Raw genomic sequence first — 133,732 nt, 5'->3', positions numbered from 1 at the left:
TCAGGGTGGGCTATTGGGTGTGACTGATCTGACAAGTCATAAAATGTTCTCAGTGGCTGCGTCAGAGCAGGCAATGACTCGAAAAATGAACCACGAGAGAACATGAAGTTTTAAAACAAATTTAAAACAATCTGCCAGAGAAACCTGCCTGTAAATGTCCTTTCTAGATTTAATTACCATGAATCAAGCAAAGATGTACAAATATTTACTATATGCTGCCGTCTCTGGGACAAGAGATAATTGAGTTGTGTCTCCTGGGCAGAGATGTGAAGCAATGAAGTACAAATACTTGTATACTGTACTTAAGTAGAATTTCAGTTTTCTGTACTTTATTTACTTTTTACGTTTACTCCCTACATTTTTACACAAATATGTTCTTTCTTCTCCTATCTGCGAGAGAAAATAATGAGAGCTCACTTCACCCACAGATGGAGAAAGATATACGAAGGCCATAAAAGACAGGACAGAGAGGAAGAAGAGGTCAGATTTAAAGTTAAGGACTGTTCAGTGGTACTTTACAGACTGAAAATTTAAAGCTGACATGTAATGTCATCATTTTAATCAAATACTGGATTTGTATGTAATATGTTTTGATGAATCAGTATTCTAACTTTATGTTATTCAATTTTGCACGGAAATACTGGGTAGTTTTGTCCAGTATAAACATGTCAGCTTGCTGTTCTGTGGTGAGTTTGAACATCTGTGCTTAAGTATAGAATGTAATATCTCTGCTCCTGGGTAGCTTTCTTGATTGAATGACTGTCTAGCACTTCAAATGATGGTTAAAAAACATTTAAAGAGCTCCATTAATGAGCAATTAAATGATGCTGTGGCCTCAAAAACACACTATGATCACAACATAAAAGATTGATTCACTTAATTTAAACGTTCTTCACCTTAAATGCTTCATTTTCTGTAAAATGCATGTCTTAGCTCGCGGGCTTAAATTTGCCACCTGCCTGTTAAACTACATAAACGGCTTGATTTTCTTGTAAAACAGCAGTTTTGTCATTTGTCACTTGAAAACAATAAGTTGTGATTTGATAAAGAATATGATACAAATGTTTACTCACTGTTTTCTCACAGAGCATATTTTGTACTGCCTAACTACCGGACTATTCACGGTCACTGAACAGCAGTGCTGTCACATGACAAGAATAACATTAAACTGTGCATGATGTTCTTTTTAATGTCTTTTGGATTTTACAAACTTTATTGAATAGGGAGAAATTTAATTAACACTAATTTCATTCATGTGCTGGCAAAGACTTTATCTCTGATATGATGCGTTAGGGTGTTCTAGGATCTATGGCTTAACCTCCTAAGACCCGAACTCTTCCACGGCATGCATTTTTAATTTCTCTTTGATATTTGGGCATATTGGGGCTCAATGAATGTAAAAACCAAGAATTACCAGATTTTTTTTTTTTACCTTATTTTTGTTTTTATGAAAAATCAGAGCCACATATGAAGATATTCGTTTAAATTTTGATAGAACAGTAGCAGTATAATGTCCTCGTAAGTGGATATCAGGCCCTTGTAGAGCAAAATTGAGTATTTTGGTCTAAATAACGCAAAATGTGATGTCCACATATGTGGACGCCAGGTCCTAGGAGGATAAAAACACCAGAAAACATAAAAAATAAAAGGTCCTGGTAAGGATAAATAATAGTAATGTTTCATTATTTGATTGCCATTTTCTTCACATGACAGGCTTTCAGCTAGTCTTCTTAAAAGAGAAATGTATTTTTCTTATCCAGATCATTTACTGGAGAAATGAGAGGCACACAGTTATTCTTGGTAAGCAAGGATGTTTGGATTTAAGGCGAGTTTTGCACTTAATTCGCCTCAGCTTCCTGACATGTTTTTAACTAAGAGAGATGAGGTGTGAAGCCCCTCTAGGGGTAAAATTGCAAATTTCCAGCTGATTTTCTGGCAAGCTCAGACCCTCCAGTGTGTTAGGGAGAGAAAGGAGAGAAGAAAATGAAAATCCCTGAGTGTTTCGTTTCTGGTCATTTTTCTGTTCCGATTTAAAATGTCTTTCAATCTCTTTGAATCAATGTTCTCGTTGAATAGGGAGCCCCCCAGTCACTCACTCACTCACGCACACACACACACACACACACACACACACACACACACCTTTCCTTGCAATCCACAGCAGGATGATCATTAAGCATCGTGTATCTTGTGAACAGATTTAGGGAAGCCTGTTACTGTGGCGCTGTGGTCAGTGTGGCTTTGAACTCTTTGTTTTCAGAGGGGAAGATATCATTTTGGAAGATTCTAGGCTTTTTCTTTTCTTTTCTTTTCTTTTGGAGCAAAGCAATAGAGATCACCCTCTCACTCCAATGCTTTTAGCTTGAAAATGTAGCTATATTGTTGTGTGATGTCTGAATTAGGGTTTGGGACTATGGGCTTAGTTCTATGGCAGGGATGTCAAATTCATTTTATATAAAGGGCTGCATACAGTTCACTTTGATCTTAAGTGAGCCGGACCAGTTCAAAGAAATTTGACTGCATATTTAATCCCTGAAATATCATAATATAATATAAAAAAAAATGCAATTTCAACAGCACATCTCATGTTTTGTACATAAATGTGTAAAATTGTAAAATTACATAAAAAGTTCTGGTAGCTCACTGCCCAGACTGTCCCGTCTATAATAGGAACTTCTGTCATTGAATTGTTTATCTATTACTTTACTACTCTGATGTAGTGTGAATGGCTTTGGGGTGATCTTTATCATCAGCCAAAGTTGTAAACCTACATCTACAAATGCCTTGCTATTTTTATCCAGAGGGCCGGAGTCTTTGCCAGGCTGATTCTGGTCCCCAGACCTTCTGTTTACCACCCCTGTTCTATGGGCTTATGGAGCTGTTTAACTGCCTGGTGTCACTGTAAATGATCAGTGAACTACAGCTATTTAAGAAGTGGCCTGGTAAACCATAGCTACTCTAATCTTATCTAACAGCGAATAACATTAAGTAGTTTGATAAACAGCTAATGACTATACATAATCAGCTGTTAGGAATTAAATGCATGCATCCAAGAATGCCTGAGTCTTTTATTTTGTTCAGGATTGGTGGTTGTTTAATTAATATAACAAAGAAACTCAGTTTTGTTGACTGCCTATAGTTAATTAAATTGAATGGTGTTAAGCTGCCAGATTAAAGTACTCTTGAGCAAGATTCCAGTATAATAAAGAAGTATATTGTTTTACTGTTATTGAACTGGTTAAAGGTTTCTGGGTCAGTGATTAATAATGGATTGCATTTAGATAGCACTTTTCAGGGCCCTCAAAGCACTGTACAATTCCACTATTCATTCACTCTCACATTCACACACTGGTGGAGGCAGCTACAGTTGTAGCCACAGCTGCCCTGAGGCAGACTGACAGAAGCGAGGCTGCCACATCATGCCATTGGCCCCTCTGGCCATCACCAGTGGGTGAAGTGCCTTGCCCAAGGACACAATGACTGAGACTGTCTGAGCCGGGGCTTGAACCAGCAACCTTCCGGTTACAAGACAAACTGCAAACTCAAGCCCCGGCTTGGACAGTCTCAGTCGTTGTGTCCCTGGGCAAGACACTTCAGCCGTTGCCTACTGGTGGTGGTCAGAGGGCCCGGTGGCGCCAGTGTCAGTGCGCCCCAGGGTGGCTGTGGCTACAATGTAGCTTGCCATCACCAGTGTGTGTGAATGGATGGATGACTGGATGTGTAAAGCGCTTTGGGGTCCTTAGGGACTAGTAAAAGATTATACAAATACAGGCCATTTACCATTTACAAAACACCACAGCCTATTGTGTCAGTATTGTTCCCGACCATGTCCATCCCTTAATGACCGAAGCGTACCCACAATGTGATTGGCTGCTTACAGCAGGTCCAAAATTTCAAATGACCTGTTCATTCTTGAACATGACAATGAGTTCACCGTGGTCAAATGGCTTCTCTGTGGTGCTTTTTTTTTATGTACCAAATCAAGTTACTGTGCTGTTGCAAATTAACCAAATTAGTTTTGAGATGTCCAACAGCTTTTCTCGTCTTCTGTTTACCCTCTTTCCACTTTTTTATGAACAGGCTGTTGGCTTACAAATTTAAAATATGATATAAAAATGTATATAAAATAAATCATTTCTAATTTTCACCTTGAAATGATTTCCTAATCATTCCAATTTTACCATGTCGTAACTTCTTATGAAACAGACAGAGCTGAATTAAGATTGTTTTGACTGTTTGTTTACTACATACCAATCATTTATTTCCACTCAACTGACAGTTCAGCACTTGGTGTGATTTCAGACTTCTAATAGGATTAATCGAAGCTTCCAAAAACGTAATATTTAGACCAAAGCAGAGGAAGAGAGTCAAATGCGAATCTTTGTAAGTTCTTATTTTGCTGAATTAGATTTTCAGTCTTTTTTTCCCTCCTAGAGTTCTTTGAAAGGTTAGTGATGTTATTAAGATAACTGCGTTTCTAATGTGCATAGATTATTCTTCAAGGGGAATTCCGACATGTGCAAACGGCTGTCCTGCTCATAGTGAAACCATGCTATCAGAAATGGCCCCAGCTCTGTAAGTATGTGCATAATGCAGGTAGAAAATAAGAAATTCTGATTTATGTAAATGCTGTGCATTACTGCACATTTTGGTATTAAAGTGATGTCAGCTAAATATAGGGCCAACACTAATACAGATACTTTTAACTTATATAGTGAGCTTAATCATCAATTTGCGAATTCTGAACAAACTTTAATGACCATTGTGATTTTTACTTTTTGTGATTTTCTGTTTGTTTGATTTTGGAGCCCCTGAATCTAAATGTGACTGTCTCTAAAGTGTAGTGGGCTGCATACTGAGCTTAGGGAACAGAAACAAAGTATTGGTTTTATTGCACTACTATCCATCTGATACCAATACCAGCATTGGTATCAGTACCAATGATATTTTAATTGAGCTGCCAACCTCTAGTATCGGTTAATTTGTGGGTTGAGCAGGTGACTCTGACCTGAAGCCCCATGCTGTGTATCTTCCCCCTGCTCTCTCCGCTTTTCTGTCTCCAATAAAGACAAAACGCCCAAAGAAAATAAGAAATTTGGCAGAAGACTCTGAATAAATAATACCAACTGTAGAGAGAAAGATCACTGAGACTGTTTCTAGGATTTCTTTTCTTCTGCCATCATCTTAATGTTACCCATAAATAGTAACAGCCTTTTTTAGTTTTGTCATTTCTGTTTTCTCTGCAAAATCCACAGTTGATAAAGTATGTTCAGGTGATGGCTGAGCTTTAGATGTGCAAAAACAGCAACAGCAATATGTGTGCGAGGCTGCTTGTGTCACAGCAGCTTGCACATGCAGTGGCATTGCTAAAACCGCATATGCACAATGAGGATGTTTGGTTGTTGGTTCTTCATGATGCATGCGTGCATGATTATTATTTGATTTATTTTTTTATTATTGCTTATAGATGTTAATGGGCAGTTAGCTGACAGCCCTGCATATTTCTTCTCACAGGAGCCCTACAGTTGCTCTAAAGGAAAATCTATCTCAGGTCTACACAGCATGTGCAAACAACCATGTGCCGTGGTCGAACTTCAGAGGTTAAAAAGCTGGTTTAACATTAGAATGAATGTGTACCCTTCTTCCCGAGGGTCGACCTCCAGCAGGCTATCCATCCCCGGCCACATGCAGCAAAAATCAATGAAGTCAGAGCTTTTTGTGTTTCTATAAGAAACTCTGGAGACCAAGCCGCCCAAAATCAGCTTGACCCCAATGCCAACATGCAGACACTCCCACGTCTTTTTTTTGTTAACCATCAGAAGAAGCTTGTATTCATTTACCTTCTGTTACCCTGCACTGCAAGTTGGAAGAGCCTGTGTGACTTTCAAGCAAAGAATCATGTATAAGTTGCAGAATATGCTTTTCCACAATTAAGTCATAGTTCATGCACTTACATCTGCAGACATGCTATACCTGTGTTATAGTTTGTGAAAGATGTGCCTAAAATTGAATTTCTTGCAAAAAAAACCCTGAAAAAAAGAATGCACAGCACGTGAATGCAGCCATGCACATGCTGAGAAAAAATCATTCTCCAGCAGTGCTGTTTAGATAACGCTTCTCATCTGAACATCCTCCTCTGCAGAAGTTTGCCCCTGCATCATTTCAGCTATTGCTCAGCCAAGTGGAAAAAGAGCAAAGAGTGTGAAAAAGCTTTGTGTGTGTGCCTGGCTCGGGTTTTTTTTCTTCCTTCCTCCAATTTCCTTCGTCCTTTTTGACATATTTCCAAATACAAGTATACAACTCAGTGCTCTGCACAGTCTTTTCTGCCCTTCAACTCCCTCAAGTGTGCTCTGACGTTGTGTGCTGAGAGCAGTGAGGCTCCAGACAGTCAGGTGAGGCTGCCGTCTCCAAACACCGTTCTGGTTCATCTCCCCAGCACATCGTCACACAGTTACCAGTGGGTTCGTCGTACACCACCGAGCCCTTTATGCGTCTGCGTGGATTCAGCAGACAATCAGGTCGTCCCCAGATGCCCCTGAATCCCTGCAAGATAATAAAGGTTCTGTGTGTCTCAGACAGACATGGAAGGCTGTCCTGGTACGACTCTGTTGTGCCCAGAGTGGCAGGCTGCAGGATTACTGCTGGAGAGGTTAACGCAGTTTTGTCTCCAAAACGCACATACACGTGCATCCACGTGCACGTGGAGCAGGCAGGAAACTAGTTGTGGAGAGAGAACAGGCTAATAATGTCAAGACTCCGCAGTCTTCTGATCAGGCAGATGTGGGGTCGGATTTCGACTCTGGTTTTATTGATCTGAATTCAGACTTTCATACCTTTGCTTTTTTTTTCCACATCAGTTTTTTTCCAGGCTCATTATTTAAACCTCACACTGTTTTTAAAGACACACACGTGAATGCTGTCCTCAGGCCACAGCTCTTAGTCTGGTATTATTTATTTTATTTTTTTAAATGTCCCTTCAAAAATACTTTGAAGATTAATTCAATTTTTGGACTCATTTTCTCAAACCTAATTTAAAAGCAGCACTGAGAGTACACAGTCAGTAATCAAGATAATAGAAACATGACATTTTTCCTCTTTTCAGAACTAATAACATCAATATATGTTTAAATTTGACCACAGCTGAACCGAGCCTCTGTGTTTTATTCATTAATCAACTAAACATTGTTTGCTTTTGTGCTTAAAAAAATAAAGAAAATAATAACAGTAAAATGAAGTTTTCATCTTTTTTTATTACTGACAGCCAAGAAAGCCAGCAGCCTGCGTTTTCAAATGGAACGCTTTGATTCCAAGTGTACAACATTTATGCATGATTTTTTTGAGACTTCTACATCATCAGTGTGATTTTCTTCCGCCTTAACGAAACCTGATGTAGGCAATCAGATACATGCGGTGCTACTGTGAGCCCTAAACTGCAGAAAAATGCGGGATTTTTTGGAGAAATTATAGAAATGAAAACATATATATGCAAATCGATATTTAATGTGTTCATTTTTAATTGTTGAAACAATTAAAATTTTCTGGGTTTACATGGTGAAGTATGGTTTAAAGTAAAAAGAGCAAATAATTTGTTTCAGGCCAAATTACAAATCCCGTTTTTGGCCCTTACAGGTCTGGACAAACTCATCATTTCAGTGAGTAAAAGCAGCAGAAGTTCCTGAAAATGGTCAAAGAATCATAGGTAAGAGTTTAGAGTTGTGTTTCCAAGGTTTCTTGTTCAAGTTTGAAATCATTTCTGTCAAATAATGAATGGATTTCTCCCAAAGAATGAGCTGTGAGTCATACTGATGAGGTCTAACTTCATAAATAAAAGTCTTTACAGAACATGAGGGTTGTTTCTAGTTTCACTGGCAGGGTTATATCTTCAAACACTTAAGCAAAGTGCTGTTTTACCAAACTTTGTGGTGTCCCTGTAAGGAAGTTTGCTTTGTTCAAGCCGGACGAACCTGAAGTGAAGTTGTCTCTGCCTGTGTGTGTGCGCGAACGTAAGGATACTGGGCTGCTCCTGGGCCTGATCCCAAGTCCTTGGCTTTGATGCTGATGACTTTGAAGCCGGAGTGTCGAGCATCAAAGAAAGCGGGCCTGGGCTGCACCCCAGCTCTCCATCCTCAGGGGGAGAGCGGCTGGAGTGCGAGGTGTGACTCGTCGCTTTCCAGAAAAAGACTTCAGGTGTTACACAGCACCAGCACGAGAGGAAAAGATGAAGTGGATATAAGGACACAGAGCTAAATCCCAGACCCCCTGTGTGATATGATGAGTCACTTCTTGGCTTGCAAACATCACACGCACACACACACACACATATGCACACACATATGCACACACACACAAGACACACGCAAGCATCACTCAGACGTAATATCTGGTCCACACAGATGTGCCCACAACAGACTTCCGATTAAAGTAATGCACAGCCGAAAGCTTTTCCTAAAATCTGATTGGATATAGTCAAAATGGGGGTCGACGCTCCAAACTTTGGAGCACTGTTTCCATGGCAATAGGTTCTGACATCTCCTGTCGTGACGAGATGCTTTTTGGTTGCAAGGACTGGGGGGGGGGGTTCGCACAACAAGATTTGAGCACTGACAGTCAAGGAACGCTGTCAGAACATCCTAATAAAAAAAGAGTGAAATAAAAAAGGGGGGGGGGGGCAACACACCATATTTGAAGTCGAGACGTGTGGTACAAGAGTGTGACTGCAGGCAAAAACAATGAACCCATGTGACCTCATCTGAGATGAGGGAGAGAGAGATACACAGAGCCTTTTAGCCACCCACAAAACCCACTGATGTATTTTGATTTTCAATGACGCACGCAGCCCTGAGGAATATTTCCTTAGATAATTGGAGGACAACGTGTTGACAATGAGCCCAACTGGGATTTTTTTCTAGTTTTTGTTTTTTCATCCTCATTAGGGCAAGCTTTTAGGAACAAGGGTTATTATGCCCATTCAGAGTAAATATAGAAATCTGTGAATAATAAGTTTGCTGACTGCAACAAGGGCGCAAGATCAAACGCCAACAAAGCGAGAAATAAATAAATAAAATAATTGACACACTTTCCCTTCTGCTTTCATGCCAGCAGCCCAACAGTTGTGTGTTTTTGGAGCGAAAAATATGCAAGTCTATTTGTTTTCCAAATCCCAGCTGGTTCATTTGGGTTCAGCAGATGAATCCCAGCAGGGGTGCTAGACACAAGAGGGTGGGTGCCAAACCTCACTGTTGTCTTCAAATGAATAGAGATTGGAAATGTGACGTCATTCAGGGGCAAAACCGCAAAGGATTCTGGGAACGAGTGGCAAGCGGTACTAGCGCACGCAGGCTTTCACATGAAAACAGTCACATAGCGATAAAAAGAAACAAAAAAATGGCAAGAAGCTGTTGTATTATTAACTGCAATAGCCGGTCGCATGACAGCCACGGGAAGCCGACGGGTAAAGAGATCGGTTGTTATCGGATTACGTCGTCGAAGAGAAATTGTTTAAGCCACGTTTCCGAAGTAACAAAGAGCCGACGGATGGCCTGGATTGCTGCAATTTGAAGACCAAATATATCGTTTCAGAACACTGCAGCTCACATGTTAGTCTGCTCCAAGCATTTCCACAAAGGCAAGTCTTCTGTTGTAGTTGTTACGTAATTTATCGTAACATAATTGTTGATGTAGGTTACAAATAAGTCTATATTGATTTGAATTTAATTCGTTGCGCTATGCTGCTTTGTTCACTGTGGCTTTGCGGGCCAATGTTTGCCAATTTTTTGATGTGTTTTATAGAAAAAACCAGCCTATAAAATGCTGGAATGTGATCCAGACTGGGGCCCCTCTATCAACCTGGGTCAGACCGAGTTTAAAGCTGCTACCACAGCGAGATTTGATCGGTTGAAAGAGAGCGAGATCAAAACAGCCACGAAAAGTCTGCATATATGTGTCCAAGTGTTGTATTGAAGGAATCAAGTGATGAATAACTGTTTTCCAGTATGTTGTTGTTTTTTTTCATTGTTGATTTGTTTTTCACCGAAGCAGCTAATAAAGCGTGATGGAATACAATTTGCCTCTTTCGTGTAAGATTCTATAATAGAATGAAACAATAATGCCAGTTATAAATAAAGAAAAACTGAATTAATTACAAAACACTCTTTTTTCTATTAGATCTGAAAATGTTGTGTAATACTACAACCTGAAACAACAAATAGATTGCGTTGGCCTGTACAGGAGATAAAGAACAAAAATGTAACAACAGCGGTGAAATGACCAAAGTAAACTAGACCTGGGCTTGTTGCAGGGATCTGAAGTTACTAAACATTTTGTGAGTGTTGCACTCACACTTCACTCAGGATCATATAATAATAAATATGTGCGTGATGAAAGTTGGGCAGCACGCTAACGTCTTTAGTCCACTCTGTATGCTCGTATGGGTCTCACCCTTTCACTCCTTTGATTTTTTTTTTCCTCGTACTTTTTTTTGGCTTTTCGTTAAGTCTGTCTTTGTACGGACCTGCTGTGTTCTCCGTCGTTTTTTACATAACTGTTTTTGGGGCAAATAAAATGAAAGTAGGGATTAAAACTGCAGATTACTGGTGCTGGAAATGCTAGTGTTTGATGCAGTGTCTTGATGTTGTTGCCACGTGTACCCACAATGCAATGCGCGAAAGTCACGTGGTCTGTCAATCTCATAGGTGAAACTTGAGTGACCTCAGACAAGCCAATTTAGAGAGCGTTCGGGCAATTGTGAATGGCCGATGGAAGCACCTAGCAACACTCGAAGACAAGAGGAGAAAAAGAAAGCAGTGTCCTTCAGATGATACCCGAATGAATATCACTGCTTCTGATCTGAAAAGAGGATATGATCACATTTTAGGCTGGAACTGGTTGGTAAAAGTACCATAAAAAAAAGGATGAAAACAGTCAAACATTCAGAAAATGCAACATAGATTACTCTTATTGTAATCCAGCGTAAAATTATGAAACCTAACTGACTGGATTATATACTTTTTCAGAATGATAAATAATTAACGGGAACGACAACAACAAATGAGATTCTATTTTGAAAATGAGCTTTTAATGTTAAAAATAAAGGGCTGAAAACATCAAAGGTGGCATGCTGATGTGCATTTCATTAGTGTAATACTTTGCGCACCCCTCTTATTTCTTATTTCTGAAATGCCAAATCATCTTTTAATTTGGAGGTAGAAAAAGTCTGCAGAGATGCATGAAGTCTGCATCTTAAAAGTGTGAGAAATGAGTGCAGTGAAAGCAAGTGAAGCACCACATCAATTCACGATTAAGCTTCTTGACAAGACAATTAATCTGCGTGTTGAGGTTCAAATATTCTCCAGCAGGTGGCAGCAAAACACTTTATTTCTTTAGTAACTTGTGGATGCATCAGGGTATTTTTTTCAGGATTGGGGATCTGGGGTTCCTCTTTTAGTGTTTTTCATTATTTTTTAATCAATCATTAATAAAGAAGATGAGTTACATTAAGACATGTTAAAAATGTGTGTGTTACAACCTGTCATTGCTAATGTGTAAATGGATATACTGGATAGGCAGTCTTTGGAGACTTTTTAGGCCATGTAATCTAAGCTCATACAGTTTGGCTTATTTGGTTTTCTGACTTCAAATTCAAAGCTAATTTGTTCTTGTCCAACTTTAAAAAATTACTAAACTTTACTAAACTGAAATACATCAATTTCAACACACTAGAGCTGGTTGTCTTAGTTTTACTATAAACACTAAACACACTGCATCAAATTAAGTTCCACAATTAACCCCGACGCAAACCAAAGATTGGCTGTACATTTAAAAGAAATTACTGGCAGCTAGAGTTTGGAAGATTGATCTAAATATCAATAGTATTGATACCACTGCTGATAGCATTGATTCTTTGGATCTATCTTTTAAGTTCAGTATGTAGCCCACTGAATTGTGTTAAATAAACTTCAGGCTAAATTATGATCTTCTAAATCACTGAGATGCTCTCCAGCTTACGAGTTTTCTGCTATAGGGTGATGCTTCTGGGTTCCCCCGTAAGGTTTCCTAATGATCTATAAAGCCCACGTCGTTTTTTGGGCACCACTCAGACAGAATCTTTGTTATTTTAGCTTGTGGAGTGTTAGATATTTACAGAGCAATCAAAAGATGAAGCAGATGAACAGAGCAGATGATCATCTGGATCAAAAAGTTACAAAATGTCAACACTATTTAGTCCAAGCATGAACTTGTGACCATCAGGAGCACTGCAAGGAAAAAAGATGACACACTGGTTTTTTTTTTTCTTAGGATGAAAATATAAAACACATGTTCTCTTTATTTGCTGTATATAGATAGATGTACACCACTGGAGATTTGGATAAAAGCACACACGAAAAGCTCATGTATGTAGGGTCAACACATCTGGAGGTGAAAAAAAAAAAAAAAAAATGGAAACGATGTCAAAATTACAAAGATAAAAAACTACCCAAATTCTATATGGTTTCTAACTGTAAATAGTTACATGTGTTGAACTCTGTCCCACATACCAACTGTCAGCAGTTGCTAATAACCTCTGTAATCTGTACACGGGATATTTTGTACAAAATATGAAATCTACCATTTAATAATAGTTATAACACAAAAGTACATTGTATGTACAATATTAGACAAAGCCATTTAGTATCAGACGCATACTAAAGGACACTTGCAAATATAACTCTTTTCAAAGAAACAAAAAGCTTATGTCAAATGAAGAGAGCTCCAAAGAAGCCAATATTAAAGCCATCTGAAGAAGAACAGCAGTCACCAATGGGAGCCAGCACTGCGCTTCAGCCGGGATGGAATCGCTTTCCTTTTTGTCGGGTTTCGGTGAAAGCCTTGAATGACTGTTGTTCTTCAAGACAAACATGGAGAGAACTGAACAGTGTGGTTGCAGTACTATTTACAAATTTGCACATTCAGTTGAAAACACTGACAGAGAGGTTCTGCGAGCAAAGGAAGAATAAAACCATAATAAAACAAAACAAAATTTAAAAAAAAAGAACTTGCAAGCATCCAGAAGCAAACACGTGCTCAAATAACGAGCCCTACAGGTTTTGTTTCGTGTTTTTAAACTGAAGAGGGCGTGCACCGTGTGGGCACGCAGGTGGAGGGCGGGACGAGAGAGGATCAGACTATGGGACAAATCAGAAAAAGTGGAACGGGAATAGAGGGGCCACAGGATGGAAGAAGAAAAGTTGGGATGGGAGGTGATTTTCCTCTCCTGTATAGGCTAGCTCTTAACAACAGGCACTATGGGGAGGGGACTCAAACACTCAAACAAGCGCACACACACACATAGACACACACACACACACACACACACCAAGACAGACAGCATCACGGATTTCAAATGTTTACTAGTTTGTTTTAGTTTCAGTTGTGTTGCGAGTGTCTTTCAAGTGTTATCAGGAAGTGCTTCTTTGCTGAAGTGGTTTGGGGCAACCACGCCATCTCTGCTCTTTAGCCTTGAACTCAAAAAAACAAAACGGATCCAACTACGTAGCTTCAACAAGGCAGAAGTCCAACAATGGACCTGAATACGTTTTTTATGGAAACTACTGTTATAACCTTTGAAATCATCTGACATTTTATGTCATGCTGCTACTCTGTTCTCAGTTGAGTAAATACCCTCTCCGACTACAAAAGGCACTGTGAAAAGAAAGGCTTATGTTTGACCTCTTCAAACCAAACATGCCTCCTCTACGGAGCAATCTATTCTCTACCAATTGTTGTACAAATAAAAGGATCTTGCTTGAAAAGATTTGAAAAACAAAAAAGACAAAGTTCATTATCGGCACGGTTTCTGCCCCTGTTTAACTTCTCTCAACACACAGTAACATCGTGTTAATCCCAAACAACCTAGTACATCTCTTTAACCTCTCATAAGCCTTAAATGAATGATAGTGACTTGTACTGAATGCTAATAACCATGTTAAACACACAATGGCTGGACGTAAATAGGAAACTAAAAATAAATCGACACAATCCGCTCTCATGTAACCGGGCAGCCAAACATGCTTGGGCCGCGGACTCATCGCTGTGACCGATAAAAAAATGCTCTGAACATGTGGTAAACTTTAAGCCATAGATGCTTTGGGAGCCGTGCTAACTGACTGCCTTCAAAATTAAAAGATCTTTTTTTCTTAAAAACAGGAACTAAATGAGAAAGTTGGCACCGAACTAGGTTTCTACACGGGAATAATGATGTGCAGAAGAAAAACCTGGAACCTCAGTCGGGTTGGCCGTGTTTGATGAACAGCACTGAGTTAAAAGGGTTTTTTTTTTTTCCCCAATCCTTAATACACACCCCTGCTGAATTCAGGAGTGGCCCAGTCCTGATGAATGGAGTGAATGAATGAATCCTAAAATAATAGCAAGAAACAGAACAGTTCTTCAGATAGGACGTGATTTTTTAAAAATCTTAGAAGAGCTCCTAATATAGCATGAAGGGAAAAATATAAACAGCTATCTAGTTTAAATTTTATGAGAAAAAACAGCCAATATTAAATATACAGAAAGAACTGACACAGTCTCACCCCACTGTAGATGGCCTCCATTGAAGTTATAGTTGGGGGCTCTTATTATTTGTACAAGCACCTGACGTTGATAAAGAAGAGACGAGAAGAAGACGGCTCATACACACACACACACACACACACACACACACACACACACACACACACACACACACACCAGAACAGAACACCTGAGAAAAATGACCAGAAGGGGGCAGCACAGCACCCCAGAACACAAGTTGAGCGGACAGGGGGAGGAGAAAAAAAAAAAAAAAAAAAAAAAACAGAAGAAAAGGAGATTATGACAATTTCTTATTTGAAGTTCAGTATACGGCGGGTTGCTGTGGTCATGCAGGACATCCCAGCACCGCAAGCAAGAACCAGGTGAAGGGGTGGGGATCAGTAAGGACCGAGCACCGCTTGTCTCGCAAAGCCGGACCTGGCTTAGATGTGTGGCTTTAGACATTTTCTGTGTCAGGTGGAGCTGGGATCGTTCATTTCTGTGTTGCACTGGGCTGGACTGAGATACCACAGTTCTGTTTTGTTTTGGGGGGTTTTGTGCTGGCCCTCCGTGGGTTTGTGATTCCACTGTGGATGCTGCTGGTTTATGGTAGGTCTGGGATGGTCTCTTAATGGCCATCGTGTGGCGTCAACATTTCCTCTGCTCTTCGGTGCAACTCCAAAGCTGTGACTGTGGAGATGTCTTTGGGGAGCTCAGATTTCCTCCGCATCAACGGGCGTTCTCTGCGCTGGTCTTTTTGGATCTAGACACAGACACAAAGAGGGATCAGTAAAATCAGAACTAATGCATTTACAGCCCCACTTCATGAACCTAAGCTTCTGCACGGAGGCCCGTTTTACAGGCCGAACAAGATTTTAATTCCTGCAATTTGCTTTCCTTTCAAACCTTTTTCTCACTTACATGACAAAACTGATAAGCTATACAATTCAAAATTGTATAATAAAGAAAAATGTGATAGTGCAGCATGGACAAGTCTCTGGCAATATTGTCCTTTAACACTCTTTGTTCATCCCGTCTCTGTTGTTTGGGTTTGGAAGGCAGACAGGATGCTCAAGTGATTTATGTAATCTGTCTCCGTTTCAGCAGCTGGAATAACCATCTTTGCTCAGGAATTACTTGTGGGGCCAAACAGCTGAGTCATAAACCAAGTTCATTTGTGATTCTGAAGAAATATTTTTTTTAACCAACAACCTGCAAATTCACTGCATGTGTGCATTTTATGACCACTGTTTCAAAACAATACAAATGTGAAGATGCTGTCTGCAACAGTCCTACACCCACATACTTTACACAAACAGGAGTGTGCAGACAGCTTAGAGGTTCTGTGCTGCTCGGTCGACAGCATTCTTCATTTTAGCATTTGACAGATATTAACAAAAAAACAAAGTGATGACAGGACGCATTAGGAGCTGCATCGATCGCGCAGAATTGGAACATCCGCATTCGTCTTTGTGCTTCTGAAAAGCTGCTGGTGGCAGCGGCAGTTGCACAGTAACCACTACAAAGTCCCCTGATAGTGCTGCTGTTTTCACACGCGCCACACAGATATTTATGGGCCTGAACGTGGTTTTTATTTACAGCACAGCTATCGCTAAAACAGTACAGACACACCAAACTGGACGATTTAGGCAAAGTGACTGGCACACGGCATGAGAAAAATGTCGCTAAGCCTGAGCTGCACAGTTCACAATTTTAAATGTCCTAAAATTGCTTTTGTATTTATGTCAACTAATGAGAGAGGCTCCACAGCATCCTGCAAAATGAGCTGTGATTAGTGGAATTCATTTCATATTATTAGCTTTTTTCACTTCACACATTTTCTTCATTATTAACATTTCTTGTAGTTTTCTGCTGCTTTGAAGCAAAATGAAGAAAAAAAAAAAACGGACTGCTGGACTGTGGCTGTGTGGTTCCACTTAACATAACCACATTTATTTGTTTTCAAACAAAAATAAACCTCCATTCCTGGCGCCAAAGTCAGTATCAATAAATAAATTAAAGTGTCCAGATTTCTGCTTTTTATGACCACGTATATGATTTCATTAAGACTGAAATGTAAACAGGTCTCATATTAAAGCGATATTCATCAAAGCTTGTGCACATTTCAGTGAGAACGTGTGGTACCCCTCAGATATAGGCATGCATATTAAATGTTACACACACTGACCTGTGTGGCTTCCTCAACTACTGCTTTCTTTAGCATGTTGACATCGTCTAGCAGTGGCCCATCTGTCTCCATGTCCATCGGACTCCCTGATCCTATTGAGTCCACATACACGACAAACTGCAGCACAGGAAGAGAAAGAAAAGTTAACCACAAAGAATCGCATTATCCAATATACAGGTTTGTGAGAGGTGCTAGCTTTAAGCAGAACTTTTCTCAATGACTTTAATCCTCAGCTTTTGGACATACATTTCCCCACAATCCATCCTGTAACTTTCCATCTGTTGCTTCCACACATACACAAAAGAAAAAAAGAAGAGAAGAAAAACTAGAAACTCTTTTTCCTTTTTTCCCCTCAGTTGGAGTGTTTGTCAAAACACCAACTGATGTTCATCACCAAAACATCAAACCCTGCTTGATTCGCACTGAGATACCCTGCAAACCACTGAGAGGGTTGCAGCACTGTGAGAATTGCTAGGTTACTATTTATTTGCTCACCTGTGGGTTTGCCTTTGCTAGATTCTCAATCTTCACCCATGCTTCTTCTCTCTCTTTCCATTTGGCTTTCTCTCTGACACACACAAACACACACAGAGTCCTAAGAGACTTCTTCAAAACAGAGAAGATTTGCTGAAAGATAAACTCATGTTAAAAAAAAAAAGTTATATACCCAAACTCTTTCAAGTTAAGAGATTGTGGTTTTAGTTTGTATCTACTTAGTCATCTTTTCCACTTCTAATGATGTTTAAACAATGTTTTCCATGACGTTTCTAACACTGTAATGAGAACAAGGAAACTGTAGCTTGCGCTGTATAAATGGATGTGATGTCTCCCTGCATTACTTACTTGCTTTTTTCTGCCCTGAACTGCTGGGTGCAGTCATCAAACAGTTTCTGGTTCATCTCCATAAAGAGCTTCAGAGCATTGTAAATCAACCCATGAATCGTCCTATAGACACAAAAAGGTTACCACAGGTCACTTGCTTTGCTTACGTACTATCCTCATACACTTCATCATAAAGATAAACAGATAAATGGAGGGGGTGGGGGGGGGGGGGGAGCCTCACTTGTTCCAGTGGGTTTTGGAATTGCGGTAAAGGGCCGGGAACATGATGGGGAGGATCTTGGCAGCGTTGTCGCTGATCAGGCTCATGATATACTCATTATTCCAGTAGTACAGCGCTCGCTCTGCTACCTGACAACACAGTTTTTCACAGGGTTACGTGCGTACACAGACAAACAGAATGCACACTGTACGATTAACTAAAACACGCATCAAAATAAACAGGGATGTGGTTCAGACCTGAAAGTGCGGGCTTGACACACATTTGGCCAGCTGTCTGAAGAGGGGTTCCATGACTTTGACGAACTCCGAAGGCTCAATGACATCCAGTATCTCCTCCAGTTCGTTGAGGAACATAACTTCTTTTGGACTGTGGGTCTTTGGCCAATACTTTAACAATGCCATTACCGTCTACGCACACAGACAGGATACCAGGCTTATTAAAGAGGAAGCAGGAATGTTTGGACAGCCGATTTTGGTCAGCTATTAATCTGCTGATGGTGGATTACATGAGCTTACATTACAAAAACTATCAGTAGAAGCAGAAACAGTAGTCAACATATTCATAAAGTAGTTTAGTTGATCTCAGGGCCTTAATGCAAGCACACAAAATCCAAAACACCTTCCAGCAGGTTTGTGAGGACTTGTGAGCGCGTTTATGTTTGCTCCGACCTTACCCACCATAAAACAAACAGAGAATACTGTCTTGAGGAGTTTGAATGACGTATGTCTGAAAAGAGCTTGAAGGTCAATCGATAATAAAAAATTAAAAAAAGCCAAAAAATCAATATCAAAATAAATAAATCTTACCGGTTCTGTAAGGGTGCTATCCTTCTCTAAGAACTGTACCACACAGTAGGCCAGCTGGGAAATAAAAGGGAAAAACAGGAAACGGCATTTGTTTTCATTTTGACAAAATCAGAAGTATCATAAATATTATTGGGAGAGAGATTGCACTCAACAAACTACAGAATCTACATAATAAAGTAACATCAAAGATGGCGGCTGTCCTAAATGTTCTAATCAGGCAAAAAAATGTTGCTGCATTGGCACATGAGCACAGATGTCAGTTTTTGCATGTGTATGCTATTTTTAAACATTAGTTAGGGGTAAAAGGACCAGATTGTTAAGTTGAAATGTGCATTTTTATCTGGTGAACATTGAGAGTTAAAGTTGTGACTAACTCCACATTTTTTATCATTGGATACACGCTTCACTGACAAAATAACTGCTTTGAGGCATTACCTGCATGTCTGCCAAGTGAAAAGACTTTGCTCGAGACATACTTTTGTTACAGCATTTTGCTTATAGCAGAGGAAGGCAGAGCAAGGCATAAGAAAATTCCTACCTGTGGGTGATACACACTAAGGGACTTGACTTTGTGCAAAGGCAGGAGGACTTTCAGCAGGAATATCTTGTGCTCTTCTTTCAAAGGTAATGCAAATCCATTGATTATGCTGTGAGAAAGACCGTTATTAGAGAAGAAATTACTCCAGTTTACAATAATTCGGCATCTAAATATTAATAAAAGTCTTGAGCCACCACTAATGCTCTTATACATTTCTTCCAAGGAGTCAGCCTGTCATTTTTGAAATGGTCTTGAACAATAGTTCTGCAGGATTTCTGAAGCTCTTTCAAAGACTTTCTTTGGACACTGTTCTTTCACTCATTTTCAGTCCTTGTACTTGAACATTATCAGAGAAATTTTTTTTCAGCACAGACCTACGAACACAAAATAATCTCTCAACTCATGGGATGAACCAGTAATATGTCCATACATAGCAACTTTGCAAATACCATGTGGCCTTTCAGGTGACCCATTATCTGTTTACTGAAGCCTCATTAGAAATGTTCTAATGAAAATGACAAATCACACAAGGACTGGACTGAAATCAGTGGCAACAAGTCTTATGGAGTGATGGCACCGAAATCTGTATCCTCCACAATACAACTCCATCTGGAAAGCATCTGATTGCCAACAGCTTCATTTTTCAATTGCATCCAGAGAAGTGCTTTGAATGTCCTTCAAGAAGCCCGGAGAACTATTTCTGAAGACAACTCAAAGAAATCACAAGAAAGCACAGGCTGTGTTGAAGGATAAAGGTGGCGTTACTAAATATTGACTCTCAAACTTACTAAAACTATGCAAACTCACTTTTTGCCTCATATACTCTATTTCTACTTAAATTTGCAAATGGTATAAATCACTGCACCCTTTAGCCATTATCCTAGCAAACTACAAAGAAAAAAAGAGGTAGCTCAACACTTTTGCACATACTGTGTGTGTGTGTGTGTACGTACACACACATATATATACACACATATACACACACAGGGGTGTACATAAGTGGTCCGCAGGTGCACTCTCGCTATCAAAATAAAAGACGCGCACCAGATCAGAAGTTGCAACGCACGTTTGCGTGCATAAGATTTTCTGGAGGAGGACAGACATTTGTTTAGAACTCTTAAAGATGTCGAAGAAGCTCCTTTAAGCAATTACTTTGGTGTTCCTTCACCTCCAAAGAAATGTCAGAGGGAGTCCGCAAAAGAAGCGCATATTCTCGGAGAAGTGGTTGGAGGAGGTGAGTTGGCTTCAAACAAATGATGAACGCACAGAGATGTGGTGCAGAATATGCCATGAAAATCCCACTCTAGTGGACCAAAACAGTGCCTTTAATATGTATGCAAACGCATGTTGAAACTTCTTATCTGGTGCGCATCTTTTATTTTGATAGCAAATGCGCACCTGCGGACCACTTGTGTACGTGAATGCACGCGCGCACACACACACACACACACACAAAACAAACCTATATTTTGAGCCCTATACTGCAAACAGCAGCTGCTTTAACAAATCTAAAAGTATCTTACCTGCCTAGTATTTCCAGTAGTTCTGCAATTCCATTATGATGCTCAGTCTCATAAATGAACCTGAAAAAGGGCAAACACACACAAGTTAGCAATAATGTTCCTTTAACCCTCAGGCTTTGTTAAAAATCACCACCCTTTCAGCTTGTTCGTGGCCACAAGTGGCCAGTATAGAGCCCTGAGGGTTAAAGAAAACCAAAAAAAAACCAAAAAAAAAAAAAAAAACCCATAAACAAAACAAGCACCATTAATGTAGCTATAGAAGACACACACTCACCTATAAAATATGTTATTAATCTGTTTTCTAATGTATGCTCGAAGGCCCAGGAACTTCCCATAGATGCGATGGAGAGTGGTCTTTAAAAAATCTCTTTCTCTGGGGTCTTCACTGTCAAAAAGTTCTAAGAGCTGAAGAAACACACACACACACACACACACACACACACACACACACACACACACACACACACACACACACAAAAGAAGGTTACTGGGACAATAAAATTAAACGTAACCAAGAACTACATACAATGCTCTTAAGTGGGCATGTTACGGTTTTTATTGTTTTGTCACATTGATACTATTACAGAAATGCAGAAATGCATGCTCATACTAAACATGGCTAAAGCTTCAAACAATGATTTCAGTGTATGTGCAACTAATCTGAAAAAGCCAAAACTTCAGGCCTTAGGCTGCTTTAGTCACTAAACTTCAGACAAACATTGGCCTCAAATGACGTGTAGGAGAGCAGATATCCTCAATATGTTCTTTCCAGGCATCTGTGCGCACAGTCAAAGCTGTACACGCAGATGCCTCACCCACATGCATAAAGGCAGAGGAGCTAAAACAGCTTGTTTTAGACAGTGCACGAACAGAGGGGCTGGACCAAGCACTGGTATGCGATAAACAAGGATTATTTTGAACTATCAATCATGCAAAGCTTGTCTAGTTAAGAATAAAAATATCAAGGTGGAAATGAGCATCATAGCTCCTCTTTACAGAGAAAGAAGCTGTGCTCTAGCAACATGCTCACCTGCAATACAAACCTCTGGTCAATATACTTTTTGGCTATGTTTGGTTGAAAGTCCGGTGACTCTAAGAACCGCAGGAAGAACTCGTAGACGAGCTGTGGAAGAGGGGCAAAGACTTTAAAACAACAGAAATAGGTGAACAGGCTCTTTCTGACTAAACCATGTATGTGGGTGTGATGCATGTACCTGTAGATGCGGCCACGCAGCTTCTAGAGTGGGTTCATCTTCCTCTGGGTCAAACTCTGCACCCGTGGGGTTGGATGACGGCGGCAATGCCCTAAACATATTCACAGCAAACTGGGAAACAAAAACAGAGGACAGACAATCGGACATGCCAGATAAATATAAACTTGAAAAAGACATTTCCCCCACAGAAATCCAAACCGCTCAAGGAAGCAGTGGCCTCTGCCCTTTTTACTTGCATAAAAACACAATATTTAAAACATCACCATTTCTTTGTTTACGTAGGCTGCCAGTAACCTGTAGTAACAAATAGATCAAATCCATTGGACCATGTACTGTCCAAACTGCCTTTAAAAGACAAGTAAAATATTTCTATCAGCATAAACGTGTTTAAATGTTGCAAAATCCACTTTTTGCCATTTTTTAAAAATTGTCTAGATCCACAAATTATGAGTTGACTACATCCTCTCCTTCCTTTTCCTTCTTGAGCCCTTCGAGGTTAAAACCAACTGAGACGTCAAAACCTGATAAGCACCGCCCCCGGCTGTGAAGGAGACCTGCCTTATTAAATTCAGTATGAGCAGCTGCTGTGGCTAATGTTACCTTTAGGTTTGAGTGTACTCCTACGAGCCACAGTTATGTCAAAATTGGAATGCTGTAATGTAATGAAAATCAGATATTATGAAAAGCAATAAACAAGAACAGAGTGTAGGTTACTGTGTTTCATGTTGCTTTTTAATCAGCCTTTAGATTTGTTTGCTTCTCTCTGTTCTCTGAGCTCGTATCTTCCTCTTTTTAATATTTCATACATTTAACTACGATGAATCTGTGTATCTGTGGACTGACTGTGCTTTGAAATGTATCCATTTTTCATGCTACATCCACAGCACATATTAGGTATACTAGGCAAAACAAGGCAGTGAGCGTTGATTTGGGGATTGGTGTATATTCGTTTCTTCAGATTAAGAGCAGTGCTGTGAAACTGATTCATCACCAAAAATGTGCAATATGGATAAGTTAATATCTGCAAAATACAGCAGACTCTGTAAGGGGCAAAGACGTTAAAATGTTGTGGAAAGAAAGACCAGTGAAGTATTTTGAGATTACATTTTAAATACACATTGTGCAAACATATCAGACTTAAACTGTTTTTTAACAAGTTCAGTGTAATACATCAACTTTGAGGTATTGTTTGTATTAAAGAATTAATAAAAAGGTGGTAGGTGAGTGGATATCAACAGTCTCTTGCGCTAGTTGTCCATACTGGCCTATTTCTGTGACTGTACAGACCCCAGACTGTGAAGAATCTATTTTGCCTCTGAGACGGCGCATTCAGAACTCCTTTGGGATTCCAGTCGATCAGAGGTCAAAACACTCATTCACCATCAGGTTATTATTCCAAGCAGAAATCACTCCTTACTTTCAACAAATAGATCAGGACAACGAAACCACTGTTACAGTGCCATGTAGTGCAAATAATGCCTGTTTAAATAATGATGCTTGAACACTGAGATGTCAAAAATGCTCTGAAATACAGAAACCTTACGGAAGTAAATAATGTGCAAAGTTTTAGCATCAGAATACACTTTATTACCATAAAGGAAAATGTCGTGTCACTCTTTACTTACTTTGATCATAAAAGCCATCAGTGGACTTCAAAGAGCCCTTGTCTTTAAGGGGGTACGGGGACAGGCGCTGCCAGGAGTAAGAGTATATTTTTATGCTGATTTGACAGCTCAGTTGCATTTTCTGCCGCATTGATCAAATAAAGCCCAGGCAAAGGAGGACGGGGGGGAAATTTGCACCTTGATCATCTGCAGTTTACCATGTGGCATTGAGGCCGGCCTTTGATTAACATCAAAGGCTTTTTAATTTGGCTTGGGAAAGCAAATCTGGCACCAGGAACACATTGAGACCACGACCTAAGAGGAACACCTCTCCAATCTACAGCAGGAGCTCCAACACAGCTGCACTGGCAACACCCTGATTAAACGAGCAGTTTTCAGACCTACACCACTGAGGGGTACAAACAATTTAGGGTGTGCAATACACGAACAATCTTTAGACGAATTCAAACAAGAGACATGCTGAAGAAAACAAACAGATCACCTGGATGCATACGAATTATTTAAATGATCTTAAAAGATTTGTGGCAAAAAAAAAAAACTACCAAAATAAAAACTAAAATGGGTCAAGTGAAAACCACAAAATGTTCGTTCCATGCTGCGAAAATGAAACTGAAGAAAACAAATCAGCTTCATCACAAACATGAAAAAAAGAAAGAAAAGGGAATCTACCGGGTGAGATGGCTCTCCGAGGCCATGTGGCTTCCACTGAGCCTTTTTTCACAATTACAACTTACACAATTTTACAGTAAGAGAAGTGACACGTGACATCTCGCTAACACGAAATAAAGCAATTATAAAGGAACAATGCAGAGTTTGTGTAAGTGAATATTTTTAGACCTAAACTACTAAAACATTCCCCAAACCATATTACACATTGCATATTCTATGGGATAAAAAGCTTTATGAGAAATATCATCAGCTATAGAACCACAGCACTAGTACATCACAGGACATTACAGATTTTAATGTTCTATTCTAAATCATTTAAAGCTTTCATTCATGGAAACACTGGTGGCAGAGTTTCCTCACACTTAAACCTGACTTGGGTGGGAGTCCCATGTATCTTGGCAACATACTTTGCATTTTCTTCTAATTTTTTCCTCCATCTCCGACAATGATGTGACCTATTTACAACTGGAAAATTCCCTTACTCTTATTTTGAAAGTTAAGTTGACATAAGATGTAGCCTTTCGAGACAAAGTCCACACATACTTTTGCAATATGAGTAACCAAATCGCTTTTTATGCAAGGCTTTACTTTTTTCCAGGAGTTGAGTGATACAAAGTACAAAGATGGCTAACTAAGTTTAGTTAATTATGTTCACTTATACTCTCTACTTATTAAACATTTGCCAGGTCAAAATAAAATAATAAAATAAAAACAACTGGTCCAAGCTTCTCATTTCCACTGTTTACTGTAACACTGACCATGTGAACCACTTCTGGGTAGATCGGTTCGGTGATGACGTTCCTGTTGTGGGTGATGTACTCCACCATCTCGCTCAGCGCGGCTCGTTTCACCTCCTTCCATTTCAGGTCACTCAGTGGGTCTGAGACAAAATCGAAGAGAACGCAGCACTGACGCAACTTCTGGATAAACAGCTTCTCCTGCTCTGCAGGGGGAACATCTGTGAAACAGAGAGAAGAAAGGCTGGAATTAAATTCAAATTCTCTTCACGAAGCAAAATGTCAATGATTTTTAACATTAGAGCAGCAATGATACAGACAGGCTGACTTACTTTTAAATGTTTTGCTAAGCAATCTCTTCATTTTACAACCATATTTTATTTTGCTGTGATCCATCACAAAGGACTTATAATGTTATAGACTGCAAGGCATGTCTCTGAATAACTTTAGGTTTACTGAGCTGTGCTGTGCTTGTTTGAGACAGAACGGTTGCAGCTTTTGTGTGTGCGTTTTCATTTATTTGATAGTTCAGGAAATGCTGGATTTCCTACTGAAAACTCTTTAATAAAAACACCAGATACACATATTTTGTGCTTCTCCAGAGGAAAGAACATTTCGACTTGCTGGCTTTATTCTGGGCACGACTGCATTGTTTCTACAGACTTCACTGGAACTGTGAATTTGTGCACAGCAGCTCAGCTGTTTGCTTGGAGATAAGCATTTTGGTTGATAAAGCAGAATATATCCGGGTGGCACGTCACATGATAGATAATGAAGTTACCAGTGCCCCATGCATCAACTGTGCACAGCAGCTCTCTCTGTGCTGCCAGTATACCCGGTGATGAAAGCCTGCTGACAGCCAAATAACAAATCACAGCTGCTTAAAGCAATAACCAATCACAGAGTAGAGCAGCCCTGCAGCTGACGTATCCGTGCGCCAACTGTTGTGAAATCCTTTGGTAAAAAATGAAAACTGTTCATCCAAATGATTTCAAACTCAACTCTGCACACACATACACACGTTCCTCTAGTTATTAAAGCAAAAAGCAACCAATTCAACTTAGTGAGGTAATGACTGCTATGTTATCGCCACATCAATGATGCAAAAGATCTAAATCACCCTCTGGGAATGTGGGGCCACACCTACCTGTGTATCATTATTAGCTTGCAATTAAAAAAAATTACATGTTTTTGCAGCCAATGAATTTTGCACAATGAGCTAACCTCCAATCAGTGTCAGTTTAAATGATTTATAACCACTTGACAGCTTCCTTAAAGATATGAACGATTAGAGAAAAGTATGAAAACATTTTTTGTCTGCAATTAAGTAATTAAGTGACAATAACAAAGCTTCTAAACAGAATTATTATATATTAAAATAGATCATAATTTCAATCAACTTTCTGGACTGCTCAGAGGGAACCTGAACAGAGCTTGAAGGGTTTGCACACTCCATACATCATAAGGTGTGCAACAGTGCAAGGTATGAAAGTACGGACGTTTTTATAAACAAGACCTACTCTAAATCTACAGGTAACCATTTTAGCAATTTTAGAAATAGCTATAATGTGTGCTCTCTCCCTTTATCAGCACTCAGGAAGAAGAGCTCTGAATAAAGTGCAACTTACTTTCACCTTTTTTTGACAAAAGTAGAAAGGACGCCATTACTACAAGCAGCCTATATAGCACCAAATAACCCCAGCATTATGCACTCTACTGTGATGGGGCCTTCACTAGGACACAGCTATTTCCCTTTTCTTTACAATGATCAAAACTGTCAGTAGCAGCCTGTAATAAATGACACGAGTCACAGAAAGGAAGCTTCTCCTCTGAATTAGCCTGAGCTCATCCGATTCCCAAGCTCCAGAAAATACCATGAAACCAAGAGAAGTGGATTGGTGCTCATTCATTTTCATCCAACACAGGGATTAGTGTCTTAAAACAGAATGTCACCTTATAAAACCTACCTATGGGGCAGCATTAATCTCTTCATCACAGTCTGTGATTCTTGAGTCTTTCTTTTCTCCCCATTAACAATCTGCATGTGTACCCTACATCACCATGGTGACTGCAGGCAGAGACAGGACTTTGGACCAGGGGGTGACCACTGCTAATCAGAGACGCATGTCTGCTGCGTCTACACTGGAATCAAGAGACCGCTGAATTGCTGATCACATCAGCTATGGCTGAAAAAAGTGTCAGCCAAAGGCATCATGCAAAACATGAATCATGGAGTAAAATAAGTCAGTCAGCACTCCCTGCTACACTCAGTAATCTTACAGATACATTTATAAGCGTCCAGTGGCTTTCTTGAACACTTTGGAATAAAGAGTTAAAACAGCACGGTAATCTGTAATTATATATCTACAGTATTTTCTGTGCAGACCCTGCTTTGCATAAGTTGATACCAGACAAAATGTTAACAGCTGGCACCAATAAAATAGGTCAATTCTAAAAGATTCAGTAATGGAGGCAATGCTCACAGACTAGAACCTCAAATTGCGACTGACAGCACACCTCCACATTAGTCACAGAGGAAACGTTAGCATTTAAAACAGCATGAAACAAAGCTGTCCTATGAGTTCTTTTAGGTAGACTACCCTTTTGAATCAATAATGTATTTGCTTTATAATTCCCCAACACTGTTAGTGTCAAAGCTTTGTGGTGAAGCTTCCTTACTTTACTGTTGCTTCCTTTCTTATCTAATAGCTCTTTGTTGGCTCTTGTTTTACATTTGTCTGTTTTTATACAAATAGTTATACATGCCATAAGATATTTGGAAAAAACTGGAAGATTTTTGAATTTATATTTAGAAGACTAACTGCCATATTCAAACTACTATCCGCAAACAGGATCCAATTGAGCACAGTAAAAGGTCAAACATCAGCCAAGCTCTTGAGCTTTTGCCACAACATCCATTTTGTATTTCTGGAGCAAGTTTACATAAGAGTGTCTTCCTTTCCAGTGAGGTGCACTAACTGTGAAAGTAAAACTCACGACCACTTTTTGTGTTCATGACTAATATTCAGCTTGCTTCTGCTTAAGTGCGTACAGTGTGTTTAAAAAAATATATATATTAAGCCTTGTTTGGACAGTGAGCACAAATACTTGTCAAAATGATGAACAATCCCCTCTAAATGCATGCAAGTTAATAAAAATATTTATAAGTGTTAAGTTAATATAGTAGCATCTGTTTTACTAGGAAGTCTCAAAATTTTACCCTCAACTCTTTAACGCTTGAAATCCTACAAGGACCCTTTAAGGTCTTTTCTGAATTGAGCTGCTTATAGAACAAAATGACTGGGTGTGCAGATTCGTGAGGGTGGTCTCTGCTTATTCAGCTACCCTTTGAAAAACCCAGAAACTATCATAATGGTCATCAAACAACATCTTTACTGATAAACACTGAGGTGTCAAAACTTGTCATTAAGGGTAGAGGGGAGGTGGTCAAATGTGGTGTTTATAGCGAAAAGAGTAAGATGAATACAGAAAAACGGTTGCTGAGTTATTTGAGGCTTGGTACACCTGCATCAAGTTGTGTTCCTATTACTGTTACAGGCCGACTCATGAGCACCTCGACTCATCAGCCTCTGAGTGCTGAGAGGTCTACCAGCTCCTGTTACACAACAGCAGTAGGGTTTCTGAACAGACCTAAAATATTAAGAGACCTGCTGTGCAACTGCAGACTTCACACACGAGCGTCTCTGCATGGATCAGTGAATAACCTTTACTCATCTAAAAGCTCCAGCATGCATACAGGAAGCCAGCCACGAACACAAATTGCTTCTAAGCACAACTCTTGACTCAGACATTCTGTACTACGGAATATGAAAATAACTGATTAATAAAGTGTCCCTAATGGCAAATGTGGTGCGCTTACCATCTGTCCCTTCAGACACAGGATATCCGAAGGAGGGACCGGTGGCTTTCTGCCATAACTTGCTGTAATTATCACTATGCATATAAATGTCACGAGACCATGTTAACAGCCACATAAGCAACACCATGATACTGACATCACTGTGACAGCAGCAAGCATATGAAATAATTGGCTGCATGTTAAACACACACTGCCACTTCATCTAGAGACAGCTTCCAGCTTCCTTAAGTTTGTCCGAATCAACGTCAACTCAAAAAGAACACTGGAGCTACAACAACATCAAACAACCTTTCTACTTATGTTAGTCACATTGCAACAATACAATACAGACATATACAAACTAACAACAAGCTTTGACCTCACTTCCTATGACATCAATAGTGTTGATGGGGGAGGGGAGACTCAAAACTACCAATCTTACACCCCCCCACCCCCCCCCCACCCCCCCTAAACTAAAGCTAAGCTTTGCAATGTCTTGGCAGAACCCTTCCTTGCTGACATACAAACACAATCACCTCCTTTCTCTTTCAAAAACCCTCGTGCAAACAACACTAAAAAAAACTCTTAAACTCGCCTCCACAAAAGTAATGATACATATAATATCAAGCTTTTTTTTTTATTTTCTTTTTTTTTTTTTTTTTTAAATCACCAGCTGTGGCTGCTTAACACTCAAGCCCACCTCCTCTTTAAACAGACCAGTACACAGCAGCAGATTTCCTATTCTCACCTCTAAAATGCATGAGGGCCACAGGCTGGAAAGGCCCATTGGCGCTCGGTCCATCCAGAACCATCCCGCCGGCAGCTCTAGTACATGCCAACATCAGTGAGCTGAGGCAGGAAACAGGAGAGAAGAGGGTAGCCCAGGCTAAGGCGAGGAGCCAGCCTCCATTTTAGCACGAACACTGAGCAGAAAATGAAGCTCCCCTGCTGCTGGAGGGAACCAGCTAGTTAGTGATGTCATCCCACACAGAAGCAACCTGGTTGGTTAGCTGCAATCACATGGGCGGGCTGTCAGAATAAATAAACATGAGGAAAGAGACTGGCTATTGGAGTGGGGAGAAAAGGGGTGGGCCAGTTACTGTGATTGGGCCAAAAGAACCTACATCTGTCAAGGAGTTTTTAAAGCACAAACAACTCGCCTGAATTCCATTTAACCGGTTCTGAAATAACCACAAATGGAATAATAATACCATGGAATACAAATAACTGTACAACATGTAGGTTGCTTGTAAGAAGCAGAGGACAAAGGAAACCATTTATTTCTCTTTTAGTCTTTAACTCCCAACAACACCCACATGGAAAAGAAATAAGAAAAACTTATAAAAGACTTGCATCAGCTTTAGCTTGCTTAATCATATAATGCTTATATGATATACTCATGAAAGTGGCCACTTTCTCATTACTTTCATATATTGTTTTAGGAAGTATCCAAAACATGGAAGTTTCATTTATATAATTTTTCAAGGGATCTTATATCTGTTTTCACTCTTATATGCTTTTCATACAAGTTTCACACAAGACAGATACAAATTTTAGAAGATTTATATATCTTTTCCATCTTTTCCATATTGGCAAACCTAAATAAAACAAAATACAACAAGGTGTTCAATGCTTAATGTCACCTTACACTGGTCATCAACTAGTGGACCTTTTTTTAATGTCTGCTGCCATTTCCAGCATGCGTGCCAACTTTGTGCGCGTGTGTCTGTGTTTGCATGACAGATGGCTCTTCAGCAGCACAGCCTGAGCCCAGGTGTATGTGACAAGAGAAACAGGAAGGCAGGAAGTCTCAATGTGAGCAACACAGGATGTGCATATGCAGAAAGCCACATTTTGAATCAGCAGCACTGGGGAACAAAAGCCTGCACTGTAAACCTTTGCGGGCACATTGGTGACACAGACAATTAAAAGCAAGAAATCCATACTCCCAGTCACTGGCGTAGCACTCCCAAATATAGTAACCACTGCACCCTTAGAATACAATAGGGCTCTGTAAAACTCTGCACACAGACAAACACAATCAGAACATACACCGACATTTTTTTTTTTTGTGCATGCCATATGTGTCATCATACTGAAAGTACAGTAAGCACATACAGACAAGGTGTCGAAACAGTGATTCAGCTAAAGTCATAAGCATTCCTATGCACGAAGAATAACCACGCAAATACAGTGTAGATGGGTGTGAATTAAACAGATTTGGACTACAGTCACATATAATCTAATAATTTTTGCTGCATAAGAAAGCCACCGAGGAGAAAAGACTGCACAAAAAGACTTTGCTTACCCCATTAGAATGAACATTTCATAACCGTAGCTGTGTGACAACCCACAAACATTTCTATTAAAATGTGTGTATGGCATACTAGCCTTCGCAATTACTTCTCTTCTGTGAAGGACAAAAAACGACATTATTTTTTTGCACTATGATTGCTGTCATTTCAGTGATTGGCAGCGTTAGCTAAGATTACATAAAACTGGCCGAGCAACTACAGCAAGGCAACAGGGTTGTTTTTTCTATGCAGTTTCTGCATAATGTGCAAAGAAGGAAGACATTGATATACTCTTGACTGCTTAAAAGTAATTAGGGGAATCATTATTTGTGGATAATATTGTCCAGCAGATGTAACTCTATACAGAGGTTTGGTTAAGCTCGGGGCGATCGTGGCTCAAGAGTTGGGAGTTCGCCTTGTAATCGGAAGGTTGGACAGTCTTGGTCGTTGTGTCCTTGGGCGAGACACTTCACCCGTTGCCTACTGGTGGTGGTCAGAGGGCCCGGTGGCGCCAGTGTCGGGAGCCTCACCTTTGTCAGTGCGCCCCAGGGTGGCTGTGGCTAAATGTAGCTTGCCATCACCAGTGTGTGAATGTGTGTGTGAATGGGTGGATGACTGGATATGTAAAGCGCTTTGGGGTCCTTAGGGACTAGTAAAGCGCTATACAAATAGAGGCCATTTACCATTTAAGCTCAAAAAAGAAAAATAGAATACATAAAGTGTTTTGGAAGTTTCACACTTTCAAAAAAAAAACAAACAAACAAAAAAACAAACAAACACTGTTTTAGGCTAATGTAATGTTTGTGCAAAATGCATTTTGTGTGGTATTTCATAAAGCACATAATGGTGTCACGGTTCCTCCCTGTGGGTTTGCACTTCTCCGCTGGAGGTGCAGGAGGTGCGGTGTGGTTCGAGTCCGGCTGCTGTTTGTTCTTGCACACTTCTTGTATTGCCACTGTTGCTCCTGCTACACAACCTTGAGCTTGTATACGTGTTTGTCTGCAGGTTAGAGGATGTAAAAAGTCTTACACTAAAGTCAACTGTACAAAATGGGAACAACTACACCCCTAATGGATGTAATACTTAACATCTAGTTTAGTTGGTCCTAATATATACGATAATGGAGCACTTCATCAGCAGGAACTAATCTGGGCATATAAAGGGCTCTTTCTTGCCATTTTGTACCTTAGGCATAGTGCATCCATGACCATGAGAAGAAAATACTGGATTACTCATTACAAATGCTACTTTGGCACATGCATTCACCAAACTCGAGCTTTCTGCTGTGTCTGTGCTATTTTTTAAATGCGAAGAAACTTGTGAGATTGCTATAACACAAGCATGGTTTCAGAGCTTTTTCTAAACGTATCATTGATATCAGCAGCACTGCCTAAAATACACAACGAAGTGGTTCATTCACAGGTCTGCTGATCTTCAATGTCACGGTCCTCTGTAAACGCTTAAGGCTCAGATCTATTTGGAGAAACAGACTGATCGACGCAGCTGAGGACACAGGCTCTTTCAACAGTGGCTGAACTTAGGCAGCTTCCAATGATAGGGACATCTTTATCAAGATCCAACCTATTTTTTCTTCTTCTCGTAACGCAAAGATGAATCACAAAGCGATGATACATGCTGATCTGTATTAGTCACATTAGAAGCAGATATATTAAGAAACAAAGCCCAGATTTGTTCATTGTGCCACTAAAAATGTTGCACAAGTGGAAAACACCTGTGGCTGATGACTGCAAGATAAACACGCTTGGAGATCGCATTTAATGTTGCAGCTTAAACCTGGTAACTTGAGGAATGTGTTATTATAATATGTACAACAGTTTAAAAGCTTAAAACGTTTTTCAAAGTTCAAAAACAAGTTTTAGACCTGCAGATATAGTAAACGTGTGTGAATTAATTAAATACCATTTTCAATATTTACTATTCTTCCAAACAAAAGACCACCAATTCAGATACAGTGTCATGTTTTTTAGTAGGATCCTGTCATTTCTGAATGTTGCTGATGCATAAATGAAATATTCACTGCTTAAATATAGCAATGTGTCTGATTCTCTGACTTCTAGCTACAAAACCCTTCTAGAAGCAATGCTGAAAAGTCCAATCGTGCAAAACCAGTGCACAGCTTGAGCAGTTTTAACACCATGATCACTGCCAGTGACTTTTTTTTGTATTTTTATTCATATGAAATGTCTGACCCGGGAAGTTTCTGTCATGAGTTGTAGGGGCCTTTTTCTGCTCCCACATGTATTCAAAGTTAAAGACGTTTCTCTGACATGACATGACAAATAGTGATTTAACGTTAAGATTACTTCCTGGAAGCTTTAGAATGTAACTAAAAGACAACCACAGTAAAAGCAACATTTCGATTCATAAAAATAAAAACTGACTGACGTACACTTTAGTAGTTTGACTTAGACCTGTGTTTTCTGCTAACAGTCATTGACACCTACTAAACAACTGTATTACAGGTAGCAATAACAGAACTAAACACACAACTTATTTAGTTTTAACATCTTCACGTTTGCTGTCATTATCCTGTCTCCCTAGTGCTAGGCTGAAAAAATGCTTAAAAAAAAAAAAAACATAACTGCTGACCATATAACTTCTGTCATCTTTACTGTTTATCCCTCAAAATGAAGATGACTGTACACTGAAGAAGTCAAACATAAGTAGCTGTTGGCACACAGTGTGACACCAAAAAAAAAAATAGTCAGAACTGTCAGAAGCACTGCAGCTTATTAGACTTGGGACAGCCCACTGTCTCCAGCTGTCCCTGCTCCGTGCTTCGTCATTTGTGTCCATTGTGTCTTTGACTAGTGCTGAAGCCCGTGTACCGTTCTCACTGATAAGATTCATTTCAGACAATTAATAATTTACAATGAACTACGCTCATTCAACAGGAGAAACACAACAACGGGAGAAACATAACAATTTGTGACGCATAAACTAAATCCAAACTACTTTGAATACTAGTAGCTACATGTTTATAAAAGAGCAGAAATGTCCCAACTTAACCTGCGACAATAAAAATAATATTTTAGTACCCACCAGAATCTGCCGTGACATAGGCATTTAGCCTCGTCACTATCTGTAACATTTTACTCTACACAATTTCTCTCTCATCCAACTGTTTACTCAATAAAACATATCTCAGAGTTAGCACGAACTACTGTTCACAGACTAATAAACATTCTCGGTCATTATGATTTCATTATGTTGTTTTTGTAAGGCTTTTCCTGGTGTCCTTCTGTTTAAGTGTTTTATTTTCCTTATGTTTTCTTTTTTACATTGTGTACAATGTTTGCATATCTGCGGTCTGCCGACTGTTAGTTATATCCATTAAAGTGCCCCTTAAAACAGTTTCAACTTATAAAGGAACATGGGAAAGTTTTGCATTGCCATTAAGCATAGTCTCATTAAAAAGGTAAGGACTGCAAATTTCATACACTATGTTAACTGTACCCTCAATTTAAAAAAAAAAAAAATCAGATTAAAAAGTATTATCTGTTTTTAAACTTTGGTTACAAGTAGATATACTCATGTCCTTCAACATCACCTCTCATATTTGACACTCTAGCCACAAGGTGGCACCAAACCCTGTGAGACCAAGGCTCCATGAAGGAGAGCTCCTGCTTTAAAAGAGAACCCATACAGAGGGAGCAACTGTTGTTGTTCTGTGCTTTTTGGCACATGTATATAACACTTGCAATGAGACAAAGAAAGAGGAATTAATCTCCTGTTTACTTGCCTCAGTCAGACAGATCTCCAGCTGAACATTATGCCAAACACAAAAAAAAACAAGTTTGGATTTGTGTATTTTGTCTTATAAAATCTACACACAAAAAAAAAAACGGCAGCTCACCACATCGGGTTTCAACAGAAACCAAACTATCGTCCAAACAAATGCAAAAATTTGAACCATACAGTCAAAGAAAGCACACACGAATCTGGAAGTTCATGGGAAAGGCCTGCTTCTGGTCAGGGTTTTTAAGTCTCGCCTCAACTTTGCGGCTCTGCGGGACAGGCTCACGGACATGTGTTTCCATCAGGAGGTGGTGAACATGCCTGGAATGAAAACAGGCCAAGCGAGGAGCCTGTTTGGACAGGACTAAGTGATAACATCTACTTGGCCACTGTGGGATAATATTTTGCAGAATGTTATCAAAGCTCTCATTGGGGTGTGGGAAGTGAGCAGGCTGTATCAGAAATGAAGTTAAGCCTATTGGTTTCCTCACACGTTACAAAGGTAACGGCTAGCTAAGATAAAGACACAATCATTTTTTTATGGCAGAGCATAAAGACACAATGAACAATAAATGGCCTGTTATCATGTTGCCACCTTAGGAAATCCAACTTTGCTCTACATGCCAAGGTTTCCATAGACAGAAATAACATTCGTAAATTCTCCTTGAAGAACGCTGCCTTTGCTCTACTGTGAGCTTACAAGCCTCCCACCGATGACGAAAAACAAAAACAAAAGCGCTCTTTTCTGCACACACGGCATCAGTGCCAGAACGTCCACAATATCTTTTACCAAATACAGAAACTTTTGAGCAAGTAACCCAACGAGACTGCATTCACCACCATTCGGGGTTACATCAGTTCCATAAACTTTACACTGCTGTTGCATCAACTGTAAATAATCTAACAATCCAGGAAATATCTGTCCTTGAAAGGAGATGGATAATTCTCCCTACCCACTCTGAAAGTGTCGGGCACATTTCCAATGTCCCAACTTTGTTTCACTTACTAAACAGAATAGTCATCTGGGGACCACTAAAATACACTTTTCCTACGAGATTCTTATTTTTCCTGAGTCTGAACATTTAGAAAGAAACAGAAACAGTATAACCAATTCCTGTTGTGCCATTGCCACTATCAGTTATAAAATTGTTTTTGAAGTTTAATTACATGATTATTTAACAGCCAACAATGTCAATATAACTGTCTGTAAAGCATACCACTATGTTAGGTAACTATAATTAAAGTACTGAGAAATTATGCGTGCAGTCATCCATGTATACACAGGACAATGCTGACAATATGCATTTATTGTGTCGCAGCAGTGTTTGCTCGTTGCTCTTGGATCTGGCACTGAACTTGGACACTAAATATCCATATACATCTGTAAAGTTCACGAGGAAAGACAGGAGGAGGAATAGTAATAGCTGGCAGACATGTCTTATCTGCTCACTGGCAACATTCGGAAACACAAGGGCCGTGGAATTAAAGCTTTATCTCTGGATTATCACTAAATATAGATGCTTGGGTTAAATCCAGAGCAAAATCCATGCCATGCATGTCCTCTGTTTGTTTCCACATATTGCATAATGTCATGTTCAGCCTGGTATTAAAATGGGGGTGATGCAGCAAGGGATGCTCATGGGAACTTCTGTGGGGAAGGAGTGACTAAATAATTGAGTACGTGCTTGTTAGTACATATTTCTGTGAGGTGTGCACTTATCTAGATCTGCATTTGAGACATTTCTTACATATTAAACATACACAGGCAGACCAGGTAGTTTTCTCCACCTGCCAAATTTGGTTGATTTGATTTTTGAATTCTGTGCAAAACCCTGAAGCGTGAAAACATTACCTCAACTCCGTTCTCTATGAATATATAACAAATGCAAATTCTACCAAATCGAGCGCACTCTGTAGTTCATTATGTGATTACATAAAATGGATTTCAGACTGTCACACAGGTGAATACCTTTAAAAGCAGGAAGTTTCTGCAGTTCCCTGTTGTTGCTCAAGCTGAAGCGAGAGGAGCTCTGCCTCTTGTCCTTTTTGACAGGTGTCTGGGAACCTGGCTGCTTCCCCTTTAGTAGCTGAGTTGTTGGAGGAACACTATTGCTAGCCTTCCTGTTAGAGCTCTGCTGAAACAAGAGAAAACACACATTAGTTACACGGACATAAGAGCAAAGACACACTAAAAAAAAAAGATGCAGGTATAAAATATGGGCGAATGAACCTCTGCAGAAATCTAATAAAAATGTGTGCATGCAGCCACCAGCCAAGGAGCACAACTGGTACTTTTAATTATATACACTGAGTTGCCATCCACTTGACAAAATGCTCATTAAAAAAAACAAACCCGTTTACCAAATGTACAATTACTCTTTACAATAGTGCATCATCCTGATGTGGGATCACCTGAAAGCAGCAAGTTCAACTGATCCAGCCTTCCTACTAGGATCCATTTATCAGTGTGGACCTGATGACACAGAGCTTAATTCACCTGATGCAGCTGTGGAGTCTGAGTCACAAGAGATTTATCAAATTCGCTTAAGACCCAGACAAAGTTGGCCACAGTCTGAGCCACACTACAAGACAGACAATCAGTCTGTGCCACTAGAAAGCTGTTGTGTGAAGTGGAAAATGCCGCTGTGCTGACTTCTGCTATGAACTCGATTACATATTAATGTACTGGAAAGATCTGAATTAACTCATGTAAGTATATTAGGCCAAAGTAGAAACATCTGTCATCTATGGTTCTTCTCATTTAATGCTTCAAATTTTCATTTGTCAGTTATGGTTGCTGACAACAAGCCAAATGAAAGTTACATATATATTACATAACAGCCTTTACAGTTATGCATTTCTGGTTGACAGAGCATATGGGAAAAAAGGAAGGGTGGGGGCAGTGACAACAGCTTGCAGCCCAGCGATTTTAATTTGACACAGGTTGGTGCACTAGCTGATCTAATACATGGCTGCTGACACGCAAGTCTAATGCTGGCAGAGCCTGAAACTTTCAGCTTGAAAAAATAAATAAATAAATAAATAAATAAATAAATAAATAAATAAATAAATTTCAGTAGGTCGGCAAGGATGACTAATATATGTAATTGTTAGCCAGCTGTTAGCCAGCTGTTATTAAAGGACAGGTTTTAAAATAGAACAGATAAGGCCTTTATTGTAATTGTAAATGTACAACGCAAATGTGGAAAATAATAGGGATTATATTAAACTGGTAACTACATAAAGCTCTGAAATAGATATAAAGCTTAATGAAATTATCTGCTAACTGACAAGTGTGGATTTTATAACTCAATAAACTGGACTGTGTATATAACACAAGGCAATAAAATAGTGTGTTTCCCACAGATTTAGCTTGTACAGTCATGGCCTAAAGTTTTCATTTCATGTTTTTATAATATGGTAAAAACATAATCATAGGCATTTGATAAGCTTTTGTTGTCAGTGTGACATGCTGGATGTCAGCTTCGGGGCTAAGTCCAGAAGCTCATAAAAATGAATCTGATCTCTTGGCACAATAACTCTGAACCAGTGTGAATGACTACTGTAAAAACTCAAGTTGCATATTGTATACAATACAAAATTTGTGCCATGACTATAATCTGTGTGTATGTGTGCCTTTGTGGTTTATATGCAAATTGGACACGGGGGGGGGGGGGGGGGGGGGATCTCTTGAAAGGATGAAAAGAAAAATATGTAAATGTTAAAATGAGTCAAGTGTACTCGGACAGACTTCAAAAGACCTTGCCACCTAAACTCAGTCCATCTGTGGTGACACCGGAATACAGCCTGGTTGAGAACATTGTAATCTGTGCAAGAGCAGGACTACCTTTTGCTTTCTAGGCAGCACAAACAGCTGCCAGCTCTCATTCCACACGCGACATAACTGCATTCAAATGCTTGCCTTCCTTTAAAAAAAATTAAAGCGCCTCTAGTTGTTTGAGTTCAGTCATTATCATCATCCCATTTTACTAGTTTTATTAGTACAGGGAGGTCAAATGTAAGGCCAGCAGACCAGAATGAGCATGGCAAAGACTCCAATCCTGCACACCAGACAGCTTTAGAAAATATGAAGGAGTTCATAGATTCCTATTGATTAATCACTCCCTACTCCCATTCATACTCCTACAAAGCCATTAAGTAAGAGATAAACAATTAAATGACAGAAAGTTCATGTTTTTCCAATATTACAGTAAGTCCACAGTTGTGATGGACTGAGATTTTCAAATTGAGATGGCCAACACAAGTAGTCCATACTCCCATATTTCACTATGGTGTTCATGTGACTCACATCCATCATTAGTTAGCTCGCTACAGCAAATTTGGTCACAAAGAAGAATTTTCCCCTGATGAGTTCAAAGAATCATGAGACCTAAAACAGAATAAGCTTTTCTTGTTCCACTCCACAGGAGGCTTCCTGTCCTTTTGCATGAGTACTTGCTGTCAAGTGAAAAATATACAATTTCTGCACAAGTATATAACATAGGCATCCTGGTTTGTGGAGGCCTTTGTGATGCATTTAAGTATTCTGAATCGGCACTTCAGGAGCAACATTATAAATTGTAATCTGCAAAACACTGAATTGATAACAAGACAATAAACTAGATATACACAATAAAACTTAAGCTTTATCGTGTCCCTCTTCATTTTTTTTAAATTGAAAAAATAAGTTCAGCATGTACGTTCATTTGTATTGCAACCACAATCACTAATACTGGAGACCACTATCATGCAGTAATAATCCAATTATAATGTAATACTCCTCTTGCAAAGCTGGTGTCACTAAATTCCATTTAATTTTAAATGACTTGGAGGTAATTACATCAAGTTGAAAAGGTTATCCCAACCCTTGCGGTCTCTGTTTGATCTGTGATGAGTCTAGGGTGTGTTGGTTTTTTTTAACTGCTTGTTTAGCTTTTAATATATCATTTACAAGTTTCTATTTCCTCTATCTAATCTAATGTTATATATCGCTCTGTGTTTAGGGTCTTTGGTAATGTATATGCTCATTCTATTTGAGTTGTTCTCTTGGGCAGGGGACTATCACAAACGAGATCTGACATCTCAAAAGTCCCAATTTGAGGGTTAAATACATTTTAAATAAAAATAAAGTTATGTGTTCTTAGAGTGGTTTTCCTTGTTAGCATACCTCATGTTCTGAATTCTCCTGTCCTCCACTCTTCCCCACTTTGCCAGACTTGGGAGACTCCTGCAAAAACATTTTCAATCAAAAGATTATAAACTTGATTTAATTAAATGAAGTTTATATTGGTTGACAACATCAGGTGAATGCAATTGGTGAATGCCGCCTTGCACAAATCCAAGCTAAATATAGCACGCCTGCCCACCCAGTCTCGCACTCCTGTTTAACCACACTGTAAAGTCTGCTGTTAGCTAGCTCACGTTACACGACCCGAGGTTTCAGCTTCTAAAAGTCCTTAAATTTACACCAAAATAACACACACGTGCAATGTAAGTATCACTTTAAGATAAGGGTACTCTATTTACATAACACTGCACAACGTGCCAAGTGCTAACATGACGGCAGGATAGGGCTAGCAGGTAATGATTGCAGGCTGGCTAACGTTTGTGTGATGGGACACTGCGCTGGTAGCAAAATGTCGTATTATACACCCGGCACGTTATCAATAAATTCAATGAAATGTAACTCGTGCAAAGTTTGTTCACTATGGACACGGCCTGCTAGCTTTTGTCTAACTCACCTTATCTTTTTTCGTTTTATTCGGCATTGTACAAGCGTAACCGCCCTTGCTCCCCTCACGGATACTCCACAACCAAAACCTTGACAACTCTCAGGACAGCACACTGCAAGGCGGTTCAGTCTGCCCTTACGCTGTGATTGGCTGTTTTCAGTCAGCTGACTCTGGCGCGTCACGCTAACGATGGCCAGTGTAAAGGCACCGAGAGCGCACCCTGCCGGTGACAGGACAGCAACACATAGCATTACAGGCTCCCGATACTTTGGATTACAGCCATCGACAGCATACTTCCTATGGTCATTCGATGGAAAATCAATCAGTGCCTCCCACATGACCCCCTCATAATGAGTTGGCAGTGTATATATATTTTTTTTTTATTACAGATACATGTTCAGGTACAGTTTTTATTTTACTTATTCCTTTTCATTCAATTTTTCGTCTAAAATCTTTGAGCATCCCAATCCTGGCACATACCATAGTTTCAGGAGCGAATCTGCTAAAAACTCGTCTCCATAGTTGTGTTTCCTTAATGTTTCTCCCAGTGTTTTTGGCTCTTGTTCTTCTAATGTGTTTGAATATGTAGAATTATCTTTAATAAGTGATTTTATCCAAACTGTGAAGCAATTTGTAACTAGGTTTAAAAAATCCTATATAAATAAAGTTGTTATTATTATAGTGGTAGTAGCAGTAGAAGTAGTAGTATTATATACTGCAGAATTTTGGGTAGACTCGGATGGTGAAAACAAATTATAACATTTTATACCAGGCTGAACCATCTTCGTTATGTGTCAAAATAATTTTCCTTTATAGTTATATTTTTGGCTAAATATATTCACGCACCTGTAAAACCAGTGGTAAATGGCCCGTATTTGTATAGCGCTTTATTTAGTCCCTACGGACCTCAAAGCGCTTTACACTACATTCAGTCGTTCATACACTGGTGTGTGGCAAGCTACACAGCTGCCCTGGGGCGCACTGACAGAGGTGAGGCTCCGCCACCTACCTTCTTCTTTCAGCTGGTTGAGACCCCTACTAGGCCGGAGCTTTCTAGAATATTTGAACAGCTTGGTAGAACCTTCTTTGAATGCACAACGACTGCCATCTACTGGTAGTTAACAGGAACCCACACGTGTAAAATGACTTGGACATATAGGATAAAAGCAGTGCGGAATGCATGAAAATATCTAAATCGATGTTTAAGCTTATGAGTTTAAGTCTAAGGAGCTTGGGAAAAAAAGCGTCTGGACTTCTTTAGGTTGCTTGAAGACGTTTCACTACTCATCCGAGAAGCTTCTTCAGTTATAGGGTAAAATGGTGGAGAGTCCAGACTCTTTTCTTCCCAAGCTCCTTAGACTACAATGACCTGGATGACTGAGAACCTTCACAGACTTATGAGTTAAACATGTGCCTTTCCACAAATAACAAAATGGGTAAGCCTTAATTTGATCATTTGTATCTTAGAAGAAGCTTAAAGATAGATAAGCAGAAAAGTAGAAGAGGAGACAAAAAAAGGAAGTTATTTTTGGATGAATCTGACTACAGCAATGATGTATTATATAAACCTTTCCTTCCTCTTTAGGAGTTTCTCTGTCCACTTTTACTTTTTCAACACAAACATCTATATCCTTGTAGCTTCAATCTGGCAAGAAATATCAGTACTGTGGAAAAGACTTCAGTGAGGTTACGTAAAAATGAACAAATTCCCAAATTATAGCCAAAAAAAGAAGCCTCGAGTTCTTTTGGCTTTTCCCCGTTTGTCTTTCTTTCAATTTGTTCCCAATAAAGGCATAATTATCAGACTTATCTGCTATTTCTTGACTTCCCCTCAAGCATTTTGCTTTTTATTGCACAAGATTTTTTGCTTTTTCCATGGAGAAACTAAAAAGGCAACTGGAGAGCAAACAATCTGCCCAAGGGCAATGCTTCATTCATATGAAGCAAAGAAAAAAAAGGGGTGGTTCTTCTCTTTCTTTCACTCTATGTTTAAGCAAGCATTGGTTTGGTAGCTTATGATTCATAAACAGTGTTGACTTCACTGGTTTTAAATGAAAACAGTATACTTCAAACATGGAAATTACAATGTCACATCATCACTTTATATTTATCAAGATATAAATTTCTGTCAAATGATGGATAAAGAATGTCTTTAAAAAATCCTGGTGAGAAAAAAAAAGGTTCTAAAATAATGTTTGTACTTCATTTGAGCTGAATTAAGAAACCTTTTTGACATAGCTTTCTACTTGTTGAGAACAAAGTCTAAAGCAGTTCTTCGACTACAAGTGAACACTAAGTTTCATTGATTTTCTCGATAGATAGATAGATAGACAGATAGACAGAGTGGACAGGTTAACCCACCTGTCCAATCTAAAAATGCAGCATACTATACATAAAACACGAGACTTGTGTTCACTCATCAGTAACAATGACCAAATAGCTTAACATGGTAAACCTTTATTAATGGTTTTTGCACCGTTTCAAATAACAGTATCGTGTTTTGTTATATTTACAATAAAGAACAAACTTTGGAATGTCAAATACAAAAAGAACAAATGCATCAATACAACTCAATACAAAAACAAAAATAACAATCTGAAAACTCTAAACATCTAAAGGAATGACTGAACTGCATGTGGTCAACGCAAGTGGAAATAAAGTTACGATGGTCATCAAAAGTGTTTAGGAACAGACATTCCAGGCTCATTTACAACATTTAACATTAATTTTTTTTTTTATAACATTAGTTTTGTTTTGTTTTTTTTAAATCTAAACAGAAAATGGAAGCCGATTAGTCCACCTCTTCCATCCTAGATGTGTCATCATCTTCCCCTTCAAGAGGGGGCATGTCCTCAGTGGGTGCAGAGGTGTTATCGTCAGATGTCACATCATCTTCATCAATACCTGGAAGGAAAATAGGAGCAGATCAGTCAGCAAAGCAGGGTTAACTCGTTTACTGGCAAACATACCACCAAAAGATACAAGATTTAACAGATACTCACCAAGACCTAGTTTGATCATTCTGTAGATGCGGTTGGAGTGGGTCTGTGGGTCATCCAGTGTGAATCCTGAGGAGAGCAGGGCGGTCTCGAAAAGAAGGATGACCAGATCTTTCACAGACTTGTCATTCTTATCGGCCTCTGCCTTCTGCCTCAAGGTCTCCATGATTGGGTGGTCAGGATTGATCTCAAGGTGCTTCTTTGCTGCCATGTATCCCATGGTGGAGTTATCCCTCAGCGCCTGAGCCTTCATGATCCTCTCCATGTTGGCCGTCCATCCATATGTGCTGGTGACAATGCAGCAAGGGGAAGAAACTAGGCGGTTGGAGACTGTGACCTGCAGAGGAAAACAAAAGCCACCGGTATCAATCAGTTGAACAAGAAAACAAATTCCGTTGTTATATTGTCATTTGGTTTCATCAGCTTACCTTTTCAACCTTCTTCTCCAAGATATCCTTCATGATTTTGCATAGGTTCTCAAACTGAGATTTCTTCTCCTCCTGCTTCTTCTTCTCCTCCTCATCCTCAGGCAGCTCCAGGCCTTCCTTGGTTACTGAAACCAAGTTCTTGCCCTCAAACTCCTTCAGCTGCTGGACACAGTACTCGTCGATGGGCTCAATCATGTAGATGACCTCCAGGCCAGCTTTGCGAAGACGCTCCACAAAGGCAGAGTTGGCAACCTGGTCTTTGGTCTCACCTGAAATGCAGGCATGATAATGTTGTTCATTCATGCCATATTGCCCACATGAGACAAGTTTTGTTTGCCGAACGCATGCTTTTGATTGGCAGTTTTAAAAGTGTCCTCACCAGTGATGTAGTAGATGTGTTTCTGGTTGTCCTTCATACGTGTGACATAGTCCTTCAGCGACACCATCTCATCTCCAGAGGCTGATGTGTAGTACCGCAGAAGCTCAGAAAGCTTCTTCCTGTTCTGGGAGTCCTCATGGATGCCAAGCTGTAATAAGGAAAACAGTCAACTGTTATCAACAGTGCAGATTTATTCAGCTGAATGTGCAAAAAAAAATTGCAGGCGCTACCACTGGCTGCATTCAATTGTTGTTAAGCTACTTTATAATATTCATACTGCTAGAGCTAAATTATTCAAGCAAAAGAATTAAAGACAAGATCTGGTAACCTTGCACCTCACTCAGTCAAGGCTGTGGATACTGACCTTGATGTTCTTGGAGAACTGCTCGTAGTACTTCTTGTAGTTGTCCTTGTCCTCAGCCAGTTCTGTGAAAAGCTCCAGGCACTTCTTGACCAGGTTCTTGCGGATGACCTTCAGGATCTTGCTCTGCTGCAGCATCTCTCTGGAGATGTTCAGTGGCAGGTCCTCAGAGTCCACCACACCCTTGATGAAATCTGATAGGAAGCAGAAAGGAAACTGTTAAAACTCTAAAGATTCCATTGTGTCATTTTCATTATGATAATTCTATTATTGTTAGGGAAATTGTAATCCACACTTTAATACTCACTGAGATACTCTGGGATGAGCTCCTCGCAGTTGTCCATGATGAAGACTCTGCGCACGTACAGCTTGATGTTGTTCTTCTTCTTCTTGTTCTCAAAGAGGTCGAAAGGAGCACGCCGAGGCACGAAGAGCAGGGCACGGAATTCAAGCTGACCCTCTACTGAGAAGTGCTGTTAGGCAAAAAAATAAAAATTAAAAATTAAAGTGATTATATATTGGACTACATTATATCAGACATAATTTTCCTCCTATAAAGTACTGCTACATTTTTAGGTATTTTTAAAATAACATCTCAAAAGCCCAACCTTAACAGCCAAGTGGTCCTCCCAGTCATTGGTGAGACTCTTGTAGAACTCTCCATATTCCTCATTCGTGATGTCATCTGGGTTTCGGGTCCACAGGGGTTTGGTCTTGTTCAATTCTTCCTGGTCAATGTACTTTTCCTTGATCTTCTTCTTCTTCTTCTTTTTGTCCGACTTGTCATGGTCATGTTCTTCATCTGATCCAACATCCTCAATCTCAGGTTTGTCCTCATCCTTCTCCTCATCTTTCTCCTTCTCCTCCTTCTCTTTCTCCTCCTCTGCCTCGTCGTCACTCACCTCCTTGTCCCTCTCTTTCTCCACCTGAAGGAAAATACATTTGGTCACACACTAAAGAATTTCCCTACACCTTAGCCTTAGGCATAGCTGGACAGGCCATCAGGCATACAGGGCATTTGCTTGGTGGGCCGATGGTGATTTTTCGTTTTTATGGGCCGATGATTTTTTTTTTTTTTTTTTTTTTTTTTTTTAATAACAGTATAAACAATGAAAGGTGATGGATTGGCCAGATGCTGGCAGATGTGTAAAAATAACTCAGTTGTTTGGTGGTGGCTATGGCGGAGCTGCCACAAGAGGCCAGGTGGATGAGGGAAAGGGGAGGCAGGAAGAGCAGAGACCCGAGGCGGCCGCCCGTCCGAGTGTCAGGTGAACTGAACTTCAGGTAAGAAGTTATGACCTGCAGTCTATCTGGATCAGATATAATCCAAGTTTAGGTGGAGTTTATTTTCGTTGTGCTGAGTTTTTACCGTCAGTTACAATAACTTGTACTGCGTACTAGCTAGCATGACGGAGTTTCTACAGCTGAGTGGGTGCTATGTTACTGATAGTGAACTTTATTCTATTCATAAGGTTAGTTAGTAGAGTTGCCAACCGTCCCCTGAAAAATGGAATTGTCCCGTATTCAGAGAAAATATCACGCGTTTCGTATTGAGCTGAAAAGGAACAGTTTGTCCCGGACTTCAGCTAGAATGGAAAAAGACACAAAGCTGGAGTTTTTCTGTCTTTACGCTGTCAGCTGTCTCTTCAGCTACCTTCACACTGCAGGTCTTAATGCTCAATTCCGATTTTTTGATCAAATCCGATTTTTTTTGTCTGCTCGTTCACACTACAAATAAAATGCGACAGCGAACGCGCTCTAGTGTGAACGTTCAAAGTGGCCCGCATGCGCAAAAGAAGATGTCACACACAACGCGCTCCGTTTAGACACAGAGCAAACAATATCGTTTGACTGATGGCCCTTAATATAAAGACTTCGGACTTCATGTTTCCCAATTTTTGCTTTAAGTTATTTTGTTATTTCCATAATAATGTAAATAACTTAATCATTATCCTTATTGCTGTTTTAGAGGAGCGGTGCTTCAAGGGATAGTTGCAGATTTCTGTCAGAATCTGAAGATTATGCAGTACAAATAAAATGTTCACGTTTCTCCAACGTTGTCTTCCCAGCAGTTTCACCAGATGGCCAGGAAGCGTTCGCGATGTCTTATCGGGCGCTTCTCCAGCACTGATAATTGGCGTCTGTCTTGTGTCAGTGACGTAAAAGACGGATTTAATGTGACTTGACCGTTCACACAGCAGTCGCTTTCTGAAACATCGGATGTGTATCGGATTCAGTACCACATATGAAAGTGACCCAGATCGGATTTGAAAATATCGGATTTGTGCCGTTCACACTGTCATACCATGATCGGATATGGGTCGCATAGGGTCAAAAAATAAAAAATAAAAAAATAAAAATATCGGATTTGATGCGCTTTCGCCTGCAGTGTGAACGTAGCCTTCTTCTCTCATTCAATCGTGAAACTGATCAATGATCAGCTGATCGGCTCTCTTGCTTGTTTATCGCCCACTTTGCGCCAGAAAGAGGAAACCAGCAGATGTCGCACTAAGCAACAGCAGCATGTTTAAGCTTGATCAGCTGTTGTTAGAATTTATTTAATATTAATTTCTAGTATCAGCTGATGTTTGCTGGAGTCACAGCTGTAAAAGCTGCTGGTCATTATGTCGGTTTGGTTATCTGGGGAGAGGGAAGCATGAAGTTGAAACCAGGAGATGTCCTTACTGAATCATCAGAGCTGAACAGGTGATGGAGAAACAGGTTTACCTTTTAGGTGACATGAATGAGTTGAAGTTATGAACTGTTTCTGAGAGACAAATAACACCAGGTTCCTTTTCTAAGTAGCTGACAGCTGGTAACTGTGCAGGGGCGGGTCTTGCAAAGCTTTGCCAGGGGCCCAGGTGGGGCATTAACAGGGAGAGGGGGGCACAAAGAAATACTTTTCTTTCTTATTCTCATTTAAAATATCTAGCTTTTATTAAATAATTATCTGAATCTTACAACCAAAGTTTTTATCTGATGTACAACGTATTGAAATCATACATATACCAACAAGACAGTGTACATCACTGTCACAACAGCGTTTGTTTTCATTCAAAGGCTTTATGGTTTTTCCTATAATACCTGGTGGGCCGGTCTGTAGTCAAAATGCCCGGGCCAATTTTTTGTCCCAATCCAGCCCTGGCCTTAGGGAGTCACTATTTTATAATATCAGTGTTTCCGAGATTAATTGAGCAACTTTCTCAGAAGTCTTAAGTGCAGAAGCTATCTGCAATAGTTACAAATTTAATTCTTCTATGGGATCATTAAATATGACTTAAGTACTTACAAATAGCGTAATAGGGTAGCCAATGAACTGTGAGTGCTTCTTAACAATCTCTTTGACCCTTCGCTCTTCAAGGTATTCTGTCTGGTCTTCTTTGAGGTGCAGGATCACTTTAGTTCCACGTCCCAGTGGTTCAGCTGTAGAGGAAGACTATAGGTCAGTATACTTTATAACCACTGGGTTAAATGATTAATAATTCACTTCAAATTCGGGGTTATATCACTTACAGTTGTCTACTTTAACTGTGAATGAGCCACCAGCAGATGATTCCCAGGCGTACTGCTCGTCATCGTTGTGCTTGGTAATGACTGTCACCTTCTCGGCTACCAGGTAGGCAGAGTAGAAACCCACACCGAACTGACCGATCATGGAAATGTCAGCTCCAGCCTGCAGAGCCTCCATGAACGCTTTGGTGCCGGACTTTGCAATTGTGCCCAAGTTGTTGATCAGGTCGGCTTTGGTCATGCCAATACCTGTGTCAACTAGGGTTAGAGTACGCTCCTCTTTGTTGGGAATGATCTCAATTTTGAGGTCTTTGCCAGTTTCCAGCTTGGAAGGATCTGTGAGACTCTCATAGCGGATTTTGTCCAGTGCCTGACAGAGCAAAACAAAATGTTAATTGTTTAAACAAATTCCAGAATTTATTCTGTATTGATAATAATATAATTAAATTTCTTAAGGGGAAAAAAGCATGTAATTTAATTAATTAATTATTTTAAATAATAAACACAGCAACACAGACTAATATTGAAAACCTACATCTGAGGAGTTGGAAATAAGTTCCCTAAGGAAGATCTCTTTGTTGGAATAGAAAGTGTTGATGATCAGGGACATAAGCTGAGCAATCTCAGCCTGGAATGCGAAGGTCTCTGCCTCCTCCTCCATTGGTTGGTCATGCATTTCAGGCATCTGAGTGAAGACGGAGAACAAATATTGTTTTTTAGAAAACACATTGACTAAAGTGACTGGAACACAATATAAAATACTATTTTTATGACACTAAATGTTTGCATCCCAGCAATGTACACTTGAAAAACACTGCCAATCCTTCTTATGTAAGATGTTGCAGTTACAGCTTATCCTTATTAAGTAGCCTCGATGTTACATTAAGGAATTAACAGCAGTCAAACGAAAGCAAATTCTCTGTAGATGTGTAGTATATAGTGACTTTCCCGGGTTTCTTTCTTGCTTACTTTCATAATTTTGTATTAAAAAGGTACAAGGACCTTTTTTTTCCCCTTCTTGGACTGTGAATTTAATCTCTGCTTGGTTATTGGCTAATCAGATTAACACGTGGCTTGAATTGCATATCCGTGTCAGCAGAAATGACTCCACCTGCTGGTTTCCCAGGTGAAGTGCAGGTTTCTAGAAGGTACGAGGAGGCAAGAAGAACTCTCTAGCAGTTTCCATAGGAATCAAAAGCTCCGCCTCTCATACAGCTGACGAGATTAAAGGAATGCACACTCTGTACCTACTGATTTTGCACTGAATTAAAACCTGGTACAAGGATAAGGTGGCCCAAAAATCTTGCAGAAATTTTAGCACAGGAAATTTGATTAAGGTTCAAACAGTTAAACCCCTGCTTAACATAACACCTTCCTCCCAAATGCATCACTAAAGCATCCTGCCATGTGGCTACTGTCCCGCAGGTTTGAATTCTGAAATGAGGCACAATAGGAATCAAATTCTTATTACCGTTTATGAAGCTGACATTAATATTCTCAGAGCAGATATTAATACTTTTTAAATCAGTTTTTAAAGACCAAGTGCTGTAACTAGACTTCACCCTTTCTTCACTTTAGCTTCACTTTTTATCCAGACATGACAAAAATGTCAGCTTTGTTTATAAATTAATGTCAAATAAGCTAACATTTAGTACTATTAAATCTGAATTTCAGGGAGTGTAATATTTTCGTATCCCAAATGTCTGTGGTAAGGCTGTTAATGTATTTACCTTGGTTTGCAGTGTGCCAAAACCTCCTGAGGAAGATGTGTAGAGATCCTTCCTTATTCACAGGTTCGTTGACTGCTAATGCTCCTACGGAAACTGGTGTAACGGTGCGGTTTTTATACCCTCTATGACCATTCGAGAAATCCTCCTGACACAAGCTTCCAGAACCGTCTGGAATCCTCCTGCTCGGTGGTGGCCACTCACTGGCCCGGTGGCCTGTCAATCATGGTGCGTGTACATGCCTCTCTGCCTTTCTTGGCAGAAGGAGGCGGGATTAAGGGAGGGGTCGCTGAGCCTAGAGAGCAGAAACTAAAATGAACCATGCTGTATTCACTGAAAACTCCAGAATACATGATAAATCAAACGATGTAATTGATAAATGTAAGCCAGCTGTATAATGCGCTTCTCTAATACAACTTTTCACCTTTCAGTATTATTGTTTGCAGGAAGCAAGAACAAGTGATAAAATAAAGTGCAGTAGATCAATAAAAAGTGACAGGTGTCATTTTTAAAATATATTTTATTACAAATTTGATTGCTTTTCATAAAAAATGTTACAAAAGAGATACAAGTCAAACCCCCAGTGACTCAATAATACTCTTAGTGATTGTCAGAAGTTTTACAAGTGGCTGATACAATATAAACTAAAGCCACTGTGGTCTGTATTACGTAATTCCATCAACTTTTTCTGACTAGCACATTGTTTACTAACAGAAATTCTGCTAAAAAATAATGTACATTTAAATTAGGAACATAAATTACAAAAATAAAAATGAAAGCCAGAAAAAGTCTAGTAAATAATTTAGTCAACTTCCTCCATTCTTGATGTGTCATCGTCGCCTTCCAAGACTGGCATATCTTCATCAGTGGGCTGAATTATGTCTTCAACTGCAGAATCATCATCATCAATTCCTGTGTATAGAAATACAGCCATTAAAAAACAAATTCCTCAATTAATGTATAATAACCTAACTACTACCTGAATGTTTAAAGGAAAAGATATACATACCAAGACCAAGTTTGATCATTCTGTAGATGCGGTTAGCATGTGTCTGTGGGTCTTCCAGTGTGAATCCTGAGGAGAGCAGAGCGGTCTCGAACAGGAGAATGACCAGGTCCTTCACAGCTTTGTCATTCTTGTCAGCCTCTGCCTTCTCCCTCAAGGTCTCAATGATTGGATGCGAGGGATTAATCTCAAGGTGCTTCTTTGCAGTCATGTAGCCCAAGGTGGAGTTGTCTCTCAGTGCCTGAGACTTCATGATCCTCTCCATGTTTGCCGTCCATCCATAGGTGCTGGTGACAATGCAGCAAGGGGAAGCAACCAAACGGTTCGAAACCACAACCTGTCAGGATAGAAATTCAGTATTTTTAGTATGTTTGAACACAGTCAAGCCAACTTCCCATCCCTAACAATGTTAACTAAAATAACTGTATCATTTTCTGAAGGAGAAAAATTACCTTTTCAATCTTCTTGTCAAGGATGTCCTTCATGATCTTGCAGAGGTCCTCAAACTTAGTCTTGAGCTCTTCCTGCTTCTTCTTCTCCTCCTCATCCTCAGGCAGCTCCAGGCCTTCCTTGGTTACTGAAACCAAGTTCTTGCCATCATACTCCTTCAGCTGCTGGACACAGTACTCATCGATTGGCTCAATCATGTAGATGACCTCCAGGCCAGCTTTGCGAAGACGCTCCACAAAGGCAGAGTTGGCAACCTGGTCTTTGGTCTCACCTGTTAAAGTTATTTCAATATGGTGTTTAATGAACTTAAACTACTGGGGAATACTTGAAAACAAAGGAAAATAAACCATACTGAATAACTTACCAGTGATGTAGTAGATGTGCTTCTGGTTATCCTTCATACGAGAGACATAGTCCTTGAGGGAAACCATTTCATCTCCAGAGGCTGAGGTGTAGTAGCGGAGCAGCTCAGACAGTTTCTTCCTGTTCTGGGAGTCTTCATGGATTCCAAGCTAAACATAAAAAAACAGCGTGTCATTTCGTGGTATTAAAATCCATGCAAGATGATTGGTATCAGACATTTTTTCTGAAGTTTTAGAGTTGAAGAAATTCAGATGGATGAACCTACCTTGATGTTCTTGGAGAACTGCTCATAGAACTTCTTGTAGTTGTCCTTGTCCTCAGCCAGTTCTGAGAAAAGCTCCATGCACTTCTTGACCAGGTTCTTGCGGATGACCTTCAGGATCTTGCTCTGCTGCAGCATCTCTCTGGAGATGTTCAGTGGCAGGTCCTCAGAGTCCACCACACCCTTGATGAAATCTGAGTAGGGAAAATAAACTGGTCAGCTTCCCAAAGCCAGGAGTTGAGTTCCAAAAACAATTACTAATAACTATGAATTTTGAGAGAATGCGTCAAGATTTATGCGTTACTTCATTGTTACTTACTGAGGTATTCTGGGATCAGTTCTTCACAGTTGTCCATGATGAAGACCCTGCGCACATAAAGCTTGATGTTGTTTCTCTTTCTCTTGTTTTCAAAGAGGTCAAATGCAGCTCTTCTGGGTACAAAGAGCAAGGCGCGGAACTCCAGCTGGCCTTCCACTGAGAAATGCTGCGGGGGTAGATATGTATTAATTAGCATAACATTATTGCAACTGGTGTTGGTAAATATGATCATCACAAGAAGATTTAGCTTACCTTCACAGCCAGGTGGTCCTCCCAGTCATTGGTAAGACTCTTGTAGAACTCGCCATACTCTTCATTGGTGATGTCATCAGGGTTACGGGTCCAGATAGGCTTGGTCTTGTTGAGCTCCTGGGCATCAATGTACTTCTCCTTGACCTTCTTCTTCCTCTTGTTCTTGCCATCCTTTGTATCTTCATCCTCATCAGAGCCAACGTCCTCAATCTTAGGTTTGTCCTTGTCCTCAGCAGCCTCCTTCTCAACCTCCTCTTCCTTTTCTCCCTCCTCCAGGTCTACTTCCTTCTCTCTTGTCTTCTCCACCTTAAATATGCAAAGGCATATTTACATTTTGCTTTGCCATGCCATTATCACAGTCAATGTGTGGTTATTATCAAGTATTGATTGAATAATTGTTCTTACTGTGTAATTAAAAACTTACAAAAAGTGTGATGGGATAGCCAATGAACTGTGAGTGCTTCTTCACAACTTCTTTGACGCGTTTCTCCTCGCAGTACTCTGTCTGGTCTTCCTTGAGGTGAAGGATCACTTTTGTGCCTCTGCCAATTGGCTCTCCTAAAATCAACAACAAAATTAGAACCGTGGCAGACAGGGTTAAAATGACTGATTCAATTGTTCTGTAAATGAGGGGACTAAGACATACCTGTATCAGGCCTGACTGTGAATGAGCCTCCAGCTGCAGACTCCCACACATACTGCTCGTCATCGTTGTGCTTGGTAATGACTGTCACCTTCTCAGCTACCAGGTAGGCAGAGTAAAAACCCACACCAAACTGACCGATCATGGAGATATCAGCCCCAGCTTGCAGAGCCTCCATGAAAGCCTTGGTGCCGGACTTTGCGATTGTGCCCAGGTTGTTGATCAGGTCAGCTTTGGTCATGCCGATACCTGTGTCAAGGAGGGTCAGGGTGCGAGCATGCAGATCAGGCCTGATTTCAATCTTCAGGTCCTTGCAGGACTCAAGTTTGGTGGGATCCGTCAAGCTTTCATATCTGATTTTATCCAAGGCCTGCCGAGAATAGATAACTCAATTAAAATACTTTTTTTTGGCAAAAAATATAAGGGCTTGTTTTACATTAAAAAAAAAAAAAAGGAAAACATGATGCGGAAGTGTTTATTTCCCTTACATCTGAGGAGTTGGAGATGAGCTCCCTAAGGAAGATCTCTTTATTTGAGTAGAAAGTGTTGATAATAAGGGACATCAGCTGAGCAATTTCAGCCTGGAAGGCAAAGGTCTCCACCTCCTCCTCCATAATGTGTGCAGAGCTCTCAGGCATCTAAAGGGGGAGAACATATTGGGTAACATTTTTCAGAAAAACAAAATTGAAATTGTACCTCTATATTTTTTGTGTTTTCAAATAATTATATTTTCACCTGTAGTTTAAATTTATTTACTCTGAACTTCTTCGGTTACGTTTTTCTCAGGCAGCCACATGGCCTGCTGATACGCACATGTTCCTTCTGTCAATCAGAGAACTGGCATTTTTGGGGGGGAGGAGGGGGGGGGGGGGCTAATGCTACTGCATATATTTTTTAGGCCTTCTAAGAACATTTCATAGATTAAACAAAAGCTTTAATCCAGAATCAATAATTCCTTTACAGTTTACTAAGCTAAGATGCAAATGTGCTGCATCAGCTGTTAGAATAGATTCTGAGAAGCCATTGGTCCCATACTTGGGTCACCTTGCTTGCCATGTGCTTCATGCCTGTAACAGTCCTACTTAGACACTGATAGAAAAGCACATACACTATACCATTCTGATTGTAACCGATAGTAAAGGTTAAAGTTAATTACATTATATCACAAAAGCACCCAATATACTGTAAAAAGAAAAAGTTGTTTTAAATTTTCTAATTCTTACCTTGAATTCTAATTCATACCTTGAATATAATCTTTATTTTTTGTTACTTTGTATAGTTAAATCAATCACTGAGCTTGATTTCTCTTCTTCAAGAGCTTCAAGTGTGTGCTTGGCTGCTGCTCCTGTGAGCAGTAAGTGTCTTGTGAATTAAATCACTCACTTTACATAAAACCGTGCAAGCACCCAGTATACTCTAAAATTGAAATGATTGTTGCATTGATTCCATTCTTACCTTAGATTTAATCTTTGTCTTCTGTCACCTTTAGTAGACAAATGTATCACTGAGCTTGATTTCTCTTCTTGGAGAACTTCAAGTGTGTGCTTCTCTGCTGCTCCTGTGGGCAGTAAGTCTCTCTTGGTTGTGTTCTAGTGAGCGTCTTCTGACTCTATGCAGACCACACGACATGACAACGTGTTTTTATACTTACGGGATGGTTTCTCGAAGCTCCCATTCAGAAGCTTCCAGATTGTATGTTCACTACAGTCAGGGGGGTGCTGAGGAATGGTCTGGAAGGGGGTTGCGATTGGGACATTGGCGCTCTAAAGTTGGTGTGCCCTTATAGGGTTGCAGAGTCACAAGGAGTGCCTGTCAGTCACAATGAGAGCTTCGCTGATAGCTTGTATAGCTGTTAGACAGCATAACCCAGCACCACAGCTGTGCATTGCCTTTGCCATCAGCAGCTGCCATGGTGCCCCACTGCACCCACATATGCTCATATTTAAAGCCATTTGGGATGCTGTTTGCAACTTGCTGTCCATTCACAGTTTAGATTAGGCATGTTAAATTCATTTCATTGTGGGACACATACAGCCCACTTTGATCTTCAGTGGGCTGGACCAGAGAAAGACATTTACCTAAACATTTAATCCCTGAGATGTCTTTAATGCAATTTTAACAGTGTGTCTCAATTTTTCCACATCACAAACACATTTAAAATGGACTTCTTGTAAAAGAAAAGAAAAGAAAAGAAAAGAAAACTAATAAAAGAAAAAACAAAAAAAACAAAAAAAAAAAACCAAAACAAATTTATATAGTATATCACAGAAACAGGAACTTTTCTGCAATTTAATTGTTTATCTATTACTTAACTACTTTCGTATAATATGAATGGCTATGGGGGAGATTTTTATCAATAGGAAAAGTTGTAAAAACTAATGAAAATACAGTCAAAAGTTCAAAATCTGTGTACTCATTCACATTTCACAATCAGAGTGGTGTCTTTACTGGGCTGGGCCTGGTTTAGCGCATACCTTCATACACTTCTGTATTTGTTCTGGGCTATTAATAAATTTATTGATTAATACATTCACCAAACAGAAATTCTGGAGGGAAACCCATATGCTGCCTTATTTACACATCTATATATGCATATTGTCAGAGTTTAGATTACCTTTTCTTTATTTGCATAATGCATATTGCAGACCAACTTACTAGGAATGTCTAGAACTTTCCATTTAATTTCCTGATTTTCATTTGTGGATTGCAAACAGAATATGCCATCCAAAGTATTTGGTGATAGAGAGAGACTTCTAGTGAAGCAAACTGAATTTTGACTATGCTCTGTGGCCATTGGCCAAACTTAAATTCTCGCAGAAATCATAAGCTTCCCTATAACACATTAATATGTGTATGCAAAGACACAGTGTGTTGATGAGAGCTTGTGATGGTTTAGCAAGAGGTTGCAAAAACCCATTCATCCCATAACACTTGGAATAGGCTGCACTTACATGTAAAAAATAATTAAAGTCAGACTTGTGTAAGACAGACGACTAGAATACTCTGGTCCGATCTGAGCGGTAATGGCTTTACTTACCAGAGGAGGGCAGTGTATCGCACTTTCTAGGGATCAGTTACATAATCTAAATGTTTCCAGCTGGTAGCAGACGTTACTAGAAGCTGAATACTCATGTACCTCAGTGTAAACTGATGAAAGAGAGAAGCCAAATTTCTCGGTGTTCCACTATTCTGTTTGAGTAAGACAGTGAGTCAGTCCTTTTTTTAATGAAATGGAAGAATGAGAATAATAGCAATGTTTCTGGAACTTAGTGCCAGAAGGTAGTTTTTACATCCTGGGATGGTTCTTACTTTGGTGCTTTGATTACAGAAGTGACCATGAGTTTCAGTCTTGGTTTTCTGTTTCAGAACTTTCTGTCTTTGCCTTGACTATGGAAGATTTTATTGCACAGAGAGATTTTCCCCCTTTGTTTTTATTTACTAATAATATTTATTTTTGTTTACTCTGTTTATACTCAATTGAAAGCTTTTTCACCATAGGTTTTCTTATTATTACATAGAATTTTTATTTGTATTCATTCAAAATAAATATAATTTATTTATTGCTTTGGTGGTCCATAAAAGTTGTAAAAAAACATTGATTTTAGCAATAAAAAATATTAAATAACAGCGAGTTATTTTAAGTCGATGTGTTTATTGTTTAAATTAATCGCGTTTTACACGCGCATACACTTCTGTTTTTCTGCTGGACTCTATAATTCACTGTACGCATGGCTGCGACCGCAACGGTTCAACGCATGCGCTCTCGCTGACATCCGGGGCCAGGACAAGGATGAACGGCGATTTCCAAGATGGCGGCGGAGGGAGGAGGGAAGGAGATGAACGAAATTAAAACTCAGTTCACCACACGAGAAGGTGTCTACAAACTCCTCACTCACTCTGAATACAGCCGCCCGAACAGGGTGCCTTTCAACTCGCAGGGCTCCAATCCCGTCAAGGTCTCCTTCGTCAATGTAAACGACCAGTCCGGCAACGGCGACAGGATCTGTTTCAATGTGGGCCGGGAACTCTACTTTTATATCTACAAAGGCGTGAGAAAGGTAAACAGTACTGAGCGAGGAGGCAAAGTAACCGCTGTTCGGGAGCAGTCCGTTAATTTGACATATTTAAATGCGTTGCAAACCAGCTGTCAGCTCTCTCGGCTTCTGTTATTTAAGTGCGCAGATTATCAAGAGAAGGCCATGTAGCAAACCGAGCTAAGTTAGAGACTGATTAGCATTCTTAGCTAACATCGCCACAGTTGTTTTTGTTGTTGTTGTTGCTTCGATTAGATTTGTGCGCCCTCCAAGGTTCACTAGTTAATTCGGCGAAAAGCTGTGACATGAAATTACCCAGTGAACTGTGCTATACGAGAAAAGGCTTCTGTTCTGTCATGTCATGTGGTGTTTGTTTATCCTCGTTTCTTTACGTGGAAAGTGCACCTCTACACTGTCGGTGGCAATACAGACAGGAAACAACTTTGTTGTTCCTGTTAAAGAAGCCACTGACTGCATGTAAGCTTTAGACTTTGTAAGCTGTGGGCATGGAAGTGAACAGTGTTGTTTTTCATGGTGTAATGATGTGTGCACGCTACTGTCAGGACTGGGTTGTGATGCAATGTGATCCACTGTTTAGGTTGCGTGCAGTGGTGATGTCATTGCAGCAAGACACGTTTAAGCAGAGATGGTGACTGTGACAGCGGTGATCATGCTGGTCATGTGCTTGACCCGTAAGCTGGGTGTAGCGGCCAAGCATCCTAATAAGGACTCACACTTGTGTTCGTGTTTTGGTTTTCCACGAAAACTCTAACATTGCATATTAACGTTAATGTTAGAGCTGTTCTTCTGTCGTCTTTAACAAAAGTAAAGTGCAAAGAGGAACACTTATTTTGGATAATTCTAAGTTAATATGGTGTACTACCCTGCAAAGGGCAACCTTTAGGTTTGAAAAGTTATGAAGTCTGTTATTTGACAGCAAGTTAAGCTACAGAATTGTGTGGTTCGATTTTACATTTTTTGAACCCTGAGGCTAGTGTTTGACGTTTCCTTATGATTAAAAAAATCTTCAAATTGACTGAGCAACCGTAAAACTGCAATGTCAAAACATTTAACAACACTGCTGTCTATGGAAAAGAGATCCTAGAGAAAATTTTCGAATAGTGATAAAAATGCTGATACTTTTGCTACTTAATCAAAACTGCAGGGAGTAAATATTAGCCATTATAACTGTTTGCCAGTAAACAGCAATGTTAACCTGTTGATACAACAAAATTGAACCAGAGTAAATGCTGCATTAGCTTTAGGGACAGCATTTGTATTCAGGTTCATTTTCCTGATGTAGGGACGTCTCGGGTGGTTTTTAACATCAGCAATTCTCAAAACTTCCTCATCAAGTTTTGGAATCCCAGAGCACGGACTGAACTAGTGCAGCCACACACACACACACACACACAAAACCCCGTTCAGCTATCTTAGTGAGGACCTTCATTGACATAATGGTTTCCCTAGCCATTTATCCTAACCCCAACCATTAAAAATGACGCCTAACTCTAACCCTTACCCTAAACCTAACCATAGCCTAATTGTAACCCTGACACTAAAACCACATTTTGAGCCTCAAAAAGGCCTTCAAACTTGTGAGGACCAGTGTGTGTGTCCTTACAAGTGACTGTTGGTTCTCACAAGTATAGTAGAATGCAGATTTCGGTCCTCACAAAGATAGCTAACATAGATGGATAACACACACATTACAAGGTGAAGGCCTGACTATCTCAATTATTTTGGGGTTAAATGTCTTGTTCAAAGACCCAGTGATGTGCATGAAGAAGGAGCTAATGGTCAAACCACTAATCTTACAATCAATGGGATTGCCACTTAACATCTCAAAGTTTTTCAGCCATATACAGGACAGTGGGTAAAAGAAATTGAAGCACAGCAACACATTTTGCACAGTTTCAGATTAGTGACAGATAGATCAAAATCACCATTTTGTCTGTTGACAAAAGTGAGTAAAACATTTGTCACCTGAAACCCTAACCAGGGTATGTCAGGATGACAAGTCACAGTGAGTTGTTGTACATAAAGTTTATTGTTCAAGGATTAGACAGATCCACTGCAAACAGTTGGGATCAAGCAAGTTTTGTTTGAGGTATTTATTTCTCTTTAAACTTAATATTAGCAGCTGAACATCCCTGGTAATATGTCTTCTGTGTCTAACCCAGGTGGAATATGAAGCATCCTTGTATAAATGATTTATGACAGTCTAGCCACAGCATCATCGTAGCACTTGTATTGTCAGGCAGCCATAGATGCTTATTTTATCTCATTTTATTTTGAGCTGCCTTTTTGACAACACTGATACCTTTAGAAGCGTTGCAACTCCTAACCTTTCTCTCTGACTTGTTTTATGCCCCAAAATAGACCTGAAGAAAGCGATAGACATGAAGCTATCACAAATGTTAGATTTGCATTAGTCAGGCTTTGTTGCTCTTTCTTTCTATTTCGGAATAATGACTTTCTACATGTAACAACATATCACAGTTTCTTTAATTTATTTTTAGTCATGTCAATGTGTTTGTAATTGCAGGCTGCTGATCTTAGTAAGCCCATAGACAAGAGGATATACAAAGGAACGCAGCCTACGTGCCATGACTTCAACCCCCTCACAGCTACAGCAGAGAGTGTCTCTCTGCTGGTGGGCTTCTCAGCTGGCCAGGTGCAGCTCATAGACCCAATAAAGAAGGAAACCAGCAAACTCTTCAATGAGGAGGTGGGTAGCAGTTATCATTGTTTTGAAGACAACTTGCCTCTCTTGAGCCTTGTACTATGAAGAAGGATTTGAGGCTTAGTAATGTAACTTCGGGTTTAACCCTGGATTTTCAGTGTTCCAAATGTGGTCCACTACTTACCAGGGTACATCGCCAACATAATTTGTACCGTAGACCTAATCTGCTCTACAGGTTATGTTTGACGTAAGAGATAAACAGGTATGTTCAGTTTTCTGGAATGAAGCATCACCATTCCTGGATGATCCTTGTGATCCAAGTGTGTAGATAGTTAAAGGTTGTTAAAAAAAAAAGAAAATCTAAAATCTTTGTTTTTCTCTGGTGAGCATTAGTAATAAATATAAATTCTTCCTTTTGTCCAAGCTATCTGTAAGTCATTTTAAAACTTTTATTGTACTTTGAATAGACTAAACTTTATTAATATTGCTTTTTCAGTCTAGCTGGCCAAAGAAGATGAAGCTCACACATAATCAAGCAGCATCATGAATGCTTCGAAACAAAGGAACTTTATTTTTGGTTTATGAAGAGTTTCCCCTCTCATCGAAGAGGTTTCGTAAAATTCTAAAACAACTCATGGAGAATCTCAATGACTTAATCCCTAGTGGGGGTTGTCCTGAGGTCTTGTGAGCCATTGTTAATTATGTGAGTTGTCACATGAGCCAAGGTGTGAAACAAGGCTTTGGTCATTATTGTAATCAGGGCCAAGGTGGGAATCCTCTATGAGTCTTTGCCTCACTTTATCATAATATGAGGTATTTGGTGTTGTCCTGTCCTTTTCCTGTTGAGGTGGCTCTGTTATGTTGTGTAATGCATTTGTGGAGTGAGTGTTTGGTTCCTCCCATGTAAAAATCTGAACACTGCTTACTGAATTACACTGTGTTGTTTAGCTTATGTTAGAGTATTTTAGCCTTGGAATGTGCCAGTTTTTGTCTTGAGGGTTTTCCATGGTGAAACGTGTACTAGGATGTTAATGGTTGGAGAACATTTTTTGGAACTTATCTAAAAAAACTTGCCACATACTGGACAACAGTGTATTTCCCTTTGTTGTTCTCTATCCCTGGTGGATGTCTGAGGTTTGTTCTGGTGCATTTATTCTCATATTAATAAGGTGTCTCCAAAAGTTGATTCTGTTCATCTGGACGTAGCGTTTTCAGTGGGAGAAACGCTTCATCACTGATTAAAGTAGCTTCTTCAGTCTCAGCTGACTGCAGGTTTCCCCAATCTTATAAACAGTACATTTGCATAATGACTGAAACGACCTCCCAGCCCATTGTTCCTTCAGTGGGCTGGTTTCAGTCATTATGCAGGCTTCTGCTTTATAGGTTTTCTATTGTGACACAGGTGTCATCTGCCCATCTGATCTCTGAAGGCGATCAGACAGTGTTACTTTTCACTTCCTCTATGCAAAAATTGGTTACACTGGGGAAGCCATGGCGCATATTTAGTCTGTAGCAACCTTCATATTTGAATTATATGGTGGCTCATTTTCACAAACCACAAAAGATACCAGTTGCCTTCTTCTCAAGCAGTCCAGACTCCCATGACCTGGACATTCTCTGACTGAGATAACTACATAGACATATTTAGATGACTCTTTTTTTTTTTTTTATTGTACTTTTGTCTCAAACACACAAACTCTCTGGTGTAATAGCTTTAGCCCTGATGCGCATGTGTGTGCGAGTGTGTGTTCATGCACGTGTTAGTTTAATTTTTAAGCCTCTATTATGTCTTTAAAATCTATTTTTATAATACCATAGTGTATATCACTCTGCTTCCCTTAGTCTTACCCCATTTCTGATTGGTCATATTCTTTCATATGAACATCCTCATAGCTAGATCGAGAAACCTGACTTAGCATGTTGTTAATCACCTTTGTGTGACCCCTTAGCTTGACTGCTGATTTTGGGGTAAGTGGTGACAAATAGAAAAAAGGTGTCATGGATATGATGAACTTTCCTTGTACAGGCTCCCAATAATATGTTTATCAGAATCAGAATACTTTATTAATCCTTAAAGAAATTGTGTTTATGTTTGATCTAGTCCACTAGCTGACCTGTCTCCTTGTTTTTTGCTTTGTTTTTCCTTTTTTCTATTCTTCTCTTTCCAGAGACTTATCGACAAGTCGAGAGTAACATGTGTGCGATGGGTTCCTGGTTCAGAGAGCCTGTTTCTTGTGGCTCACTCCAGTGGCAGCATGTACTTGTACAATGTGGAAAACACCTGTGGCACCACAGCACCTCACTACCAGCTCCTTAAGCAGGGTGAAAATTATGCTGTGCATACCTGCAAGAGCAAATCGGCTCGTAACCCTTTACTGCGGTGGACAGTGGGCGAAGGGGCGCTCAATGAGTTTGCTTTCTCCCCAGATGGAAAGTTTCTAGCTTGTGCGAGCCAGGATGGCTTCCTGCGGGTTTTTGGCTTTGATGCCGCAGAGCTACACGGAACTATGAAGAGCTACTTCGGTGGCTTACTGTGCGTGTGCTGGAGCCCCGATGGACGGTATATTGTGGCAGGAGGGGAGGACGACCTGGTGACGGTTTGGTCATTTTTGGACTGTAGAGTCATTGCACGAGGGCATGGCCACAAGTCATGGGTGAGCGTGGTGGCGTTTGACCACTGTACCACCAGTGTTGAGGATGGCGACTTGCCTGCGGAGTTTAGTGGCAGCGACGAGGACTTTCACGAGCAGAATCACTTCAGTGCAGGCAGAGACAGAGCAAACAGTTCTCATTCTCGGCTTTCTAAGAGAAACTCTACGGACAGTAGACCGGTTAGTGTGACCTACAGATTTGGCTCAGTGGGACAGGACACCCAGCTGTGCCTGTGGGATCTCACAGAGGACATTCTCTTCCCTCACCTCCCTTTGTCCCGCACTCGAACACACACTAATGTTATGAGTGCCACAAGCCCTCCAGCAACAGGACAACCTCCTTCTACTCTGTCCACGACCACCAGTTCCGGTGGCACCAACAGTAAAGACAATTTGAGCAATAGTAGCACTAGCGGCAACCCAACTAACTCCCTCCCCGGCACCTTGCCTCGGTCCAATAGCTTGCCTCACTCCTCAAATCCAGCGGGGGGCAGCACCCCCAACAGTAACACAGGCAGCAGCAACAGCAGCAGCAGCACCACCGCCACAACCAAGGCCAACAGCATCATTGACAGCGCTTTCATCGCCACCAGCGTCAGCAAGTTTGCAACACTGTCGTTACACGACTCACGGAAGGAGCGCCACGAGAAGGACCACAAGAGAAACCACAGCATGGGTCACATCAGCAGCAAGAGCAGCGACAAGCTAAACCAGCTCAGCTCGTCAAAGATGGCGAAAGCTGACGCTGCTAAGACTTTAGGCACTACTCTGTGCCCACGCATGGAGGAGGTGCCGCTCCTGGAACCGCTGGTGTGCAAAAAGATAGCTCACGAAAGACTCACTGTGTTAATCTTCCTGGAGGACTGTCTGGTAACAGCCTGTCAGGAGGGTTTCGTTTGCACCTGGGCTAGGCCTGGGAAAGTGGTGAGTGACGGGCCTCATGAGAATACTCTCTTGTGACACTTTAAAGTTATGTTTTGTTGTTGTTGTTGTTTTGTTTTTGAGTAATTCTTGCATTCAGGAGCAGTTGGGTTTGGGTTTGTTTGGGTTTGAGTTCACACCTCATATATATCTATATCTATCTATCTATCGCTCTATATATATATATATATATATATATATATATATATATATATATATATATATATATATATATATATATATATATATATATATATATATATATATATATATATATATATAATAAACCTGCATCATTTTTGATTATAAATAGGACAGTTTGTTTAAAAAAAAAAAAAAGAGAGAGCAAACCTCACGGCCTCACTGTTCTACCTCTCGTGTTACATTTGAGTAAAAACCTTTATTATCAATGTGTGTTATCTGTCTCTCCACAGGGATTGCTATCATCTCAAAACAACCCAGCCAATTCCCCCAGTGGAACAGTAGTATAGTCGATGCTGGTGCTGCTAATAACAGCTCCACGCAACAGAGACGTGGGGACGACCACGACCGAGGCCCTGCAGCGCTTCTTCACACACAGTCACACATCACATGACCTCGAGTGTTTCCTTTCATTCTCATCACTACAAGCACCCAGATGCTCTCTTTGTGTTACTGTTCATGTTAAGAATTTTGGCCAAGGCCAGAGTTAGAAACTTGACCCCCTTTGTTTTGTGTGTGTGTGTGTGTGTGCGCGTGCGCCTGTGTGGGGGAGGTGGAGTGGGTTTAAAGTTTGCTATTGGAAGTTAGATGGCAAGTTTTAAATCATCCAGGAGGCTTATGGGAAGGTTTGACTGGCTTCATTATTGCATCTATGCTCATATCAGAACGTGTCTAGTCTAACAATAACAAACTAATCCCCCAATCTCTTGTGCCTGTAAATCTTCAAAGACTAGATACGGTGTAAGCATTTGTGATGATGCCTCAACCTGACCTTTTTGTGTGGGTTTAATTAAATCCCTTTTTTTTTAAAAAAAAGAAAGAGATAAAATAAATGTAATATATTCACAGATAAAGGGAATAAGATGAGGAACTGTTTTGGAGCGACAGCAGCATATCCCCAAAGCGAAGTCTCTTATTTTTCACCTCCTGGGTGATTCCTTGTGCAGTCACGGTTGTCAAACACCTGCCCAAGAGAGACTGCCTTTTACTTCCTTTTGAAACGTTTTTAAGTCCGAGTTGTCAAACTCAGGAGTTTATTTGCACAGTTTTGTTTTTCTTTCATTCTTTTTCTTCCCTTGTATATTTTGAACTCATGAGGGTGGAACAAGTTTTTCAAAACGCTTTGAAAGCACTTGGGGAAACGGCTTGTTATCGTTCTGTCTCAACGCTGGATGCTGCAATCATAGTTTTTTATATAAAAAAAAATTGTTTGCACTTAATAGTTAGAGGAGTATGGCTTTACATTTTGGAGTGTGTAAGGACTCCTTGACAAGGTTGTTATATAAATAGAATTTAAAAAAACAAACTTTGTATCTATTGAGCATTTATTTTAATATTGTTTCGGATGAAATGGGCTCTGTAATATATGTAAATATTGTACATCAGTGATTTATGAGTGAAATGATCATATTACATTAATTGAAAATCCTCATTTCAGAAAATAGTGATATTTCTAATACAGAAAATCTATACCTAATATTAAAACAAATCTTGAATATGCAGGTGAAAATGTTTCTTTTCTGTTGTACATAGAGAAATTTCAGGTGTATTTTTATTAATGAAACGTTTGGTATAGGAAATGTCTATCCTTTTGTCTAACAGGTAGTGCTGAATGCTAGCTAGCCTGTCGCTGCAGATTCCTTTTACTACGTAGACAGGTAGGCGCAGAGGCAGTGGTCTATAATTCAGCCATCACTTCGAGCTCAGGTAAACCACAGGAAGACCAACGCTGGCATAGTTCTCCTCACCCATAGGCAGCAGTCCCATCCGTCATAATACTTGTGAAACTCACTTTAACAAATAAGACTGACAACCTTGTTCTGCACACAGGACTGAAATCTGTGACTTCTGTTATATTGCCAGTAACTGATGCTGAACTTGTGAACAAACTTGACACTGTGTTGAATTACCAGCTGACATGCGTCAGCACTGGTGGTGTTGGGGGGGGTTAGGTGCTTGAGGTGAGGGGTGCTTTTTCAGGCACCCACACAGAACTAAGGATTTTAACAGTGGGAGCCTTTTCCTCCATGTGACGCCTATTAAAACAGCTTTGACAGACTACCTGTTCTGTTTGTGTTCACTGTTTATTTACACATGAAACTACGCGTTCATGCAACACTTATTAGTTGGACATGCAACCTCCATGCTTTCTTCTGCCTGGTTAAGCGGTCAGGCTCAATACAATGTGAATTTCTTACATTGTTAACCTTTACTTTTATCGCATAGCGAAAGAAGTATTACATTTTTTCACTTCATAATGAAGGACTAGCACAACTAATAATTTCCCATGATGGCTTGGTTCCAGGGCAGGGTTCTAGGGCAAACTCATTTGACATTGTGAGCCACTTTGATCTAAAGCAACCTGGATGAGTAAAATTCCCTTTTCTTTCGATTTAATTGCAGAGATATCTTATAAGCTTTGCAATTGTAACAACATCTCAGTTTTTCAACACGACAAAGAAATCCTGCTGCGGTAAATGAATGAAATCTGGCTTAAATAGTGAGAAATAAATGTGTAAGATAGCAGGAAAACTTCTGGTTGCTCATCACACAGACTGTCCTGTCATTGCAAAACAAAGCTTTTGTTTATTCACTGCAAATGTCCCTTTTTGTGGACCAATTCTAAAAAACAAAACCAAATAAAGAGACATTTCTGAAATAATTTGTGAGAAAATAGGAAGATTTCTGTTATTTAAATGTTAATGAATTACTCTGGTGTAGCATGAACGAATGAACAGCCATGGGGGAGGTTTTTATTAGCAGAAGAATCTGTGAAACTTACGAAAACACAGTTAAAAGTCAAAAATTGATGCCCTCCTTCACATTTTCCAAAACCATCCAGTGGACCGAATTTACCGTGTGAATTCTGGCCCCCGGGCCTTAAGTTTGACACACCTTATATAGGAGATTTCTAAAATTTCCTTTTACTTCATTTTGAGAATTACCTCCCTGACCACTGAAGTATTAGTATTGCAGCTAACCAGCAGGTGGCAGTCTTGTTCAGGCAAATGAGAGCTTTTGGAATGTTTTTTCAATAACAATCACTTGATCAAACGGGGAAATTGCTGTCTATGTGATATGTAGCCTATATCCTGTTGTCTCTCCCTTGGTCTCCCATCACAAATGTATTGCTTCCACTTCATATATATTTTATATTCAAAGAGCAGAATAAAACTGCCTCTCCATAATTTATGAGCTACTTTTAGGAGAAACACAAGCACTCATAGCCATTAAACCGGCAGCCTGTGGCATCGCTGTTATGTGAGGGGAAAAAAGGTGTGATCAGCAGGATAGACTGGCACAATCATCCCGTCAGGCTGTCACTAAAACAGCTCTGACTGCATTACTGATCTCTTCTGGGCTGGCAACATCAATCTTGAGCAAGTGTCAATCAGAATTAGTGAGATATTTACATTTAAAAAACAAAAACCCCACTGATTGTAATATATGTGCTATTATTGTGCTTTCTGTGCTGTTTACAAACCCTATCACCTTTGAATGGCAATCAAACTACAGTAGCGTCGAGCACAGGCTTGAAAAGAGCTGCATCTATCTTACACCTTCAGGGAAATGGGCCCTCTTTGATAGGTATTCAATAGCTTGAAAACGAATCCCACTGCACAATCCCTCTTTGACCATCTTTTCACACTGATGCAATTCCCTCGTCTGCATGTCTCCATATATTGACCCAGAGTTTTGTTTACCTTCAATGTGTGCAACGTCTATGAATGATTAATATTGCCTCTCGGGGGCTAGAAGCCCAGACTGAGCAACATTTCATGTGATGCAGAAACTTGACATCTTAAGATACTGTGAGAAGGGAGGGAGGGGAAAAAAATTAATTCATGCCTTTATGTCAGTGATAGATTTGAACGTACACGTCTAGTCAAGTTGGGGAAAGGATCACATTAATCTAGTTTCATTTTCAAGCTCTGCAGGGATGTTTATTTAACCCGCTGCTAAGACCTGTGGTTAGTTTAGACATTAAAGAATGAGTTATATTACAAAGTCGGGATAAGAGGGTGACAAATTAAATGCAACATGGAATACAAAGTTGCTTTATTAGGATGGCTGTATTGACAATTGGCCTGGATTCTAGAGTGGATAGGCAGTTTTTTCCTCTGCGCCTTTTCAACTGCAATTTAGATAACTGTGTATCGGGAATTTTTAGGAGGGGGAGAGGTATGGATAATGGTCTTGGGCTGTACAGACCTTAAATCCAACACATAACAGTTTCTAACGCTCCAATGTCAGCTAACCATTAGTCACCACGTATCAAGAACAATGTGCCACTTCTTCTATTCTCAGTTCTATTCTAAGCCATGCTTCCCTTGTGGTACAGGCCCAATTTCTGAGTATGCACCATGGGAACAGCTGCACAATTTGCCAGTTGCATGACCTCAGAGAAGCAGCAGCAGTATGACTGCATGTCTTCACACTGCATTATGAATTGAAGTTTACTAATAAGAAATTAACAGGAACTGCTTACCCTGCAGAGATTGCATTGCTTTGTTTTTGTACCGAAGAGGAACATTTGAGAGGCTTTGTGTCAATCTAAATAGAAAAAAATCACACTAAGGAAACAACTTCCTCTACATACATTAAAGTATTTCATCTTTAATTCATGTGGTGCTTTATGCTGAGACTTGTGTCACTGAAAGGCCACCGGCAGAGTCTACCAGAGGAGGCCTTAAATGTGAACTGTTTGAAGAGTTCAGTCACTGATAACTTATTCCAGATTTTGAAAAGTATGCAGAACTGATTGTTGAACACTGCCAGGAGGATGGTTGAGGGATGGAGTGATGGAAAGGGAGTAGGGGATCAATGCAGCCAGAGAAGCCAGTGAGCTCGGGCGTCAGCGGAAACTATCAATACTGAGCTGTGGCCTAAGCACTTAAAATGTAAATGCATCTTCAATAGGAACAACAGAAAACAGAAAGTAGTGTCAGAGCCTTGGGAGCTCTCCAGGTGCATCGCGTTTATTTCTCTGTGAGAATCTCTGCAGATACAGTAGCACAACGTTATACTACATTGGGTAGGGGCAGTGATGCATTGCAACAAAACAATGGCCTGCAGTTTTATTTAGCTGCAGTGCATCACCATCACTTCTGTCAGATATAACACGATGAAAACTGTAGCTCTGCGCGCCCCCATTACTGAAAGCACTGATGGAACTGAATTCCGAACTGCTGCAGTCACTTTAATATCGAGTCTTCTGGTGTTCTCTAATAACCTGTTGAAGCTAAATGGAAATTATTTAAATAGAATGAGGTGTCTCAACGGATCTACTTTGATCTCAGCAAATTTGTGAGATATAAATACCTTCAAACTAATTATGTGAGCACAGCGGGACCTCCGAGTCCATAGTTTCGCCAAACTCGTGACTGCACCAGTGAGCACTTGCCTGCTCTTCCCAATTTACCACCTACTGAGATACAGATGGGTGACAAATTACGGGAACACCTGAATGCGTAAGTGCTATAGTGAGGGGATGCTGTAGCTCAGTTATGCTGCAAGGGTCACTGGTCAACTTAAGAGGAAGAGATCCCTACTCATCAATAAAACGTTGTTCTGAGCAGTCACCTTTATTCCACAAACATTTCCACCCTGATGAGCAGAAATTGAGTGGTCAAAAGCACAGGATGTGAGAAGTTAAGGTTTCTTCAGAGTATTTAGGGCTTGACAAAAAATTTTTGACCGGAGAGATAACGGTGGGCAGTCACCAGGCTTCAACTCAAATTCCTAAGCCAGATTTCAGACATTTTTAAGCTACTGTTAATTTGGACCCAGTTCTGCCTTGGCGCCTTTTGTAGGCCAGATTTTCATAGGTTTGAACTTATCATTTCTTAGTGTGTACTATAAGATGTTGGGATCATTTCCTTGTATGGAAAATTAGGGCGGATAGAATCCGTGGGCTGCCTTTCAGTCCAATCACTGGTATATTTCTTGTGATAGCTCCTTCCATACCCACTGACACCAGTTTTTGGCACTAGCAACAGACGTTTATGAGTTAGAAACTGGCCATTGATCCGTGGAAAAGGAGCACAGGGTAGTGCTGGTCCTAGTTTCGCTTTGGTGCATTTTTTAAACGGACCGATAAGCTGCGTAGGAAAAATTTGTGGTTCTTTCTGTCATAAGAAACTCCCGGCAACCTTTAGGCAATGTTCTGACCTTTTTTCCAGTGTATGTGTGCAGACTGAACAATAGCAACAGGTCAGTGGCTTAAGTTATGTTGACATTACCTTTAATTTGTTTCCCATCAGTATGTTTTTAGACTTTGAATATCAAATGATGCATATAATAATCTTAAAATCTTCTTATAGAAAACACAGCAATATATATTGTTTAGTATATCAATGATACAAAACATTGCAGACTTGTTAGGAATTACTTAAATAATTCAATGTAAAGACATATTTGTGTTAAAGAAGCCAAAAATCCAACATTCGTCTTTATTTGGAACAAGCCAATAAAACAGGCAATATTAAGAATAGTCCATAAAGATTTACTTTTTCTTTATATAGGATGCAAAAGAGACAATAATATATAATAGTAGCAATTAAGGTCACTGTAATCGAACATAGCTCTTGCAGAGTTCATGATCCCTGATGTCTCCCCAGCCCCCATTTTTCACATGTGGGGCCACTCCTCCTGCCCCGTTGGCTGGCAATCTCTTTGTGATCAGGAGGTTTTTTGGGAACAGCTGGTTCCCACTGCTCTGTAGGATGTTTTCTATCTTGGTTTTCTGGTTAATGGGCATGCAAGAAGCCTTCTTGTGGTGCATGCCGCAGTCTCCGGCATGGAAAATCCGTGGTGCCTCGCTCACCATGACCTTCCAGTAGGAGGGCAGGCATGACACAGTCAAGTGTTGTAAAGACCAATCCCAGTTGTAGTCATCATAAGTGCAAAAGGTGTCGGTGCATTGGATGAGTTTCTGGTACGTCTCTCTACTCAGAGCCATCCCCATGTTGTGCTCGGTGGACTTCCAGGCTTTCACCTCCACTTTATTTGCTTTGCTGGAGTAGCCGATGTGGCTGTAGCTCCCCAGTGAGAGGATATCGCAGTCTGTGCACTGCTCCCTTTTCAGAGCAGTCATTTGCTTTAAGAGATGGATAAAGTCCGGAGACAAGTAGTGGTCCTCTTCGATCAGGAGAACGAGACCCTTATGGTCTTTGAGAACTCGAACTCTGTCCCATACAAAGTGAAGCTTCCACCACCAGTGGTGCTTGGTCTGGGAAAACTTGGCCTCCCGGTAGTGTCCAAACGAGTCAGGGTACTCTGCGTTAATGCAACCCAGTTTTAAGGCGTCTTTTTTGGGGATGTCTCTGGGGCAGTCCCTGGGGTCATTTCCAGGGAACTCCTGTGGGTACAGCTGGATGCTGAAGGGGAAGAAAATCTGGAGGACTTGGCAGAAGTCAACAGAGGCAACCACTTTGTTAATCTCAGGGGACCAGTAGTCATGGCTGAATATCAGCAGTATGCTATCCACACCTCTGGCCTTTCGTAAACTGTCTACCAATAGCTTTAGATAGTCTGGTCGGTTATGGACCTGAACTACTACAACCAAATCGTCCTTCTTTCGAGTCGTCTTAAATTTCTCTTCATTTCTTATCGTCTGATCAAAGTTTAGCTGGAAGACAATGCCACGGTAGACTAAAGTGGTATTATCCACATCTGGCTTGGATATTTTGGGTTTGTCCTTTTCTTTTTCTTGGTGTGTGTCATTTGCTTGTATAACAGGTGCTGGGACAGGTGCCCGACTGACCGCTGGCGTTGCTTGTTCCTGGTTATGACTGTTGACGCTATTACTGCTGCTGCTGCTGATAATGTTGCTCCTCCGCACCGCCTCCACTTCCCTGGGTAACGATCCACTGTCGTTCTTCTTCTGCCTTCCACTGCTCCAGAAAGCCAGGCCACATATGACAACCACCAGAGTCAGTAACACCACCTTCCTCTTGTAGATTCGGAATCTCATGATAGAGGGTTATCCTCTTGTAAAGGGAGAGAAGTTGATAATTGGGACTCAAGATGCAGCTGTATGGGGGGCTTACGCTTTGCACTGAGAACAGGAGCGATTTAAAAAGAAAGTGCTATCAGGCTAAGTGTTGGCAAAATTAACTGTTGTTGTAAACATGGATCCCACTGGAATGTCACTGGTGCTGAATGAATATTCCATAAGGCATGGCGGTTTTTGAGAGGCAGCAGAGTGGCAGTGTGCGTGCACCACCTGAATGAAAAATAAACCAGAAAATAAAATTAAGTGCATTGTGACAGGTGGGGGTAAGGCAATGTTACGAAAATCTTGACAGAAATTTGTTTCCACAGTATATAAAGCACATTGCCATGCTGGAACATGGAAAAAGACATCAATTGATGTTTAAGCATATACTGTTGCAAATTACGCAAGACCAAACTCGGTGCAGTAATCATCACTCATTAGCTTTTGTCATCCCACACACATAAGGTAGGTCACTTGGTAACAACTGAACCACCTACACGACAAATGCGCAAAACTAATATGGTGATAACTGTGGGAAACAGCATCAATCTCCGTAAATGGCTAATAATCAGACCTGCAGTTTAAGTTACCATGTCAATCGGTTTGAACTTCTTCTATTCAAACATACAGTGCAGTACTATGAAAGTTTTAGGTACTTCATGCAGAACACTGACCAGTCTATCTGTTAAAGTGCTGCAGCTGAGTTTTGACGTGCACATAAAAGAAAAGCATTGTGCTGTATTGTTAGTGATACTTGAATGGCTTTACCTGGCTGTGAACCAAAAATATCTTGGTTTTTTTCTTGTTTTTCCAACTTTACTGCCAGAACCCACTAACTATGGAGTGATTTCACTCTCAGCTCTGACATCTGACTTCCAAACCAAATGTAAAGCAATACTCACAAAATAATGTTATCAGGGTAGGAGATGCCAGGAAAAAATTCCTGTTTAGGAACTATTCCCTAAGAGCGTCTCATTCTATAATCACAATGGACAAATTTAACATACACATCGCATAACAACCAAGCTGAATTTTTTTTCTTATAATTACAAGTAAAATGATCACTCAGGAGAAAGTTAAATGAAACAGAGTCTATCCTTCTTGAAAATGTTGTACTTGGTACACAGACAGTTTTTTATCATATAGCTTTGAGATCAGTTTAGTTAGAATTAATCAGATTAGATTATTAGACAGGGGCTACAATCAAGGAAGACAAAATTCAAATGAAAAAGAAGCAGATTTTACAAAGTGCTTAAAACAAGCTACCTGCCAAGTGCCACCAAAAACTGTCAACATAACTGCTGCTGTTTTACAGGCAGAACATTGACCATATCAAATACAGATTTCTGTATATTTACTGTACTTTGCATTGAGCTAATACCTGAAAGCACCTCCAGTTTACTTATCTTCCCTTATCTGCAGAGTACAGTTAACATATCCAATAAAATGCATTTAGTCTGATGACAATGTAAAAGTATATATTATGGTTTCACAGACATTCAATAAATGATAATCACCGAGCTTTATTAGAAATATACATGCAACTGGCTGCCAGCCAGCCCCTACAAAGAGTATCACAAACGCCACAATTGTGATTTCATCCAATCCTCACCCTTACCCCATACTTCATCTTCGCTTATATCGTTAATGTTGGTTAAAGCTCAATGCTTCTAATTTGCCCTCCATTTATTTTCCTCCTTAACTGCATTATCAATATTGATCGCTCATTTCTGCTGAGCAAACCTCCATACTTTATTCGTTATTAAATTAGTAGTCTCTCAGGCTGACTACCTGACCATTTATTCTGTTTTCTGGTTGCCTGAAAACTCTACTTAATGGTAGCATCCAGTCCAGACTGCAGTGTGTCACCGACACTGCCTGAGAAAGGTATCTGATACCTACTAGAGTCTGTGATAACAGAAGTAAACACATTCCCTGTAACTGCCCCACACAGACATATACATTAAAGTAAGCCCCAAACGCTATTAGTAAATGTGCACAGAAATGTATTAATATGTGATGTGTACTTTAAGGAAAGCAGCTAAATGCAGGAGTAAAACGATACAGCTCTCTAACCCACATTCTTCAAATTATTGTAATTTGCATGCCCACATTCGGCTTTTCCGTGCTAAATGCTTTCCACACGCCTCCTGCCAAATCAACTCAAATATTTGGTCTACAGCTTAAAGTATTTCCCATTTTAATCCACTTAATTTCTTTTATCGTGACCTAAACCGGTTTATACTAGCAGTACAAGCGCCTATCATGTAAATGTGCAGTTTCGTCTTGGAGCCTACAGCACAAACCCCATCAGTTTTTTTTTCTGTCCTAAATTGGCCGCCGTTGGACAACACCGAGCCAGCGGCGGCTTCAATCGATTTTTTTAAAACCACGAGATACAGTTTTTAGCATTTCGCCGACTGACACAAAACCCACAGAAAGCAGCCGAAAACAACGGCGGGCGCCTCGGCTTCGCTCTTTTATGACAGCCAGCATCACGGAAATGCTAATAGCAAGTTAGCAACGGCGTCAGCTAGCAACTTGCAAGTAACCCGCCCGGACCGAACCACCGTCAACACCGTGTCGAACCACAACAACCACGCTCACAGTAGTTTACCTAAAACCGCAGAATCCGTGCGGAGCTTTCACTGTGAAGAGTCAGTACGGTGGCTTCCCATTCTCCTCCATACCGTTCTGCAAAATGCACGGCAAACGCAACTGTCGACTAGCTGTGTGAAAACACTGCCTGTCGCTGTCCCACAATGCAACGGGCCAGCGGGGGGCACCAGAGATACCCGAAATATCTTGAATCCCCGCTGCTGCTCCTGCTGCTGCAGATACTCTGCTCTCTAAACTGACCTGATGAGGTTTGAGTGGCTAGGAAAAGTTATTGGGCCTGTTTGAAATGTGATTGACCCCCCAAAAGTAATTTCCCATGTTTTTATGTGTGATTTGCTTTTTTTGATTTCTAAAATCTGTGCTTGTTGGGGGTAAATAGTCTGTGGTAAACAAGATTTACGAAGGGGTTATATATAAAATAAAGAAATTACTTGTTTTTTGTTTCTTTGTTTATTACCTTGCATTATTATACCTACATTATATTCAGTCATTTTTGACTTTATAGACTTTATAAAAATTTTTAATGTCAGTGTCATTTTTAACCTGGATGAATAAAGGCTATATCAAAGTTGTTGTTGTTTTTTTAAGTCGCAGACTAGAATGATCTTTCTAGCTCTAAATGACTTGATGTCATTTACAATTAAGTTCAGTTGAATTCAATTCAGTGTGTTTAGTACCAAGTCTTAACAATAGTGTCCTCAGGGCACTTTATATTGTAAAGTCCCTACAATAATAGAGAGAGAATTCCAGCAGTCAGATGATGAGCAAGCACTTGGCAACAGTGGAAAGGAAAAACTCCCTTTTAGCAGGAAGAAACCTCTGGTAGGACCAGGGAGAGGCTGCCATCTGACACAACCTCCTGGGGTTGAGGGGAGGGAGACCAAAAGGTGCACTGTGAAAGAGGGTCCAAGTTTAATAATCACTACTAATAATAGCTATGTTTGACGGATTGCAGGCCAACAACTCATTGACATTTTAAATGCTGGCAATTATTTGTTGGCAAATACCAGAAATCACTTTTTGGCACAACACTGGGATTTCTTGATTATTTATACAATGTGTTGCAAATCTACACAGACTGCCTTAATTGCTACTTTTTTGTTTTTGTTTTTTTCTTCTTCACTGATCACTCACAGTGCAGACCCAAAAAAGGGAAGTGTTGAATTTTGTTAACTCGTGGAACCTATTTCAGCAATACCAACCTCCATTAGATGCTACATGTAGCTCCATGTAGGATGTGTACAACATAGAAGAGGAATTTTGGATCAATCCTCCCTAGAAACTGTTCCCACAATTGATCTTGATTGAACATCCCTCTTCGAGTCATCCCACAGCATCTCAATTGGTTTAAGGTGAACATATTTATTTTATTTATTTTATTTAGGACAGTGCATGTTAATGAACATAAATGTAAAAAAAAATTACATGAATGTAAACATACCAGATTATAGCCAAGGGCTAATTTCCATCTGTTGTCCTTAAGCATAAAAAATAGACATAATAATTCATAAAAATTCATCATTCATTCATAATAAAAACTCCATCACCAAACTTACACATACACACCATTCTGTTCCCAAATAAAACATTAAAACTATACAACTCATACATGATCACACACTTGATTTGTCCATAACCAGTTTTTAACCTTTGCCTTAAACAAATTGAGTGTAGAGCATTCTCTAATGGGTTGAGGAAGACTGTTCCACAGATGGCCTCCCTTGACAGACATATCCTGACTTTGCCATTCAAAAAACAGTTTCTTATTTCCCAGCTATTCTGCTGAAGAATTACCTGTGCACTTTGGGCCTTTGTGTAGCTATTGTCCCATCACCTAACCTCTCCCAAGATAGGTCATGGACAGCTGCCATAATAATCTCTTGGTAAATTTTCCTGACAGATTTATGCATTGTTCCCTCAGTGAGGACATGGGGTTTTGGTACTAAGATGCAGTGCATTTTCCTTATAAACCTGCTTGTTTCCTTCTTCTTCAGTAGTTCAGTGTTTGTCTCCTTTATTGAGAATAAAAGATGATGCCAAAGATGTTATGAAACAGCAGGGGATCTTCTGCAAATTTGAAACATACTATTAAAAATACAAAAAAAAAAAAAAAAGATTCTTTGCCATGATAAAAATGACACAATAATTCTGAGTAAAATGCAACTGAAATATATAAAATCAAAGGCTGAATTATTCAACGAACGAATCATGCAAAAATGCAAGGTGCAAGCTCAATGTACCAATCAATATTTTAATTTAAAGCTGACGTTGTACCTATGTCACGAAATTACTTGGAAGATTTACATATAATGAAATTATTTAAAGTTTGTATTTGCTGTATATTTCTTTCTTTCTTTCTTTCTTTCTTTCTTTCTTTCTTTTATTTTTTAGAATATACAATAACTATGTATCTGTTTGTGAATAGCTTTTTAAGAAACTGGAGCTAAATACATTATTTGTTTAGTCTGATTGCGTTTGGTTATAATCTTAAATGAAGATTAGACCGCATTTTGTGGGTAATCAATGAACAATTTCAGGCATTTGTGGTTTGCATGATTTTTTATTGCAGTACATTTGTACATGTCACGAGTTAATTTGAAGGATTATGTGTGCAACCAGATGCTCACGCTAAACAGAAAGAGCCAGCACTTTGCTGTTTTAAGTGCTTATGGTCAACAGACAATTGTTTCCGAGATGAAGACTGAATAGTTTAATATAACATGGTTTTATTTAAATGCAGGGCTTAGAGCTGTAAGAGGGTTAAATGATGTCACGGTTACCCATTGGGCTGTGGGATTTATTAATTCAAATTGATTAGTTTTGGCGATGTACAAAAAAATTAGTATTTTAAATTTAGTTAGGCGCTAGGAGGCGGTACACAACAACCCGACGCCGGAAATAGAGCACCAGAAAGCCTATTTGCGCACGCGCGCCCGTTCTTCTTCCTTTCCGACACTCGAGCGAAAAGAGACAAGATGGGCCATCAGCAGCTCTACTGGAGTCACCCCAGAAAATTCGGACAGGGATCCCGCTCCTGGTCAGTGTCTACTTTGTTGCGTTGTTTATCGGTTAACGTGATCAAGTTGAGGTGATATAAGGTGTTTCTGGCCTCCCCATCTTTTAAAAAAACGCTACCAAACGTGCACCGCATGTGCCCTGAACCTGAGCTAATATGGCGGAGGCAAATACTCTCTCCTTCCCTATTAGCATCAGCCTTGTGTGTCTTTTGACCGGATTTGGTTTTATAACGGCTAGAGTTACCGAAAGCCCTTAATGCATATGAGTTAGGCGTGTAATTTCTTCCGTCGCTTGATCGGAAGAAATTTAACAAATGTTTAACGTTATTGAGAATAGCATTATTACAGGACTGTTAAAAGTTAGCCCCGGTGTTCAGAAGAGCACACCAAATGCACACCGGCTCATAGTTTACGACAATCGGCGCCAGGGTTTTGTATAACTGGTACATAAAAGCGTATATATGCGTTGACTGATCCTACTCTGATGTTGTTGCAGCCGAGTGTGCTCTAACAGACATGGCTTGATCCGTAAATACGGGATCAACATGTGCCGCCAGTGCTTCAGGCAGTACGCTAAAGACATCGGCTTCGTTAAGGTAAGTTGTATTTTTCTGTTGCCTCTCAAATTGATCATAACTTTACATCACAGAACATCAACTGAATTTCCCACTGTATAAAGTTTCATTAGGACTGGCTTTACTGATTTGAGGATGAAGCCCATGAATTAAATGTTGTTTTAATTTTGCATGAGTTTCATGCTGTTTTGCTTTTTGCTCCTCACAAGCATGCTATATGCCCGTCTCTTTACAATAACTAACACCTGTTTTGTGTTCTTACAGCTGGACTAAGATGTCTTGTGCTGACGTCCTCGGATGGGTCAAGTTGTCAGAAGTCTGGCCATGATGGGATAATTAATCATTGCAAATAAATTTTGTCCAATTGATTGATTTTTGCGTGGTTATTAATTGGCATGAATTTGATATTTTTTTTCCACAATGGATAAAAAGGACTTTTAGATGAGCGATCAAACACTATTAATGACCTTTGGTTTTGCTCAGCAGCAAAGTCATGTTGGTCAGGCAGTTAGAGGTTTCCATTTTAAATAAAATAACTTAGTTGGTCACCTACTTTGAGTTGCTGTTCATTAAGAGTTAAGCAAACAGGTTTTATATAGCAAGAGGTTTTAAATATGAGTAAAACTGAAACTTGATCGATATTAACTGGGGTTATGGCTACTCAGCAGCATTTAGTGACTTCATGTCATTAGATTATAATTGTGTAGTAAACCATGAACATTGAGTTGCAAGCCTTATAGCTTTTTTTTTTCATTTAGGTGAAATGTAGACATCCTTGTAATAGGTAGATAACTGCAGAGAAATGGTTTGTATCCATGGAAACTGGTGCGTGGGGAAAGACTGATGGGAAGAAAACACAATAGGAATGGAATAGCCTTGATAATTTGATAATGGGGTGGGGAAGCTTTTAGACAGGTCGGCTGTGCCTGTCGTTTGAAAACAAACCAGGAGCATGGAAGTAAAATATTTCAGGTGGAAACTCAATTTTAAGGTTGCTTTGTGGTTGAGTGGTCACATTTCTTTGTTAATAACCTTTAATGGGACATCCGCTGAGCTATTTTGCAAGAAGTCAAGTAGTGCAATTAATCCTCACAGTTGTGCATCATGGCAGCGGCGTAAAGTGCAGCTGATTAATTTTTAATTCAGCGTGCCTTCACGTAAAACAACATACCCCCCAGCTCTCATCCAAGGACTGCTAACATGCTGAGATAATAGTCTTGCTCAAAGTTAATGAAATTTGATAAGTCCCCTGTAGTGTGCCTAATTGCTTAGCGCCTCGTGACTGAAGCTACCAAAGTGAAGCTATTTGTTTAAGGCTGTTCCCAGGTAGATGGGATTCTGTGCAATCTGATATTGAGTTGTTTTTCTGTTTCTTGTTTTTTTTTTTTTTTTTTGCCAGGATTTACTATAAAATATTTGTCATTATTGCTCTCACCTTTAAAAAAAATAGTGTGAAGTGTTAGGCACTAGATGGCAGCAGCACATCATGCTCAGTGCCGTTGATGATGCCACTGACTGCTGGTAATGCTATTTATGCTGCTGCCCCCCCCCCCTCAAAAAAAAAAAATCTTTCATTCATCATAATTATATACCTTTTGCCATCAGGTACTAGAGAAGCTTCATGGGGTCTAAAGTGGGCAGTTAAAAGATGTTTGTGGCAGATTGAAAAGTCTAAAAATACATTGTAGTTGTGCAGCTACTTAGATTTTTTAAAAAGCATAGTCAATCTACTCCTTTATGCTCGAGGTTCAGATTTTAATCTGTTTAATCCAAGGCAATAACTAAAATATGGTTGGGAAGTGCTAGCGTATCACAAATAATAAATCTGTTTTTGTTCAGCAGGCATAAGATGAAACTTTAATGCTCCCATTGGGGAAATTGTAAAAAAGAAACAAAATGACAAAAAAATGAAATTGACACAAACACTCAAACCTATAATTCTAGCAACAAAACAAACTGCTTAGAAATAAAAGGATGAATGAATAGCGATAGAGATGTTTAAAAGTAGAGCAGCACCCCTCATTATAAAGAGTCTTCGGAAGTCCAGTACATACACAAAATGAACAAGTGAAACTTTTTAAATGAAGGAAATAAAAGGTACTTCCTGCCAAATGCAGTAAATATATGCGATATAGCTACTTTAAACAAATGTGGCCATAACTGTCTGACTGAACTTTAGAAATGGAAGCACAGCGTGTGCAAAACATTCTGCAAGGCTAAGGCGTATTTTATGGGGTGTATTGATGTCTACCTCAGATCTGTAGGTATTTTAAAAGTAGGCCAATAAGTTATGCATAAAAGGAGCCTGTGTGCAGGAACGGGCAGGCCAGTTTGGAGCTGAACACACAAGCGCTCCTTGTTGCATCACTGCACCATGTTGGCGGGTGGAAGGTGTTGTCTTTGATGTTCAGTTCAACTGCCTTTTTTTCTTCTTTGCACCGCATCAATGTTCTCGCTGTGCTGTCTCCTCAGTACACAACTTCCACGACAACTGACTCAGTGAAAAATCAGTTTCATCCAACCTGAATCTTTTTCAAAAAGTCTCCCATCGTTGTTACCGTTCACTGGCTTTGTGTGGTCACACAGTTTGCTCCAGCTCCACTTTCTGCCTTACACTGTGCTATTTTTATATATGTAGCCTACATATAGTTAGGTTCACATGTGTTTGGGAAATAGCTCTGTTTAAGTCCTTTGTCCTCAGTACACAGTGGCTTGTGAATCAGACAATCATTTTCTGAGGTACAAAAGAATTTGGGCAGTTGACTTAAGTGAAAATAGAGTTGTTAAGAAATTGCCTCCATGTCCTTAAATAATTATAGTTTTTACTTATTTTTCACATTTTTATTTTAGTTATAAAAGTTAATGATTCAGGAAGTAAACCTTAAATCTTATCAAATCTGAAATATTGTTACCAGAAATGCTGTTTTGACATGACGATCCACATTTTAACTTTGACTATCAGTCCTTTGTTGTTAAAATTTGTAACAAACCAACTGAGTGGAAACCTATTGTTGGTCAACTCTTTGTCCAAATGTGTGAAGAGCTGGAGTTTCCCCAGAGACATATGCAGTTTTGGTGACACAGTGAGTAGCAGTAACTGGGTAGATATCTAAATTTACGCATTTATTATCAAACAGTAATGGTTTAGCACATACAGTAGTTCACTTTTCCTTTTGGGCTACTGCTTCAACTTTAGTCTTGCATTTTGTAAAGGGAGGAGAACCACAGAGGCATATTTAACATAGACAGTGTTTAAGAAATGGACCTGGTTCCCTGGTCTGAAAAGGGAAGCCCATGCAGATGTGCCTTAAAGCTGCATTTATTTCCTGTAGCTGGCAGGGAGAGAATCCTGAATAAGCACAATGGTTATGCTCTGCAAATTATGCTCCCGTTTTGGACAAAATAAATGGTAAAGCAGGGTACATACCTACCTTGGGACTTGCACCTTGCTACTGTATGAGGATGCAGTGTCCCTCTGTTTCACACATTTGGCCAGAGGGGCCGATGGCGCGATATGGCAGCCTCGCTTCTGTCAGTCTGCCCCAGGGCAGCTGTGGCTACAACCGTAGCTTGCCTCTACCAGTGTGTGAATGCGAGAGTGAATGAATAATGGAATTGTAAAGCGCTTTGGGTGCCTTGAAAAGCGCTATATAAATCCAATTCATTTATTGCCAATGCTCAAACTTAGACTTCTCAAATCAGTGGTGTTGGCAACATCACAAAAGCTATGATCATCTTTCACATAGATTTAAATAAAATGGAAAAACTGAATCCACTGAAACTGAATGGATGGATGGATAACATATTTAACTGGATCTTTAGTAGCTCATAATCACTGACTTCTTTTCTTCTTTCTAGGGGTTCCCCTTTAGAAATTATTTAAAAAATCTACTCAGCAAAGTTATCAACTATAAAACCAATATAACTAAAATATGACAATAAGGTCAGTTAACTGTTTACTTAGGGGGTAAGGATACGTTTTCTTTTGATATATTGTTAATACAACTAAACTGAATGAAGTTAAGAGTTATGGGTTTTATTAGAAACAATGTTGCAAATAAATTTGTGAAGTCTCTTTTATTTTAGTGACCTGATGAGATAATTGCATCTGTACATGGAGGGGCTGGTCGACAGTTTACTGGGAGTAGCAGTTAATATTATTATCCCTAAGTGATGTACGTGCTGGTAAAATCGACTGTTTGTGGCTATAAAAGACTCTGTGATCGCTCATGTGTGCCATGCTTGTACACACACATAAATATGTTATTGTGTGCACTTTGTGGTCACAGCCAGATCTTAACGCCGAAAGCAAACCTGAATGGAACACTAGTTTGAACAAACCAGAAGGGAGCTGTTGGTGTGATGGCTTGGGACCCAAAGTCTCTGAGCTACTGTGACTGACTGCCAGATACATTGCAGAGGTCTGCCATCCATCTCCTAGATTATAGCGAAAAATAGGTGAATTGAAAACGTTACAGCACACTGTTGGCATGGAAACATTCTTCTGGGTTTACCTGCTTTTGATTGTTAGACCAAGAGGCACTTCTCTCTGCAAGGTTACTCCAAACGGCTGTGGGCAAACATGCAACTCATTCATGCTCCCCCTCTCCCAGTTTCCACAGATTGGGAAAGATGTTGACTGAGGGATGGCAAATGAAAAATATGAAGAAAAGAGCAGCAGCCAGAGACATAAAGAAAAAAATAGATTAATTGAAGAAAGAAGCAATAGTAAAAGCAGAACCTGTGAAATTATGCAATGATTAACAGGCTATTGTGTAAGACGCCCTAAGAATAATAGCTGATAATTACAGGATGTTTTGTTCCTGATATTCTCCTTTTCTTTATGTTATAGTAAGCTAGAGGACTGAAGATAAAACATATTTGTTATTATTTTCCACAGTTGCTATAAAACAGCAATATATTTACCCACAAACATCACCTGACTACATTATTATCTCAGATATTTTTCTGTTTCAGTGTACTCCCTTGAGACGTGAGCTGCGCACTTCACTGAGCTTTATTACAGTCCAGTACGGAGCACCTGGCTGACTCAATCGCTCCAGTCAAACAGAAGCTAATTCTCCAGCCTCCATGGAATAAGCGTGCTGCAAAGCCCCAATTTAGGCTTAGATGACTTCAGCAAACATTAATTTCTCCATAAATTTCAAGGGAATTGCCTCAGCAATGCAGACTTTGTTTACCTAAAGTCAGCTGTGTGGCCAATATTAGACTTACAGAGATATGTGCAGCCTATAACGTCGGGCAGATATTAAATAAAACCAAAAGTAACATCAGCTGGCTGTGAAAGTCTCCAAGGCTAAATGGAAATCGCATGCTAAGCCCATGGCTGACAAGTCACCACAGGAAATGCGCAGGTGTAATTATTAATGGCCGTCATCCATTTAGATGCTGTATTGCCAGAATCCTGCTGCAGTCTGGCTCAGAGCTGTTGCTTAGTGGGACATTTAAATGAACAAAGCCGTCATGAGCGCCGCTGTGAAAGAGATCAATTATGGTGTTTTTGCTAGGCCAGAGGAGGCTGATAGACATTCACTTTGTTTTCATTGCGACTCCGGAGGTGGGCAAGATCCACACGACACCTCATGAAAGAAGATGGTGCTTAAAATAATATATATATATATTTTCACTTTCGGCTTTCAGTATTTCTATGAACTGGACAACACAAATTCCTAATTAGAAGTCAGTGAACACTGCAGCCATGCCCGTGCACAGCACAGCTCACTGTTATAGAAAGGAACGATGGTTAATGTTATTTGTAACACCTGCGCTTTCCCAATGACTACTCAAACGTGCTGTTGAGAGGAGAGAAGAAGAGCAAGTTGGCCTGTAATGAAATACGTTGAGAAAATAAGACAATTCGTGTTTGAAACGACTGATTTGTTAAAGTTTTGTGACAATCCTCTGAGCTCACTGCTCACTTCAAACATGATATAGCGGAGGGGTTCAAACAGCAGGCAGAGATGCACTGACATGTCAGAGTGGGAGCACCGAATGCTGCGTTTGCCGATGGAGCGCAGCTCAAACTAGCCAAACTTAATCCAATTACATGAGCGTTTCTATAAAGACAATGAAAATCCAAAATCTTCAGGAAACTGATATTTCCAAGCTGAATGATGCACACTTCTGATCAGAAGTTCATATACACTCATGGGTATGAATCCTAATCTTGAGCTTTTAATTTTTTTTTAGAACTATTTCTTTTTCGAGGTGAAATGATTATACAGCATACATCTTTAATGACTTTATTAAAAAGGAATTCAAGACTCAAAGATTCAAGATTCAAAGTGTTTATTGTCATGTGTACAGAAGAAATAGCATTTCTCTGTGCAATGAAATTCTTCCTTTGCTGTCCATACACAAATGCCAAGTTAGGTAGGGTTGAAGGAACAAAGATAAATAAGGATAAAAATAAGACAAGATATTAAGATAAATATGGTAAAAATAAGGATAAAAATAATGAAAGCTAAATAAATAAGCACAAAAATAAGTAAATGAAGACAAATGAGGTATGCAGTTGTCAATGTAAAAGGATGTACAAAGGAGCTTAATGTGCGAAATGAACTTAGTGTGCAAATTGCAGTTGAGGTAGGTCAGCTGTTCAGGAGTCTGATAACAGTGGGGAAGAAGGAGTTGGAGAGTTGGAGAAGGAGGAATTGGGTGCACCCGATTTGCTCTAACCAAACAGGCTCAGATATATATACATACACCCTATGAACATTTGGTTAAATGTCCCCTAGCAAGTTGCATGTCAACACTTTTGGTAGCTGTCAACAAGCTTCTGGCATAATTCCAGCTGGACCACTCTACTTGGCAGAATCGGTAGAGTTCATTTAAATTGGTTAGTTTCTTGGCAGAGACTTGGCTTTTAAACACAGTCCACAAATTTTCAATAGTCTAAGGCTGGAGGTTTGATGGTTCCTGGGTTGTTCCTGAACATCCTAACCAATTTCCTCTAAGTGACAGTTTGGGTCTTCTCCAGATATTGGCAAAGTGGTGACACATCTGAATAACTTGCACTTACCTACAGTTATTTGAAGTAATGATCCTGAAATATGCAGTTATTTAAAAATGTCTCCAATATAAAAAATGAGAATCATATAAATCTATGATTCTCATTTTTTATATATTCACTGAGTTCCTTGGCCTTTTGCTTTGTTCTAAGTATCGGTCAGTCCAATGAGAGCAATCAAACAAATCCTTTAAGACTAGCAAAGAGAAACTACCAGTTGTAATCAATTATAATCACTAATGAAAACATGAAGGGGGTTGTCCAGTTAAAAGACACTGTAGAATCTCGAGCATAATAAACAAGACCAAAATTCAGTCATGGGACAACAGCCTGTTGTTGTAATGCCAGTTACAGAAAATGTGAAACAACATAAAAATAGGCTGGCTGAATATTAATAACCAGGGTCAAGAAATATGTCACCTCTCTGCAAAGGTAGGTGTATGATCAGCACTAACTTTTTTACTTACTCTGTAATTTCAGAGCTGAAATACAGAGCCAGACATGAAAAATGTGTTGCTTACCAAATATGACAAATACAAAAGACGGTCTGGAAAAGGTTTATTGGTATTCAGTCTGTACTGTATTGGCTGGCACAATGCTGCATTTAATGAATTACACTATACATGCATCCCATGGGATTCATCAAACATCTGTGGAGAGTCGGTCCACAGTGAAGGTCATAAGAGGATCTGTCTTTTTGAAGATATGGATGTGGAACCTTTTCCTTTTTTTCCTTTTAATTCTTTAAAATTTACTGTTAGGTTTCCACCAATAAATATAAAAAAACATAATGTGATTTTATCTGAATGGTCATCCTCTCGTGCAGCTCTCAAGCTCTTTCAGGATGACTGCTAAATTTAGATTTCAGTGTGGAAGTCCCATTCTGTCCACTTGCACTGGTGTTTTGGCAGTGTGTCACAGTGCTGACCATTCAACTAGAATTTCACTTGAAGCTAGTATGCATGAATATCATCCCTCAGACACATCAGCATGTTTCAGTGAAAACAGGGTCAATTCAGATTTCTTTCCATGCAAGTTTAACATCGGTGACCTAAAGAGGGATGTAAAAAATTAGCATCTATGAAATCTATACAGTACTGCATGAAAAAAGATGACTCTGATTGGCCAAATTTCAAACAGATATGGTTGTTAGAGCCCTACTGATTTGTCAGTAGGTCGATATTAGCTATTGGTATCAGTATTTATAATGACTGATAAACACACGGACACCCTGTTAATATTGGCTGTTTTACTGAAATTATTATGTTATTGTGTGCAAAAAAAATTATTTGTGCTTTCTAAAGAAAACTAGTATGTTTAGAAATGTTATACTGAAAATCCCTTGCTCTATCAAAAAAGCACTTAGGAACATTTTGATAAAAACTTGAAATGTCAAGTTTTCTATCCAGTAGGTCTGTTCTTCAGTTTTGGTAAGTGAGATTCACTTATTTTATTTCTATGTCACTTTGCACAGAAACATAAACCTGCTAACTGGTGCAATGTGTTTCTAAGGTCTTTTGGTGGTACCTCGTTAACCAGGCTTGCTACTGTTAGCTGATGACTTGAGCACTCCACACCCATCCAAGTATGGTCACTTCTGGCTCCTAATATAACAAATCCACAACAGCTATAATTGAAGCCAGTAAGTGATGTCACCTGTTGTATACAAGCTACGGCTCAAATGTGAATGGGTTTGTTGTAATGTCCCAAATCCTGTTAGCTAAACCATTACATTCTAGAGTAAATCTTCTAAAACTGTGCTAAAAACCAATAAGATATAACATAATGTGCAAAACACGGTCTGCTTCCCACAGTTCAGGGAAAAGATGCTGCACATCTTAAATATGCCTGTGGGGGCAGTGCTGCCCCGCAGCTGAGACTGGAAGTGCCAGTCAGAGCAGGCACAGAGCAGTGAAAGGTGAGGTGACAGGAGGTGCTGTGCATCTCTCTTGGGAAGATCTCTCCAGTCACAGCAGAGGAAAAAAAACAAACTATCAAAACCAGAGAGAGAGCGATGCAGAATGTTTAGAAGCAACCTTGATCAGGCTGTCAGCTTGGGTTATACCTAATTGAATACAGCATGCCATTTGAAGTGGAGAGTATGGCTTGAGTATGGCTACGTATGTGCTGTTAGTACCTGCAGTAGCAGAGAGGCTGTAAATCTCAACAAATGTAATTTGGGGAATAAGTAAAAGGTGAAGGAGACTGCGCCACTTTGTCACTAACCTCATCATTTCAGGCCTGATTTGAAAATGCATGCAAAATAGCGATGGAAGTATTAGTCACAGCTCTGTGTTAAAGCAGGTTAAACGATATCAAACTCTGCTCTCAGGAAACATAATACGGCGATGGAGGTCAGCGGCTGTTTCGGTGTTTGACTGGCCTGCCATTGGTAGCTCAATAGACCGGAGTGCTCAGGGGCAGTGGAAAAAAAATATTACTCATAAATGGAAAAGATCACATATTGGCATTTGAAAGTCTGCAGAGAAATGGTGTCACAGAGGAGACTCATCTGTCATATCTCCTCAGGCTAGAAGGACGTGATGTTCTGTCAGAATTGAAATATTTCTCACGCAGGTCAGTGGCTCCAAATACTTTATTTTACTGCTATAATCCCCCTATTACAGCCATGCACATGCACCATATATATTCACCCACATAGTGGTGTGAATATATTCACAGCTTTTGCCTATAAATGAGGAGATATGACCACAAGCCTTTATGCAGTATGGAAATACCCACTCATAAGCGTGTCTGTCAATCTCTTTTTTACACCGGTTTGGATGTTAACCTTTGAATTGTCAGTGCCCGGCATGAACATGACCAATGCTAACATTTTTCATTCCTCACATTTATAAATCGCCAGCAGAGACTGCGTGGAATTGAATAGTTTAGAAGATTTGCATATAAAATTACACTGCAGTGCATATTAAAGGAGCAGTCCATGCAGGTAGAGAAGAATAAAAACAAAGAAAAACAAAGGGGCAAGTTCATATGCGACGTCCATTTTTGCAATAGTTCTGTGTGATACTTATATAACCTGTATTGCTGATACCAACACAGATACTGATACTTTTAACCTAATATAAACCACATATAATATTAGGTTTTTAGTAGGGGTGCAAGGATACAGAAAATTCATGGTTCAGTTTGGTTCGATACTTTGGTGTCACGGTTCGATATTTTTTCGATACAAAAAATGTTCATGCCTTTTTAATTTGTCATTTATTAAAATTATAAATATATATTTTAACTCAAAAGTACAGTTTTTAAATTGAATGTTGCTGAAACAAAAGTAATTATAAAAATAAATCTGATTGAGGAATCACTCATCTTTGGAAAAGAGAGTTTATTACAGAGAAATGGCTCTTTCCAAAATAAAAGCTATACTATACGCTTCTTCTGGGCTATATTCTCAGCAGCATATTGTAGCGGGTCAGGGCTGTTCGGGGTTCTGTTTGTACAGTTATGTTTTGTTTATGTTGCCATAGTGACGGGTGACGCCCTCTCGCTGCCACGGTGTGTCCTTCCGGGGTCAGAGGGCGCCCTGTGTGTTGTTGTTGTTGCTGTGCTGTTGCCGCGCTGAGCAGTTAGCTAGCGGCAGTGTTCTTCTGCAGATGTCAATAAACGGCTGTGTTCCCTGGCTAGCTCACGGGAAGCAAGACCAAACGATACCTCCGTCTCCTCCTTGTCTAAGCTCGCCACATTGGTGTCAGAAGTGGGATGATGGTGGCACCCCATGTTCTGACCCGAGTGACTTTTCCCCCGCGGGTCGTGACCGGCCGGTGCGCCAAAAGAAGGCACCTGGACATTTGCAGGACTTTGTGTGGGGTAATGGGGTCGTCGGGGACGACTGACCCCTTAGGTGGGGGCTATGTAGCGGGTCAGGGCTGTTCGGGGTTCTGTTTGTACAGTTATGTTTTGTTTATGTTGCCATAGTGACGGGTGACGCCCTCTCGCTGCCACGGTGTGTCCTTCCGGGGTCAGAGGGCGCCCTGTGTGTTGTTGTTGTTGCTGTGCTGTTGCCGCGCTGAGCAGTTAGCTAGCGGCAGTGTTCTTCTGCAGATGTCAATAAACGGCTGTGTTCCCTGGCTAGCTCACGGGAAGCAAGACCAAACGATACCTCCGTCTCCTCCTTGTCTAAGCTCGCCACATTGGTGTCAGAAGTGGGATGATGGTGGCACCCCATGTTCTGACCCGAGTGACTTTTCCCCCGCGGGTCGTGACCGGCCGGTGCGCCAAAAGAAGGCACCTGGACATTTGCAGGACTTTGTGTGGGGTAATGGGGTCGTCGGGGACGACTGACCCCTTAGGTGGGGGCTATGTAGCGGGTCAGGGCTGTTCGGGGTTCTGTTTGTACAGTTATGTTTTGTTTATGTTGCCATAGTGACGGGTGACACCCTCTCGCTGCGACGGTGTGTCCTTCCGGGGTCAGAGGGCGCCCTGTGTGTTGTTGTTGCTGTGCTGTTGCCGCGCTGAGCAGTTAGCTAGCGGCAGTGTTCTTCTGCAGATGTTAATAAACGGCTGTGTTCCCTGGCTAGCTCACGGGAAGCAAGACCAAACGACACCTCCGTCTCCTCCTTGTCTAAGCTCGCCACATTGGTGTCAGAAGTGGGATGATGGTGGCACCCCATGTTCTGACCCGAGTGACTTTTCCCCCGCCGGTCGTGACCGGCCGGTGCGCCAGAAGAAGGCACCTGGACATTTGCAGGACTTTGTGTGGGGTAATGGGGTCGTCGGGGACGACTGACCCCTTAGGTGGGGGCTATGTAGCGGGTCAGGGCTGTTCGGGGTTCTGTTTGTACAGTTATGTTTTGTTTATGTTGCCATAGTGACGGGTGACGCCCTCTCGCTGCGACGGTGTGTCCTTCCGGGGTCAGAGGGCACCCTGTGTGTTGTTGTTGTTGTTGCTGTGCGGTTGCCGCGCTGAGCCGTTAGCTAGCGGCAGTGTTCTTCTGCAAATGTCAATAAACGGCTGTGCTCCCTGGCTAGCTCACGGGAAGCAAGACCAAACGACACCTCCGTCTCCACCTTGTCTGAGCTCGCCACAATATTAAACATATCAGGTCCCCATAAGGAGAATCATGTGCTAACGGCTGTCTAAATGACTCGAGTAAAGTTTGTAGCATGCATGCTTGTTGTTTTTGTCTGCTTCCACTTGTCTTTGCACTAGGATGATGTCGGCGTAAACGTGCAGTCATATTCGTTGTGTTCCCACTAGTGCTGTCAGCGTTAATCTCGTTGAAATGACGTTAACGCCACAACACGGCAAATCTCCGTTAACGAGCTACCCCTGATCGCCCGTGTGTGGGGCTAGACGGCCAACACGTTAACGAGCTAACTGCGCTAACACACTAGTTCCCACCCATGTAATTGAGCATTGCGTGGCACATCCAACATACTGTTTTACTTTAGTCCATGACGCGCTTACCTTCAGGGTCATACCTCACATGAAAACCAAAATAATTCCAAACGCCAGATCTGAATGAGGGTGGGGGAGGTTCAATTTGCAATGTTGCAAGGAGAGCTTATCTTCTGTCTCGCTAGCTTGCCCTGCGCTCTTCCTTCTGATGATGCTGTCTGTGTTGAGCGCTCAGTGGATCTGCGCTCGACAGTGCAGCCTAGGCGGAGTAGTCGAACGCAGATTCACTGAGCGCTCAACACAGACAGCATCGTCAGAAGGAAAGTTGATAAAATAAATTAAAAATTTTGTATTGTTCGATACATATGCGTACCGAACCGAAAGCACTGTATCGAACGGTTCAATATCGATACGAGTATCGTTGCACCCCTAGTTTTTAGGTCGATACATAATATAAAATATAATATAACCTAATACTAATTATTTAACAGTGGGCTACATACTAAACTTAGATGATAGAAACAAACTATTGCGCTAGTATGGATCCAATCTCAGTACTCACATTGATATTGATCCCTCTGCTCTTTTCCAGTAGCAGCAAGTAAGCACTGGTCACGGGTCGCTGCTGAATTGTTCCTACAGAGTTACTGTGAATTCCCCAACTTGTTTGATATGATAAGCAGATGTTCAAGATGACGAACAGCTGCCAGCCACTGATCTTATTAGTAGCTGCTAATTCTTTCTGCTGCGCCTCTAGTTGGGAAGTGTCTGTTTCTTTGCCACCCAATTGTCACACTGTGCTACGGCTCAGGCTCGCTGTCTCTCTGCTCACACGTCAACGCTAGTACTTCTAATCCAGGAGAGAAAATGAACTGTCACACATGTTTGATTGTTAAAAGTGGCTGCTGGTTTCCGTGACAACACCTCCACCGGCTGGGTTTGGAGTAATGGGCAGGCAAGACTTTTTTTTTTCAATATTTGAAAGTGGTAATTCAAATGGAGGCCGAATTCACAGAGCGACAATGTGACAGATGCAACTCCATTTTTCAAGATGAATGTAAAAATGATGCAGCCCAGGGAGAATCAGAGAAAGCGCCATAAAACCCAGCAGTTCAGACGGAGGCACAGAGAGCAGACTTTCCCCGCTCACTCCACTTCCAGCCATTCGTACTTATTTTTTTATTAACCCCACTCCTACCATAACCATTATCCCTCTGGCTATTACGCACAAGATCCCCCCAGACCGACCAACATGCCAGAAAGTGACTGGCATTAAATATGACACACAGTCCTTATACCATCATTGCAGAGAGGGCCATTTTCCTCTTGAGTGAAATGCAGGATGGTGCAGAGCGGATTTTTTTTCTTTTTCTTTTTTCACGACAAACAGGCCTAATGCGGTGTTTGAGTCATATAACTTCCACAGGCTCCCACCTGCATTTGCATTCGAGAACCACAACAAACTGCTGCTTTTCCTCATGCATACATGCAGCAGGATGAAGCCTTTCATCAGGCTGATCACTGTTGTTTTGTGTGGTTAAGCATTATTTTAATGACTCAGTAGCCACTCAAAGCTACATTTGAAATGCACATCAACAAGCATTTGTTTTGGTGATGTTGCCCAACCTGTACTGTCTCTGCCATCAAATGGCCATTCTGTAGAAATGAGTGGATCAATCCAAATACCGATACCAGCGCTTCTTTTGGCATAAGATCAATACTGTTGATGATTGATTCTTTGTTTCTATCTATAATGTTACTTTGGCAATGAAAAATTTACATAAAAAATACACAGTGAAAAATATCAGAGCATTTTTGTGTTGATTGTTACATCTATTTCATTTATAGCCTACAGCACATTTAACATGCAATGAACCAAAAGTCTTTACTTTCTAGGTCTACAAAAAAAGAGTTTCAAAATCCATGAAAAACTGAAAGGTTTGTTGCAAAAGCTAATGGTTTTGGGGAGTCAAAATGATGTAGTGGTCATCAAAATGTGTTTAGAATTTGCAAATTGGTGATGATTAATTTCACAAGTACATATATGTACTTGTGTGTGTAGATATATATGTATGTATATGTATGTGTGTTTGTTACTTGTAGTTATTACTGCCTGTTACCTGTGGTAATGCAATTTATAATTTATATATTCTGTATTCAGTTATGAAGGCTCTAATTGTTGGTTGCGAGCTGCCGCTTAGATGCTTGTATCTGCCCGGGGCTGTTGATGGGTCTGTATGCAATGATGGGCGTAGCTGCGGGAAGTTTATTGTTTTTTTTTGTTGATGAGTGAGTATAGGGGTGGGATTTAATAAGTTTTCTTCGTCCCACTCCTTTTTCAGGCAAGTTTTGTTTTTTGTTTTGTGTATTTTATGTTCAATATAGGTATTTGTTGTGCCTGAAAATGAATAAATAAATGAAATGAATAAGTCATGACACACTGCTCTCCAGTACATAAGGTGCCTTGGTGGGGTAAAAGTATTGGTATCGATATTGGTATTGGCAATACTGGCCCTGTATTTACTTGGCATCCGATCGATACCAAATTTGAAATATCACACTACCATTTTGACCTGTCAGAACTTGGTACTAATTATGTTTATTTAAAGCTAGGGATACTTGCACTGAAAGGATGCCTCTGCAACAGTCTGTCCAACAGAGCGGATTCAGTAGAAATGACATATTCTTGTAAAGGAAAATGCTTTAGATAATAAACCAGGTAAATTCGAATTATCATTCCACACCATAACACTCTGTGGTACACATATTCTCTGTAACTTCAGCAGTCTCAAGAGGTTAACTGGCTTGGTTACAGCAAAATAATTTCTTGCCCATAGCAATGACAAGTGTAGGATTAAGGAGTCACACAGAAAAGGATAGCATAGTGCATTGTTGTTTGGCGCTAAGATATGTCCCTCCCTGTGGATGCGCTGTCTGTTTGCCTGCAGCAGCATGACCTGCCCACTCTTGGCTCTCTGCTACTGCTGTGCAGGGATCTCTCAGGATTTATTGATTCCAGCCTGTCCACCCACCAGAGGATCCGATGCTAGTTAACATGATGCAGAGTCCACATATTCAGAGGCCAGAGAGTACTGCAGGCCTGAACTCTGGTTTGAGTAATTGAAAATGATGGTGATCAGTCAGATGCAGGTTGCAGCTGATTAGGTGTGTTTACAAACAGGTAGAGAAATCAATGAAGACAGGTCAGTAGAAATCAGAAGTATCTGAATGAACATCGGTGAGCGGTACCAGGAGTCAAGAGGTTCACTGGATTAATGCAGTGGCCTTACTTAAGCATTATGTAAGTAGCAGTTAAAAACAGCTAGTGTCACCAATGTTTCAGTTAATAATGCAAATAATAATTACACATTTGCATTTGCCTTTTCAGTGCCATCCATCCAGCCATTCATTTTCTGCTGCTTATCCAGGTCTCAGTCATGCGGTCTGCAGTCTGATACCCCCCCTCCCCTCTAATTCTTCTGGGAGCTCTTCCCAAGCGAGCAGAGGAACACGATCATCTGTCTGTCCTGTACCAGCCTCAGGGACTCCTCCCACTGAGAGATGCCAGAAATATCTCACCTAGGAGGTGCCCAGGAGGCATCCTAATCAGGTGCCCGAATCACCTCAACTTAGCTGTTATTCTCTACTCGTTTGGATGAGCAATGACTCAACTCCGAGTCCTTCATGAATCTAAAGTTGGATAGAAACTTACAGTTCTGACTGTAAAATTCTATAAAAAATATTCTGTGGACGAGACAACAGGTAATATTTCTGGAAGGTTTGAGTCTTGTTACATCTGGCATAAAACTAAGAGCATTTGATAAAAAGATCATCATACCAACAGTCAAACATGGTGGTGGTAGAGTGATGGTCTTGGACTGCTTTGCTGCTTCATGACATGGACGACTTGCTAGAAACGATGGGACCATGAATTCTGCTCTCTAACAGAAAATCCTGAAGGAGAATGTCTGGCCAGTCAGTTTGTGCCCTGAAGCTAAAGCACATTTGGGGTATGCTGCAGAACAATGATTCAAAACACACCAATGAATGTTTAAAACAAAGAAAAAAGAAAAGAAAATGAAGGTTTTAGAGAGGCCGAGTCAAAGCCTGAACATGAATTATATTGAGCTTCTTTTGCATGACCTTAAACTCCCCAGTGTGGCTGAACGAAAACAATTCTGAAAAGAACAGTGGGCTATAATTCCTTCAGAGAGATGTGAAAGACTCTTTGCCAGTTATTACAAACACTTGAGTGCAGATCTTCCTACCAAGGATAGCACAATCGATTAGCTATAGGAGGCAGTTACCTTTTTGCTTTGGGCCAGGTAGTTTGGATAGCTTTTTTCCTTTAATAAGTGAAATAATCAATTAAAAAATTATGTATTTACACAGGTTATCTCTGTCAAATATTATTAATAATGTCAATTTGGATAGCAGACATGAGGTAAATCATTTTGTGTAGGCATGGCCAAAAGATTCCAGCCTTTTAAGTATGTTTATCATCAGTGATTATTCACAAATAACTGTGGCTTTTGCTACTTAAGTGAAAACAGAATCTGGTTTCATTATTTTATCATAGCCTACATAATGCCTTAAGGCCACTGCTGCTGTGATTTGGCGCTGTATGAACAAAATTGAATTGAGATGAATTGAACAACAGCTTTATCCCATCTTAAGGGATGCACCCATATACCAGTCATTTCAATGATATATCAACAGATAATATAAGTAGTGGGTGTATGTTGTTGTGTCGCATGTTCCTCTGGCACAAAAAGAGGAAATAAAAAATCTGACGCAGATACAATGTTGAAATAATTATTTAGACTGCTGATGTTATTTTGGTTGTTAAACATTTTTTAGTTATTTTTTTGGTGCATCCCTTTGAAAATTTGCATGTTACCAGTGTAACGTTGGCATCTCATCATTCATCTTCCCTTTCTTTGATAGCTTGCTCTACATCATTACACTTAGAGTTAACGTGGTACTCAATCAAGCCTTGGGATGTTCATAAATTACGACGGCTGCCAAGATGAAATGAATAATTGCAGTCGAGTATTATTTCGAGCCCCGCCAGGTTGAGCTTCGTGCAACCTCTGTCGTACACAGGGAGGGATCGTGCAGCGACGCCTGCCTATCGAGGGTGGCCGCACGCAGACTTACGATGGTGGTGATGAGGAGGGGAAAGGCTTGGCGTGGAGCAATACACGATAAGGTTTCTGCACCACTGTGGACAGCACTGGGGGATTGTGGGAGAGAGCTTATCAGTCTGCGTCAGGGTCTATCAGCATCTGTCATGTTTACTCCTCAGGTGTGCTGGCTGCTGGCTGACTGTTCTGCCAAGGCTCCTTCATATCAGCCAGCTGAGAGCTAACCGGGAGCACAAACACAAACCCACCCACTGCTGCTGCAAACCAAAACCCTCTCTATTACCTCATCCTATATATAAATCTCTTTTTCTCAGAGTTTAGCTACTTTTCCTGTCTCATCCTTTCCCAGCTTGCCTTTTAGTCTGTAACCACTCTGCCACTCTGTTCACCTGTCTTGGAATGGATATGAAGTGAATCATCCTTTAACAGGATATCAACAGACTTGACCAAATAGCTCTACACCAGCCTGTGTGTTTATATGTGTGTACCGTGTTTATCTATCTTTGTGGGGACCAGAAATTGGAATTTCACTATACTTGTGGGGACCAACTGCCTTTATGGGGACAAAATGCCAGTGTCCACAAGTTTGAAGGCATTTTTGAGGCTCAAAATGTGTTTTTTGGGTCAGCGTTACAATTAGGTTATGGCTAGGTTAAGGCTAAGGGTTAGTGCCTTATTTTTGATGGTTAGAGTAAGCGCTTAGGGAAAACAGTATGTCAATAAGATGTCCCCACTAAGATATGAAAACACAAGTGTGTGTGTGTGTGTGTCTTAAAGTGAAGTGACAGAGCAGAGAAGTCATTTTGCACTCTGTAACCTCTTCTCTGCTCTTACAGAAGCTAAAAATGAGGAGGGAGGAAGTGATTGTGTAAGACACAGACAAAGGGTGGCATACACTAAATATGGGAATTTAAATTCTGAAATTTTGTTTGTGCCTGTGTGCCACAGAAAGAAAGAGAAAAGGGGAATGAGAGAAAAGTGAGAGGACAAAGTTAAAATGAAAGAGAGGGAGAGAGAGAGAGAGAGAGAGAGAAATGAGAGATTTGAGAGAGATTGTCAAAATGTCGCGGGTAGAAAAGTCAGCAGTGAGGTGAAGAGGAGTCAAACAGAGCGAGAGGAGGTTGAAACCATAATTAGTGTCAGTGAGTCACTACGAGTGGCCCTGTGTGATGTCACTGGCTCCCCCGTTCTCTGTATCCCGCACTGAGGACAAGCTTGGCGACTAGCACATCCTGACCTCTCGCCTTGCTAAGGAACACGCTGTACTCTCTTCTGTTTTACTGCTGCACAGCCTCCAGGCTCCGGTCTCCAGCCCTAGCTGTGTCGCCTGTAATGACCTCATCACTGTTTGCGGGGTCACACTCATGCCTGCTGTGGCTGCTGATGTGTCAGCGTGTGTGTGTATGTGTGTGTGTGTGTGTGTGTGAATGTGAGAGAGCGAGAGAGAGAGAGTCCTATTTTCCAAGCGTGCATCTTTCTTATCACTGGTAGAGCATGAAGAGCTGCTGCATGACTGACAGCAGAATCAAACCAGTGTAGCAAATACCGTCTGCCTGACCATCTCGCTGGCAAATCAATGTAACATTGGAGCAAATCAGAGCAACATATGAGAAGTGGCCTCTGTACATTCCTCCTCTGTGAGGCAGACGACCGTGGCCTGTGTCATGCTGTTTTCTCCTCACTGTGGTATCACAGAGAGGCAGGCGGCCAACCACTGTGAAGGAGTGTGCTCTGGAATGACAAACACCCACTTGATCTCATGAACCTGCATAACAAATGGATCTCAGTGCCACGGACATGGCCAGTGCCGTGAGAGACACACACACACACACACACACACACACACACACACATGCACGCACGCACGCACGCACGCACGCCAAACCCCCCCACTAAACACAAAATAATTTGCATCAGTCACAAAACATTTAAAAAGACAACAGCTTGGGAATAATAAAGTGAAATTTAAAAATCAAACAGAAACAGAAAAAATATTGAGTGAGAGTAATAAAAGTCTTTTTTCTTTTTCAGCAGAGTATCTATTAACCATAAATAGAAATACATATGACACATAGCCTGCAGGTTTATCTGAGTGGAAGTGGAAATTACTTGAGAAAGGGCTGGTCTAGGCAGGGGTGAGCAATTAATATTACCAGTTCTGCTCAATATTAATTTGATCTCTTTACAAGCTCATTGGTGCCGCCCTCCACAACAGTCCTTGATTCTCATAGGGCCTCATGGAAGCTTAACTACCCACCCCATTCTAGAGTGTAGAATCGCTTTCTTTTTTTATTTTGCCACATGCATGCACGTCTTCCCACACCTACCTAAGCACTACTCTACCGACTTAATGATTTTGCTTCTTGTTGTTTAAATAAAGTAGCCAAATTGTGACAAACTTGCATAGACTTGCTTCTTGTCATAGTCCTGCACTGGTGTGCTCCTCTATCTATGGTCTCTAGAGTTCTCGATTGGGTTGGGCAGGTTCTGTCTCCGCCCTTGGGTGGTAGATTTAGTCTTCCTGTCTTTCAGCCTGATTCCCACTTCCTCAGCAGGACCAGTTTATATCCTGAGCTGCTTGAGCTTCCATTCCTTAATAGATTGCCAAACCTCCTGAGAGTGGTAACCAGGCTCAGAGAGAGCTTCTCTGCATTCTAGTGCTTTCCCCGGTGTTTACGTTTGTGTTCTTCTATGGGTGATGGACAATCTTCCAACCAGATTTGCTCACCTGTTCCAGTTGAGTTCGTCCTTTTTGGTGGAAAATAGCCCCCAATGTCCCCCAGTGGCTTCAGGAAACAAACTCATGTCCCTTGATCCTTAGTATAGCCCGCCCCACCTCTCTAAGTAAGCCAAACTCTTCCAAGCCAAAATCTCCTCAGGATCAATTCTGTACCATTGCTCCACAGTAGCCTTACTAAACCAATGCACATTTCCTCTCTCCCAGGGTTCTCAAGCCCCCCTGGCTGACACTATTTCCTGAATCATGAATATGTTGCAGTCAGTCTCTGATCAAAACCTCTTTGTGTCAATAAATCATTTTCAGTAAAACACATTGTTCATTGGATCTCTCCTTAGACACCACTTGCATTAACACTTTCTGCTATATGTTTAAGCTTTTTTCAATAACATGTAAACATCCTTTTAAAAAAGTGGCCTTTATCGGTGTACTACTGTTTAAACCATTTCTGCCCCATAAAACACATCCTTGGATGCAACTGTAAACATTATTATTGGAGTATTCCGGGGTGGTCACGTGTTTCAGGTCTTTGAACTCCTCTCACCGGTGACTCAGCTGTGGCTGACTGGGCCACAGCTTGACTTCAGGTTGGGTCTCCTCTCTGAATCCCAGATGCCTCGCTGATATTCTTGATAGTTCAGGTCCTTGACAGTTCCGTGAAACTGAGTTAGCTCAGGGCCTTGAAGAGAATGCCCCAGAAATCCTCCTCTGCATCCAACTTTAATGGGCATGCATCCTGACACTTTACCCTGCTACTGGCAGACGATGACCAGTTATTCATCCGAGGACCTTTTTCTTTTTACTTTTTTTTTTTTTTTTTTTGCACTTCCTCCATGCGATCCTCCCACAGCACTGTCAGTTTCACTAGTGTGATATTTTTGGTGGCCTCTGTGACCAGGAGAATGTCTGGCCTCAGGGCAGCTGTAACTGTGCAGTGGGAACTTCAGATGGCTCTCTAGAGAATACTGCACATTGTTATGCCCACTAAAACGGTTATTTTTGGAAATTATGCTACAGCATGTAATGTTACGTTGACCTTTTGTTGATTCAGATTGCTTCAGACTGGATGGCTCTATAGATTTTTTCTTGCAATTGATTTACACCAGAGCAGGCTGGTTCATAGAGGTGTAAGAGGAAGGCATCTAGATAGACTGATATCTCCCTCTTGCGTCTGAAAACAACAACAAAACAACAATAACAAAGGGAAAGGGTAGTTTATGTAAAGTGGTGTTTGGGGCAGAGAAGGTTTTATATCTCTGGTATAAATTTAATGTGCTTAAAGCTGTTCGAGATTTAAAATGAGAATATAATGGAGCATGTCTTTAACCAATCAATAACCACAATAAAATTCTGACATTATGTTTGTATGATGCCAATTCACTAATTTTAGCTTGATTAAGTTAAAAATACTGGGCTTGTGTGTGGAGTATTCGCCTTCTAGCTGTGCTGGTTTCTTCAGCGTCCTCCAAAAGTCCACAGACATGCATGTCATGTTAATTGATCTCAAAATGAGAGAAAGTGTATTGGACAAAGTGTTGTATCAATATATGGGTTAATGGGGCTAAGTGCTTTGAGTAGTCAATAAGCGTAGTAAAGCCAGTGCTTTTCAATTAGTGAGTATAGCCTTTGTTTTTCAAGATTTGCATTTTCTTTTTAATTATTGAGAAGTTGATAGCTACATGCATAAGACAACACAGCCAACAGTTAGCGTGTTGTAGCTGTGTTACAAGTTTTTTTTGCTAAGAAGAATACATTTTGATTTGGGGTGCAACAAGATGAGAGCAGACATAGCGCTCCACTCTGCTGCTTCAGCTGCCTCAGCTGGACTTAGGCGTGCTCGGCTCATGACATTAGATCTGAATTATTAAAAATCCTAGATTCACGATCTGCATTTGTTACCTGTGACCTAATCGCACAAAGGCTTCTAATAACAGACGTTATTATTCATTTCAAGGTTCAAGGTTCAAGGTTCAAGTGTTAGAACCTTTAATGATCTTCCAGAATGGTCTGTTTCTCATTTTGTTCTCTCTTTCTTAATTTTTCTTCATCTCCATTTTTTTCTGCAGGAAGTTACGACACATTAGGCTTTTATTCCCCCCCTTGGAAAATCTGTACCCTGTACCTGTACATGTATTTCAACATGGGAAGGTGCATGGGAGCCTATGTGTTGCCTTCCATCCATTTTTGATGACCACATAGAGTTATCCACACAGCTTCCACCTGCTTCCTCCAGGCAGCCTCCAAGCTGCCAGATTTACTGAGGCACGGTGCCAGAACAAACTGTGTTTTAAAAAATAAAAAAATAACACTGTCAATATTTTAGAAAGACAACACAGTGAGTAGATTGCATGTAATGGGTGGGAACTCAGAGAGTTTTGACCCTTGTATATGCATTTGTGGGAGTTTGCATGTTCAAGGTGAAAAATATGGGGCGAGGAATATTTAAATCAAGCATGCAAACTGATTTAGTAATGCTTAATGTTTGCCACATGCAGTTTACTGCTAATTGTCCCAATATTCAACACTTAAAAAAACGCATGTCTCAATTTTTGCAATCCCTATACTGTAATAAACTTTAAAAACACATTTTTATCTCAATTACATTCAAGCTGAAGACAAGCTGAAATCTTCACCCTAATACAGAAAGCGATGCATTCTCTTGAAAAAGTGTATTCAAAATACATAAACAAAGCAGGCTGTTTGCTATCAATTGCTAACACTACCCAGTCATATGCAAAGTGTTAAGGTCAACGTGTAGACCTGCCATTGGGACACAAACTTCAATACAAAAGCAGTGATTTAGGGTCAGAGTAATGAGTAATATAACTAACTAAACACTTCCTATTATGAGTTTAAATTCACTTTCAACCAAATTTATAAGAATATGTAACTCTACATACTTACAAGTAATTTCAAACTGAATTTCTGTTATTATCGCAGCCTGCATGCAGTATCCTCATGTCCCACTAGGGGGCCCCAGCCCAGACTTTGGAAATCACTGTCCTAGTTGAACGTGTCAGCACCATGGACAGCGCGCAGATGATCGGTTTTAGAGGTGAACCTGCATTAATTCAGCTGCATGCAGTTTGACAGTACGTGAGATACATCTTTTTTTTAAAAATCCAGCACAAAAAATTGTAGTTGTATTTTTAACACTAACAGGCAATCAGACACTTCTGGTTTGTTTTATCCCTTGAAGCGATGCACGTTGTCTTAATACAAGACAAGACTGCTACAGAACTCGATGTGAAAATATTGTTGTACGGCTTACAGTCCTACACTGGCTACCATAGGGCTACATTTAACATACATGTGTATGACCTTTATTTATGTGCTTTTCTGATTACAATTAACAAGCTGCGCTTGCCCTGTTAGTAAATTGCGCGCAGCTGAATATCATCTCTTGGTTTGCAGCCTTGCTCTAAATTGCGGGTCTCTTGGCAGAATGGGCATGCTATTTTGACACCTGTCAGCACTCTTTGCACTCACGCTTAACAAATCTGGCCCCAAAAGGCAGAGATCTGATACACACCTCCGGTCTCTATTTAAGAAGGGCTTACTTTATAACTTAGCCTGGATGTATAAATAGCTTGAGAAATTCAGAACCTTAACCTGAGAGGTGTATTTGTAACATAAAAACATACCAGAAATGAGTTTGCAGGTTACTTTTTGACACAGCAGTGAAATGAAAGAAAATGTGCGATTTCTTTTTTCTTTTTTTGTCTATGGTAGTTGTTCTACTACCATGGCACACTGGCACAGACTGTACTGGGATCTGCTGATTGTGTTAGTAATGCTCCATGTTAAACAGATGGGACAAAATGGAGGGAACAGCGCGGTGCTTGTGTGTCTGACCTAGCAATGCATTTTAACAGAAAAAGCAGTCAGGGAGCCTGAGCAAAAACACCACCCAACTGGTGCTGAAAATAAGCAGCTTCTCTTGCCTGTCAGGTGTAATTCTCACAGTGTTCAGCCTGTCATGAAATTATTAAGTCAAAAAAAAAAAAAATCCTGTAGGGATTTCTCTGCCTTGCCATCAGTCTTTCTCCTGATCAGTCTAGCACAACATGATGTATGTAGATGGTCTTGCAGCTCATCTGTCATTTGAAGAAGAGACTGTCTGATTCCACCTGGCAGGGAAATGCACACACTGTTCTGCATCCATCTACCCCAAGCCCTGCCCAGTACACACCCACTCTGACACACACAAACCAGAGGAAACAAATGGACAAAGCTTACTTTGTGCTTTAAATGAATGTTGCACTGGGGCACGGCTGTCATAGCAAATCACGGTAACACTCAGCATGCCTCTATGCTTCTGTTAAAAGAACACCATGAGCTCCCCCCATTAATCCATACCCTGTCTCAAGCTCCACAGTACAGGAAAATAGGACACTTTTATTGAATCCACAGTTGCATGTTTTTTTATTATGCATCTAGTACACAGCATTTAGTGGCCTCATTTAGAGCAGCTGATGTTATATCATGGTGCATGTGACTGTCTATACTTTATACCAATGGAAAACAGCAAATCAAGGGTGCATATATGAGCGTTTGTCTCTTTGAATGTGCTCACATTATGGAACTTTTATGCGTTATGAGCTTGGTCTCATTCCCAACTCGTCACACATGGGACGCTTGTTCAGAACCACTTAGTGTTAATTTTGAATGCTGTGGGTACAATTTAGCATAATTTCCAACATGCAGGGTTGATTTTTAACACAAACCTTGATCTTTTCCTCATCCTCACCAAACACTATTTCTGGTGCTTTAAATTGAGCCAAACAGAGAACAAAAATAAAACAGCGAGAGAAGACATGAACTGCAGTCCTGGGTAATTTACTCATTCCCATGACAGTTGCATTAAACCCAATACTGTCAGAAGGCCGGGGTTTGTGTCCCCTGTGGGAGCTTTGTTCTTTGCACTTATTTTCAATATGTAATTAATCACTTGTTAATTCTTTTCCCCTTCCTATTTTATTTCATGTTTACTCATTTTTGGGCTAAACACCACAACTATTTGGTCTTGAAATAGATTATGGTTTTGTTTATATATTACTGTTCATGAAACTGTAATGCCAACAGCTCCTGTATGTGATCATTTAGAGGAAATCTTAAAACCCTTCCAACAGGCTTATATTCTGCTGTCTTTATCTTGATCCATGTATGTCAGAATAAACGTAAAAATTACAAAAAATATATTTTTACCATCCATCCATCTATCCAAAAGCTGTTTAAAGCCCATTTAAAACAAGAGCACTCAGAGAGCACAACTTCTCAGAAGGCAATGGCTTTACTAAAACTTTGATCTTTTATGATATGACGTTAGCCTGTGTTTTTTTTTTCAAGGTCAACTTTGACCTTGGACGCTAATAACAAAGGTCAAGGTCTAATGCTAAGCCAACCTAGGTACCCATGTCCCCAAGGCCTAGCATATTGTTGTGAAGTTTGAAGATCATCTATAAAAAGTTATAGGTATTATAACATTCTTACTGATTTTCACAGTTTGTGTGTATTTGACCCTAACCCGAAATCTTGAAAAGCTAATAAAGAGACAGAACTGATGTCAAACTCATACTATTAACCTAAGATCTTTTGTTTTGTTTTTTTTAACACTGTGCAGTTCTGGAAGGTAATTCACTTTTACAGCACTGTCATATATTCAAACCCTACCTACCTTCTGTCACGGTCGGACGGCCCTTTCCAGACGACCCTGCTTGTGTTTATGTTTTCTGTATATGTGTTTGCTTCTCCCTCCCTGGCCCTCGGGGTTGTTTACGGAAGTGCGCGCCGTGGGAGAGGCGTGTCCTGGCGACTGTCGTCATTGGGAGTCCCTCTTCGCTGTTGCCGGCCCACCTGCAGCTGATTACCTGACCAGTGGTTGGTAATCATTCCTCCAGGCTAGAAAGGGGTATTTAACCTGGACTCACGGCGACAGTCGACGTGGGATTATTACTCCGAACTGGTATAGTCTGTGCGAGCAGTGTGAGTGTGTTATTCGGCTAGCGTGTGGCTAACGCTGGATTTTCCTTCTTCCTCCAGGAGGGGCGAGCGGAGAAGCGAGTTGGGGAGCACACACACTAAGGGAGTTACTACACGGAACGCACTGGGAGCAAGGGACGAGCACGATTGGAAAATTGCACTTTTGAATGGATTGTTGGACTTGTCTGTTTCACTGTAAATAAATGCACTGTGTTTCTGTGAGCAAGAACCGCGCCTGGGTCCCTCTTTTCCGTGACAGAATAATCCCACCACCATGGACCCAGCGGATTCTGCTTCACGCCAGCTGTCTATCCAAGCGGAGGTTTTGGAGCGACACGAGGAAATGCTGAAGCACGTTTCAAAGGAACAAACCGCGCTTCTGCAAGCCATGACAGAGCTTAAAGGTATGTTGATTTCCTCACCTAATACGGCTCCAACGCAGCCCGCCCCTTCGCTGGAAGCCGCGGCAGCCTGTCCGCTTCCTCCTTCACCTCCACCGCGGCAGCGGGAGTACTCACTCCCCGCACCCGAAAAATTTGACGGCGAGTTGGGGAGGAGCCGGGGTTTTTTGACACAATGCTCTCTTGTGTTTAGACAGCAACCTTGTGCCTTTGCCTCTGATTCTGCTAAAGTCGCTTATTTGGTGCAACTTATGACTGGGCGGGCGCTTCAATGGGCTCAGGCAGTTTTAAATACCCAGCCCTCTGTGTCATATGACGTCTTTCTCAGCAAGTTTCGCTGTGTGTTTGATAAAGGCGCTAGCTCGGATGCTGCAGGTCATCGCATGTTTTCTCTGAAGCAAGGTAGGAGGAGTGTTGCTGACTTTTCCGTGGAGTTCTGGATCCTGGCGGAGGAGTCGGGCTGGGAGGAGAAAGCACTGCGTGGAGCCTTCCTCAACAGCCTTAATGAGAATATTAAGCGTGAGTTAGCAACCAAGGAACTGCCTAAAGCTTTGTCTGCTCTAATCAATATGTGTATTAACTTAGACGACCACATGCGGGAGTTCGGCAGAAGAGCCGGGGATGGTCGGCGGCCTGCTGGGGGCACGGGTACATCTAGGGACCTTCCTACTCTGATGTGGAGAAGTGAGGAGGAGCAACACGGGGATGAAGAGCAACCCATGCAGCTCGGCGGAGCCAAGCTTTCCTCCTCTAGACTGGGGCGCAAACAACGGACTGGTGAGTGCTTTCTTTGTGGAAAAAGAGGACATTTTGTTGACTCCTGCCCAGACCGAGTAAAAGAGTCGGCCCGTCAGTAATTGTGGGGATACTGGCGGGCGCCACAACAAAAGTGTTCCCTCACCTCAGCTGCCCTGCTAAATTAATGTCTCACTCCCTCACTCACTCCTGCTGCGCACTCATTGACTCTGGTTCTGAACAAAATTTCCTAGACGAGGAGTTAGCCAACATCTTAGGCCTGCCCCTACTTCCCCTTCCAGAGGTCCTGAAGGTCTCAGCCTTAAATGGCGGCCATCTAGCCTCCGTCACACATCGCACTCAGGAGGTTACACTCATTATTTCGGGAAATCACTCTGAGAAAATCAGTTTGTTGGTATTCAAAGCCCCCCACACCCCACTGGTACTGGGATTTCCTTGGCTCCAACATCACAACCCCCAAATCGACTGGGCCAAAGGGTGTGTAACTGGCTGGAGCACGCGGTGTCATGAACAATGTTTACTTGCCGCTGTCCCGGACAATCCTGGGACCGCCTCTGCGAAAAGCTCCTCACCCCCCGACCTTTCCTTGGTGCCCGCCGACTACCACGACCTCGGCCAGGTATTCAGCAAAAGTAAGGCGTTGTCTTTGCCTCCACATCGGCCTTACGACTGTGGAATCGACCTACTCCCAGGCGCTCCCCTGCCAGCAAGTCGGCTCTACAGTCTGTCTAAACCGGAACGCGAGGCCATGGAATGCTACATAACGGAGTCTCTGGTCGCAGGTATTATTCGCCCATCTACTTCGCCTTTAGCAGCAGGATTCTTCTTTGTAAAGAAGAAAGATAAGAGCCTGCGTCCCTGCATTGACTTTCGAGGGCTGAACAAGATCACTGTTAGGAATAAATATCCACTCCCCCTGCTGGCCTCGGCATTCGAACTATTACAGGGGGCAGTCCTGTTCACGAAACTGGATCTTCGGAGTGCCTATCATCTGGTTCGCATCCGCAAGGGTGACGAGTGGAAGACGGCTTTCAACACCCACCTGGGGCACTTCGAATACTTAGTGATGCCCTTCGGTCTCACTAACGCCCCTGCGGTCTTCCAGGCCCTGATTAATGATGTGCTCAGGGACTTTATTAACCATTTTGTCTTCGTGTATCTGGATGACATTCTGATTTTTTCCAGGTCGCAGACTGAGCACATCAACCATGTACGTCTGGTTCTACGGCGCCTATTGGAGAACCGCCTTTTTGTGAAAGCGGAGAAATGTGAGTTCCATGTGGAAACTGTTTCTTTTCTGGGTTTCATTGTGGAACAGGGGCGTTTGCGAGCTGACCCGGCCAAAGTCAAAGCCGTAGTGGAATGGCCTATTCCCAAGACCCGCAAGGAGGTGCAGAGGTTCCTGGGCTTCGCCAATTTCTACCGCCGCTTTATCAGGGATTTCAGCAAGGTAGCCCTTCCTCTAACCAACCTAACTTCTCCTAAGTTGTCTTTCCAGGGGTCCTCCGCAGCCCAGCAAGCGTTTGATCGGCTCAAGCACCTGTTTTCCTCGGCTCCGGTCCTCGTCCAGGCGGACCTCGGCCGGCCTTTCGTCGTCGAGGTGGACGCGTCCGATTCAGGCGTGGGGGCGGTTCTCTCCCAACGGATCGACGGCAAGTTGCATCCCTGTGCGTTCTTCTCCCGCAGGTTGTCTCAGGCCGAGAGAAATTACGATGTGGGCGACCGGGAGTTGCTCGCCATCAAGTGGGCCCTTGAGGAATGGCGACATTGGCTGGAGGGCACTGAGCAGCCTTTCGTGGTGTGGACGGACCACAAAAATCTGGCGTATCTCCAGGCAGCCAAGCGCCTCAACGCCCGACAAGCCAGGTGGGCCTTATTTTTTACTCGTTTTCACTTCTCCATTACTTACAGGCCCGGTTCTAGGAACACTAAGCCAGACGCGTTGTCGCGCCAGTTCGCACCCGTGACTGATGAGGACGAGAAGGAAAAACCCATCCTGCCCCCCACCTGCATTGTGGGTGCACTAACATGGGAGATTGAAAAGGTGGTCAGGGACGCCCAGCGACAGGAGCCCGACCCTGGCACGGGCCCGAAAGGGAGACTATATGTTCCGGCCACAGCGCGTAGTCAGGTCTCTTGGCCCCTTTGCCATCCAGGAGGTCCTGAACCCGGTGACGGTCCGGCTGGCCCTTCCGCCTGCTATGAAGGTACATAACGTCTTCCATGTTTCTCAGGTTAGGCCCGTCCGGACCAGCCCTTTGTGCCCGCCCCCTGGGCCCCCGCCACCCGCCCGGATTATCGACGGCGCCCCGGCGTATTCCATTACTCGCATAATGGATGCCCGGGGTACGGTCCGGAAGAACGTTCTTGGGTGCCGCGGTCTGCCATTCTCGATCATCACATGGTGAGAGAATTCCGCCGCCGGCATCCGGACAAGTTTGCCAGGTCGCCCGGAGGCTCCCGTTAGAGGGGGGGTACTGTCACGGTCGGACGGCCCTTTCCAGACGACCCTGCTTGTGTTTATGTTTTCTGTATATGTGTTTGCTTCTCCCTCCCTGGCCCTCGGGGTTGTTTACGGAAGTGCGCGCCGTGGGAGAGGCGTGTCCTGGCGACTGTCGTCATTGGGAGTCCCTCTTCGCTGTTGCCGGCCCACCTGCAGCTGATTACCTGACCAGTGGTTGGTAATCATTCCTCCAGGCTAGAAAGGGGTATTTAACCTGGACTCACGGCGACAGTCGACGTGGGATTATTACTCCGAACTGGTATAGTCTGTGCGAGCAGTGTGAGTGTGTTATTCGGCTAGCGTGTGGCTAACGCTGGATTTTCCTTCTTCCTCCAGGAGGGGCGAGCGGAGAAGCGAGTTGGGGAGCACACACACTAAGGGAGTTACTACACGGAACGCACTGGGAGCAAGGGACGAGCACGATTGGAAAATTGCACTTTTGAATGGATTGTTGGACTTGTCTGTTTCACTGTAAATAAACGCACTGTGTTTCTGTGAGCAAGAACCGCGCCTGGGTCCCTCTTTTCCGTGACACCTTCCTCTGTCTTCCTCATCCTTAAGGATTTCACATTTTTTCTCACAAGTCTCAATCAACCCAAGATACAAATGGCCATTTTTGCAATTTTTGAGCACAGTGGCAACATTGTCCCTGTTACAAGTCAGTGTACCATTAAAACGCATGTGAATCTGTTATTTATGAGCTGAAATAGTTTTTAAAAAAAACGTTGTTATGAAGGGAAACATCCCACGCAGGGCCCATTTTCCCTCTCCATTCCATGTCTCTTTGATCATCTGAGTTTGTCCTCACCTCTCTCTCCCTGCTTTAGCCTTACCATATCAATCGTTATTTTATATACACTTCATCAAAGCAGCTTCAGGGCAAAAAAAAAGAAGAAAAAAAGCACAAAACCTCAGCAGAGGCTAGGGTTTGATTTCTTACATAGATCCAAACCTAACGGGGGAGTCTTGTTTTCCTGCTTGAAACAATCTACATTAATCCTACTCCCATGGAGAGCTCTAGTTGAGGTGAGGAGTTTTGTTCCACTCCCTGACCAAATGCCATCATTTGAAGTGGAGACCTGCCAGCCTCAAGCTTTGATGTATAAGCAAATTAGTTAGAGCTGCCTTATACTTTTCTAATTCCAGCCAAATAGCAACGTATGTCAGGTACACACATGTAACAGATGTGCCACACATATCTTCACACCTGTCTTTGGACTGGTGTGAATGGTTGTACCAAACCCGGTTTATAAAGTGCCCAACTCTAAACAGCACAGCCATTAGAACTAGGACGATACCTCACAGCACAACTAGTGCTGTCAGTGTTAATCCCGTTAAAATGACGTTAACACCATAACTGCACTATGGTGTTAACGCTAACTCGCTAACGGAGATTTGCCGCCACAATACACATTGGCCAGCACAGGACCACTAGTGTGTCTGCAACTATCCTTGTGCTGGCCCATGTGTGGGCCACCTCTGGCAAACCTGATCTGGGCCACCAAAGGGTCGTCATTCTTTGTGGTATGTGGGCCATGTGTAAGCACATTGTGTGGGCCAGATCGGGGCCATACCAATTTTGCTATGTGGGACGGCAAGGCCGGGATGGTCCATTTGGTAAAGTAAATCCCTTGGGCATCTTTCTTGGCCTTTAGACAATAATTCTGATGGCAAAGGAACCAAACGGGACAGGTAAAAAAAAAGCAAAAAAAAAAGCTAAAAACAGGAAGCTATGGCTACAGTTTGCATAAGTTCAACATAATTAGACAACAGAAGATCGCAAAAATGTTGCCTGGTCTGATAGGTCATGATTTCTGCTGGGACACTAAGCTGGTAGGTCCAGAATTGGACATAAACAACATGAAAGTAGGGATGGGTATCGTTTAGGTTTTATCCGATACCGGTGCCAAACCGGTACTTTTGAAACGGTGCCGGTGCTTAAACGGTGCTCGAACCGGTACTTAAAGAATGGAGAACTTTGTCCAAAAACCTTTTATGTTTAGCTGTTTTTTTGTGAAAAGATAACAATGTTAGCTTTTTCTGCAGCTATAGGGCATATATGGTATCACTCTTAGCTGGAAGCAGTGCAATGTAAAAAACACAAACTTTGTCCAAAAACCTCTCATATTGAACTGTTTTCCAATTTTTTCTTTGGTCATTTTAGCCTTTTTGGCCAGGGTGAAGGGAGTATCTGCAATCAAACAAGAAGACAGCCGCATGTAACTACAACGGTGGTTGCTAGTTTACCTTACATGCATTAATGTAATAACGTGGTTAGCGTACTCAACGTAAATTACACACGGACAACATTAAGCTACTCACGCAGAGAAGAATGGCTGCTGTTGCCATCATCATCTGTCATCATTTCTGCTAGAAAAACTGGCAGGGCTAGGGGCCAGGACTCTCCTCTTCGGGTTTTGGGGGATGTTGCCGATAACAGGCACCACACCCGTAGTAGGTATGGTGCATTTCTCGGCTTTAAAAAAAACGCTATGTGTCGCCAGGTGTTTCATCAGACATGAGGCGTTACCTCCTTTGAACAGTATCACCTTAAAGCACTTGTTGCAGGCTGCTGAGTTTGCATCTCTTGCTGTGAAGTACAGCCAGACTTTTGACCGCTTCACCGTGGGCATTTTTAATCTGTAGCTCTGCTCTAAAAGAACATATGTACCTGGGCCCGCCTACTATCCTTGGAAAGGTAAAATGATTGGCTAGAATCTGAAGTATATGATGGTATAATGATGTGGAGATTTCTTTCACACATTTTGGACCCCTAGAACCAATTGAGCACTATTTAAACACCAAAGCCCATCTGAGTATTGTTGCTGACCTGTTCCATTTCTTTTATGACCACGCTGTACCCATCTTCTGATGGCTGCTTCCAACAAACCATGTTACATGCCTCAAACCATCTCAAACTGGTTTCTTGAATATGGCCAACACAGTCGTCAGATCTCAGTCCAATAGAGCACCTTTGGGATGTGGTGGAGCAGGAGATATCATGAATGTGTAACAGACAAATCTGCAGCAAATGTGTGAAGCTATCATGTCAATATGGATGAAAATCTCTCAGGAGGTGTTTCTAGCACCTTGTTGAATCTATGGCATGAACAAATAAGGCAGTTCTGAAGGTTAAAGGAGGTCCAGTACTAGCAAGGTCAGCCTAATGAAGCAGCCAGTGAGTACATGCTGCGAAGACATGTAGCTTTAGCAGGTGGTAATAAACATATATACATAGACTTAAAAAAAAACAAAAACCTTAAACACTGAGCACCATGCTCTTTTCCCCTGACAACAGACCTCGCTGTTCTCTGCTCTTTTAAAACAGAAGCACTTTGTTAGCTTTCGCTAATGCCTGTCTGCGTACGTCCCAAGAGATATCCATGCCGGGTAAATGTTCACATTTTAGATATAAGACAACACAGAATATCTTTAAATGCCTCTATTAGCAAAATATGAATAATTCAGCACCTGCGGACCTAAGTGTGATATATTTAAAATAGGGTGAAGGCATGGAGTTTATGATTTATGATCACTGGGGTCAGGTGGTGGTGGGTGGGGGGCAGTGTCATTGAATCACCCCTCACTTCGGATGTAACGACTTAACTATGCGTATGACACGTGCTAAACATGATCGCCGGCCTGCTGGCCAGCCTCATTCTAGGGGAGGTCGCAACTTCATTATGCCATCTGAAACCAGTGTGGGAGCCCGCTCAAACAGGCTAAGACCAATTATTTAGATTAATTCGATACACCCTTCCCAACCCCATTCTGCTCGGAGCATCTGCTTAGGCTCAAGGAAATGATGATGTACGAGGCGTAATTTAGCCTTGAGAGAGGGAGAGAAATCACTGTGGCTGATTGTGGCCAAATGAAATTCAGATGAACTGAGCTTATTAAGAGGTAAAGGGGATGGGAATGTACAGGTAAGAGGTTTATCAGTGTTAATAAATGCTATGGCTACCTCCCCTGAAAGCTCTAGAAGAAGAGAAGAAGAGGTGGGGAGGGGTGAGGGTCTTCAGTCGTCCAAATGGACTCGACATCAGCTGTGGCCGAGAAAGATCGGAGAATTATCACATACAGCTCATTTCTAGAAGTTAGTGCTGCTTTTATGAGTGTTTTTCTCAGCACCAGATGGGCAAAATGTTGCACGGGCATTGTTTTACAGTGCCGATGTCATCCTGAATTAACAGCAGTACTTCTCAATAGGCGTCGGTGAAGCATCTTTCTGGAAATCGCCAGGCAAAACACAGCAGAACATGAGAAGAGGCACAAAGCTGTAGCGATGGCGGTTCAGATGTCATTATTATTTATGAATTACACCAAAGCTCATTTTAGCAGCAATGAAATCTTAAATGGGGTTATGAGAACATCATCGCCACTGTGTATCACTGAGCCTTATAAAATAATGGATTTAAATGGAAACTCACTGCCAGCGTTAATGAAGCATGACAAGCATTCCCAGTTTACACAGAAAGAGGGAGAGCGGCAGAAAGGAGTGAAGTGATAAAAGAGGTTCATGGGTTTGTGAAATGAAAGGCCATGGAAGGCAGTGGGATGGGGGGATAAAGTCTGTTTTCACATTTTACCTGAACATATATAAATTGGGTCATTAGGGTTAGGATTGGCTTTAGGTGGAAAGCACTGTGTAGAGAGCTTGAGGTTGGAAACTTTATGGAGATTATATCAGATTTTTTATTTTTCCTCCTACACCAGGTTTGTAAATTATGAATTATGGTCATGACAAAAAAAAAAGAAGAAAAAAAGAAAATCTTTTCATATCCCAAGTGTCCTGTGTGACTTTGTTCCTTGCTGTAAGCTTTTCTTTGATGGAGAGTGAAGATGGAGTGGACCCTAGGATAAAAAGTTATTTTTTCTCTTGTAAGGCAAATGCACACCCCGTTGTTTCGCAACATTTCATATACTTGCATACAAGTCAGAAAGAAGCAATTCTCCCAACTCTTTCAAGTTTGAATTGGAAGACTTTAATACATCAAGAGTTATTTTAGATTGAGGTAGGTAAACACACTGCCTCTGATGCAGAAATCAACAGTCGCCCCAGGATCATCCCTGCTTTTAAAGCCGTTATTTGAATACAAGCCCGTGTTTCTGCATGACTATATTTGTTTGCACTGGAGTCCACTCCGAGCTATAGATTCATGTCTTTGTGGGAGTCAGAAAGCGGCCATGTGTTTTGCTTGCTAATGAAGCCAAAGGATGAGAAGAAAGAAACCTTGTTTACTCAATGAAGATAACAACAGCTCAATCACCCACCTGACCTGAATCCTTAATTGGGATCATTATTATACTCGGGACAACTAAAAGAAGATAAGTTTCCCATTTGCATAGCAGAGCGGAGATGATAACTGACGCTGCATGTCACCTGTAGACAAGGAGCTTCAATCACAGGAGAGAGTAGATTTATCGTTTCTTACGTCACAGCCGTGAACGGAAAGCTTTTAATCAGATCAGTTTTCTGTAAACAGAGAAACACATGCATACATAAGCCCCATGCTCCTACATGATAGCCAAACCTGTGAGTCCTGAATGAGCAGTCCAGAAGCCCAGGAATATCCAAAAATCCTTGCTGTGGATCTCTACACCTGGTACACTCTCATACAAGCTGCGGTAGTGGACATTAGCTAATCTTAGCTGATCCCTTTCTGAGAACGCTGTTGAATCTGGAATATTGCTTCCTGTGAAAGTTGTGATAGGCGCCATCTGATATGCATTAGCATTAGCGACAAGCTTAAGTGAAATGTCATTTTTTTCAGTGAGCCTGATCGCATGTATCAACCAAGCTGGAACTCACCGGAGGTTTCTTGTGGTATAGATATTAATTTCACTCTGATGTGCCCACAGTGAGCCTGAGTGCATGAGTGGATGAATGCAGTCACACATACAGCCTCAGTTTGAGACCGGGCTTGAGATTTCAATATCGCCATGACTTTATTGCCATTATTGCCCTGTTGGCAGCTAATATGTGAGTGAAATGCCAGTTTCCCTGCTTGTTCCTTTGTTATCCTCAACACATACACACATATATGCGCATGCTCAGGCCTGACTGCTCTTTTTCCAGGGGACTTGATGGATAAACTCGGGCTGTTTTGTGAGAAAAATGTGTGAAATGTTATAGGCAGACAATTTTACACCCCTCTCTATGTTTAGACATATCCATTTTTTCTTTGTTTTTTTTTTTTTTTTGGCCGGCAGATCTTTGCACAGTTGGACATTTTCCTGGCCATAACTGTAAATACAAAACAGGAAACAACTTGCTGTTGTTGTGGAAGTTTTCCATTTAAATAAAGCCTGCAGACGAGCGGTGAGCAGTAGCTAACATTCTTTAATCAAAAAACAAAGAACACAAAACCAAGTTGGTGGAGAGCCTGCATGACCGCGGGGCAGACGGTCAGCAGTCTCCCAGAGCCTAACATGGCTCTCAGTTAAATGCCGTCTCCAGGAACAAAAGGCAGTACACAGCTGTTTCACACCTTAAGGTTCACACTCCCTCGAAGAGACAAAAGATTCTTCCTGTGGAGTTTTCTGCTTCCCCCAACTTCCTTACTAGACCCCCACCATTTGTCTGAGTATGAGTGTGAAACATGTTAAAATCCAGTGGCACCAAGGCATTATACAATAAAATAATGTGATTAATACACAAGTAAAAGAAATTCCTATACACTGTCAACACTGTGTAATGTCCCTCAGAGTTTAGCAACGATCAGTCAGGAAAAAACAAGACTTGTCTCCCAACTTGACATTTCAGAAGTGTTATAAATATTTTAAATTAAGGGTAAAGAATTAAAGTGTTATATTTCATTATTTTCTTTATTATGTCTCAGTTGATGAGCTGCTTTTGGACAAAGGCAAAATTTTTATTCATCCATTCTTATCTATCCTCTGTGCCAGCTGCTGGTTGCTGCTTTATATTAACCTACAGACATGCTAGTTAGCGATCCTCAAATAGCTCTCAGCATTACAAGAAATATTACTCAAGTGTCGCTTTGAACAGTGTTGTTTTTGAATATTCTCATCTAATACAACAATTATATTGAAACTAATCAGAATTTGTAAGAGGACATTTAAATCTACATATCTATAATTATCTACATAATTTATAATTTATGATTTCCACTGGACAGGAAGCCTATTTTCAGCAACCATCGCTTCTGTGTTCAAGTGGCACACTGTATTACCTTATGCAAGCTGGTTATTAATTACTAGGAGTCAACTGATCAGGGTTTGTGGGTTTCTTTATAGACTCAAAAAGTCCTTAAAAAAACAACAAGTTTGATCTGAAATCAGTCGGGAGGATTTTATCCATGAAATGAAGGATATTCGATGCAAGTATTCATACAACTGTGCATACTACTTCCTTCACAAACCAGAAGAACCTGTTTCTTGCAGATACCATTTAATGAAGCCAGCTGAGGACCTGTGAGGCACCTAGAGGCTCTGATGTACCTGCTCTTTTGATCATTTGTGCACAGGGGCCTCTAACTATTTTGGTTAGAGCCATTTTGTACCAGCTTGTTAAGGAAGTACACTGTACTCTTCAATTTTTAAATTTTTTTTCCAATTCCTGCATGAAATAGCCTTCATTTTGTTATTCAAGAAGTGTCTGGCAGGTCTAAAAAATAATAAATGCATTTTAGAATACATTTGTCATTGATTTGGTTACTTCCTGTTCATTTTAAAGGTTTTTTCTCCTCATATAGCTTTCCTTCTGTTGTTTTTTTTTTTTTGTCTCTCTTGGTATTGTTATTCACCTATGTCTTATCATTCCTCACCATGCTTTTTTTTGTTGGTAATATCGTTTGTGTTTGTCAGGTTTATCTGGTCTTTCTCCAGGTTCTGTCTTTGTTTTCCCAGTTGGCATCCCAGCCTTTGGTTTGGGCTTTGTATTCTCCTTCTTTAGTAGCTGCTGGATTTTTACCCACTGCCAACGGGCAGCTCTTTTTGTTCAGCCTTTCCAAGTTATTAAAGAACATATTTTTGTCTGCATTTGGGTCCATTTTCTGAGTGTTAGTGGCAACATGAGATGATCAACATAATCAATTTGTCACAGTAATTCTAGTTTAATTTAGATTCCGTATTTGTTGTTCTTCATGGTTTTGGTTCTTTGTATTGTTTTCTGCTTGTGTTATATTCTTAGTTCCAAGGCTTTAAGTTTCTGTTACTTTGCCTTCCCTGTGTTCCACGTTTCATGTCTGGTCATCCTTGTCCCCAGTCAGTCATGTCGCCATGTCTCAGTGTCAAGTCTGTGTCTTTGTGAATGTGTCTTGGTTCCTGTTTTACTTTGACAGTCTAGCATCCTATGCACAGTGTTTTCAGTTTTGGCTCCTCCACGTCTCGTTATGTGTGATTACTTCCAGCTGTGCTCTCCTCCTGTGTCTCATTCCCTCGTTATCCTTCTGTGTATTTAAGCTCTGCATTTTCCTCTGTCAGTTGTTGTGTCATACCGCATGTTGCTGTGTTTCCGCCATGTGTCATGTAAATTCCTTTGTTTCCTAGTTCTAGTTCCATGTTTCTAGTTCTCTGAGTTTTAGTTAGCACTTTAATGTTTGGATGATTTACTACAGCAATAAAGCTGCCTCCCTAAGTTCATCCCTCTGTGTCTCATCAGTCCTGTGTTTGGGTCCTTCATCCTGCCTGCCACACATGACACAATTAGCCTTTTAATGAGCCTTTTGCCGAAAATGGCTCTCTGCATGCCCACGCCGATATTCCACTGAAAATCATCAATTATTTGTGATGAATGATTCTAATAATAAGAAAATAGTGCTTACCATTCTTTGGATTAATTTGATGTTATACTCTTCTAGATCAAAACAAATACAATTTAAAGTGACCCTACTCTTTTCAGTATTTTTCATGAAATGTTAAACTATTACTCCAACGATCTCACAAAGTTAAAGCTCCTTGTTCTCATTAAGAGGCCTTTAGTTTCTGCTGCAATCACAAATTCTACAGATACAGTGAAGTAACTGTTTTCAAACTTTTTGATAGAAACAGCGCAAATAGCATTTTTATTTCTCGGTTCACATTCAGGTATTTAAAACACCAACTCAGCATTTTCTGTTGGAACCACAGAAAGTCATATAATTGCATGACTTGGTCCAGGTGTGAGTATTTTAGTAGAATGAAGGTTCCTTAAGGGAGACAGGACAGGAAGGCTAAGGGAGCCTTCATCGATGTCCTATTACTGTCAGATCTACCAACCATAGATCGGTTCCAGCCCAACAAGCTCACTCTGGCAACTCTAAATTGGCATGTATGAAAAAGAAAACAGATTTTATCCATCGCTATCCATCCATTACATTTTGCATCTTGCTCCTATACATCAGGCATTAGAGCCCATTACAGCAGGGAGTGGGTGGATAACTATACTCTTAAACTCTATCTTTTCAAAGTAATTTGTAGCAAAGGTGTTTTCTGTCCTGACTGTGGCCTAGAATATTGAAGAGTTTGTGTCATTCTTAAGTGCTACATATAGTGAACGTGTTTACTACCTGAGTACAGATCTATTATGGATGTATATAAAGCACTGAATGACAGCACTTGCTATTCTCACGGTTCAGTGGCTATGAGAGGAACATTTATTGCTATACTGACTGAAAAAAGATGTCTAGATGTGAACAAAGAGGCTTTTCCAGGTAGTATCCGGTGTATTATTAGTTTAGCAAGCTGGATTGCAGAGCTTAGCAAGGACAAGACTGATTGATCATTTCACCCAGAGCTTCTCTGCTTCAAGTCCATGCATGATGACTAATTGGATGGCAAACTATCTGAATGCAAACTGTGGCACTTTCTATTGAGTCTGTTCAGCGGAGTGCATAATTATTTAACAGCATTAACTTAAATGCACTGCTGGTGTCTTCTTCAAAAAGGGAACACTTCAGTCATGCCACAATTGCTCTAGTACTGAGTCTGATTTGTTTGCCTTGGTAAACAAACTGTGCTCTTTACTGAATTCAGCAGATGTATAGGCCATGTCATCCTTCAAAGTTCATTTAATGCCAATGAAGAACCAGTGTCCTCCTAACTGGTAATCTGTTTTATAGCAGACTGTGAGAAATTTTAAACATTAATAACTTAAAAGGTAAGGGACCTATTACGTCTACCTAAAATTCAATCTAATCTTATTCTATCAGTTATCAGAAAAAAACAACCATTCAACAAAAACCAACATGCTGATTCCTATTTAACACAGCGCAATCTAGATCATTATTAAGAAAACAATTTTGCAGTGAAAATATAATAAATAGAATACATGTATTTAGTGAGGGCATTCCTGGCAACTTTCTCTGAAGAATAGAAAGAAATCAGACTGGTCAGCTTTCTAAAAGACAATAAACATTCAGTAGGGAATAAACTTCTGCAATGGATATACTGCATCTGTATTTAATGTTTTTTTTATAGTAATGTGGTGTTTTGAATAGTGCTGAAATGTATGTCATTTTGCTCCCTGTATAAAGCTTTACATGCATAATATTAAATTAGTTTGCTGAGTGTCAGTAGTTATGTGCCACTCTACTGTAACACACCTGACATATAACCATTTATTATTTTTAGGAGAAGACAGTGATGATTGTAAAAAAGGTGTTTATATATACAGTCACTTGTGAGGACACACAAACCCTTTGAAGGGATTTAAAGGTGTTTTTTCAGGCTCAAAATGTGGTTTTAGTGTCAAGGTTACAATTAGGTTATGGTTAGGTTTAAGGTAAGGGTTAGGGTTAGGCATTCATTTTTAATGGTTAGGGTTAGGGGCTAGGGAAAGCATTATGTCAATGAAGGTCCTCACTAAGATAGCTGAAGTGTGTGTGTGTGTGTGTGTGTGTGTGTGTGTGTGTGTGTGTGTGTGTGTGTGTAATAAGATAAGATAAGATAAGATAAGATAAGATAACCTTTATTAGTCCCACACGTGGGAAATTTGTTTTGTCACAGCAGGAAGTGGACAGTGCAAAAGTTATGAGGCAAAAATTAGAATACAATAAGAATAAATACAGTACACAACTGTACAGAATAGAATAAAATAAAATACTATATACAGTAGAATAAAATAAAATAAATATACAATAAGATAAAAATAGAATACAAATACAAATACTATATACAACTGAGTAAAAATACAACGATGACAGAAAGGATTATTGCACTTATAATAGCACATCTTTCCCTAAGAAGCAATAACCTAAGAATTGCAGAATCAGTTCAGTGTATGGAAACTTCCTCCCTGACCTTGCATGTAAACATTTTACACCAAAATCACTAATTTCCAATATTTTCATATATGAATGTATTTATATTTAGTAGGGAGAGCGGGGTAAGTTGTCACACGGGTAAGTTGTCACACTGTTCATAACTCCAACACTAGAGGCTCTATCTCAAAAATGAAATAGCCACTTTGTGTGACTTCTTCTTCTATAGTCAACCTCCTGTTCACATGTGGTCAAGACTGCTCTAATCTGAGGTGAGCACATCTTTTTTATTTTTTTGACCTAAAAGGAAAAATAAATCACTTTAAATTTTCTTCAGTACAACTTTGTTAGGTATAGATGTTACAGATTATTATTTTACACAAAATAGAGGAGACATTAACGTGTCTTTTGATACTTCAGCTGATGTGCTATGTTGAGCTAACCCTGACATTTAGCCAAAATTAGCATAAATGTCAGTTTGGGGCAAGTTGTCTCATTAACTTTGGGGCAAGTCGTCACATGTGACAACTTGCCCCAGTACAAATAAATGCTCCAAATAATTGTGATATTGTAATTCATTTGTATTTGTAATAAGGTTTTTGAAGAAAGGAAGGAGAGGCAGGAATTAAGGAAGGAAGGAAGAAAGTAAGATGGTTCGAAATTATCAACGAAAGACAGAGCGTGGCAGAACACCACCTGACATTATGTTAAAGGCAGTCAGGCAGGTAAAGATGCAGAACAAATCAATCACAAGTACAGCAAAGGATTTTGACATAAATTACCGCACTGCAATTACTGACAGCGGACTACCAACTCCAGAGGACATCCAGCCATATCCAAAAGCTGGCCGCCGAAAACCATCCAGCAAAGGAAGAAAACGACGCAAATCAGCAATTCTAACCGACACGCCAGTGAAGCAGCAACTAGAAAAAGAAAAGAATAAGGCTGAATCTAGCAAAAGCTGTTTCAAAAGAGAGGGACGTGAGGGGGGAAAACATCTGGACCTATGAAGAACAACGCAGCTAAAAGAAGAAAAATAATTCAAGAGTCATCATCAGATGATGAAGAGTGCTTCTGCCTTGTCTGTGTGGAGCCATTTTCAAACAGTCGTCCAAAAGAGACCTTGGTAAAATGCGTAAAATGCAACAAATGGGCCCATGATGCTTGCACCTCAGGCCAGGCAATTTATGTGTGCCAGAATTGTGACTATGAAGTTGAGTCTGATTAATCAGAAATAGGGCATCTGTTTTGTTCAGAGGATAAACATGTTAAGTAAAGCAAGTTATTTGCAGCATTCCATTCAGTTATGATGGATTTATGTGCAAGCCAGAGAACATTTGAGTTTAAAGTTCAAACTAAAGTTTTCTTTCTACTTAATGTTTTGATTAAAATGTGTATTGGATTGAAATAATTGTTTTTTTCCAAATTCTCTTGGCATAATTGTTCAAATTTCCAGTTTTGGTTTGAATTTAACAATTAAAATCAATAATCATAATTAAGTATTTGTGTTCATATTTTAAGATAATCTAGTGTGACAACTTACCTGCCGATGGGGCAAATTGTCACAAGTGCACATTCTCCATTCAACAGTCTACAACTCCGTAATGAGATAAGATATGAAAATGTAATCAATACATCATATGTGCCCGAGACTTCCGTCTTTCATTTGGTGAAACATTTATTACGTTGTGATGTATGGTGCTCAGTAAAAGTTAGTCAGTGTGAAGAGTGTGACAACTTACCCCGCTCTCCCCTACTGATGCTGCTGAAATTAGGAGTATGCAATTTGTGTTTGTTTTGAAGACTAGTGTCTAAATTGTGACCTTTTAAAAGAGTATTAAAACTATCCCCATGGTGTCAACTAAATACACTACTTAAAGAAATAAAGGAACAGGCTATTTAGAATGTAGCATGAAGTCAGTTAACCTTTTGAGGTATTGATTTAGTCAGTTAAGCAGCAGAGAGGGTTGTTAATCAGTTTCAGCTGCTTTAGTGTTAATGAAATTAACAACAAGTGCACTAGAGGTGCATCATTGGGACAACCCCCAAAACATGAAGTGACATTTCCCCCAAGCCTTTCGGTCTTTTTATTTTTTCACTTTTTTATTTGGCTAGGGTCAGTATCACAACTGGTAGCATGAGATGATACTTGGACCCTACAAAGTTGCAGAGGCAGTCCAACTCCTCCAGGTGACACGTCAATGGCACCAGAAGGTTTGGTGTGTCTGCCAGCACAGTCTCAAAAGCATGGAGGAGATAACAGGAGACGGGCAGTTACTCTAGGAGAGCTGGACAGGGCTGTAAAAGTTTTTAAACCATCAGCAGGACCAGTATCTGCCCCACTGTGATAGGAACAAGTTCACCCTGAGTACATGTGACAGACGTGAAAGGGTCTGGAGAAGCTGTGGAGAAAGTTATGCTGCTTATAGCCGCTCAGCCTGACCAGTCGGCTTGTGGGTCAGGGATGGTCTGGAGGCCTCATCCAGGGACGCACAGATCACTAGAGGCCGGGCAATGGCACCCACATCGCCCTCTTGTGGTGAAAAGCCTGTAGGCAGTCTCTGGAGGATGAAAGAATTGGTACCATTGACTGCACTCCATTGTCATCCGACCTAAATCCAATAGAGCACTCTGGCACATTATCTTTCAGTACATCCAGCGGCACCAGAGTATCCAGTAACTCAGTGATGCTCTGGTCCACATCTGGGAGGAGTTCCCCTAGGACCCCAGGACTTTGAATTGAGCCCTTGTTAGGTTAATAATTTTAATTTTCATCATGCAGCATGATATCCATTTATTCTTAAACACATTATCAGTACATGTCAGTATAGATATCCAGCACATTTTATTCCCACTGCAAAATAAACAAATGACACTCCAACAAGCAAGAGCAGCAACATTTAAATATCTAGCTCACACAGTCTGAATATTTACATTTACATGAAAAAGTCTTTGTGTAAATTGAATCAAATCTTCTCATCCTATAAAAAGGCCTTAGGTGAAACAATAATTATCAATAATCTTTTAGAATTTCATTATACTTTCATGTTGCATTTTCTTCAGCAGATTTTTGCTTAAAAATGAACAAGCACCTTCAGTCAATACATAAGATTTTACTCTATCATAGTTTTGATTTTGATTGTCAACGCAGTTTGTCAACTTCTCATGATCCCTAATTTGTTATTTTCTCTCCGGCCTCATCTGTGCTGATTCGTATCCATGTAGAGAACTCCACATTTAAAGGTTTATAGATTTATAGATTAGTTATTAAAAAATACAAAAAAATCATTCATTGCACATCAGATAGGTTTTTGACATTAAAAAAACTGGTTAGTTTACTGAACAGATTTAGAAAAAGATGACGCATTGAATTAAAATGAAAAGGTTGCAACAACTTTTAAGGATCTGGTTGCCATAGTGATGCATGTCCCACTTTGTGATGAAAAGATATTCACCACATATAATATACTTCACAGTTAAATATACTAGCTATAAAATTGTGCTGACTGTTGTCTTCGTGGCACTGGTCATGTCTATAAACACAAACAAACAGATTACTTTTCGTGACCCACGCAGCCAGGTTTTTAATATGAAGTTTATATGAATATTAAATCTTGAACTAGACAGCACTTAGATTGGTGATATAACTAAAGTGAGAATGGATGTTTGATTGCAACAGGATTTGCTGGAAGAAATGAGCAACTGGGGAGGAAAACGGTCTGCTGCTTGCAGATTTTTTGCTTGATTCAGCAAGCTTAAAGGCATCCTGCAACTAAAGAACATGACAGAGTAAATGAAGAACGAAGAGGCTGAATGCAAAACCCTTTTCATGATATATAACACAACTTGTGTAAACCAAAACACATTAAAATAGAAGGGATAACAGAAGGAATGGCACACATGCACTCTGGTTTTATATAAACATATATGTATGTATATGAGTACAACTAGAAGTATACATTTCTCAAATTTTCTATAAAATTGTAATTAGACAATTTAAATAGAATTATAACAGAAAATGGCTAATATACAGTTAGTGGCAAATATACTCAGTTCAATGCCTGATATTGCAAAAACAATACCATTTTCCTTTGGGTTTTTTTTAGTTTTTTTTTACAGGGTAATTAGCATTCATTGCTAGCATTCTGCTTATGTATCATGATTGGCTGGTTAAGAATCCACAAGCACACATGCTCCATGCTCTTTTGATGCTTGATTCAGTTACCGGACAATAACTACAGATGTTGGCTGTAGTGGTTGAATGTTGCTAACTGCTACCAAATTCTCTGTTTTTGCTCATTTGACGTGCGATATTAGGGAGCTAAATTAGACCAGCTGTCCCCAACCTTGGGGGAATGGACCTGTTTATGTCCGACAATATTTTCACGGACTGGCCTTTAAGGTGTTGCAGATAAATGCAACAAAATAAAACCAGTACTAGTACCAAAAAAAAGAAGATTTATTCATAACATCCAGGAAAAGACCTATGGAAACCAAGTTAATGATAAAAAAGATAAAAAAAATAAATAAATAACGCTATAAACCGATAAAAACCTAGAAAACCATCAATTTCACACCTGAGCCTCAACTCTTGCGGTTTGGTACCAAACGACTCACGGACCGGAACCGGTCTGTGGCCTGGGGGTTGGGGACCGCTGAATTAGACCATATTTTTTGAGGTGACTGATAAATATTGTAGAGCTGAGTCAAAATGCTACATTCTTGCACAGACATATGGTTGTAAAGAGAAATAAAGAAGTACTCAGTTATTTTAAAAATCAAAGTTAAGCATGAATACAAATAAAGGAAAACTCTTGTGGACCTTTGATTTTTTTTTTTTTAATGCATGTTTGGCTTTGCTGTCAAAATGTAATCCAATTAGTTTTGATCCACTTGATAGATCTGAGCACACTCTTCAATTACTCTGCCTTTATTCCATTGCTTTATCAGCAGTGACTGGACTGAATGAAATAAATAATGGTAATGAATAAATGGTACGCTCATAATAAATATTATAATAAATACACATTAAGGCAAAACAGAATCAACACGACGTTTCACAGATGGGGCAGCGTACTTTGATTCGAAAGCTCTCCCTTTTCTCCTCCATGCTTTCTCCTTTTCTGTCATTTTGATAAAGGCTCATTTTCTCTTTCTTCTGTCCTTTAGAACTTTGTTCCACAACTCTACTCTTGTCTTTTTCTGTTTTTTTCCTTACTACAAACTGACCTTTCTTTTATTGAGACTCACCAGGGGTTTGCTTCCCATGGTGAATCCTCTGAGGTTATACTCATGAAGGTTTCTCTTGATTGGTGAAGATAAATCGGTACCTGCATCTTTGTGACTTTCCTGTGCAAACCACCCAGCAGAGCTCAACTCTAACATCAATACCTAGCATGTAAAAAAAAATATAAAAATGCAATAAAAATGTTAGTGTCTCAAATTATTAGACTTATTTTTCCTTTGAGTAAAGGAGAAATACTGTGTATCTCGTGGTCTAGTTTAATACACACAACTACAATCATGGGGAAGACTGCTTACTTGACAGCTGTCGAGATACAAGATGGTTATCATCGACACCCTACAAAAGGAGGGTAAGCCACTGAAGGACATTGCTTAAAAGGATGGCTGTTTGCAAAGAGCTGACTTGAAACATATTAAAAGAAAGTTGACTGCGAGGGAAAAGTGTGGTAGAACAAGCTGGCCGGGCAATGGGGATGACTGCAGCTTTGAGAGAATTCGAAAAGTCGATTTTAAGAACTTGGGAGAGCTTCACAGGAAGTGGACTGAGGTTTCAGTGCACAAAGAGCCACCACACACAGACGTCTTGGTGCTACAGCTATTGCATTCCTAATATTAAGCCACTCCTGAACCAGAGACAATGTCAGACCAGTGTCTTATCTGGGCTAAGAAAAAAAAGATCTGGGCTGCTGCTCAGTCTTCTTTGAGATAAAAGTAAATTCTGAATTTCATTTGCAAATCAAGGTCCTTGAAGGAAGAATGGGAAGATACAGAATCCAAGATGTTTGAAGTCCAGTACAAAGTCTCTGCAGTCTGTGATGATTTGTGATGGCATGTCATCTGCTGGTGTTGGTTACTGTGTTTCATCAAGTCCAAAGTCAACGCAGACGTCCACCAGGAGATGTTTACAGCACTTCATGCTGACCCAGCACCTGCCCACAATCAACTGGTTTGTTGACCATGTTATCACTGTGTTTAGTTGACCAGCTACCTCACTTAACCAATGCCCTTCAGATCATCTGTGGAGCATTGTCACAAACAGAGGAAAAACATCCAAACCCAAAATACAGATGATGAAGGGCATTATCACAGTCACTTGGGCTTCAGTAACACCTCAGCAGTGCCACAAGATAAACAGCAGTTTGTGGTAAAGGAGCCCCAATTAGGCACTGATGTGTAAACAAGCTGGACATTTCAGTAATGTAAATCATTGTTTATCCTTGTTTGAACTCTTTGTATCATAATCTAATCTAACAGGCATTTTCTTAAAAAACGTATACAGTATACATTACAGTACATTTAATAGTCAGGCTAGTTATTTTTGTACCCTTTTAGTTCAGATGCTATGTTCACCATGTTCACACTTATTATTAGTACTTACTTTCCAGGTTATGTGAGGTTACTTGTGGGAGGAGCAAGGCTTTCCTGGGACTTTGTTAGTATCAAGAATTGTTGAGCCCGCTCAGCCTCAGCCTTTCAATTGCTCAGGAGTCATCAGTCCACAAGAGTTGAATCTTGGACCCACATAGTTAATCTCCACACCATTGTAGTCTGTTAGGATAAGGAACAATACTAAGTCTTCATTTACGTCCTCCCTCATAAATAACCTAATCAACTCGATACGTGCAGGAGAAGCCAAACACGCACATACAAACAGGCATGTACACAACTAGAATGCACATGTAGTCGGAGACATATATCTTAACCAGAGATACGCTCACATATTCTTGGCCCACTCACTCTTCCTTTCCTTCCACACTGTCACATTGTTTGGAGGTCCAGATGAATACAAATCAGCCTTCGCCTGTCTGTCTGGGTTTAAGGGATTGCAGCTCAGTAAATAACCAGAAACAATGTGTGAGCAAATAGAAGAAGAGATATCACAAAGGACCAACAGATACGAGGATGAACAGTTGGGCAGCTCTCTCATCACGCCATTAGTCATCAGTGGGAAGATGATGCGCAAGAAATCCCACTTCAGCCACAGGGAAAGCAGCTATTTTCTGTGGCGTTGATGCTTATTAAACATTTGCTGTTATTACTGTGTGTCTTCTTATGAATCCCTAAACTGCCCATCCACTAGGATATTGAGAGCGTAGAGTAATCCTCTAAATAAGAAAAATGTATCCAATGCAGGCTTTAGGAATTGGTATATTTTTGTGGCGTTACTCAGTGTGTTTAGTCCATGATTAAATATTTTAGTAGCATGCAAATACATGAAGTTTACACAGACATTCATTCATTCAATTCAATTCACTGAATTTTTTTTCCAGCAGTGGGACCGTGTTCATGTAGCGTGATCCATTGGAGGTCATTCTGTGCAGAGAAGGCGCCTGCCTGCATCAGAGCTCTGTGTTTTCCTTGAACACGATGAGAATACAGAGTGTGCAGTGTCCAATTCCGACACGTTTGTATTCTGCTCATCCAATAAAAAATTTGAAATGGTGCTGATATTTGCTGTAAAAATTTCCATTGGCTGAAAAATATTCTTCTTAACTTTTGAGCCCAGCCCATCAATTAATACCCCAAAGACCTCTCAACCTTACCCATAAAGAGCCGGGGGACATGTGAATCAAAAACAACGAAACATGTTTATTTAATTATTCATTAATACATCAATTATTTATTTTCCAACGGGTCAGCTGGAACAGAAGAAAAACCAAGCAGTATGTGTGTCTCTTGAGAAGAGGAATAGCAGCCAGTGGGACTTTTCATTGTTTTTTGTTGACATTCTTTCTTTCTCATATTCTATAAAACTTCAGTGTTTAAGAATTATCACTTACCCAAGTCATTAGTGTCATTGTAGTGGCCCCTTTAAAAGATAAATTCATTAGAAAGGTGTGTGCAGCATTTCTTACATTTCAAAATCCTTGTTTTGTGTGTGACTGTGAGCCATGCAATCTACCTGACAATTATTTCTTCCTTATTTACTGTGCATCTCATGTCAGACTACTGCAGCAGTAACTCAGTCACTGATTGAGAGTGATATTGGTTGGCGATAATGACTACACTGCTGTATATTCCCTTATGATACTGTTTTTTTTTTACCTCCTCAGCAAATTGCTTCCTCCAAATCTACCAGAGGCTCCAAAACAACCTCTCCCATTTCTTCAGAAACAGATATTATACAAAAAGCCAATCTATTGCAAAAAGCCACGACAGAAATCTCATACATTATTTTTGGGGAGTGCAGAGGAAGAGTGAGAATGGTGGAAAACGTAATCCATTTTAATGGAGCTGTCTTTGTATTATTGGCAACTTTCGCCGTGCGCACCTCTTTCAGTTTCATATAAGACGTTACATGCAGTCGGAATGTGTGTGTGTCAGCACAATACTGTAAATAATAAAAGAGCCACAGTAGTGATAGGAAAGTGCAAGTCTTGAAATAGCTTTGAGGGGAGAGAATATTTATTCACTTTAATGATCAAGCCCTTTATTGACTTTTTGGAAAATCCAATATTCAGCCTGCAAGGCAGTGAGAATCGCTCTCATCGTGCTGCAATTTCACGATGGTCTCTGGGACAATAACCATTTATAAACTTCAAACAGACATCACACACTAGCGCATATAGACATCACAGACATGTATGTGCTGACAATAACGTACTGTGAACGTCCACACACAGCTCACACTGGATGTGCACTCAGTAAATGCCTGTCCTCAGTAATTTGACCTTGCGTCATCAACTTTTCAGAGGGAAACCATATTCTTATGCACAAATGTACATGTTTCACATGATTGCATAAGTATATATAAAATAATACATGTATATAGTTACATAATGTATGGATACATTTTAAAAAAAAATATGTGAACCTCCTTTTGCGTTTGTTTCTGGTCACAACTACCTTTCCTTCTCTTGTTCCCAATGTCATATGCTGTTGGCCCTCATCACATCGCAGTAGCCAAGGATGAGACAAAACATGATTTTGTCTGGCAGCCAGTTTCTGGCACTGCATTGATACATGGTAATCCAGCTGTCAGTGGGGAGCTGGAGGGAAAGAGCTGCAAAAGAGATGAGAGGAGGAGCAGAAAGGCAGGAACAAAGGCAGGAAGATGGAGAAAGTGGAAAGAAAGAAGTAGAATAAGAGACAGTACACATAGCGCAATATAGGTGGCTTACAGTTTTGTGAGTATTACAGCAGCCGTGTTATGAACCATCAAGGAATTTTTCTTTGATCCCAGTTGTTTTTCCATTTAACTACTTCTCCTTTATTACATTTTAAAATTGAGCATGATTTTTTTTCTTAAGATACAGAATTTACTATTGTGAGTTATTTTGCTGTGCTTACGGTATTTTTTGAACCATAAGCCGCACCGGATTATAAGGCGCACTGTTGATGAACGGGTCTGTTTTCATACATAAGGCGCATTAAGCAAAACAAAACAGTCATATAAGTCAAACTTTATTCAACTCAATCTTCTTGCTTCCTCCACTTCCGTGCCATTGATTCATTAATGTTGAATTCTCTCACAGCTGCTCTATTCCCATGTTGTTGCAGTATATTAATGACTAACCTCGTATTGTGGATGGATTATCTCAGTTGTTCTCCTGACTGAAGTTTCGTCCGTTTACAGCATCCTGCCATGTGACTGCATTTGTCCGTGGATTTGTATCATTGGGAACCTTCGCATTAACTTTTATCGAGTGGAAAAAAGTTACCATTCATCCTCCAGCTTCACTGTGTTTGTGTTATGCTAACATAGCCCTGTCGTTAGCAATCATTATATACCAGCTAGTCCAACTTCAGTAACCCTACAAAAGTCATTGCTGTTTCGTTTTCTGTCTTCATTTATGTTGGAAGTGATAGCAGAGCTGTACGTTTTAATTTTTCAGAAATCTCTCAGTCAGAATTTGCTATATCATGTTTGGCTGGAAACTAGCGAGCTACCTTCATGCTAACTTCTAACTCCGTTAAATTGAATAAATTCTGTTTTCATGGATGCCTGGATGTTAAACACAATCGTTACACCTGGTAAAGCAGCAACGCTGATCCTTTTATTAAAAATGAAAGAATTTAGACAGTTTTTAACTCTCAGCGATGATGCAGTTTTTGTTTGACTTTTGGGACCTGAAGCGGACAAAGTTTTGGACCCAGATTACTCCGCGAGGCTCCTGACTACAGTAGCCAAAATGCTCCGACAAGTGGTGCAGCTTCGTGGCTTACCAAAGTCATGCTGAAACATTTTTTAACAGATTTTTGAGGGCCATGTACCACATAAAATCATTTCGAGGTCAGTAAGCACAAGCCGAATTCATACATAACCAGATTATAAGGTGCACTGTCGATTTTTGGGAATATTAAAGGATTTTAAGCACGCCTTCTAGTGTGGAAAATATGCTAAATTAATGCAAATAAAGACTTCTGCACAGTCTGTACAACACCCTGTATGGACCCATATAGTCAAACAGTTATACCTTTAGCTAACTTATCACAATCCAGTACCATATAAAGAAAGTCAAGAATGTTGCTTCTTTTTTTCCAACTCTTTCTTTTCTTTAAATTTATTTAACAAGTGTTATCTCTGGGACATACATAAACATAATGGAAGCATGCCAGATTTGAATACAACTATTAATGGGAAGGTCAAACATGCAAAAGACACAGAAATACATTTGCCGTCGCTCACTGGTGTTTACTGAAAAATCCTACTTCCTGCCTCGCAGACAGGTTGGCAGAATGCTGAACCCAAGACTTGATTATCGGCTGAGCTGGCAAGACAAATTCATGAGCTTCCACTGACCGTTCAGAGCACCGAACGATTGCTAGTAATGCATCTGTGGGGAGATAAATATGATATTTCATTAATGTCAGTTGGAATATGTTCAATTCCTCTGTTCACCAGCATTGGTTATACACTATCAATCACTCAGCAGCACATAAATGCATTAACTGACCCTGTTATGATAGTGAGAGACGCTGTCAGGAGACAAGATGTCTGCACTGATGAAATATCGCCAGTCTCAATACTGACTTTGTATTGATTTTGCGGTTAGACGCTGGGCTTGTTTTGATAGAGAATGTCCAATTAAAAGTTTTCATTAAAAAAAGATTTAGTTATTTTTATTTATTTATTTTTTTGTTCTTTGAAATGCTTAATTTTAAACTCAGCCATAGAAGGCCTTTATTTGGGTCAAGATAACATTTCAGCAAGGTGTTTTCAGATGTTTGTCTTTTGTTTTACACGATTATTACGTCTGCGCACTTTTATGTTCTTCCTTCAGACCTCACCGTGACAGTGTAAAACGGCTAAAGCACAAGCGTAACTTTACTCGGTATGAATTAATGACCCCTAGAAACTCAATTTGAACACAAATTTTAGATAATTAAAGCCAATATGTCATTGTTAGGGTTGATAAACTTTACTCACTGATGATCCCTTCTTACAGGATAAAATAGTCTTAGTTTGTGACTTTACATCTGTGTGTTTTCTATTTGTACAATTTTAGCATCTGCCTATTTTCAGTTTTGTCATAATGCTTTATTTTTATTTCATTTCATTCTGTCATGTCAGTCCCCTTCAGATGATGGTCTTCCAATAGACTGGGTATTATGTGATTGCGCTCCAAATTATTTGAACTGGATTTCTTGAAATTGTTTGCAAGATCTGATTACAGGTTAGGTATACAAGTTCCATGTGCTGTGGAATAATTTTACCACACATGATTCGGATTATCATAACATGAAAAGCAAGTTATTTGTCATTCATTCTAATTGCTGGATTAAAATAACAAGGACAAATGGCATTCCTGTATGGAACGCTAGGGAAATGAGTGGTTTAATTTGTTTTTCATGTCACAGTATCTCTTTATAGAGGCACAAGTGAGGCTCTGAAGTGAAATCCTGTCAATGTACTGCAGATTGTAAGATGCTTTTTTTTCATGCTGCATTTGCCATGTTTACTCTAAGGATGAGTCTGCAGTCAGACATGTCTATACAGATTTAAAAGTTGCTATGTTTACTCTGTGTTTCTCGCTGTAGTGGAGAAGCATAGTTGGCATACACAAATATTCTTAGCCGTGCTGAAATCCCCATGGATACATTTTGAGCAGAACCGAAACATGTGGTAGTGCTGGTGAAATTCTGAGGCAGACAAACAAGAACAGCTGCATTTGCAGCATGTTGAACAGTCTGCCTCTTCGTGTACACTGCTTTAATTAATACTAGTCAGTTCAAAGCAATAATGACAACTAATATTTTCAGAACTATAAAGAATCATCTGACGGTAAACATAATAAGCTGGGCTCTACTAACAGTAGTGTAGTGGAGCCCTGAGGATGGCACTGTGGAGACGTGGAGAGAAACAGCCGGTCATAGGTTTAAAGAAAGATACAGTTGAGCAGCACGGTTGATCAGAATGAAACTCAGTTCCAATATGAAGAAAGGGATGGGCTTGTTATGCATATTGATAACTTCCTTTAGATTAAGGGAAAGTATTGTACATGGGCAATAAATATACCCAAAGGCCGCATATTATTATTACAGAGAAAATGTTTGGGAAAATTATATGGATCACCCACATATGAATTTTTACTCACTCTCCCCTTAATTATTTTTTAATTAGGTGAGGTTATAGAGCATAAGGAAAGTGCCACCTCAATTCAGTTTCTAAAAACCTAATTTAGTTTTTTCTTTCATGCAAGTTTGGATGGGGGAATTGTCATAAGATAAAGTATGTGTCAGGATGGGATATTTTGGGATGGGATGTCTGTATAAGGACTTGGGTTGGGTTTTAGGTGAGCGAGTGACTTTGTGAATGTGAGAAGACTGGGGCTGTTGTTAAGGTTTGAATGAGGTTTTAGTGATGATGTCCTAGATTAGGATAGTGTTAGGATGTCTTGAAAAGATGTGGAAATACAACTAAACCAACAGCAAGTTCTTCAGCTTAACTGTCATGTCAATTGTTGCTACTATCTAAATGAAATAAGAACATTTGACTGAAACTACACAAAATGACCCAGATGGGACTTCCACATCTTCCTTTTCCCCGTCCCTCTCCTTCCTTCTTTTCTGGTTGTTTTCAGGTTGAGCACAGAAAAACCTCTCCATTTACAGACCACTATTACCGAATGGCAATTTATTATATATACAGTACTGTGCAAAGGTTTTAGGCAGGTGAGAAAACATTCCGTAAACAAAGAATGCTTTCAAAATTGGAAGTGTTAATCATTTATTTTCATCAATTAACAAAATGCAGTGAATGAAAATTGAGTCAATATTTGGTGTAACCACCCTTTGCCTTCAAAACAGCATCAATTCTTCTAGGTACACTTGCACACAGTATTTGAAGGAACTCGGCTGGTAGGTTGTTCCAAACATCCTGGAGAACTAACCACAGATCCTCTGTGGATGTAGGCTTCCTCACATCCTTCTGTCTCTTCATGTAATCCCAGACACACTTAGTGATGCTGAGGTCAGGGCTTTTTGGGGGCCATACCATCACTTCCAGTACTTCTTGTTCTTCTTTACACTGAAGACAGTTCCTAATGACTTTGGCTGTATGTATGGGATCGTTGTCCTGCTGCAGAGTACATTTGGGGCAAATAAACAATCATTTATATTTCTGAAAGCATTCTTTCTTTACAGTATTTTTCCACACCTGCCTAAAACATTTGCACAGTACTGTATATATGTAAAATTATGCGTATGTGTATCTTTGTGTATATTTTGGTCAAACTGTGTGCTCTTTTGTATGGGTCTCAATGCCTAACAATACCCTAACTACTCTTAGAAGCTTCTGTTTTTTTTGTTTTTTACATTTTACACAGTGTTTGAACTATTTAGAAATTAGGGTTGTAATGCCGCTGTGTAAATATAATCCTGTCTTCCCATTGTGGTGTTGACACTGATGTGCTTTTTAGGATTTGTCTTTATTTTAGTTGTTGAAATCTGATTTCAACCAAACAACAAGCTCTTTTTGTTGAAACTATCTTCATCTTGGATTTGGGTCAACACCTCTACACTCTCCTCACCCACTGTGACTTTGTTAACGTCCACCCCATCTAAATGCAACAAATGCCCTTGCTGCAAGAACTTACTTTACCTTAAATTGTAAAAACAGCCTGCACAAATGCCAGTAGATTAACTCAGCAGATACTAATTTCTACAGTTGCTGTATATGTTTTAGTTTTGCTGTTATACTTACATGTCTGAATGCGCAGCATGAAATGGTGACTTAAAGAAACGGCTTTAAGTAAGATCATGTCATGTGACCCTACAAACACTACAAAAATAACTGACAAAATAACTGCCTTTGGTTTGCGTGACATATCCTGCTAATAATGTGGATATTTCTTATGCTATTCAGAATACCCTCTGTCTTCAGAAAAGGAAGCAGAGAGTATTAATATCAGGTTGAAAACAATCTGAGCATGATGGCCAATGTGTTTATATTTGTGTGTGCCTGTGTGAAA

General features: G+C 40.4%; 6 protein-coding genes across 8 annotated transcripts; 2 read left to right on the top strand and 4 right to left on the bottom strand.

Moving 5' to 3' along the window:
- Positions 1-12,271: 12,271 nt before the first annotated feature.
- ppp2r5cb (protein phosphatase 2, regulatory subunit B', gamma b) lies at positions 12,272-40,680 on the bottom strand. 3 transcript variants are annotated; one of them, XM_086263601.1, is made up of 16 exons: positions 40,561-40,680; positions 39,987-40,046; positions 36,789-36,954; positions 24,929-25,128; positions 21,877-21,987; positions 21,693-21,785; positions 20,937-21,067; positions 20,663-20,722; positions 19,140-19,248; positions 18,602-18,655; positions 18,032-18,202; positions 17,796-17,923; positions 17,576-17,677; positions 17,228-17,300; positions 16,733-16,849; positions 12,272-15,307 (listed from the first exon to the last, which is right to left on the bottom strand). In XM_086263601.1, exons 1-16 carry the CDS (start codon positions 40,585-40,587, stop codon positions 15,173-15,175), a joined length of 1,737 nt encoding a protein of 578 aa, XP_086119727.1. In that variant the 5' UTR covers positions 40,588-40,680; the 3' UTR covers positions 12,272-15,172. The 3 variants fall into 3 exon arrangements, with proteins under 3 accessions (XP_086119727.1, XP_086119728.1, XP_086119730.1); XM_086263602.1 differs by having other exon boundaries at positions 36,789-36,951; XM_086263604.1 differs by lacking the exons at positions 36,789-36,954; positions 39,987-40,046; positions 40,561-40,680 and adding an exon at positions 29,515-31,624.
- Positions 40,681-42,988: 2,308 nt separating this feature from the next.
- On the bottom strand, positions 42,989-50,126 carry hsp90aa1.2 (heat shock protein 90, alpha (cytosolic), class A member 1, tandem duplicate 2). The gene is made up of 11 exons (XM_086263599.1): positions 49,959-50,126; positions 48,764-48,913; positions 48,232-48,598; positions 48,008-48,141; positions 45,327-45,644; positions 45,026-45,191; positions 44,722-44,912; positions 44,358-44,505; positions 43,979-44,247; positions 43,554-43,887; positions 42,989-43,455 (listed from the first exon to the last, which is right to left on the bottom strand). Exons 2-11 carry the CDS (start codon positions 48,911-48,913, stop codon positions 43,343-43,345), a joined length of 2,190 nt encoding a protein of 729 aa, XP_086119725.1. The 5' UTR covers positions 49,959-50,126; the 3' UTR covers positions 42,989-43,342.
- A 331-nt stretch (positions 50,127-50,457) lies between these two features.
- hsp90aa1.1 (heat shock protein 90, alpha (cytosolic), class A member 1, tandem duplicate 1) lies at positions 50,458-54,914 on the bottom strand. Its single transcript, XM_086263600.1, has 11 exons — positions 54,706-54,914; positions 53,739-53,888; positions 53,254-53,620; positions 53,032-53,165; positions 52,608-52,913; positions 52,356-52,521; positions 52,040-52,230; positions 51,776-51,923; positions 51,414-51,682; positions 50,965-51,298; positions 50,458-50,867 (listed from the first exon to the last, which is right to left on the bottom strand). The coding sequence occupies exons 2-11, from the start codon at positions 53,886-53,888 to the stop codon at positions 50,758-50,760; spliced, it is 2,175 nt and encodes a 724-aa protein (XP_086119726.1). The 5' UTR covers positions 54,706-54,914; the 3' UTR covers positions 50,458-50,757.
- A 2,122-nt stretch (positions 54,915-57,036) lies between these two features.
- Positions 57,037-64,559, top strand: wdr20b (WD repeat domain 20b). Its single transcript, XM_086264101.1, has 4 exons — positions 57,037-57,308; positions 59,833-60,015; positions 62,139-63,545; positions 63,977-64,559. Exons 1-4 carry the CDS (start codon positions 57,060-57,062, stop codon positions 64,031-64,033), a joined length of 1,896 nt encoding a protein of 631 aa, XP_086120227.1. The 5' UTR covers positions 57,037-57,059; the 3' UTR covers positions 64,034-64,559.
- A 4,129-nt stretch (positions 64,560-68,688) lies between these two features.
- Positions 68,689-74,524, bottom strand: mgat2 (alpha-1,6-mannosyl-glycoprotein 2-beta-N-acetylglucosaminyltransferase). Its single transcript, XM_086264341.1, has 2 exons — positions 74,360-74,524; positions 68,689-71,970 (listed from the first exon to the last, which is right to left on the bottom strand). The coding sequence occupies exon 2, from the start codon at positions 71,716-71,718 to the stop codon at positions 70,309-70,311; it is 1,410 nt and encodes a 469-aa protein (XP_086120467.1). The 5' UTR covers positions 71,719-71,970; positions 74,360-74,524; the 3' UTR covers positions 68,689-70,308.
- Positions 74,525-77,260: 2,736 nt separating this feature from the next.
- rps29 (ribosomal protein S29) lies at positions 77,261-78,321 on the top strand. The gene is made up of 3 exons (XM_086263798.1): positions 77,261-77,398; positions 77,875-77,974; positions 78,218-78,321. The coding sequence occupies exons 1-3, from the start codon at positions 77,337-77,339 to the stop codon at positions 78,224-78,226; spliced, it is 171 nt and encodes a 56-aa protein (XP_086119924.1). The 5' UTR covers positions 77,261-77,336; the 3' UTR covers positions 78,227-78,321.
- Positions 78,322-133,732: the final 55,411 nt, after the last annotated feature.

Source organism: Aulonocara sp. 'chitande type north' Nkhata Bay, linkage group LG15 (assembly GCF_057382095.1).
Source record: "Aulonocara sp. 'chitande type north' Nkhata Bay isolate Kocher_YH1m ecotype deep benthic linkage group LG15, A_spYH_male_GT1.1, whole genome shotgun sequence".
NCBI lineage: Eukaryota > Metazoa > Chordata > Actinopteri > Cichliformes > Cichlidae > Aulonocara > Aulonocara sp. 'chitande type north' Nkhata Bay.
The sequence above is the reverse complement of the archived record's forward strand: the minus strand, read 5'-3'. Positions and strand labels throughout refer to the sequence as shown.

What these genes read in the sequence shown, in the direction of transcription:
- ppp2r5cb (XM_086263601.1), bottom strand. Translation starts at nt 40,587, where the DNA reads ATGCCGAATAAAACGAAAAAAGATAAG. An exon ending in CTGCGTGGCCGCATCTACAG is followed by an intron (nt 21,786 to 21,876) that starts GTACATGCATCA and finishes CCTCTTCCACAG; the next exon opens with CTCGTCTACGAGTTCTTCCT. An exon ending in TAGCAAAGGCAAACCCACAG is followed by an intron (nt 16,850 to 17,227) that starts GTGAGCAAATAA and finishes CCTGTGCTGCAG; the next exon opens with TTTGTCGTGTATGTGGACTC.
- hsp90aa1.2 (XM_086263599.1), bottom strand. Translation starts at nt 48,913, where the DNA reads ATGCCTGAAATGCATGACCAACCAATGGAGGAGGAGGCAGAGACCTTC. An exon ending in TTATTTCCAACTCCTCAGAT is followed by an intron (nt 48,599 to 48,763) that starts GTAGGTTTTCAA and finishes TTGCTCTGTCAG; the next exon opens with GCACTGGACAAAATCCGCTA. An exon ending in GCTCATCCCAGAGTATCTCA is followed by an intron (nt 44,913 to 45,025) that starts GTGAGTATTAAA and finishes GCTTCCTATCAG; the next exon opens with ATTTCATCAAGGGTGTGGTG.
- hsp90aa1.1 (XM_086263600.1), bottom strand. Translation starts at nt 53,888, where the DNA reads ATGCCTGAGAGCTCTGCACACATTATGGAGGAGGAGGTGGAGACCTTT. An exon ending in TCATCTCCAACTCCTCAGAT is followed by an intron (nt 53,621 to 53,738) that starts GTAAGGGAAATA and finishes TATTCTCGGCAG; the next exon opens with GCCTTGGATAAAATCAGATA. An exon ending in AGTTCTCCAAGAACATCAAG is followed by an intron (nt 51,924 to 52,039) that starts GTAGGTTCATCC and finishes TTTTATGTTTAG; the next exon opens with CTTGGAATCCATGAAGACTC.
- wdr20b (XM_086264101.1), top strand. Translation starts at nt 57,060, where the DNA reads ATGGCGGCGGAGGGAGGAGGGAAGGAGATGAACGAAATTAAAACTCAG. An exon ending in GCAAACTCTTCAATGAGGAG is followed by an intron (nt 60,016 to 62,138) that starts GTGGGTAGCAGT and finishes TTCTCTTTCCAG; the next exon opens with AGACTTATCGACAAGTCGAG. An exon ending in GGGCTAGGCCTGGGAAAGTG is followed by an intron (nt 63,546 to 63,976) that starts GTGAGTGACGGG and finishes GTCTCTCCACAG; the next exon opens with GGATTGCTATCATCTCAAAA.
- mgat2 (XM_086264341.1), bottom strand. Translation starts at nt 71,718, where the DNA reads ATGAGATTCCGAATCTACAAGAGGAAGGTGGTGTTACTGACTCTGGTG.
- rps29 (XM_086263798.1), top strand. Translation starts at nt 77,337, where the DNA reads ATGGGCCATCAGCAGCTCTACTGGAGTCACCCCAGAAAATTCGGACAG. An exon ending in GGACAGGGATCCCGCTCCTG is followed by an intron (nt 77,399 to 77,874) that starts GTCAGTGTCTAC and finishes ATGTTGTTGCAG; the next exon opens with CCGAGTGTGCTCTAACAGAC.